Raw genomic sequence first — 130754 nt, 5'->3', positions numbered from 1 at the left:
TTGAAAGTTTCGTTGATTACTATTTTAAGTAGGATTCTTTTCGGGTATTAAAATTTTTAAAGACTGCTGCCTTAAAAGGAAATGATGTTTCTTAAAATTTGCAAAGCCATGTTCGTACTATTTTGTGTAACCTCTATAGATACATAGAGAAACAACATTGAGGACCAAAATTTTTGTTGCATTTATACAAACACTTGATTTTGCTTATTTTGGGTGAGTAGATCATTTCAAAATTTATATCTTATGTTATAAAGCAAGTGAGTTATATCGAAAGAAAGAAGAGTTTACTAAAAAAATAAAAAAGCATTTTTTAGACATGAAAAATAATATATTTCTATAAATAATAACCCTTTTATATAAGAAAATTACATGAGCAAATATTTCAGCGTTTCACTCTAAAACTGGTAAATAATTATTCATTTTTTCCATTTGTCCCATACCAGATGTTTGAATGACATTTGCCAGGCCTTTTTATAATTAACATAATTAAGATTTATGACTGAGTCCATAAAGAAAACCCTGTCATGATATTATATACAGTATAATGGTATTTGGTTTCTTTCTTTTTCACAACATATGGACATTCTATACCATGTATTTTCATTGCTACAAGTTTGTCATAGATTAAGCTCATTGCAGCTCTTTGTCTGTAGTAGTAGTCAAAGTTTTGTAATAAAGTCTTAAAAATAAAAACGTTGCAATTCTCATTTTTGAAATTAAAAAACAATTTTTTTAAATCTATAATGATAAATTAGTTTGTACATTTTTAATTCCATAGTTGAAGTTGATTTGCAATAGTTTTTAATTTGTTATTTGTTAGAAAAATAATCAATTTCAGCTTTTTCTTTGCACAGTGGGCAAAGAAGGTTGAGTTTTGCTTCTAAACTTTCTACTGTGGAAAAAAAAAACTACCCGTGCGCTTTTCTATTTTACTTACTCCAACTATATCTCATGTGGTGAAGTGATCAAAAGAATTTGTTTTTTATTTTTTATTTTGGAATTCAGAATCTTTTTGAGGTTTTTAGTAAGAGCAAGGTATCGATGCAACCCAGCGAAAAAGTATGGTCAAACTACCAGAAAAGAATGGTCAGTACTACCACAATAAGAAAATATTTACCATTTTTCTAGCTCTAAGGGAATACTAAAAAGCTCGGTATTATTTAACGAAGCGCTTTGGTATAGATTTTAGTAAAATTGACAATAAAACATGGTTTTATAATAAGTGATAAAATTTGGCAAATGTGGTATAATTTGTTTATTTAATCACGAATTCTTAGAGCGTGGCGTAAGACCTAATTATTAAGTTACATTTAATTTTCAGTTTTGTATTAACTAAATATGTGATAATACGAAATATAATTCTGAAAACTAGAATTTCCGGTAAATTATTACCAAATAAAAGAAATAAATTACCAAATGAATGATTTAAATACCGTATATTTAAACCATTCATTTTCAGCCAGATTTATTAAAATCAGAATTATGCTTTTTTACCAAAAGTGCCATAACCATACAGTACGGTAATTTTAGAAGAATTTATTTAATTTACAACTCAGAACTCTCAATTGAAGATTGCGTTTAAATGCGCATAGTAATTTGATCAGTTTAAGGAGAAATATAAAATATTATTAATATCCTAAAATACTAATTATCTCAATATAAAATATTATTTAAAATTCTTTTCCTCCTATAATTAGCTTTTTCTGTAACAGAATCGCACTTTCAAATCATAGTAACACTCAAATAATACATAGAAGAAAATGTAAGTGAGCAAATAAATTTCAATTTCATCTTTAAGAAACAAAATTTTCCTTTGATTCATTTCCTTTGAAAATTTAAAAGTAAAATCACCTTTGCCCAATTTTACCTACACATGTTTTTTAAACAAATTCACTTTTGCATTATCATTACCATACAGCTAGAAGTAAGTCATTTTTAATAACATGCTTTATTTATAAATTTACACACGCATTCTTATTTCTATTCATTTCAAATAAAGACACTCTAAGCAATCTAAGTTTTATAAAAGCTTTTAAATTTTTTCCCCTTAAAATAAAAAGCTATTTTTAGAAAATGAAAGAGTTCATACGAAAAAGTCATTAGTTCGGAATATTTCTTTGTAGTTATTCTTAAGGAACAATCAGAATGGAAACAATAATATAAAAGTGATCTATTTTGAGCTTTTTAAAATCATGAACCAGCAGGGATGCTTCGAACCAGATGATAATCGAGTTGTCGACTTCTAATGCAATTTAATGCTTAAATAGAATTAACCGGAATATTTAAAGAAAGTAAAAATGGCGCAATTTAAAGGCAAAGTTTTTAAAGTAAATTTAGGTTACCGTCAAGAGGAAGTAATTTACACTGGATTTTGCAGTAATGGTAATGAAATTGCATTTTTGAAAGAAAATAGTTAATTGTCGCGATAATTCAATTAAATTAATCGCTAAATTCAAGAGAGAATGAATTGCAACTAGATGCTCGTAGGATGAGTAATTAAATTTCATGGTTAGGAAAAAAACATTTTTGAACTCAAATGTATTTTGAGATGTAGTACAGAAATAGGACATTTTAAAAGTATTATTGATAAACCATGATTATTTACTTCATATAAAATGATATATGTTGTGGAAATATTTATGTTAAAACTAGGGAGCTCTACTCCTTGCATAATACGCTCGCCATAATTGCGCTCGGCATGAGTAATTTACACTGGACTTTGCAGTAATAATAATGAAATTAAATTTTTTAAAAGAAAATAGTTAATAGCCACAATAATGCAATTAAATTAATAGTTAAATTCAAGAGAGAATGAATTGCAATTAGATACTCGTAGGACGAATAATTAAATTACATGGTCAGAAAAAAAACATCTTTGAACTCAAATGTATTTTGCGATGCGGTACAGAAATGGGACATTTTAAAAGTATGCTTGATAAGCCATGATTATTTATTTCATAAAACGATATATGATACGGAAATTTTTGTGTTACAAATTAGGAAGCCTTATACGCTCGCTTTCATCCTCGCAATTACTGATATTTATTGACGATAACAGATTACATTAAAATTAATAAAATTATCAATTGAAATACCCCACTTTTTATAATTTTTTATTTTATTTCTTAGAGATTAGGTTCCACACATAAAGTTTCCAATACGATGGGGATGAAATTTAAATCCTATTATTGCCACTACAGCTTTTGTTAATTTTTTTTAAAAAATTCTTATTGAAATTTTAGTTGCTGCAAGAACTCGTTAAATAATTCTAGGCAAAATGCTTTTTTTAGTAATAGTGCGAAAATGTAATTTTTAATATTAATTTAGAATTTTAAATATTTATTTTTCATTTATTATTCTAATTGCATGCATTAGCAGAACACAGTGTTGCGTAAACTTTTGTATAAAAGTAAGTATTATTAGTTAAAAAAGAAATCTAACCCAGTTACCATTAAATTTTTTTATCATTAAATCTTGAATAATAACGGTTTTAAATCTTAAATTTAGATAAAATTAAAAAGCGTTCTAATAAAGGAGAATAGTATTAAGAAATGATGATAAATAAATATTTCGAATAAATACGGTTAAATAAGTGATAAGTAAATAATTCACAGGTAAATACTTTTACTAGAAAAACTAAGGCGTCTATCTTTTTATGATTCATAGAGATACAATATTAAATAATAAATAAGAGAAAATGCATAATTGTCGTTCTAACAAAATTTAAAAATTTGAAAGAATGCTTATTCTTTTAAAATGCTTGTAGTTTTTATCTTTTATTTATTTTTTCTACATTTTGTATATTGGAAGATACAACAAGAGAATTCAAAACTATCTTTTTAAGCACAAATAGTGTATAAGAGTAATTCAAAAATAAAGTATTAATCCTTGTAAAATCTCTGACTATGAAACATGCAGATGTTAGTTAACAATTAACATTAAAGTATTAAGATAATTAAGTAAGTTGATAATAAAACTATAAATAATGAATTATTATTATAAAACGTTGAAAAATCCAAGAAGAAAATAATTCAGGTAAAAATAGAGCACTGCATGGTAAGGACATTTCTGGTTAAAAGAAAACTTTAATTTTTATAATAACTATCAAAATATAAGGTATTAAAATCACTCATTTGGTAATATTTCCGTTCACATAATAACGATTTACCGAGAATTTTGGTTTCCAAAATATTATTTTTTATTACCACACATTTAGTAAAAAATACAAAAATGGAAAGTAAATTTACTGAATAAAGGGTTTTTATGTCATGTATCAAGATAAAAAACCAAATTTTACTACATTTACCAAATTTTATCACATTATAAAACCATATCTTGTAGTTTTATTTACCAAACTAATTACCAAAATGATTAGTTAAAAATGATCGACCATTCTGGTGTTCCCATAGAGCGAGATACACAGTAAGTTTTACCATATTCTGGTACTTTTGACCAAACTTTCTTTCTCATTGCACATTTAGTAGAGAATTTATATTAATTTTGATACATTATTTAATATAGCTCTTTCGATCAATTTATTTGTTTAAAATCAAAACCTGTTGTGTTCAACTCACGCCCAATTTATTATTCTGTGCTCCTTATATATTTTCAATTTTCTATTTTTTATACCAATTTTTTAAACCTGTTGGGTTCAGCTCACGTCCAATTTATAATTTTATGTTACTTATATTTTCAATTTTCAATTTTTTATTCAATTTTATATATCAATTTATTTTGAAATTAAAGGTTTCTTCACCAATGTTTTCTAAATTTCAAATTATATTTAAACGAAATAATAAAAGATCCTAAATACGTTATTTACTTTATGGTTACGAAAAATTTATTCTGGTAAGTATTTTTTGTTGAGACTATTTCAAATTTTTAACTACGTTGTAAAAATTCCGAATCATATTATGGTATTAGGTACCAGCACTTACTGAAGATTATACCGTAGTTTTCACAGTAATATTAAAAAGAATGATTCAGTAGTTTCATGGTAATTATTACTGTAAGAATTATGGTATTTAAATTTTTTTTCCATGATATGATCTGGTGAAAGCAAATGTTACGGAAAAAAGACCGACCGGTACGTTTTTATTGCTATTCCATATTTATTTATGATATGTTCCATTTGTTTATAATTCCATTTGCTTGTAACACATTTCAGTATTGATCTTTTTTTTAAAAATTGGAATTAAGTATAAAAAATTCAAATTTCTAATAAAATTCTCTGATCGGAATCAAACAGTAGTTATAAAAAAGCTTAAAATAAATTTTATTTAGAAATAATATTTTAACAGGTAATAAGAATTCGTGGTATTGAGATGTCAATTTGAAAAAGGCACCTAAGTCTGACCTAGAATTTCAATGAAGAAGTCAAAAATTTTTCCTAAAAGTGCAAACCAGAAAAGATTGATCAAAATAATCTAAAAGGAAAATAAATTGAAATAATAAAATTTTTTCTCGAAATAAATTTTTTTTCTTTATTTAGAAGAAAGTAAAAACAATCCCATAAATACTTTCCTTTATTCATTCAAAAGAGAATGGCTAATTTCATTTGACAAGAATGAACAAAAAATTAAAAAAAAAAAAGTTGCAATTTTGGTTCCGTAACAGTTAATGACATTTAATCGCAGATGATATAATGGACGAATTAAACGCTCTTTAATAAAATAGATTCACGGGAGCGTAAATTCCATAGCCTTGAGCTTAGGGATCGTGATACTTTTTCATTTATGCCAATTAATCGAGCGTTTCAATAAAGGAAATGTTTCGAGTTCGTCTAACGATTATCGCCTTTTTTACCTCACACCAAAACATTTAGAAAACGATTTCGGAAACATTAGTTTGCTTTTTGTAGTTGGCAGCTCGATTCATAGTTTCAGAAAAGTGTTTTGCTGCTGTATGGATTCATATGTGGAAGTGATAGTGTGATTTATTGTTTCTAGTCTAATTTCAAACTTCTTTTGTGCTTCTCACGCATGAAGGATTCTTTATATTTAGATTTCCTAACTGCTTATAACTATTAATGTTATTCTATTTTAAGTTCACTTTTGGGTATTCATTTTTACTAAGTGATAAAATCTAAAAGCACTACTATTTTAGCTAAATATTATTACTACGTATTTATTTAAAATCATGATTTATAATAAAAAATAAACTAAGCAGCAATTACTAATTCAATTATTAATTTTAATAATTTAAAGTTTAATTACATTAATAATCTTAATAATTTAAAATTCGATTATATTAATAATCTTAATAATTTAAAATTTAATGACATTGATGATCTAAAACATATTAATGTTTATTTTCATGCATTTATTTTCTATTTATATTAAAAATCGTTAGGGTACGTCGTTGTTCTTTTTTCGGATATTCAACTTTATGTTATATTTAGTTTTTCTGCGCTGAAAACATAATGCTTAAAACATGAAGTTCCAAAAGTGTGCATGAAATTGAACTAGGAGTATGATGAAATAAACGGATCCTATTTGGACTGATGATTATATATTTATAGGTCTGAATCAGTGGTTACCAACTGGTTGCCTGCGAACTAAAATATATTAGTTCTCATTTTTTGCGGATAGTTTTCGTAAAAAAAATTATAGGGTTTAAAATTCTTTTCTTTTGTTGAAAAAAAAATCTAATTTCTTCGTTTCTGTGAAATTTAACATACCAACGGTGCAAAAAAAAATTATTTCTCAGGTTTTGCACCCAGGAAAATATTTATTCAAGAAAATATTTTTTTTACTTGTAAGTCAATACTTTTGTTTTGAACAATTTGATAAAAATCTGGCAGTAATATTTAGTGTTCCTTCAAACATAAAAGAGTCCTATATAAAATTTTGACAAAGTTGCGGCCCGCCACTTGACTGGGCGAAATTAATGGTATTATTTCGTTTTAGGAGAAAAGTAAAAAATCGCCCTACTATTGTAAACGTCAATGATTCGTAATTAATTTTGATAATAGGCGCTATTGGTATTATCGTAATTAGTGCAGTTTTAACATTTGCTACATACACTAATATATATGCAAATTGCTACATTACTATCAGTGCTTACATTTAGAATGTCTAATTACCGAGCAGTTTTAACATATATACTATGGAAATAGGTTTTTTACGACCTCTGGAAAGGGATAAGTACCAGTGAAAAATGCCTGATTGTATTATGAGAAACAGGATCATATCAAATGATACTAAACACAGTGCAAAAAAACATGTTTCGCAAGTTGAGAAAAAAAACATGGTCAAAACTACTTGAGTTTGATAAAATTTATCGTATTTCTGGCTCTATGGGAACTCCAAAAAACTTGCTGACTTCTTACAGAAGCACTTTGGTAATGATTTTTGTAAAATTTACACTAAAATAATATGATACATATTTTGCGATAAAATGAGGTAAATGTTATAATTATGACACCTTAGAGAATGGTATAGAAACTATTTATTTGGTTAAACTAACTTTTCCATTTTTTTTAATGAAATGTGTAATTAATGTGTTTTTAATGAATAAGAATGATAATATTGAAAACCAGAATTTTCGGTAAACTTTTACCACATGAACAGTAACCGTTACCATATGAGTGGTTTAAATACCGTGTATGTTGGTTTTATTACCAGAATTATTTTTTTTACCAGAAATAGCTTTACCATACAGTACAGTAATTTTACCAGAGTTTTTTTCTTCCGGCATAATCTGATGACGTGAAGTATATGGTAATACAAGAATCGGAAATATTTTAGCTTTATTAATTGTATCGGTACATGTTTTTTTTGTTTTGCGCATGATTTCATAGTATCATTTATTACTGATTAATTTACTTTTTTTATCACCCCGTACGAGAATCATGTATTCTTCCTAGTCACGAATGTAATTAATTCTCTCTCATTTCTTCATATCATGCTACGCCATATTTCAATATTGTATTACCAAATGCAATTTGATGTGTTTTAAATCTAGAAAAACTTATACTTCTGTATAACTTGTTAAACTTGTGTCTATTAAACTTAAAATTAAAAATAGCCTTCTGCAGCTCAGAATGAAATGCATTTGTGGTATTGAAATTTGATGAGTTCAAAAGGGAAGTTTTATTGGCGAATTTTTTGAAGGATTGTTTTTCCGAAACTTAAGTTTTTGCTAAAATAATTCAATTTGAAGTGCTTTTTTGAAGAAAAAAAAATCATCTGAAAAGTTTTGTAAAAAAAAATTTAGAGAGACTTTAAAAATATTCTAGTGATTTTTATTTAATATTTTCTCTCTTGAGTTGATGATGTCGATGTTAACAAAGCGAAGAAAAAACTGGAGAAAGAAGTATTAGATGTTGCTAGATATAAATCTTAAAATTTATATTAAAATTTTAAAAATATAAAAAAAACTTTAAGTAAAACACTTTATAGCAGATAAAAGTTTTTTTTTCTTACTTGCACTGATGAAGTTTCTGGAATGATTTTATTCTCGACCGTGTTTTGTGATTTCAACGGTAGAGAGTAGAGGTATTTCAGAGAGATTATCTGAAATTAGGATGTTCAAATTCCCTAAATACCTATCATGCCGAATTCCATGGAATAATGCATTAAAGAGGAAAGACTGGATAAAAAAGAAATAGTCACGTTCTACTATGACATTAGAGGAAGACAGCAAGTCTTCCAGTAGGATTTGTTTGCTTTTTTAAGATAGAAGATAGATTGAGAATATAATTTATAGCTGAGGTACCCTCACTTACCAGTACACGATGAATTTATCAATGATCAATCAGTTACACACCGGGTTCGAGTCCCAGCGATGGCTGGTCAATTCGAATACCGCACCCGGATCGCACCGACCACAGAGCTGACGTAAAATATCCTCAGTGGTAGATGGATCATGGGTTAGAGTTCCTTTGCCATCAGGCTGACTGTGGGACTTTTTCACGGTTTTCCTTTTGTGTAACGCAAATGCGGGTTAGTTCCATCACAAAAATCCTTCACGAATGAAAATTTCTACCAATCCCCTTGTCTTCTGGGTTGGGTTTAAAATTAAAAGGCTACGGAGTTGAACATTAGTAGCCGCAAACCCAAAAAATAGGTCGGCTGTTTAACGACGGCTATAAAAATTTTTTAATAAAAGAATGAATTAACAGTGCAAACGTAAATTGATTGAATGATATTGGAATTAGTAGTAGATAGAAGATTGGATGACAGCGTTCTAGTTTCGCCTCTGACTTGAACACCTTTATATTATAGGCAAGATTATCACATTTTTGTTATGATTATCATGTGTAAAATTATTTCTCACCCATTTCTTTGTATTGCGTCACGTGTTCTAGATTTCTTAGTTTTAATCATAAGTTTCATTTCTCTACGATTATTATATGAACTTTGAGAAAATGACTCTGAATCTATAACTTATTTTAATTTTTCAATTTAGTTTTAAATGATTTAAATCCATAAGATTGTAATTTACTTAAAATAAAGTAACTTGAATTATATGTACGTATTAAAATAAGGACATAAAAGAGTTCAGAGAGAGAGTAACACTATCAGAGAATAATTGCACGCCTATGCACTCCTCGGTGACCACATGCTTTAAATTAAGTAGCAGTATGTTTATTAATGATAAGAGGAAACTTTATCTCTCTGAGATCTTTGCCACTAACAGCATCATTACCAAGACTAGAAATTAGATAATTTTGATACCATACTGTTTGTTAATAATGCATATGTTATGCTTAGTTTCTCTCTATAATACTAATGATTAGTACTTTATTCTAAATTATTCATTATTTCTATATTAAATACTAGTTAGCTGAAAAATTAGAGGCTATATCAGTGGTAAAAAAAAAACGATACTTAAGCTTTAAATTAAACAGTAAGCGTGTTATGAAATATTATTTAAAAAATACTTTTTGCTTGATCATTGCATCTCATTAAAAAAATTTTCCTTCTGTAAAATAATAAGTTTAATTGTTTCTGGGGGGAAAAACTATATTTTAGGGAGAAATAATGAAGTAGGCAAATCCATCGTCATCAGTGGTGGAAGCTTCTAGTTATTTAAGTAACAAATGATAAATATATGACCGAGATCGAGTGATCTGAAATTTTGAATACAAAAATTCGATAAATATTAAAAAAAACAAAACAATTACCGTAAAAAAATATTCCAGAAAGTACAAAAGATACAAGCACAATTAGAATCCAGAGCGGTCTTTAATATTATTGGAAGAATTTGAAACAAAATTGAAAATTTTCATTTGCTGTGATTATAGAATTTAATAAAGATTAAGTTGAATAAAAAAAAAGAATAACGAAAAAACAAAAATGGAATAAAATAAAAATAGAGCAAAAAAAAGTAGTTCAAAATAAGGGTATTAATTCATAACTTCCCTAAAAATTTAGATCACAATGAATTCGAAACAATTTCTAATTCACTTAACTTCCGAGTTTTTTCTTTTTTCCAAAAAACTAATCGCTCTCTTATTGTTTTACTAATCATATGCTCATAACACATATGATCTGTGTTATGAGTTAAAATCTGTGATCTGTTTTAAAATTTGTGTTAACAATCATAACACATATGATCTGATGTAACTGAGCATGCTCAATTTTAAAAAATCAAAACGCAGGCATCGGCTGTTACTTAAGAAGACATATGAATGAACATGGAGGCCTCTGAAGAATCATTACTAATTCGTTCTAATTAGAGAGATTTTGCACTCTCACGTGACGTCCCAAATGCTCACGAATGTAAGATCTGCTCTGCACAGATACCACAAAACAACCTTGGTATTCTACAAGAGTTTGTGTAGAATTTACGTGTGCGAGAGTGCAGATAGTATGAGTGTAAAATCTTTGTAGCATCTAACATAGAAATGAGAAAACTGCGACTTACCACATTTTATTTTTAGAAAGAGGTAAAAGATTTCCTTAAATTACTCAAGTTATCTTGATCACTGTTTGCGATTGTTTCACTTCCTGACAGTAATAGAAAACCCACAGATAATTAAGATAAGCTTGAATTATGAAGAAGACTTAAAAAAAAAATCTCCTTTATAGATTTCAAGACTTTAATAGTATTCAAGCAGATTTGGAAATATTTGTTAAAAATCATAATCAAATTTTCATATTGTTTTTTCCCATAGCATTTGATGTTCCTTTAAGTGTTCGTTATCTTTATTTTATCGATATAAATCTAAAACACTATATTCTGCCATTGTTTCTATAGAATTTTGGCGATTTTTAAGAATTTTAGCGATTTTTAAGAATTTTTGCTCAAAAGTATATAAAAATAGGTAAAATTGAAAAATAGTCTTAAAAATTAACCTTGAAACTATAATAAACACTATTTTGTGCCTTTATTTTGAGCAGCGGTGGCTTAGGAGACAGAGCACTCGCCTCTCAATGAGGTAATCTGGTTCGAATCCCAGCGGTGGCTGGTTGATACTAATTATGCTCTTGGCTCATACCGACCAGAGTGCTGACGTAAAATATCCTTAATGGTAGACGGATTATAAGTTATAACCCCCCTTGACATCGGGCTAACCGATGGAGGTTTTCGTGGTTTTCTTCTTCATGTAACGCATATGCGTGTTAATTCCAACAAAAAGTCCTCCACGAGGACAAGTTTGTCTTAATGCGTGATCCAGGAGTTCCCTTGTCTTCTGGATTAGGCCCAAAACTACAAGGTTTTCTTAAGGTTATAAAATTACAAAAAATTAAGGTTACAAGGTTACAAAATTACAAGGAGTTCAAATAGTGGTAAACACAGAATTAGGTCAGCTGTTCGACGACGGTTATAAATACATATACGGTTATAATGCATATTTACATCATGTGAAGAACAGAAAGAGAATTTTAGATGTCATTAGAATTATTCATAACAAGAGGAGATGAAAAATTGTAAGATTAACTATATTTATTTAAATCAATAAACTTAGATCACTGCATGCAAATGTTATGAAATCTGTGCATATAATGGTGCATATTATCTTAAAAACTTTTCAATAATAATAAAAACCTCAATCTAACACACTGCTATAATTTTCATCCTTTTATACATGTTTTACTAATCTAAAAACACGTATTAAAAAAAAATAATTCATTGGCATAAATTAATTAGCTTAAACATTTTAAAATTATGAAAATTAAATATAATGCACGTTTATTCGAACCATTCTGAAATATGCAGCTTTAAGGAATTAGCAAAATTTAATCTTGAAATGCAATTTTGAAAAGGTATTCGAGGAAATAAAGCTTTGAATAAAAAAGATTACAATTATTTCTTTTTCATCCTTATTGATTAGAATAGCTAATTAAATCAATTGCATTTCCTAGCAATAATTTAGAGAGATGTTAATAAAAAAAATTCTTATTCATTTAATGAATTTTTTTGCGAGTATTTTTCTTTAAATAATTTTTTTTCGTAAGCGTTTTTTTATTTAAGTGATTATTTTCCTCTTTTGTGCTGTTTTGTGTTTAAAATGCGGTTTAGTGAGAATTAAATAATGGAAACTGTATCAAATTAAATATCACTCACAGTAATTAAATAGAATATTTTTACATAAATTTCCCTAAAACTCTTTAAAATTAAAATATTTAAACAAAATATATAATTTCTAATATGTTTTTAGCTCATTAAACTATCGGAAAAAGTTCATGAATTTCAAAAAATATTTATTTTAATTATTAACTAAAAAATTGTTATCTAAAACTCGAAATGAGATTAAATAAAAAAGTAAAAGTAATTTCATGTCTTCTCTTTACAAAAATAAGTGAAGTTGTATGAACATGTCAAATAACATATGTCACAAATGTCAGAAGTGAACATGTCAAATATGCAATACATAAATTATGGCATAATCCTTAGGCTGTTTTAAAGTCTTCTTATCCTTGCTAACGAATGTGTTTTCGAGACCGTTACCTTTATTTTTGTTTTTTTCGTTTTATTCGAACTAAGATATATCGAATGTCCTAAATATATAATTATAAAAATATTTGTGTTACGTACTGTTTCACATTAGCTACAAAACAGTGTCTGATATTAGCTAAAAGTGGCACCTCATATTAGCCAAGTACAGCGTCTCATATTCATCACGATCAGCGTTTCATAATCGTAAAAACCACAAACAGCGTCTTAAAAAGCCATAAACAGTAAATCAATTTGGTTACAAATAGTGCCTCAGATTAGCCACAAACAGCATATCACATAATACGCAATCAATGTATCACAATCGCAATAAACAGCGTCTCACTTAGTCACTAACAGTGTCATATATTAGTCTCAATTTATAAACAAAAATTTAGACTATGATCAATACAATGTTAAGATCGATTTGCTATCGATACAAATGTTAAGATGTATATCTGGCAACAACTAATCTCCCACTCTCTTATTTTTGAAATATATTTATTGATACTTTTTGTTACTTTTGAATATTGAATTTAAGCACGAGCTTATAAAATGAAGATCTCAAGTGAGACAAACTTTTATTCAACAATATNCATATCTTTATTTTCAATTTCTCTTAAAGTCTGGTAGAAAGAGTAAAGTTAGTGCTTCAATTAATCGATTAATGTTTGTTTAAATTCATTAATGTTATGTCATTCATGTTAAAAAAAAGTCTTTCGTTATTTGTCCCATTTAGAACAGATTATTTTGTTTATGTATTAGAAAATTTAAACACTAAACAGTTTGGCAAAAATTCCACAGTCCTAAATACTTATATAAGCAGCTTTGAACATTTGTATGTAAAGATGTTAATGTATAAAATAAATCAGAAATTAAAATATAAAAGGAATTGGTAGTGCAAAGCATAAATTCCCGAACGTTAGACGAGTAGAGCAGTTGAGTGTGTAGACCGCCATTGCTTATACATTTTGAGTTTTCATCTATAGACAAAAAATCAATTACGAAAGTTGAAATCTTTTGCAAACTTTTGTAAACCACGCTTCCTTAAAGACACTACTGTGCAAAATTTGTGTATAGTAATTATTAAATACTAGCTAAATTCTCGTTCTTCAAACGGGATGAATTAAAAAAGGAAGAAAATAAGTACTGAACAAAACTGCAAAATCATGTGCGAAACTGAAAGCATATACTGACACAACCAATAAAGCGAAAATAGTTTACTTTTTTTTATTTATTATTATTTGTTGCCCTTCCCGCTGGTTTAACCATATTAAATTAAGAAAAATACGTTTATGGTGGTTTTTCCCAGCAGAAAAGAGTAACTGTATTCAGCATTACTTGGCATGATGCTAATGCTCGCGACCAACTCATGATAGTGAAAATGTAACATTATCAAGCAATTTTCTCTGGCACATACCCCTTTTGAGTTGACATAAAATACTTATTGGTATTAAAACTGCTCAGTAATCGTGATATTTTAATAGTTGAAAACATAGGAATGTAATTCGTTTTACCTTTAATAATATATTTGGCATCTAGTACATAACCCTTCAGCATTTGAGTTTCGTAAGAAGTACATTTATCAGTGGTAGCAAGCTAACACTGAACTAACACACGCTTCAATACTATGATGAGGAATTTTCTATTTCATTTTTAATATACTGCTTAAAATATTTATGAGTAGTGGTGGGAAAAAAGTTATTTTAATTCTAATTCATTAAAATATTAAGACACTATCTTTGCTACTAAAGGAAAAAATATTTCCTGAAATTACTTCGTTGTAGAATTCTTATTAAAACGACAACAATTACCGTGATACCAATAGTACATATTACCAAAATTATTGAAGCATCATCTCCGAATGGAGATTTTCTACGGTTCTCCTACACAAACAAGTACCTTTTCTCCATTAACTTTGCTTTTTAGTAGATAGCTCATATTTTTTATTTCAATTAATACATATACCCAATATTAATTAAACATTGATGTCATTCATTAGAATGGGGACTTTTTACGGTTCTTCAAAAAGAATAAGTATAATTTCTTCATTAACTTTACTTTTTAGTATATACGTTATTTTCTTATTTCGATTTGTATATATTACCAACATTCATTAAATATCATGGGTGTCAGTAATAGTATGGAGATTTTTTATGGTTCCTCTAAACAAATAAGTACCTTTACTCCATAAGTTTTGCTTTTTAGTACATAGCGTTATTCTTTTATTCCAATTTGCATTCATTACCAAAATTACTTAAGCACCTTTGGCGTAATTAAATGAAACTAATAATATGGTGATTTTTTACGTTCTCCTAAGCGTATTAGTACCATTTTCCCATTAATTTTGCCCTTCAATACCCTACTATTTTATTCTTTTCAATTACAGTTGATTTAATATTATTTACTTATATAGAAATAAGTTTTAAGAGATATATTATAAATAAATAAACATGTGGTTTCAGATAACTTCAGGAATACTAATGTGGTGACGTAGTCCTGCCGTCTTACCACCTCAACGTTGTTCGTTGTTTATTGAATTTATTTGACCACTCAATAATATATTTACTTTGTGCAAAAAAAAAAAACACTTTTCTTGATAAAATAGAAATTTTCTTAACCTTTTTAAGACTATATAGAAATATAGAACTACGTGTTTTGGAAAAAACGGACTTTTCCAGGCATCGTGTTGTTCACAATGACAACAAATGAAAATCACGGTAAAAGAAAAGAGCTCAAAGTAAAAGCGAAATTACTTAAGTAGTTTCAATTTCTTACTCATTAAAGTATTTTTTCTCAGACTTCCGCTACTTTTACCCATAAAATTGATTAATAAACTTAATAGATACTTTTCATTTCGTTCTATAACTAATGATAAAAAATATGTGAAAGTTTAGTTTTTTGTTTCATGTACCTACCCTAATTAAATAACTTATAAATCCCGATGATTAAACGCTCATTAAATAACTTAAATGTTTTTTTAAAACTAACTTCACAATCAGTCCGCGCATAATTTTTCTGAATTTAAATTATAATTTAATCAATAGTCATTGAACAATCTCTAAATATGCTTAGTGCTCTACAATTCTCAAATCAAGAGTAAATACCTAATTATATTGGTAGAAACATAATAATCAATAGATATGAAGGTTAACAAGTTGTTGTAGTACTATGAAGAGTTGCTAATAACATTCACAGTTAATTATAACATTTGATTGCGTTACATTATTCTATTTGCTAGTGAAGCGTTTTTGAAGAATATGCAAATTAAATTTTAGCTCTTATTTTTGTTATATGTGACGAAATATCAGTTTATATCAGTCTAAGTCGAACTCAAACTATTTAAATGAGCTTTTTAATTAACAAATTTCGAATTTCAATTACATTTTCTTAATAATAATTTATAGAAATATTGTAAATAGATAATTGTATAGCAGAATCCAAATCAAAGTATTTTGGTGTATTATTGATCAAAGTACTTAAGAATTCATTAATGCCTAAATAAATAATAATATGAAAGTAATATAAATGTGCTGGTTGGATGCTTCACTGAGAAAAAGAAGTTTGATATAACTAACAGAATATTGTAAAATTTACCGCGTTTTTGAATTTATGAGAACACCAAAGTGATCTGCAATCTCCACCGAAGCGTTCTAGTAGTGATTTTGGCAAATTTGACAATAAAATATAGTTTTATAATATGTTATATTATAAAATCTCATACAATAAATTGGTATGGGTAAAATTTGGTAATTTTACCATGATATTTTTGAGCATGATATAAAGAGCATTTATATGGTTAACTTTACTATTCACTATACATTGCAGTTACTGTACTTTTCGGTTTTGCATTTTTCTTATTAAATGTATGGCAATAAGAACTATAATTTTGAAAAGCAGAATTCTCTAAGCCGTTATCATATGAACGGAAAAATGACCAAAACAGTAATCTGAATACCGTATATTTTAGTTTAAATAACCAAGATTAAGTTGTCTTAAGTTGTTGTTGTTATAAACTTTCTTCTTCTTCAAAAATTTATAAAGCAGATATGCAATATAATCGCATTTGAAAAATTATAGCATGAAAAATCTTAACATGAATTTTTTTTATCATAAATCTGAGCTTCTAATCCAAATAGTTTTATGGCTCCTAATTGCTCATTTATAACTTTCCAAAACCAGTTTTAATTTGTTTAAAATTTTTAATTTCATTACCAGTTATTATTTTTTACAACACAATTTTGTTCAAGATTTTTGAATTTAAATAATGTTCACTAATTTACTTAGTATCAAACTAATTATCATATAAATACTGCAACATTTGTTACTTTTTGAAATATCTTTTTCGCTGATTATTTCAAACTCCCTCAAAATAATAAAAAACTATCAAGCTTTCATATCGTTATGTCTGATGGATATTTAACTGCCAGACAAGCCGATTTCAATTTCACTTTTGTTAAAAGAAAAAAAGCTCTCACGTGTCATGTCTCATTTCTAAAAACTTCTAAGATGTCTCTTTAAATCTCCCACGTCAGTAATTTTTCCCATTTTTTTCAATGTTCTTTTGAAAATATACTTAAATTACTTCATAGTTCTTCAGTTTTTCGAACTTGTCAAATAACTTGTCTATTTATTAAAACTAAATCATAATTTTTAAGAAAGAAAACTAAAACTAAATGAGCCGTGTGCAACAGAATTTTAAATTAAAAACAAAACAATATTAAATAAGAGTTTCAAATTGTTATGTATAAGATCATCTATATGTGTGATTGTCATTTAGTTTTATTCAAAATCATTGCTAATGTGTTTAACTCATATATGGCGACATAAATATTAGCTCTAATCATGTTCCTAATTTTGATTTATTTAAAAAGCAGTTTCAATCATAAATTCAAAATATGATCCAAACAGAAGATCTATAACAGGGCGTATTTTTTAAAAAAAGTATTTTTTATTAGTTTTTAATGACGTTAGTATATATATTTTTATTCTGTAAAATATGGGCCTGTAAATTAAATCTAATTCTCATTTGCTTATAACAGATTTAAGACTCATTTTAGAGCTTTAATCTGTGAATTTTCTTTTATTTACTATTAAAATTTTTCTTCAGGTCAAATTTTTCTAACTCTGTATATTAATGTTTTTTTAAACAAATATATGTTTTAATACTAACTATAATGATAAAATCTTTCTATTTTAACATTTGGTTTTTTTCCTAATCCATAGCAGACTTCTTGTCAGATATTTGTGGTTAAGAATTAAATTTTAGCTTGATGATAATTTTTTCAAATGAACAACATAATTTTTTTTTCAAATAACTAACATAACAATTTAATGCAAAACATGGCTTTGTCAAAACAGTTACATACTGCTTGTTTTTTTTATTACAAATATAATTATTTTCATTAATTATAAATTTATTTACAAAATAAACAACTAATTTTTTGTAAAGAAATTTTTTAGATTTTACTTTTCAGAAACATTTTTTAAAATACAATTTAATTTTGTAAAAACTGATTATGGAAATACAGAAAAATAACTTTATTTTATAAATTAAAGCAAATGTTTGTCCGCAATGGGAAATGCATCGAGTTCAACTATTAAATTCAGTTTTGAAACAACTAATACTACCCTATTGTATTTCCATTCCAAAATAACGGAAAAATAACCGACCGCTGTCAGTCCATCTAACTAACCGTATAGTTCACGATAAAGAGCGTTTTTTTCCTTCACGGTTTTGAAACCATACTAATTTAAAATGTTAAAAACACCGTATAGTTTTGAATTCATGGTTTTTAACTACTCTAGTTTTAAATGGTTTAACCATTTAAAATTAGTATGGTTTCAAAACCGTAAAAAAGTTAGGTAATTGACATTTCATTTAGGTTGTGGTTGAGTTGTGTTTAATCAAACGAACCGTAGAATGTTGTTTAATTAGTGTAAATGGTTGTTTATCCGATCGTAAGAGACGAAAAATACTGGACTTTTTTGTGTTGAGCAGCTGTACGGTGTTGTCATCGATGCGTGAATGAGAGTATCATGTTCCAATAGTCCAGAGTCACAAATGTGAAGGAACAGGGTACTGAAAACTCTTCATGTGTTGACGAGATTGGAGGAAATATTACAGAGTCAATGCTGGTAATCGAACCCCCGTTCAGTCAGTCATGAGATTGGCAGAATAGTTTTCTCGGCTATAACATGTTCCCAGCTGCAAGGAACTAAGTAGCTTCATTAGGTGGCTCTAGTTGGTATGATAAAATTCTGGTTGTTTAACCGTATTATGTAAAAACAGCTAATAAACTGTTTTTCTTATAGCTCACAGTTAAAATATTATCATATTTACGGTTATTTAACTATTTTGCTTGAATATGGTTAAATAATAATTAAATAAATTCTTATTTTACAATATTTATCCGCGAAATTTCTTACAGTGTACTGCAGCTCAGTTTTTTAAAATTTAAAAACGAAAAGTTATTAGTACTAACACACTAAATGCATTTATGAAAGTTTCAATATTTTGGAACCAAAATATGAAAATAGAAAATAGTAATAAATTTATGTTTAACATGAAAAAGCGAATTTTAAGAAGAAGTTTGAAAAATATTTTTATCAATTTCGTCTTAGGCATACGGCGGACACTATTTCAAAATTAAGCTAAGTAAAGGAAAAATAATGCAGTTTTGAAGAAGCAACACACTTAACACAAGTATAAACTTTTAGAAACTTTAATTTTTGATTTCTTCGGACATAATTATTTTTTTAATCATTAAGTACACGAATATTAAAGACACTTAATTATGTATGAATACTTCGAAGGTAGTTTTTAGTTTTTCGACAGCGCTGAAATTATAAAATATTCTAATTATAAATTCAAATTTTGAATATTGAAGTTTTACACGTACTTTATATTCCAAAAAAGCGCTGTTTAGAATAGAAAAAAAATTGTTTAGATAAATAAGACTTGAGGTAGTTTTAATGGTAGTAATATCGATAATAAATTTCTATAAAATTAATTTGTAACATTACATGGGTTTTTAAAGCAAAATGATTTAAATATGGATCCTATGATATGAGTGGCCGAACTTTTTTTCACTCAATTTTATGTAAAAACTTATAAATACATTTCTTCTTTAAAATTAAAACTAAATAAATACTTATTGAAGAAATGAGTTTAAGGCGATAATTTCCTCTTCGGTGTTCAGAAAATGTTGAACTATTCTCGAAAGATATAAGAACTTCAGAGTCAATTTTAAGGGAAAACTCGGATTTATGAAAAACTTTTTGGGAGAAACCAACTCTCATTTATCATCAAACAAGAAAATATAATACAATTCTTATGGTTCACACGAACGTAGTGGGTTTCCAACCTTTGGCAAAATTACTTTATTAAATGGTAATGATATTTCTGGTAAAAAAAAACGAACCACAATTCTGGTTACTAATACTAATGTATTATACCGAACTTAAATCATTCATTTGGTCATTTTTCCGTAAATACGGTAACAACTTAACAGAAATTCTGTTTTTCAAAATTAGAGTTAAATAATTGATTTGATGAACAGTGTATGTCCCTTTTATTCTTTTTTGACTCTGCAGCCCATTGTGGGTCGAGATCTTCAGTATCTTCCATTCTGTTCACCTTTTTACTCAGTACTTCAGTTGATAACTCTTAATATTTTGAAGTCAAAATCAATGCTTTTAGATCCAAATAAGAGACAATATAGACTTTCAGTTTGGGTTTGCCTCTTATTTGTGTACCAATTAGTTTAAAATTGAAGACTCTAGTTGTTAAAGAGGATAGTTGAGATGTACTCAAAAAATTTAAGGCATTTTTTTCTTTTATGTAGTTGGTAAAATCTGTATCTCTATGTAATTTTTAAACCTCGTTATTGTATGTGCGCTTTGGCGTACCATTCGTATTTAATGCTCCCAAAATCCATTAAGAGTTTCTGAGCTAAGATGCACTTTCACACTAAAGGAGTCAAAAGAAGGACGTACCTTCTTAACTTAATTTGTAAGACCAATGATTGGCAAGCTTGGCTTATCCAAGTGTCATTAGAAACAACTACAGCAACAGAAACCATCGTAAAAACTTTCAGCAGTATATATTAGATGGTTAAAATTATCTACTGGTACTCCTGCAGTTTGTATCGGACTCCATTTTAACTATCTTTAATCTACAACCAAAAAAACAAGATCGATGTCTATTTCAGTTTAATTAACAACTAACAATATAAATAAATTTCTTTTGGAAAACAATTTATCATAACAAAAGGAAATTATTTTAATTCTTCACAAATTTCTTCTGTTAAGAAAAAAAGAGTTTCAAAATTTTTATTTGAATTTTATAATTCAATTATTTAGAAAAGAGAAAACGGCAAAAATCTTTGAGTTTTGGGTTACCGAATAAAATTTTCATTTAAATATTTTAATTTCAAATTCTATGTATTATTTTACCAAACGTGAGACGTCCTTTTATTATGTTTAATTATAAATTAATCTTTTCAATTCAAAATAACATACAAATTTTGATGAATCCTTTTTAGAACACTTTAGAATGTAGGATATGAATGTCAAAAACCTAATACATATTTAAAAGTAATACTATTGTAAGAAATGTTTTCTAAATATGTAAATTATTCAGTAACTAGAAAAATTAGAATTCAAAAGCTGACTATACAATTTCAACTTCACTTGTACGGCTTAAACTTAAAGAATACATATAAATTTCTATTCTGGAAACTAAATTTCATCTAATATTTAACAAAATATACTTCGGCTGTTGACCATCACTAAATATCAATTGTTCTTCAAAATTATAAGTAATTCTTCGAGAAAATTGGCGACTGAAGGAAACCTCTTTTACAACGCTTACTTAATCTATTCCATTTTCGCAAACTTATAATATCAAAGAAGACCACCTGCGGCCTCCGGATCTGTGAAAAGTTGGTAAGCAAAACTATCTCTTTCGAACTCTTATAAATTCCTTTCAAGTATTATAACCCAAAGAAGAAAGTTTAACAATATTAAATAAACGTGAGAAATCCAAATTACTTTGTGGGTAACTCACCTTTGATGTGGCGTTATAATTAATGACATAATTTAAAGCTTCAAAAATATGCATCTCTGATATTAATTAGAATTCAGATATTCGTATTGATCAAGAAGAATTAATGAACTAAATCCATGAAATTTTGGATTAGACGAGTTGCATGAATTTAGTTTTAGTGTTGATGTTTACAAATTACCATAGTTGTTAATGATGAGATCACTGGAAATTCAGTTTTCTACCGAAAGGGCAAATTATGCATCAGTATTTGAATAAATTTTTGATTTTATATTGAATGCTGCATTAGTTGGACTTCGATGTTCATTAAACAAAATATATAATTGCTAATCTGAACATAAGGCCATTTTTAATGCCAGAAAGTAGCTGTAGATTTTAAATTATATATTGAATATATTTTTTATAAATTTTAGAGTGTGTTGAACCCATAGTATCATTCAAATTTAATACCACTTTAATACGGTATAAAGTAGACCATATTATATCGAAAAAATCTGGAAAAAGGTTAGTTTGAAAAAAGCTTCTTGGGAAAGCCAAGGCCCACTCTGGGCTGTCGAGCCATTGATGATGATGAATCTTTCTTAAACTTAAATGCGAGATACTATAGTTAATTTCAACAGAAACATGGTTTAATTTGAGGGTTAATAGATCCATATTGAGGATGCAGAAAATTAACATTATATTATTTTGCTAAGAAACTATTTGAAAAGTTTTGTTCATACACTTTACAATAAAAATGTTTCAAAGGTAATTCTTTTCAAAGATATTTAGGAAAAAATGACAAATTTTAAAATATATTTTTGGAGAATCTTAAATCTTTTAAAATATCCATTGTTGATATTAATCAGTATTAGGATACAGATATCTATTAATTTGGAAGAAATGAAGAATAAAATCTATGAAAATTTGGATGAGTCCTAAAACTTTAATTTTAATGATGTAAATGCTTTCATGATGCCATTGTTGTTGATGTTACGTCAATTTTTTTATTAACGTAATATCATTTTAATGACGCGATTAACGTAATATCATTTTAATGAAAAAGTAGTAGTATAATAGTCAAAGTAGTTGTATGGTATAGTTTTTGCATTACATATTTGACACAGAAATAATTTTTGTAGAGTGTGGTTCCTATGATTTGATACCTCCTCAATAGACGGCAAGTAGAAACATTATTATCAGATAGGAGTAATGCAAATTAATCTCTTTTAACTCAAATACATGATATCATTGTTCAATTTTAACGGAAACATGTTTGAATTTAAGACCTTATTGAGAATGTAGCAAATTTGAATGGAATTAAAGTTCAAGGAATGGATTTTATGTTTTATCGTTGAGGTGATTCTTCTAAGAGTACATTTAGCCATTTAAACTTCTGTTTGTGTACTTGTCATCAAAAGTATAAGCAAACATAAGTAATAAATATTTAAGTGTGGAACTTTTGATGACAAAATGACAATTTATGAAAAATTTCGAAACATAAATAAATGTAAACATTTCTTTTATGTGTAAAGTAAAAGCTCTTCTAAAAACCGGAGACATAATTTGTCAACCAGCATTTGTTTTGACATTATTAGCAATGTGCATAACATCACAAACGGTGTATAAAATTTGTAACTCCCCCAAAATAATTTGCAATTGTTTAAGGAAATGAAAAAAGACAGATAAAAAGTTATATATATATACAAATTCGAAATAAAATCTTTTATAAACATTTGCAAAATAAGTATTTTTTGTATACTATTTGTTTAAGGTATGAATTAATAGTTTAAATTTTTTTAGCGTATTCCCTATACATTATTCAAAGAATTATCACGAAAACACTGAATATTTCATCTAAAACATATAGTATGGTAAATTCATCACTTGAATATCACTCCATTTACTGTATATAACTATTTAACTTAATTTCATTCACTTGCAGTATTTTAATATTTAACGCTTAAAATTTTCTTACTCACATTCGTAATATAGCATATATTTTGATCAATTTTACTACAGCACTTAAAGCAATAAATTTGACTTTTTTTTTCAAAATTATATGCAGACAAAAGTAAATTTTCTACAAGTATTTTTTAGATTCTTAGACAACTTATTTTTTTCTTATTAGTTAATGTACACTTTTGAGAAAGGATTGGAGAAATTCAAAAGTTTAAGTTATTGTTAAGGAACTTTCATCACTTTAATTTAGAATGAGAAATAAATTTCATTTTCATTAATTCACTAAATGATCTATACTCTCTACAGCTTAATGAAAACTGAGTCCACTTAATGATGTTTTAAGACGAATGTGGAAAGTAGTGAAACATACTCATTTCTTGAGTTATACTCTCTAATATCAAATTTAGTTATTTCTATATTAAGAAATTAAAAATTCATATCAAAGCTTTAACAGCAAATACAAATAATGCTTTAAGCTATTTTTAACTCTTTTAGGAGTGGGGATATGAAAACCATTCTACTTATTTTCGACTATAATATAGATCTCTAATAATTTTAATCTCTTAAACTACGCGAGATTTAATCAAGCACTTTAGATTATGAAAAATGTAACCATAGAGCAGATCACTTTATTTCCGACAGGCGACATAGTACATAATTCTTACGGTTCTTCTCGAGTAAAATATTTGATTTTTATTTTTTTAAATATTTTTATACTTAAATGTTTTATTATTTTTTAATTTGTTGTTTGGCGAATAAGTGATAAGTGATGTTACTCCCAAACTTTTATTTTTCTATTGGAAAGTAAGTAGCATTTTTTGATTATTAATCCCATTTTTAAGCATTCTCTTCAAATTTCAACAAAGAAATTTTTCTGAAAATTTCTTACTTCATTCTACCATTTCTACCGGGTTAAATCAACACCTTCTAGAAAAGAAAAGGTCTCCTCACGGATTACCATAAACAAGAAATACGATTTTTTAGTAGTGCGAACGTCGTGAAATCTTTCTTATTTTTTCCTATTATGCCTTTTAAATACGTTAATTATTCAACTTTAATTTTCGTTTTTCCCCCTCCAAAGAAGACATTAAACTTTATTGATACTAATATTTCATGTAAAAATATCTTTTTTTTCACAATTAAAAACATTGGTTAAAAAATGACAGTTAAAGAATTTCGTTCAAATCTTCTACAACATTAAGACGTTAACAAGTTGAACCAGATTATATTTCAAGTTAATCCATCTTTTAATTGTTTAATTCAACTTGATCAAAAACGTGGTTTAACTTAGCACTTTATTTAAGTTGAAAGAAAAATTCATTCGATTTCTCTAAGACCGTATGCAAATGTACCATCGGACGCAAACGTACATCTTGCAAACGTACTAAATTATATAAAAGAAAATCTGAAAATTTTGGTTCCCATTTATGAAAACTGATTATTAAAATAACGATAAATGATAAATTTATGCATTCTAAAACATACAAAAACATTGTTTTTAAGAATGTTTAAATTATAATTAAAAAATAGATAATAATATTTTAATAAAAAAAAGGTTTCTTCATGGAGAAAATGTTATTTGTTTGCTTTTAATGATAAATCATCAATCATTTTAATTTAAAATCATTAATGATAGAGCATCATTATAGCTTAATGGCGTAAGTTATCTTTCTGTAAAATATTTTTTAGACTTTTACCTATGTTTTTTTTAATTATTCTAAATTAAAAATGAAGAATTTTTTTTTTAAATTTTTAAAAAATTTAATACGGATGCTTTATCATGACGCAGTTAAATAAATTGAATATCATTAAGAGCCTAAAAAATTAAGTATGAGTGATTCGTGTTAAAATTTAAATTGAATGTGATTAGCATTAAAAAAAATTCTCACGAAGTCTTTATCAGTACCGTAAACCGGGGCGAGTCTACCCATCCAGGGGCTAGCCTACCCATTTTAGTTTTATTTAATTTTCACTATTTTAAATTGCAAATAAAAAATTTTTTCACCGACGGAGGACTTAGTTCAGACTCTAAGGAAGATGGCGCTGTAGTAGTTTGATCGTCTTTTATCTAGGAGAATTAAAAGATTTCCTTCCACCATAATTTATTAGTGGTTTAAGTTTCTATCACTATATCTAGAACTATAAGATGGAGGGACATTTCGAAATGAAATGGTAACAAACAGTTGATATTAGAGGTGAATAACATACCACTTTAGGTAAATACCACTTTTTTCATAAAACCACCTTTTGTACCACTTCAATTATAAAAATCGGGTTAAGAGTCCAAATTAATTGATCAAATAGTATGATTAATTAATTAAAAGATCTTTTCCGTAAGTTATCCTTATTAATTAATCCTTAATTAATTTTTTTTTCAAAAATATCTAATTTGATTCTAGCTTAACGGATGAAAAAAATAAATTATTAAATTCATATTATTACTAACGAGATTTCTTTTTATCTATTTAAGGTTTATTTATTTGTCCACACTTTTTTCTTGAAATCTTTTCTTGGAGTCTTAAGTCTTCAAAACTGGTAACTTTNATTTTACTTCATAAATATCCTATATAGTAACTAAAATAACAATTTAATAGTAAAATTTGATTATTTACAATGTTAACATTCATTTTAGTAGAATGGGTAGACTCGCCCCATACGAGAGATTTGTCAGCAGTTCTATAAAAATATACAGTAACAGCGTAACTGTTAATATTTTCTAAGATCGATTTCACAGCTTTAAAGAGGGATAAATAGCGATTCCGAAACACTTATTAAAAGCCTTTTTTCTTTAATATTTACAAAAGTTTGACCACTTGAAAGTTGACAAACTGAAAAAATGGGTAGACTCGCTCCGGTTTACGGTAATTCTTTTTGAAAGCTTAAAGAATGAAAAATGTCTATTTCTAAGCAAAAAATATCAGATGAGCTTTGACAATTATTAAAAACACCTAATATATTTTGAACAAAATTAAATTATAAATAGTTTTATTTAACTATCTCAGGTCAGGCAGTAAAGTTTTTCTGCAGCTTAAAAAAATCTGCATGCTTATAAAAATTTCTTAAAAGTGTAACTAGATGCTTGTTTCACTATTAATTATGTGTATAAAACTGCTCAAGTCCTAAAGATAATTCAAGCATTCTATATTTTCAAGAAAATTAATTGAATCTTCATGCGAGGTACTGTGAAACCATTAAAGCTTAGCACCTCCGCAACCTCTTTAGAAGTTATCACGATTCCTTCTCCAGAAACCATATACGTTGATATTATGATTATCTACATGAATTAATTAATAGCCAATTGCAAAATAATAGATATGTGTAGTACTTTGTAACTATATGTCTATTTTTTTAAAAGTTTTTTCAAGTTTAGAGAGTTACACATTGAAATGTTATGTAAAATTTACGCTCAGGTTAAATGGAAAATTTTAAGTCTAAAATAAAAGCAGTTTAAATGATTTAAAATACATAATTTTTCACATACAACATACTTATTTCAACACTGTAAATGTAAAATTACATAGAGAGCATAGCTTGAATTACATAGCTAATTTTATGCATAAAATAAAAATAGTTTTTATTCTGATAACCACAGCTAGAACATGGTTTTTCTATGCAAAATACACTGCAAAAAATTCCGGATCCCATTATGTTATAAAGAATCGATAAATTGAGTGCATCATTCGTAAAATCCATTTTTACAGTAAAATAAAAATTTACAGTATAATTTTTGCAGTAATATTTATTTAGTTAGAGTGATTCAGTGATTTATTTCAGTGAATGCAGGCGCCTTGAGTTAATATTTTTACCGTAGGTACCCAGTACATTTTACCGTAGTTTAATCCGAATTGTTTTACAATGTATACTTTGCTTGAATACTAAACTAGAATTCAATGATATGTGGAATATATTGATATTTTATGTGGGTTATATAATTTATTTACAGATATGCTCATGTTCTGCTTGAAAAGTTTAAATTTTTGGTTATAAGAAATTTCCAATTAATTGATATTATATGTATCATTGATAGTGACGAAATAGTTTTGACGTCACGAAAAAAAAACTTACAATTTTTAAAAACTTTTGGTGTTAGCTTTGAGAAAATTAATCATAGTGCACAAATGAAAAAGCACAACTTTATTTTTAAAAAAATTGTGAAAAAAATTACGATAAACTCTCCTTGTAATCTTTTATATTTTCTAACTTTAAAAAGGTGAACAAGTGTTAGTGCCACTTAACATTTTCACTATAAGATTTAAAATTTCATTTTGGGAAAAGGTTTAAAGTGTCTATTCAGATGCTTTTACTTACATAAATATAATTTTTTATTTATGTTCAAGTCTTGTTAACTTAACTTTTTTCAGAAATGTAGGGCAATGAAAGCTTCATAAACGTTTTTCTTTGGTAGTCTACAATCTTTTTCAAAAGCCAGGCTGGAAACTGGGCGCAGAAGGTATAACAAAGATTTTACGTGTTTTAAAGTGTACAGGAAAATTCTTTTGATGGAAAAAAGCATTATCTAGAATGATTTTATAGATGTCATTGTTAATAATGATTCACATAGAATATCATGGTAGAATAGATCGGAAAGTTTACCAGTTTACCATTCTTGCAGTTCCAATAATTTTACGCAGGAAAGTAAGAGTTTGATAGCTACCTATAAATACAACATGGAGTAATTTAGAAGAGCCATTTGATGATTGCTAAAAGCAGTAAAAGATTTTTTTAAAAACATTTTTACGGAAACAGTTGCAACAATTTATTTTAGTTCTGTTTTAAATTTACAAAAAGTTCAAATGGAGAAACGTTAAACTTTTTTTTTCAGTCTCAAAGTCTCTCTATGACTATTTTATTTTTGTTCTGGAAAAAAATTTACTCTAAAGGAATTTTAACAAATTTAATGCTTAAATAGACTGTATTTCTAGCTCAAATTATTTTAGTTTATGAAATGTAAATGTATGCAGTTTGGATTTATTTTAAAGCGTTGCTGTACTGAAACTTGTCTTTCCACCATTCTTGTATCTTCGTCTATTTAAATTGGAAACAGTTGATGGCATTTAAAAGATTTAAAAAAGTAATCTATAATAGCCTGTAATTTTAAAACATAATGAATGCCAGTCAAATCACCAAAAGAATAAGAATTCGCCTGAAGAAATAAAAAATCCAATTTTTTATTATTGTCAAGAGATTAAAGCCTTACGAGAGACGTAGACTGGGTTAAACACGATTTTTTCCTGAAAGGATATTTGACAATTAAAACTGTTCTGAAAAACTTTTCTTTTTTCTTTTATAATTTAAATCAGGGCTTTTCTTTCGCGTGAAAAGTGGGTTCTTTTAATAAAAGAAATCATATTCAAATATCGGTATGTTCAAAACGAAATTACTGACATCTAATATAATTCATAATAAAAGTTGTAACTAAACAAAGGTCTCAATCTTTTTAATTTTTAAAAACATAATAATTCAGGTTTAGAAACAGAAAAAAATATATAATAAGCAAGCAATTCTATAAACTATATATTTTTACGATCATTTAACATTTTCATACTTTCAAATTCGTTAAGCCTTTAAATTCATAGTGCAATGGACAATTTTCTGTCAATATTTTTTTTATAACTTATATGAAACTTGAAAGTTTATTTCAATAAGGTTTTTGGCAAAAAATATCTAACATGAATATTGTCTATTTATTAGAATCATAAATCTTTTGTTTCTTGAAAAAAGAAAAAAAGCTGTTAAACCTACTACGGTATAAATTACTAAATAGAACATATATGTCATAAAAGTGCTAAGTAAAATAAAATCAAACTTATGGCATGCTTGAAAACAAGCAAAAATAGCGTAAGCTTAGACAATTTTAGAATACTTCATAGTTTTCAATACTTTTATGTCTCATTGTATCATTCAACCACAAAAACTAAGTGAAAATAAGAGAGTAATTCTTCGAACTTAGGTAAAAAAATTATTTTGTGAATTATTTACGCACTTATTAAATATTACAAAGCAAAAATTTCATTTTTAGTAAATATCTAGTTAGGTAAATATCTATCTAGATATCTAGTTAATTAGGGTGATCTTTAACAGATCACCCTAATTAATCAGCACATTAGCAATGAAATTGGCAGAATAACTAATTTCAACAACTCAACGGTAGCATACATACAAAAACCCATTTGAACCAGCTCATTGGAAGCAATTCGCTCATTGGAAGGCGAACGTTCTATCACCCTGAGCCATTGTGGCTCCTTTTATACTACTTTTTTTATAGTTTTAAAACCTTCGTTGAACAGCCGACCCAACTGCATTCAACTTCGTTTACTATGTTCAACTACGTAGCATTGTAAATTTTAACTCAATCCAGAAGACAAGGGAACTCTTGGATCAAGTATAGGGAGGAATTTTGTCTTGTGGAGGACTTTTTGAGGCAATTAACCTTCATATGTATTACATGGAGAGGAAAACGTCGCCACTGTGGTCGGTGCGAGGTAGGTGCGGAATTCGTTTCAACAAGTCATCAGTGGGACTCAAATCCGATTCACCTCATTGGAAAGAGAACGTTTTATCTCTTGAGCCACTTATATACTACTTTTATGATCGTCATTGAACAACCAACCTAGCTTTGGGTTTACTACTAATGTTCAACTCCGTAGCCTTGTAATTTTGATCCCAATCCTGAAGACAAGGGAACTCCTGAATCAAGTATTGAGAGAAATTTGCCTTCGCGGAGGACTTTTTGGTGGAACTAACCCGCATTTGCGTTACATGGAGAGGAAGACCACGTGAACCTCTCTCGATTAACCTGACGTCAAAGGGACTCTAACCCATGATTCGTCTACCACTGAAGATATTTCCCGTTAGCACTGTGGTCGGTGCAAGTCAGATGTAGATTCGTATCGACCAGTCATCTCCGGGTACACCATTTACCTATTTCTGAAAAACGATATTGTAGCATCAACATTACAACAGGTATACATATTAGCCGAATTCAGTCAGAACTCAGAATTAGCCAAACAGGCATATACAGTTTTACTGAGGATCCCTCCTCCCATTTTCTTAGGAATTGGCCTCAGGGAAAAGCCACTGAATAATCTTTAGCGAACACCTTATTATCGAGAAGCATCCTCGAGACTTTACAATGTGAATGGAAGCCTTCATCACCAAGTTTTTTATTACTGGAAAAAGGCAAAAAATGCTAAAATCCTATAGGATTTCATATTTTTTTTCCTTTTTTAATTAATAAATTTTGCTTGACTTGGAGGAAAAGCCATCTTAAGCCTACCACTTTTACAGAAATTTTCCTACTCTATTAATTATCTTCCACCTATCTTTCGAGGAATATATCCTTTTTCGTCTCATTTACTACGTTATTTTCTATAGCGTACAAGCAATTTTCGATATAAAAGATCTAAGCAGTAGCATTAACAGGACATTATAGTACAACATATTGTCTCAATATATGTATCAATAAACGCATGGCAGCGGAAAGAATTAAAAATCTTTTGTGAGTTATGATTGTATCTTGGGCCAGTCTCAATATTATATCTTGGACAGGTCAAAGGCATGCGCAACATGTCCAATTTTTCCTTCTGAATTTTGCCACAGACAAAAAGTAATTTTTTTTATTTTCTTAATAAAACAATAAATTTTTGAGCTATTTCAATAAAATATTATTTTTTTATTATATGATTTATTTTATTTATTTTAGCTTATGTAGGGAATTTAAAAAATAAGTTTTTAATGCATGTACTTTTAATATTATAAATAAGTTCAGAAAAAAAATTTATGTCATACAAAAAGCAACCTCTAGTAATCCAAAGCACATGTTGTACCTCGTTTTAATTTTTCATACTCAAAAACAAAATTGTTTTCAGAACAGCGCAGTTGCATTTATTCACAAAATTTCTATTAATGGACAAACGTATGTATTATTTCTCATAAAATTCTTAAATCATTTGAATTATTGCATTCTCCATAAAAAAAATATTAGAAAAAATCAAAGTTTGTCCAAGGTACAACACTTTCCCGTACTTTTGTTCTGTATAAAAATTAATTGTACTGTTGCGTGTTCGAACATATTGTTCACGACGAAGCCTATTATTGACCGTATTCAGTCTTCTTAATATTTCATAATACGTTAATACAAAATAGTCTTAAAATATCAATTACATTGATTTTTTGGCTTGAATAAATGATCCTCTTTTGCTATATTTTAAAGATTAAAACTGCTACGAATACATTCGTAATTCATAATCAATACTAATGCCAAATTTACAAGTAAGAAGTTTTAGTATAATTTGTTTTAATGAATAACGTGATAAAAAACAATGATACACAACATCTACGTATATAAAATAATTCCAAAAAAATGTTATTCAGGGAAATTACTGAACACGAAATCTAATTATTATCCTTTAAATTCAACTCATCTCATTTTTCGAATACTCAACTAGGAATATTGGGGAGGACGCTTAAATGTGCGTGGGATAATAAATATAAGAAATAAAATTAAACTTTAGTGAGGCGTGGTCTGTAAGGGTCGTGTGGCCTCTCTTTAGATGGCATTTTCAGCGAATGCGCAATGGGGGCGACGAATTTAACCGCTATATATTCCTAGAAATCTTCGAACATAGTTCACAAAGAATCGAGCCGCAAGCTACCAATACGAAAACAGAAGCCCGGCTTTTCCTGTTTTCAGTTTTCACCCCCTCTGGCTGAGAAATATACAGTTTCCATCTATTCCGAAACGTTTATCACCAGTAAAACAATGTCAGGTGAGTCTTTGTTTTTTCCAATTCTTCTCTTATGTCATTTTTTCCCCTAATTTTAAATATTAAACTTAGACAAAGTTGAAAATGTTTACTAAAAGCAAACGAAATTTTGTTTTAAAATAAAAATATATCTTTTAAAAAAAGTTGGAAAAAGAAGTATGTGAAAAATATTTTTGAAAAGTTTCTGAAAAGTTCGATTGAAAGACTTTATCATGTAATATCATAACTATAAAAGTTAAGAAAAGAAATTTATAAAAAGAGTATCTATCGCCATTCATATCTTTGTATGTTAAGTTTCTCATATGTTCGTTTGTTATGAACATTAGATAATGGAAGTAAATTTTGCATGTGTTTAAGTGACGGAGACAAAATTGTGGATAAATTACCGTACTTCATGGTAATGCCATTTCTGGTAATAAAAAAAACAACAGCATAATTCTGGTAAATAAAACTTTAACCTTTCATTTGGTAATTTTTCTTTGCATATGGTAACGGTTTACCGGAAATTCCGGTTTTTAAAATTATAATTCTTATTTCCTTACATTTAGTACAAAAGACAAAAGTGAAAAGTAAATTTAATCGAAATAATGGCTTTTATGCCATAATCTAAGATATGATAAAATTAAAATTTTTTTTACAGTTAGCAAATTCCGTCGCACATTATAACACCATAATTTATTGTTAATTTTACCAAAATCATTACCAAAGCGCTTCTGTAAAAATTACCGAGCTTTTAGGTGTTCCTATTGAGCCAGAAACACATTGAAATTTATTATACTCTGGTAGTTTTGATGATTTTTTTTCCTTAGTGTAAATGTATCATTTTGTAAATAGCTTTCAAATCGATAAAATAAATTTTATAAGAAAATTAGTTTATGTTTCTTAATTAGCAAACTGTTTCAAATTTTAATTTAAGTTTCTTTAATGTTAGAATTACATTTGAATTTGTGATATTTAATTCCCCCCGCTCCGACAGTGTTGCATCACGATTTTTAAATTCATATATTCGTTATTGAAGGAAATTTTGTTTCCTCAAAATGTTTGTTGTCTGAAAATATTTGCATCAATGTTGTTCAAACGTACGGTTACATAACTGTAAATTATTTATAATTTGAATGTTATTCATAAAAATGAGTTCGAAATACAGCCCATATTGAATAAAACATGTGATATGTTGTTACATTTAAATTGATATATTTGAAATATATCACGAAGGTTTATGATTTGAATGCATTAGAATTCAAATACAAATGAAAACTAATATATGATCACTCACCATTCGTTAATACCAGCAAGATGCAAGAATATAACTTATTTATGAATTATTTTCTGAAAACATTGCTAAATGTCAAAAGTAAATTTGTATTGGCGTTTACATCTAATGATTAAATAATCGTTTTTAAAACATTTATAAAGTAGCCTTAAACATTTAAATATTTCTTATATATCTAATATCGCAAAAAAAATAAAATAAATGTTTAACTTCAAGTTAAAATAACATATATATTTTTGATCCTCAGTATAAAAAATTCCATATCAATTTACTGTAAAAAGTACCGACACAATGGGTATGTCATTTGTAAAATTAATTTTTACCGTCAAAATTTATACTGAAATTTTTGCTGTAATATTTATATGATTACACTATCACAGAGATTTTATAGTAAATACTACTGTAAAAATTACGGTGTATCAGATTATTTGCTTCGTGAAACTTAACAGTAAAAGTGGATTTTATTGTAAAATGCACTGGCATCCTGAGTGCCTGTATTTTTTTATCGTAATTTGAAGTGGAATTTTTTACAGTGCATTGAAACTGTTAGTAAGAAGTTAAAATATGTTCTTTCAGCGCCTTATGCAGATTTTGTAAAGTATTCTAAAACTACTTTTTAATTAAATTGCAGGGCAATCCATATTTCTAATTGTAGATACTGCTTAGACATTATAAGTTATTTTTGGAGGATTTCAAAGCAATGTTACTATACGGTAACCACGATTGTGATATGATACTTAGAAACTGGTTCAAAACTAATAAATTTTGCGTCCATATTTTTTTAAGTACTATATGAAACATAATCTTAATTGAATAAAAAGATTCAACGTTATTTATTGTTGACTTTTACTTTTTTGTAAAAATTAATTTAAAAAACTTATTTGTGTTGATTTAATGTTATATTATTTACTGTTTTTAATAAAATAACAATTAAAAACAAAAAATTAAAATACAATGAGTAAATTAAAATACAATGAGTACAAAACTTAGTAATTTTTTTTGGAAAAAAGTCAAATAATTTATGTAAAAAGCGTAGCATTTACGGATTTTTTTTTAGTTGAGGTTTTAGATCCATTGGATTAAACAACGGAGAAATATTTCATAAACCGGTATTTTGAATGCAGTATTCCCTGATCATCTGAGGGCGGATTATTCCCTTAGCAATTAATCCGTGTTCTTGTTCACTGCATCTAAAGAATCATGAAGTTAATATACACTATTATTATTTTATTATTATTTTGATCATGAAACATTCTCATAAAATGTTTTATCTCACATTGAAGAAAAAAAGTAGCGTCAAAACTAAAAGAATATAGTAAAATTGACAGCTTTCTGACTCCATGGAAACACCAAAAAAGTCTTGGTAATTTTGACCGAAGTGCTTTGGCAATGGTATTGGTAAAATTAACAATAAAATATGATTTTATAATATATGATATAATTTGGTAAATATGGTAAAATTTGGCAATTTTATCATAATGCTTTAGAGTGTGGTATAAAAATCATTTATTCGGCTAAATTTACTTTTCAATATAATACTTTTTATTAAATGTGCAGTAATAAGAACTATAATTTTAATAACCGGATTTTCCGATAAACCGTTACCATTTGAACGGAAAAATTACCAAATCAATGGTTTAAATACCATATATTTTAGTTTTACTAATCAGAAATATGCTTTTTTAACCATAAATGTTATTACCATATACTACGGAAAATTTACTTGAACTTTTTATCTCCGGTCACAATATTTATCTTCATGAGAACTAGCTTTTTGAAACTTTGCCTAAGTCTTACTGCTCGCAATATTTTACTCGCATGAAAATCGGCTCCTCTGATATTTTATTGGGGTAAGAATCTTTTTTCCCTACACTTTTCTCTCTGACACACATTTTATCTAAATGAGATACACTGCAACCTTAACTTGTCTGTGTGAGATGCAATCCGACTACTTATTGTTTGCATGAGATTGTGTCTTATAGTATTTTGTCTGCGTGAGTATTAATCCAACGTTAATTTGTCAGCAAAAGATTATATACTACCACATTTTGTAAAATGACCACATTTTGAAACTGATGGAGATTTGATTTAAAAATTGATTTGTTTGGCATTTCAATGTTTTGTATATTCCTTGACATTTAATCTTTAACATATTTAGATATTATGCCTTTGAATATTTTGTCTGCGTGTAGCTTAATCCAACAATAATTTCTCAACATGAAATTCAATACAGAAGCAATTTGTCTACAGGAGATATCTTAGAGGAAGATGTTTACGGGAGATTCACTCCAACAATTATTCATATGTGTTAGATTATGTCTAATATTTTGTCTATGAAACAATAATTTTATGTCTTAGTATTTGTCTACGTGAGACACAATAAAACAATTCTTTATGCATACTAGATTATGAGCGATAATATTTTGTCGGCGTAAGATTCAATGAAACAATAATTTGTTTGCATAAGGTTACGCAGTTCAATAATTTGTCTGCGAAAGATTATATCTTATAGTATTTGTTTATGTGAGACTCAAACCAGCAATTATTTATCTGCGTTAGATTATGTCTGATAATATTTCGTCTATGTAATATTCAATGAAACAATATGCACGTACAGCAATAATTTGTATGTAGGAGTTTGTGTCTTAGTATTTGTCTACGCGAGACACAAAAGAACAATTATTCATGTATGCTAGATTATGACCGATAATATTTTGTTGGAGTAAGATTCAATGAAACGATAATTTGTCTGCATAAGGATATGTACTGCAATAATTTGTCTGAGGAAGATTATATCTTATAGTATTTCTCTACATGAGACTCAAACCAACAATTATTTATCTATATGAGATTATATGCTGCAAAGTTTTGTCTACGTGAGATTATTTTCTTCAATTATATTGTAATAGATTCTTTCTTAATTTTGGTGAAGATAAATTTATTATGCATATAATATTTCATGTTTATTAATACAGTATTAAAAACAAACAAATTCAAGTTCCAAAGCAAGAAGAAAAATTTTAAAATATGCATAAATTTCTAATTCGAAAAAAATCTATCTTCAAAAAATTTTATCTTCAAAAGCGAAACCATCATCAAAACTCTTACTCACCTAAAATTACCATAATATCCTATCAAAACTCATTTAAAATGTTTGGCATTTTTATGTACGTAAAATTCTTATGTGCGAAAAACAGTATTATTTAAAGAAATCCCCCACAGAATTACAGAATAGATGAAATTTAAGAAATGCTCTTAGAATATTTTAATATGTAATGGAGTACTGAAATTTTATTAACTTCACACGAAGTGTAGAAGAGAAAAGTTTCGATATAATTCAATGTAAAAGAAACAAAATTTTTAAAACTAAAAGGTGCAAAAACTTAATAAAACATTTTAAACATTTGTTGGAAGAAAACGTTCAACCAGTTCGTAGACGAGATGATGCCCCATAAGTTTTAAAATAATTGTATAACAGTCCGGGGGAAAAAATTTCAAACCAGACACTCAACTTAATGCATTCTCGAAGGTTAGGTAGATAAAAATCTTAGTGATGAAAATACACTGTAGGAAATGTATGAGAACATGTAAATTACCACACTGAATTAAAAATGTTTAGAAATGTTGGGAAAGCTTACATATTTATAACAATCCGGGAAAAAAAATTTCATACTAGACACTCAACTAAATACATTCTCTAAGGCTAGGTTGATAAAAATTTTAGCAATGAAAATATACTGTAGGAAATGTATGAGAACATGCAAATTACCACACTGTATTAAAAATGTTTAGAAATGTTGGGAAAGCTTACATATTTGATTATATTTCGATAATCAAATGCAAATCTTATTTGTTAAAAACCGAAACTCAATCCAATAATTATTTATAGATGTTAGATTATGAGAGATAATATTTTGTCTGCGTAATATTCAAAGAAACGATAATTTGTCTGCATAAGGATATGTACTGCCATAATTTGTTTGAGGGAGTTGTCAATGAAAATAGAAAAGAAATGGAACGAAATTATTTCGAAATAGAATAGATTTGAGAGCTTTCAATTTTTTTCAGATAAAAACAGTGCTTATTAAAAAGTGATTGGATAACATAATATGTGTATTATACAAATAAGTTTCAAAGATAACTTTTTCAACTTTTTTTAGAATTTTTTTGTAGAATTAACATTTATGAAACTGAAATATGTTTCGAGCTTATTTATATAGTAAATTAGGATCTTTATATTCAGAAAGTTCTCTTTGAAATATATTACGAGTTTAAATAGGTAGATTATTTATATAGTAAATGAGAATTTTTGTATTTAGAAAGTTCTCCTTGAAGTAGATTGTGAGTTGAAATAAATAGCTTATTTTCATTGTAAATTAAGATCTTCATATTTAGAGTTCTCCTAGAAATAGATTGTAAGTTGAAATAGATAGTTTATATTTATAGTAAATTAAGATCTGCTTATTTAGAAAATTTTTCTTGAAATATCTTTGCAAGTTGAAATAGATAGCTTATTTGTATTGTAAATTAAGATTGTACTTAGAAAATTTTTCTTGAAATAGATTGTAAGTTGAAATAGATTGTAAGTTGAAATAGATAGCATATTTATATAGTAAATTGAGATCGGTTTATTTAGAAAGTTCTCCTTAGAAATAGATGGTAAGTTGAAATAGATAGCTTATTTATATAGTAAATTAAGATCTGTTTATTTAGAAATTTTTTCTTGAAATAGCGTTGCAAGTTGAAATACATGGCTTATTTGTATTGTAAATTAAGAATGTATTTAGAAAGTTCTCCTTGAAAAAGATTGTAAGTTTAAATAGATAGCTTATTTATATAATAAATTGAGATCTGTTTATTTAGAAAGTTCTACTTGAAATTGATTGTAAGTTGAAACAGATAGCTTATTTATATAGTAAATTGAAATCTGTTTATTTAGAAATTTTTTCTTGAAAGTTGAAATAGATAGCTTATTTGTATCGTGAATTAAGAGTGTATTTAGAAAGTTCTCCTTGAAATAGATTGTAAGTTTAAATAGATAACTTATTTATATAGTAAATTAAGATCTGTTTATTTAGAAAGTTTTTCTTGAAATAGATCGTAAGTTGAAATAGATAGCTTATTTATATAGTAAATTAAGATCTGTTTATTTAGAAAGTTTTTCTTGAAATAGCGTTGCAAGTTGAAATAGATAGCTTATTTGTATTGTAAATTAAGAGTGTTTTAGAAAGTTCTCCTCGAAATAGATAAATTGAAATAGATAGCTTATTTATATAGTAATTTAAGATCATTATATTTAGAAAGTTCTCCTTGAAATAGATTGCGAGTTGCACGGTATAGCTAATGAAACCTTTTCACGTACCCGCCTGGAGAAAAGAAATCTGTTAAAATTTATGAACTGTATAGTAATTAGATTTCAGATAAAAAAAAACAAAGCATAATTTTAATATCGATAAATAAAATATGCTGTTTTAAACCATTAATTTGGAAATTTTTTACCATGTGGTAAAGGTTTACCAAGAATTTTTCTTTTCAAAATTATACTTCTTATTACCAGACATTTAATAAAAATACGAAACTAAAAGGAAGCTAAAGGCAGTGTTACTCTAAGGCAGTGTTTCCCAAATTTATGACTTCTATGTACCCTTTCTAAATTGCTCGTAACGCTGTGTACCACTAATAAAAAAGTTTATTTTTCAATAAAAAAATTGCACCAAATTTAAAAATCACAACTAGCTGCTGACACCACTAATTATTAACTCTTAAGTCTGCAAAAAATAGCCAATAGAAAAATACGTAATTGTAAATTTTCATAGCTAGCTTTGTTTTTAAATAAAAAATTTTTAAATTTTCGTTTTTGAAATCTCGTGAAATTTGTTTTGTGAAATTTTGAAATTTTCAAGATATTTCGCATAAGAACGCGTACCCCCACCAGACTGCTCCCGTACCCCTGGGGGTACGCGTACCACAGTTCGGGAAACACTGCTCTAAGGTATAATGATAAAATTACCCAAATTTTAATGCGTTTACCGAATTTTATCGCATATTATAAGGCTATATTTTTGCTGATTTTACCAAAATCAATACAAAACCGCTCGGTAAAAAATACCGAGCTTTTTGGTGCTCCCGTAGAAAATATTATCATCTGCTGGTAGTTTTGAAATTACATTTTTTTTCTCTTAGTTTAATATTACAGGCTTAACGCCAAAGTAGTGGACCAGCCTAGTTTACAAAATCTTACTGTTAAAAATTCAGATTGAATCTGGTTTATATTTTAGGATTAAAAATTTTAAATTAAATAAAAATTCAAAAATTTTAAACAAACTGCCTCCGAAACTCCTACTTCGACTTTCCAACTAGAAACTAAATGAAGTTAGAAAGCATAAATGTTATTTTTATTTAAATATAAAATATTACATTACAAATTAAGTGATTTTTTATAAGTTGAATAAAAACTAGTGGATATTTCTAAATTTATATATTTCAATATTTTATCCCGCGCCATCTTATGAAGACAACGTATTGCCAGACGCAATTTCCCACTTTCCAGAAACAAATAATTATTGGATTGAATCTGACGTTGACAAAATAATGTAGGACATTATCTCTCACGGACAAAGTATTGTAAGATATAGTCTCACGTAGACAAATTATTATTAAATTCAGTCTCACACAGGCAAAACAATGTAAGACATCTTACTGAGACAATTTATTTTTGGATTAGATGTGATCTGTATGTATTCAAAAATCATAACCTATGCCATTGTTTTAAAAATTAAACTTTACATATTGTTTTCCTTCTCAAAAATAATTTAGAACCTACAAAGACTTGCAGAAAAATGTGCAAAGAATACAATGGAGTAAAAAATCAAATATTTTATAATTTGTTCGAGAATCATGCGGGCCGCTCTGCAAGCTGCAAACATTCCACTGCAGAATCGAAGTTTGACGTGATAAAAAGACTATTTTTATTTATGAACTTAACGCTACTTTTTATTTTTCATTTTTATTTTTTTTAAATCGAAATTCCAATCATTTCGAAGTTAAAATAATTTTATGTGCATTTTTCTAGATATTATTCTCTTTTGTTCTTTAAACGGTGACTATTTATCCATTTTCTGTAGAAAAATAATTTTCTATCACGATCTTCACAAGTTTAAGCTGGAGCCGATTTCAGAAGTAACAAAACAGGAATAAATGTAATAAAAAATTAGAGATATTGCCAGATTTAAATCTCAGCATCGAAATTTTTAAAAGTATGAAAGGCTTACGAGACATGCAATTCGTTTCTAATTTCAACTATTATATGATTTAAAACGATCTTTATTAACTGTTAATAAGTAAAATTACTTCTCATTTATTAAGACAGGAATGGAATAAGTATATAACCGAATGCAGAATTGCGCATTCTGTATTCCTGAATTAAAATACTTTTCAAGTATTGCAAATTATTTTTTAATCTAGGTATCCGTTAATTTCATTCATATTAACAAACTACGCTTGCATAAAATTATAATAATTATATGCTTATAACCAAAATTATCTTTTTTATCGACTTTTAAGGGAAAAAAAATTATGTGTGACAAGCAGCCACGGAGTCTTGGCGAGTAAATCGGAGAGGAAGATAAATTCAAAAAATTTTAAATTATGGACATTTTATTTTACTTAAATAGGCGTAGCATACTTTGACAATAAAACTTATTTCTTAAAGACTCCAATTTTAATAACATTTACTACGTAGGACCTACAAACTGCCATAATAACAGGCTTTTGATGTTTGTTGTTGACGTATGGCAGTTTTAGACAGAGGGGGCGCGACTGTTCTTGTTTAACAGTGGCGCCATCTATGGCCAAGAATTCAAATTCTGCCACACCATACGTCACACCCTCATCCACAGATCGTAATTTTGACCTGAATCAGAGAACGATCGATCTCCTATCCAGATTTTTGAGACTCGACAGATTTAACGTGCATCAGTCACTTTACTACACGGGGAGTCTTCGGCCGGCTAGGTTCGAAATCACGAACTCTCAGACATGGGCCCAGCGCCCTACCGACCAGGCTCTCCCGGCCCACAGGTTTTTGATTAAAAAAAAATAATTTCAGAGGCGTTTTATAGAGTGATTTGGTACATGATCTCTAAAGGATGAGAGAAAGTCAGGCTTTGTTTTCTTTCTGCCACGGCTTAGAAAAAAATAAAGATTCCGTGGAATGAACTAGAAGGTGTAATTTAAAGCCCATTGTAATTTAAGAATAAAATCATGATGGAAAATGGTATATATCTATAAATTTGGCATGGTTTCCTTTGTAAAACCTCGTTGTATAATTAAAGTTTACCAAATTGTATAAATGGTACGCCTTTCTCATTTATTATTTTCATTTTTATTGTATTTCATAACCAATAGCTTAATACTCCAATGAAATGAGTTTAAATGGGTAAGATAGTTCCATTAAAATTTGAAGATGATCAATTGCATCAGTTTGTTTTTGCACTCAACAAATTTCCTGTTAAAGCGAATGAATGATTTGAAATATTATATAGGAGTATATCAGCTGGCCAAAAGATGATTACTTCGATTCGAACTTTCGACTCTTAGAGATTTAAATGGAATGGAAATGATTAGGTATTGAAATTTGAAATGAGATTCTGATCCAAAATATTTTATATGTAATTTACGTTTTAACTAGTTTAAACCATTGAGTACTTTAAAGATATAACCATATATTTTCATTGCCTTGAATAGTCATTACAAATCCGAAATATTTTTTTTCTATGATAAAATGAATATAATACAAATTCAAAGAGCGTTTAGAATAAAATATAACATTTTCTGGTAACAAATGTGTTAAAAATAATTATTGATTTCCTTATAATGTTTTCTTCGTTTGCTTATACTTAACTTACAAATTTTATTAAAAACATTATGAATTAAAAATTATTTGAAGCATGTGTTTCAAATATTATGAATAATATAATAATCACCAGGGACGAAGCACAATTTTAGATTTTTCAGTATTACTTTCATAAATATTTAATATTCTTTTTAAAAAAAAGTTTAAAAAATTAAATAGCTTGAAAATTTTACCGAACATGAATTGGGATAAAGGGCTTTGTTTGATGTAATTTTAAACATTAATATCTTTCAATATAGCTCTAAAAATTTATATGATGCCATTTTATGATTCTCTTATACAGTTTATAATGCATAATTAATTAAAAAACGCTACAATTTTCGCGACGCATTAAACATTAGCACAGCTATCAAAATAATGGTTGTTCAAAGATAATACATTTAGCTTGATTGGAAAATAAAAACTTTTTACATAATTTGTAATTGTTAATAAAGCATATAATGCATTTCAATGAATTCAACTGATTATTTCTAAAATAATGCACTGTTGGAATAAACTATTACAAAGACTAAAGCTTACAAAGTAATCAATTTCATGGAAGCTAATATTTTCTTTAATAAAGCTATTTATTAACACAAGGAGTTCACTACTTTTAAATAAAATAAGTGATATAATTATATATGCATTGGATTATCTAATTTTATTCTATTTGCTTCGTGTTAGCGTAAAGTTATAGCGAAGAATAAAAAATGTAGTTGCATATAAATTTTAGACTTTTCAGATAGAATTATTTATTTTAGGTTCTAGAAAATCTTGTTCAAAACTATAATTTTTCCATTGACGTTTAATTTATAATCAATAATAATTTTTGAATGCTTAATAGTCGATATATTCAGAAATTATATTTAAAGAGCGTTAGAAATATTTTAATAATAAATGTATTAAATCAAAATTGCATGCATGCGAACAGAAATTGGATTGTTAAGATAAAATTTTTCTGGTACTAAGATAAACGATGAAGAGAAATTAATTCGTATATCAAGTAATATATTTAACAGCGAAATTGTTTAATTTGTAAAATGTACGATAAAAAAACTTAAATATATCTTATGCGCTTTATTTAGATTCGTTACTTATTTTTCTAGTTTCTGAAGTGCCAAAAAACATCTAATGTTTACTATTTCATAATTTTTAACAGCATTTGGGTGATTCTTTTTAAACATGACATTTCTGACCAAATAACTTCTTCAAATTTAAAGTTTTCGAAATAATCTAAAATTTTCCTTGCGTACTTCTTTAGTTACATTGATTAATATCTTACAGACAACAGTGTAGTTTATCGACATTTCCTCGAGAAAAAAAAAACAAAATAGAAATTCATCAAATCTTGAATGACAGGAAAATGACATATTAGCTTAGAAGTTTAAAAAACAGTCATTTTAAGTTAATAGTAAGTAACTCAGCTTAGGCCTTTTTGCTAGATGGACCATAAATTGCTTAAATTAATTATTTTTGACCACTGTAGAAAGAATCAAATTTTTTGTTGTCGCTGATATGTACAGAATAAAATTGTGTACAACAATCAATCGTTAAATAAATAACTTTGATTACATCCAACCATATTACAATCATACATAAACCTGGTATTAGGTAAATATTTGCTTTTCCTCCCTACAGTATTAGCAGTTAAAAAATTTCTGGTAACATTTCAATGTCCTGGAAATCATAAGCCAGGAAACTGACAGCCAGGATAATGACAAATTCGCCATTTTATAGCATATAACTTTACTATAATTTAATATTTTGGCCTAAGACGCTTACATTCTGCAGAAAACAACAGGATTTCTTAAAATAACTCAGATAAATCTATGTAGCTTATGTTATTAATGATTTCAAAAACCCAGGAAAATGACAACACAAAAGCCTACTAATCTTGAAAAAATTTTTGAAATAGATTTTGAACCAGAAAATTGGTTCTTTATTCATGCAACAAGACATTTTCATATAGGAGGGTATCTAATCAATCTATTAACATAAGATATTGATTGCTGGCTCTATCTATTTGGGCTATAAACCACTAAATAAAAGTAGCCAGGAAAATGACAGATTTTCTTGGGACAAACAAATTATTGACAGAAANTATTACAATCATACATAAACCTGGTATTAGGTTAATGTTTGCTTTTCCTCCTTACAGTATTAGCAGTTAGAAAAAATTTCTGGTAACACTTCAATGTCCTGGAATTCATAAGCCAGGAAAATGACAGGCAGGATAATGACAAATTCGCCATTTTATAGCATATAACTTTACTATAATTTAATATTTTGGCCTAAGACGCTTATATTCTGCAGAAAACAACAGGATTTCTTAAAATAACTCAGATAAATCTATGTAGTTTATGTTAATGATTTCAAGAATACAGGAAAATGACAACACAAAAACCTACTCACCCTAAAAATTTTTTGAAATAGATTTTGAACCAGAAAATTGCTTCCTTATTCATTGCACTAAGACATGTTCTTATGGGAGGGTATCTAATCAATATATTAACATCAGATATTGATTGCTGGCTCTATCTAATTTGGTTATAAACCACTAAATAAAAGTGGCCAGGAAAATGACAGATTTTCTTGGGACAAGCAAATTATTGACAGAAAAAATTTTTTTAAACGAAATTTTTGTAAATAATACCCCCTGCGTATATTCTAGAAATGCTTACACCGGTTGAGATAAAAAAATTGGATATTGGAAAATTTATAGGAAGTTTTGAAGCTAGTTATTACTGGAAACATTGTTTGGGACACGCCAGAAACATGAAATTTTGAAGTTCAGTAAAATTTTTCAACTATACAAAACAGTCAATACCAGTGCAAAGTCATTTTAAAATGCTAACAGCAATGCTATTTATTAATTTAAAAAAAATCCTTTTAGTATTATAGTATTAAATATTGGAGCAAGGGACAGTGAATTGTCGTATTTCGTGAGAATAATCCATTTAACAAAAACTAAATCATCATTATTCGATTGTATTATATATTCACCCTTAAATGATATATCATCAATGTTCAACAACATTTAACAAAAACTAAATCTGAAATAAATAATCATTTTATAAATATTGAGTAGAGTTTTGCGTTAATTTATTTCTTAAGCTAAACTCCATGAAGTACAAAATTGTATATAAATGACACAATTCGGATATAGAATATTGTTTCAACATTGCTTATAATAGTGCTGTATTTCTGAAATAAAATCATCGTTGTTCGATTGTATTAAAAATTCACCAATAAACGATGCCATTACTTTAAAAGAATTTTTTAAAAAAAACTAAATCTAAAATAAATAATCATTCTATAAACATTGAGTAGAGTTTTGATTAAATTCTTTTTTCAACTAAATTCTATAACGTATACAATTTCATATAAATGACACAGTTCCGATACAGAATATTGTTTCTGTTTCGGCATGACTTATAAAAGCAATGTATGTATGAAATAAAATCATCATTATTCGATTGCATCGTTCAAGATTTCTTTATTTACATTCTTGTAATGCAACCATTTATTCTAAGTTAAAAAAAAGAAGAAAAAACTATTTGTAGGGAAACTGTAGACATAAGAGACCACTAGATGCTGTATAAAATCTCCAATTATCCTCTAGCATAGAAAGTCGATTTTGTGGAAGGATCTAATTTTCCCTGCGACAATAAAAATGAGATGGCGTCGTGTTGTCTTAACGCAAACATGAAAATCCCATCACAATATAACCAATTAGCTGTATAATTGAAGATATGAAGAAAATACAGGAAGTAAAGGTTTTGCATTATTATTTTGTTTTGGTAAAGGACAAGTTTAATAACAACAAGCATATTATTGTTTCAGAAAAAGTCAAATTGATTCAGACCAAATGAATAAAGTTACTTATAAATTTATTTGCAGTTCTCTTGTTTGTTGAATTTATTTGCAGTTCTTTTTGATGTTTTTCCTTTCTATTAAGTATTCCATTTCTATTAAAATGAATTTGAACAGGCTATTAATCTAGACATATTTAATTTCAAAAATGTAACAAAACGTAATGAATTCAGTATACCACTGAAACATATTTCAGATTACAAAACAAATAAAAACTTAGTAAATAATACAAAATGAGTTCTAACTTTACTAAATACAGTGCTTCAAATAGGTTGTCTCGAAATTTCAACCACAATCAATCAATTTGCTCTTATAACAGTAGCTGTAAGTAAAATACAGAGATTAAAATTTTTGTATTTTTAATTTGCGTCAATAAAGAACAACCTCGATAACGGGAAAAAAATTAATGCTTCAAAAAAGCTAGAACAATTCAAACAAAATAATGAAAATATTTTTAGTTTTATTATTCATTTTTTCAGTTAAGAAGCAAAATAAATGTAGAAAAAAAAATTAAGTATTTAAAAAAAATTGAATAAAATTGTTTTTTTTTTAAAAAAAATAGAGCATACAATTGAAAAAGTTTTAATAGTTTAAATGTTTAAGAAATGTAGTACGCCAAACAATATTTCAAACCAAATAAACATTGAATTGTTACTCACCCATCCTAGAAACAAGATAACAAAACAACAGGTGTGCAGTGCTAGTCCTTCAATTTCAAAAGGCCTTCCTATGGAGAATGAATTGTTGCCTTTCATTTCAAGTAGAGGAAGGAAGAATATTTTACCTTACTAAAAACAAAACGTATTTAGAAGCATTTCGACTCGTCGAGTTCGATACACTTTGAATAAGTTTACATTTTATATTATGTTCAACCATTTTTCATCAGTAGTTTTTATAACTGCAGTTGGACAGCCGACCCACTTTTGAGTTTACGACTACCAATGTTCGACTCCATAACCTTGTAATTTGAACCCAATCCAAAAGACAAGGTAACTTCTGGATCAAGTACTGAGAGAAATTTGGCCTTTCTGGAAGACTTTTTGATGGAACCAACCCGTATCCGCATTACATGGAGACGAAAGCCACGAAAACCTCCCATGGTGAGCCTGACTGTAATAAGACCCTAACCTATAATCCGTTTACCACTGAGGATATTTTACGTCTGCACTGCCGTCGGTGCGAGAAATGTGCGAAATTCATATCGACCAGCCATCACTGGGATTCGAAACTGGTTCACCTCATTGGAAGGCGAAAGCTCTATCTCTTGTGCCACCCTGGTTCTTCCTCAGTGGCTGGGATATTTTTTTATCCGTAAGTAGCAACGAATTTTACACAATTTATATTAGAAAAATGTCGGTGAAGGAGATACCAAGCAATAACCGTTAAGCCTAAAAACACAGCAGAGCAATGAACACTACAGAGCAAGTGCATATCGGGCAATCGCACACAAACAAACATAAGTGACTGGTATATGATGCACTTCCTATCTTTCAAACCCGCAAAGGAAAGGCAAAAACTCTTTCCTCTTGAAAGACAACTTAGAATTGAAGAACTAGCACTGCACGCTTGATGTTTTGCAATCTTTTGCGCAACTTTTGGATCACTTCTTGAACTACCCGTGCCTGCTTTGCTCGCTCATCAGTCGAACGAAATCTGTCAAAAGAAGGAATGTAATCAGAGAAAGTACGTTTTTGTGTTTGATTTCGTAACTTTAAATATCGACTTAAAATTTGAGTTCACCCCGTGAACCATTGTGTCCTATTGTGTAAAAATTCGATCATTAAATCAAAAATTATTCAGGTTGTTCCGTTTTCTATTTTGCGCGCTGTACATTTTTTTAGTTGAAATGAAATTATAAAATCCGTTTCAAACAAATGTTTAAAACAACAAATATTTAAAGATAACGTAATTAAACGTGATTTAAAATGATATGCCATTTTCTTAAGTTTTTCAAAAGTATAACTTTTCAGCATGTCCATTGGATTTGTCATCCGATTTATCAAAGATTGAGAAAATAGTAATTTTTGAAATCTAAGATATCTTTCGAATGACATAAAATGACAATCATGGTATCTTTTATGATATTTTTAAATTCAAGATTTAGATAATGAAGTAGGAAAATTATCTTTCGAACTGTCTCTTTAGTCTGTTTGCAATCGATTCTTAAAAGTTTTCCCAAAAGAATGTTGAATATGCTCTCACGTAAATTATATAGTTAAAATGAAATGATGTGTTTCGTAATAAGGAAATACAATTATTTCTCTGAAATTAAACGATTAAAATGCTCTTTGTACTTGAAGTTTCTGTTTTATTTTCATTATATTTCAGAAGTTTTTCTCTATTAATTTGATAAGAAATCATGATGCTAAACAACTGGTTACTGGTTTTTATTTATATAAAAAAAACTTACATTGATATTTTTATAGCATAACTGTTTTTAATGATAAATAGCAGTTACCTGATTTTTTTAACTCTAGAATTTTCTTCGCTTTGAATAATTAACACATTTTCTTCTTTATGTTTTGTTATGATTAAATTTGGCACAAATAAATTTCGAATTTGCCAAACAGGATATTTCGCTGCAAAACCTTAATATTTGATGATAAGTATGATTAAATATCAAACCAAAAAATACTTCAAAATAATTTTTCAACGTTAAATTTTACATTTAGCTTTAATTTACGTTACGTTAAATTTAATTTCATTGAATGCCCGATTTATAAAAAATTATTGATTGCAAATTATAAAAACAACCTTTAAGATTTAGGTTTATTCTTATAAGGAGAAAAACATTCTGGTAAAATTAATGTACTGTATGGTAAAGACATTTTTGGTAAACAAGAACAGCATAATTCTGGTAATAAAACAAAATATATGTTTTTAATACTATTCATTTGGTAGTTTTTCCGTTCACACGATAACGGTTTAACTCTGTTTTTCAAAATTATCGTTCTTATTACTACACATGTAGTAAAAAATACAGAACTGAAAGGTAAATTTAAACGAATAAATCGCATCGTGCACTAAGGTGTCATGATAAAATTAAGAAATTTTACCACATTTAACAAATTTTATCTCTAATTATAAAATCATATTTTACTGTTAATTTTGCCTACATGGATATCAAAAATCGGTTAAAAATTACTTAACTTTTTGGTATTTCCATAAACATATTACACGGTAACATATTACATAACATATTACATAAACATATTACGTAAACACGGTAAATTTTTCCATATTTTGGTAGTCTTGACTATACCTTTTAATTCAGTATAAGAATACAATTTTAAATGCTATTATGACATAAACTTTTTAAACTGTTATTTAACTTATTCACTTTATATTTGTAATCCATATTAAAAACAACAGTGTTTTGCACATATGAATAGTCATTTTGCAAAATATATAATAAAATATTCATTTTTGAAAAACATATTTGAATTATTTTATATTTAAAAAAAAATAAAGACTTCGTTCGACGAAAACTGCACTATATAAATAAGTGATCCAGTGATTTAAATATAAGTCTCGAATAATATGAATCATAAATCACAATTGTTGAAATAAAATATTAATGTAATGTGGAAATCTTTCTTAAGCTAGAGAAAGAATAAAAAAAGGAACTATTTCATGCAAATTGCAAACATTTCTTTCGAATATGTCCGCATTTTGTACAGAGAGTAAACATTCCGCATATTCAAATTCCTCGTGTATTTTAAAATTCGTTGACAAAAGAGATTAGAATATTTGATGGGGAGAGCTTAAAACTCACGTCGAATATGAAGCCGATAATCTCTAGTGTTAATAATTTTTACATTTTTGAAAAAAGAAAAATAATATCTTTATATGTAATTATTCATGAGAGTTTGACAAATGATGTTAAAGTTGAATGCGTTATTTGTGGAAAGGAGACGAAATATTGAAAAGAAGATAAATATAAATTAAACAAGGTAATAGGATAATGACATTCTAATTAGAATGTAAGGAGCACATAATAATCTACAATAATTAAGAATTCGAATTTTATAAATCAATAAAAATAAGTATTCAGCACATAATAAAACAATTAAGAAGTCAAAAACTAAATAACATTAAAATATGTTTCAAGAATTTAAAAACCGATGACAAAGGTGAATGTTTAGTTTATATAAACAAAAGAAAAGACATTCTGCACTGTTAAAATTTTTATTCTAAAATTGTGGTAAAATAACTGACAGCTGTCGGTTCATCCCATTAACCGAAATTTTTTTTCCTTTATGGTTTTGAAATCATTTACAAAAAGTATGGTTATAAAACCATAAATACGAAACTATACGGTTTTTTAACCATTTACAACTAGCATTTTTCAAAAACGTGAAAAAAAATTATCATTTAACTGGACATAAGAGCTTGACCTTTCGTGTGGTAATGGACATTGGAGAGTGCCGGACACTGGAAATTCTTCATGTGTTGAAGGGAATGGAGGAAATATTGTGGTGTCAACACTAGGACTACAACTCCAGTTCTGCCAGTCATGAGATTGACAGATAAGCCCGCTCGGCTATGATATGTACGCAATTGCAAAGAACTAAGTAACTTCATTAAATGGTTCCAGTTGGTGCGATAAAATTCCGGTTGTTTAACCGTATTAGGTGAAAGCAGTTAATAAACAGTTTTTCTCAAACTTAACAGTTTGATTACCATTTTATTTATGATTATTTGACTGTTTTGATTAAATTTGGTAAAATAACCATTCAATAAATTGTTTTTTAACCATTTTTTCAGAGAAATTTCTAACGGTGTGGTTGTTTAACTCTATTAGGTGAAAGCAATTAATAAACGGTTTTTTTCACAATTGAACAGTTTGAACACCATCTTATTTATAGCTATTTAACTGATTTGTTTAAATGTAGCAAAATAGTAATTAGAGATATTGTTATTTAACCATTTTTTCGAAAAATTTCGAACAGTGAGAAAGAGATACACAAAAGAAAGCAGTCTGATAAATAATGACAGACAGTAAATAAATATAAGAATAATATGTTCCGAACATTACCTTCCAGTTAAAATTTTACATACGTTTATATTTGTTACTATAAAACATGGTGTTTTTTAATTCAAAACTTATTAATTTTTTTTACAAAGAAAATAATTTTTTTTATAATAGCTTCTTGTTTCTGTGTAAAACCAAAGTCAATTAAGTGTAAGGGGTGGTTAGCTAAATGTAAACAATAGAAAGGCACGAATCGGGAATGGAATCTTGAAAACTTCCTATGTATATCTCCGCTTAAATTATGGTTACGAAACGATGTGTGAAAAGGCTTGCTATTTTAATAAGTTTCATAATTGTATTTTAGTTTACGCATTATTACACCATTGGTTTTTTTGTAATTCATTAATTTTAAAATATCTTGAGCTATAAATTGATTTCAGAAAATCAATATCGTTATATAAATAAAGAGTAAAGGTTACCATATTTTGAGTGCTATTTTCAAGTTTTTTTAAAAAAGTTTTCAGCTAAATTTTTATGAATTTACAAATTAAATAGTATTTAGCATCTCATATTGTAATGAGTACAAGTATGAAAACAGTATTAGATAGCGAGTTTAAGCTTAGAGCTAAAAATAAATCAGAAATAGTAACCCAGAAACTTATTACTAATTATTATACCTCCAGCGGTTTGCATCTTCAGTTTTTTATACGATTAAATATACACATTAATCAATTTTATAACTTCTTTAAAGTAATATTTTAGATTATAGTATTTTATCGTTGAGTTTTATCATTATTAAAAACTTAGGAGACAAAATATAAAAAAATAGAATATTTGATTTTATTTAGTTTTGAAACAAAGAATTGATGATCTAAAAGGGCAAAAAATTAGCGTCTTGAAAATGGGCCCCTATTTTTGGGCGCTTGAAACATGTCAACTGTTATTTTCCATCTGTATATCTAAGCAAATGAAGTTTTTAATCCAGTATGAGAATGTTAACTAAACGTTAGTATTTATGTCATTTTTATTTTAAAAAAATAATTTGAATTATTATTGTTAGTAAAGTACTGTTTTGACGAGTAAAATATTTAAACGCAGTCATCAATTCTTTTTCGTAAAAACCAAAAATTACAATTATTTATATTTTAAAAATACTTTTAATTAGCTATTAATTTGACTGATACCAAATTTAAAATTAATTTGATTTGAATGAAATGATATTGAATTTGAAGTTAAATTATATTAACCATACCATTAAATTTAATCTTATCTTAACTTATTACTTGGTTTAGATAAGAATTGGTATTTAATTAAATTTTGAAACTTCAAATATTTAATGTTGTTATCAGCATTCGATTGATAATTCAAATCAAAGCATTCAATTATACACTCTGAAAAAAATTCCAAATCAAATTACGGTATAAAATACCGCGCTTTGGATGTGTAAAATCCATTTTAATGTAAAAACCATTTTGACCACTAAATATTGTACCGTACTTTTTACAGTGATATTTATTTACTTAAAGTGAATCAATAATTTTACGGTAATTATTACTGTAAAAATTATGGTGCATCAGATTTTTTGCTCCAAAACATGTTCTGATAAAAATGGATTTTACTGTGAAAAGTAATTTTCACCGGAATTATTTTACAGTGCACACAGCTTTAACCCAATAAAATATAATGCTAAATATTATTCTATATCGGTAATAAAATATGTACTTAGCGAGTAAAAGCTTACTCAGGCCATTCTTTATTCAACTCTAAATAAATTACGAAATTTCATTTTGTTTTCAAAAAAGTTACTTTAGAGTTGGCAAACATTTTGCTCAATTCCTGAAAATGTAAAATGAATCCTAATTGTATACATATAAATAATTAAGAGTATTATTACATATAGTGCATTAGAGTATTTGGTAATATCTTTGAATCCTCATATAGTATGCAACGCGTATTACAGTTTCTTTTTACTACATCTTTCCATATCTTTACATCTATCGTTAGTGTGATAGGGAATTCATTTATTTTGTAAGCAATGCAATTTATTCAATAAACGATGTTAGAAAAGGTTATGGCAACAACATTTCGAACGCTGCAGTTTGACACAAATAAATTGTGTTTGTATGAGTTATAAAAAAGTAATATCGTGATGAAAGTACTTCTTCATATATTTTTCATAGTTTGTCGGAAACGTCATTTAAATAATGTAGTTGATATTCGTTAGCATATGCGTTGTCTGAATTGTTTTCAGAAGTTATACTAAGAATTTTTATTTACGGAGAAACGTAAGGTTAAAGTTAAATATTAAATAAAGCATGATTTTGAGTTACATTTGAGTTATATGATTAATTAAAAATATTTATAGATTCATCAATAGTTAAAAATATAGATTCATAATAATTAAAAATATAGATTCATAATAGTTAAAAATATATATAGATTCATCAATAGTTAAAAATATAGATTCATAATAGTTAAAAATATTTATAGATTCATCAATAGTTTAATTTTGTTTTGCGGAAAAAGAAACTTATTCCGGAAAAAAATAGCTTCTTTGCATATTTTAAGAAAAGCTAATTCTAAATTTTTTGTTAATGCTTAACATTACGAAAAATATTTAAAACTGTTTTTTTTTTAAATTAAAATCTATTCTTAAAAGGTTTGTTCTATGACTGCATAATTGTTTTGCATATAAATATAATAAAATATTTTAACTGGTGAAAAAACTGAGTAAATTTAGTGAGTTATTTTTTGAGCATGCATTATACATCTTATTTTTTCTTTAAACTTACCTTGTGCAAATAAAAATAAGCTTATACTGTAACTGAATAATATATCAGATAATAAATTTTTTATTAAGTATCAATCTACATAATAAATATTATGGTCTATTTTCTTTCAACTCTTTTTTTTTTATTACATTTGGTATGTTTAGAAAACTATCCTTTTTTAAAGAAGAGTGAAAAAATGAATGTTGATATATTTATATACAGTTCTTAAAATACTAAGTCAAATATTAAATTTTCTTTGCTCTTGATATATAAATAAGACCATTGCTTGCGAGAAAATAGAACACAAATATCCTCGGATTTAGACTGAAAATGTTTCTTTTTACATACATAAAATTATTGTTTTAATTGCTTGAATAAAATATGAAGGTTTTGCATAAGTGAGTTAATTAAACAAGAATATTAAACTAAAAACTCGCAGATTAAAATGTAAATGAAATATATTATTAAGATATTTTCTCAAATATAACACGAAAAAAAAATATTACAGTGGCGCATGTGAAATTATTTGCATTACATCTAAGTATTAAGTTATATTTAAACTATTTTGAAACCAAAACACTAAAAATAACTTGAAAATGCTTCTTCATTCAGTAATTTTTCATAAAACTCTAGTCTCTGGACAAGATCACGTGATATATGGATCGCACAAAGTCATTTGTTAGAAAGTATGGCACAAACTATCTTCTCTTTCACATAAAGGTGAGGAGGAATAACTAAGAAAGATGAAACTTCATTTACTGAGTGAAACAAAGTTATTTAAGTTATTTTCAATTTTGTTTGTTTTGATTATTAAGGCTTTTATATTTTTTTACGAACAATAATAGTTGAAATTTGCTGTATAAGATCCTTAAAAGCATAATAAAGTACACTTGTTCATAAAAAGGTCTCCTATATGATAAAGGATGTAAATATCTGCATTTATAATAATTGAGAGAAGTTTATGTTATTTAAGTATTATGGATGTTAAAGTAATTTAAGCATTTATGTATATTACGAACAATAATAAATAAAACTTGCTGTGGAGTATCCATAACAAAGTGCACTTGTTCTATATTAATGATGTATTTCCTATATAAATAAAAGGTCTACTATATGATAAACGCTACAATTATCTGCATTTCAAATAATTGACAAAAAGGAAAATTCAATCAGAGCTGTAAATTAGACTTTAGAGGCCAGGTTTCTTAGAATCATCTTCTGAGAATCAAAGAATTCTTAGAATCAGAATAATCTTTCATGGAAATAAATCGTTCTTCTACCCTTGTTCTTTGAATAGTATTAGTAAGGAAGAAATAGAAACGCTGTCAAAATCTGCTGAGATAAACATCATAAAAGACAACAAAGCCAGTTTCAATGTTTGGTGTGTTGCAGGGTTTTTCAGTTAGTACCTTTAAGTACCTCTATTTGCAATTCCATTGGCAATTAAACAGGTTTTAATAATTTCTGCCCCCTTCTATTCATTAGTAGATTTATTTTGGTTGTTTTCTCCTCGCGTAACTATTAAGTTCTGTTTTCTTGTATCTCGGAACACTTTATTATCAGCGGAGCACTTTATTACACGCATACATACTTTGTTATAATTTTTTTTATCAGTATGTAGTACTTTACGAATTTATATGCATTTAAAGATCTTGGATTGTGTCAATTAGTGATTTGAGCTTAGAGTTTTCTGAGAATTTGCAATACATGCTACTGGAAAGTGACCAAAAAATAGTTTCCTTATAAATTTTGTGATATCTACTTGAGTGAATTCGTCAGAAATTCCATAGAAGAGAAACCAAAAACAGTTGACTCTCATTCGAAACAAGATATTGCATTCGAAAAACATAAGAAATTATCAATTTATCTCGTAAAATACCATTTATTCAGATGAAAATTATGAATCTGAATTTTGAAAATAGACTCTTCTCCTAATATTTAATTTCGCGCGTTTGATTACAAAATAATAGTTTATTTTTTATTGCATAATGATGAGCTAGGAATACCTATATTTATTTCAGATCACAGCCTAATATATACAATTAGTATTTATATGAACAAAGCACCTAAATAGTTTAAGTTGATTAGCATAATGGAATCCAAAGGCATAATGCTCTCAATAGGTTAAAATGAAATATATATTTTAAATGTTTCTCATGGCTAGGATTTGAATAACAATACACTAAATCTTTTCAAGTAAAAGCGGTATAACTAAAAGGAAGAGCATTATGCGAATCGAAGCTTGCATAGAGAGAGGAAATTATCGGAAAATTGTACCGAAGTATATGTCTTTCGTATTGGTTTTTCACAAAGCGGTTCTGAGTGTTTAAAAAAATCCAATATTTTCATATCCTGTTTGTAAGCATTATTCTACAAACCCTAGAAATCAGATTGCATACAACATTTTATGATGACATATTTATTTGAAAAGAATGTTGTGCATTTTTTAAAGTCTGTCTTAGATATGATGAAATCATGCTATAACAAATTTAACAAAATTGTGCTTTTGTTTGTTTAATTGGTCAAATTTTTTATCAATGAGAAATTTTGTCTCATTGAAAAAAATTATTTTATAAAACTTCTTAAAAATTTCTCTTTACAGTTATTTTTTAATTCAGATTCTAATATTTTATAAATCTCATTAATGTTTAAACTTTTGACGTAGATGAGACACTGGGGTTCCTTTTATATATATTTTTTTTCTGGAAGAGCGAGTTACAAGCCAAAAAATATTTTTGTATTTTTTATTATTAATAATAGTCTAATAGTTGCTAAATTGTCGTCTTTAGATTATCGGAATTATATTTGTTCTGAAATATGAATTCCAAAAAAAGTAGTTTAATTTTTTTTCATTCATATTCAAAAATTCATTAATAATTAATTTGTAAATTTAGAAAATATCAATGATGAATAAGTGTTTCTTTTAGATCTAAATAGCTGCAAATAAGTGTAAATATGAAAAATTATTGTTTAGAAGGGAATCATGCTTGGAAAATTTAACTTTTAAAGGTGTTGCACCAGTGTTCCATGCTTTATTTCACTTATATTGATTTGAATTAATACAAAATAATGGAAAGGTATGACAAATATGTTTGATAAAAATTCCATGTTAAATGGTTCTTTAGTGAGACAAGAAAAACCTGAAACTGGAAAAAAGTAAATTTTTGGTCAATTTAAAATAAAAAAAATTGTAAAATTTCGATTCCATTTATGATTGAGATTTACCATAAATTAGAGCAGTGAGCCCCTGTATTGTTAAATTCAGAAACATGTCATCTGAATTAAAATGTTACATAAAAATTCTAGTACAGTAACCCTATTCTACGACAAGGCAGTAAACTGAAAAATTCATGAGAAATAAAGAAAAAATAAATTTTTAACATTTAATGATAACAGTTTAATTGTTAACTGTAGTCCATTCATCAATAGTATTATTAGTCGATTAGCATCTATATATTTGTATTTAACTCTCAATTTAAAAACAATAAAAAAAAACTGTTTTTAAAAAGTGTTTAAAAGTTGTCGCCAAACAGTTAAGCTCAGTTGACAAATAATCGAAAACACAATGGTTGATTAACTTGAAAACTAGGTAGGATTAACTTTTTATTCTTATTTTGTTACGAACCTTTGAATTTTACACGAGCTTTTAAAAGGAGCTTTAGTTTTAAGTAAATTCACATTATTATTTGCACTTGCAAAATTTGACTTTCTAGTGTTCAAAAATATGTTTTTCATAGCAAAAATACATATACAGTGAAACCTTCGTGAAAGACCACCGCTATGTAGCGACCTCCTATATTTAAGACCACTTTTGGGAGACATGGAATTTTTACCATAGACTTTATGTTGAAAAAGACTTTTTGATAAGACCATTAAAACCTCTTCCAGCAACCATGTAAAACTCTGCACCAAATGCGGAAAAGGTCAAATAAGGAAACATGAAAAAGTATCACAACAAAAATTTTAGCAAAACAAACAAGTAAATTAATTTTTATAATATCAAATCTTTAGCTAATTTTTATGGAAAAAAATAATAATTTCAACGGCATTACTGGTTTGAAACATATTGAAATCCAAGCTCTAAAACAGTGGTTCCTGACCTTTTTGGTCTTGTAGACCCCTTGCATTGTTTTTCGGTTTTGGTTATATTGGTTGCTTGCCTGATATTGATGATTTTTTGTACATTCATGAACTTCAAATGTATTTTTGAAACTGGTTTAGAAGCAGGTTAGTTACTGGTTTTGAAACTGGTTAGTGGTTTGAACTGGTTAGTAGACCAGTAAACTGGTTTAATGGTCTACAACTCACTGGCACAATGAGTTGTAGAGTCATGATACTCACTGTGAAAGATTTAAATTTCTAACTGTAGTGATGATGTGCAGTGTGAAAAATGCAAGAGAAAAACACATGTTAATTTTATTCATTTATTAATTAATTTCAGAGTAATTTAATTTAATTGATGTGTAAATGGAATAAAATAGTGCACTATAAAACCCGTATTCCGCTACTAATATTGTAATTGTAGGAATAAGTTTGTATACAAAACAGTGGTAGTGTATTGTAGGTCTGTTCATTACGTTTTCACGTAAAAACTAAACAACAAATCTTCGTGATCTTCTGCGCAGATAAATTTGGAGGTCTAGCTAGCTAGAGTTGACATAAGCTAGGCTACAATTTACCACGGAAAAATGCTTTTTTTTTATAGAAAATAAAATCTTACACGCAGAGAAAATAAAAACGTACGCGGGTGGAACTGCAGGCAACTGCTAGTTTATAATAATTCAGTTTCATATATTAAAAAATAATCTTAATACCTTAAATTTTAATAAAATTTTTACTTCATAGCTACTTTTATGCATTGTGTAGAATGTAGATAGATATATGACTTTATATTACCAGGTAGTATAATGTAAGTAAATAGGTACTATCAGTGTATGTTGATTATTCCATTCATGAAATGCCAAAATTAAAAGTCACGACCTGCTTATATAAGATCTTAGAGATTATATCGTTGACCCCTAATTTTTTTCCCCACTTGACATGGACCCCTTGCAGGTTGTTGTCAACCCCTGGGGGTCGATATAGACCACTTTGGGAATCACTGCTCTAAGGGATGAAAGATTGAAATTTGGCAAGATTATCCCATAAAAACAAAATAAATTTCCATTAAAATATTAATTTTTAAACCTTTTATAGACGCAAAAGCGAAAGTTTCTTAAAAATATAATTTTCAACTTTTGAAAAGAAACGAGTAGCATAGACTTTGTAAGAAATAGCTTATTTCTTTTTATTTCAGTTAAAAAATAATAATTTATTAATAAAATTAGCATTTAATATTAATGGCACAGTTAAATATTTCTGTTGAAACTAAAGCTTCTGATTTGAAAAGATAGATTATTAGTAAAAAAAAGTATATCATCAAAGGGCTACTCAATTCTCCTTCATAGAATATAAACTGAAAATAAGAAGTGAGAAAGTTGAAAAGTTCGAGTAAAATGAGTTCAGTCTTTTTTCTGCCTGTCTGTAAAAATGAAGAAGAAAAAAAGATGGGTGCAAGTTTCTTTCCTTTTTTCTTGTTTTTGTCATTATATGCAGCACTTGAATTCAAGTGGATTCGTTGTACATTTTCTCTCTCCCCATTTCACCTTCCAACTTAATTTACATGCGTAAATTAAGTTCTTTTAAAGTGGTATTATGTCTTTGGTGAATTTGCCAAGAATAAATTACAAATAGAATGCGTTTGAAATTACTAAGTGAGATTTGGAATAAAATTAAGTCCACTGATTAGTTTATGGAAATTTTGCTTTGAAAAAATATATCAATATTTATTTTTATGAACTTTAGTTAGTTTATTTATGCTTTTTGGCAAGGTTTTTGTTTATAATGGGACTGATAAAGTAATTTAAAGCAGATTGGTTACATTAAAAAAAAGAAAACGTTTTAAGCTAAATAAAATCCTATTTAAATCAGGAAACCATTTTAAGTGTGAATTACTTTTAATTTTACAGTACAAAAACGGACATTATATTTTTATTTGAGTTTATTGGAGACATTATTGAATAGTAAGTTAAACTGATATAAAGCGGAATTTAAACTGCGGTCAGATACGATAGTGTCTCTGTATCTAACGTAGTTAGAAAGTAAGGGTAAGCAGTTTCAATATTCATATAATTTTCCTGATAGGTGTTACAAAATAGAAATATATCTGAGTATATCTGTGAGGGTTAGAAAGACTTGCCCAGTTCCGTGTCAAAATCCTGTATTTCATAACAAAATAGTTTTTTTTCCTTCAAAACTGTTTTCTTAGTTGTTGGAGTAATTCCATAAAAGAAAGAATTGTGCTATTTTTTTACGATCAATATTATTGCAAAGGAACAATGTTTCTTCTTCAATATTTAAATATCGTTATAAAGCAATTGTATATAAATATTTATATCTTTACACGGATAACAAAATTCTGGTAAAATTATCACATCGCACGGTAATTACATTTCTAACGAAAAGAACTATAATTCTAGTATTAAAAGCAGTATTTAAACCAGTAATTTGATAATTTTTCAGTTCATTTGATAACGGTGTATCGAAATTTTAGTTTTGAAAATTAGAGTTCTTATTCCTTCAAATTTAGTAAAAAAAAATTCAAAACTGAAAAATAAAATTAAATGGTTTTTATGTCATGCTCTAAGATATCTTGATAAAATGTCCAAATTTAACCACAATTTTCAAATTTTATTAAACATAAAACTATAAAATCAAAATCATTACCAAAGAGCTTTGTGAAAAATTATCGTGTCAACGCGCTATGAGCCGAGCCCTAGAGATCTCGCCATGGCAACAAAGGGGGCGCTTCAGTTGGAGACAGCCCGGTAGGTACTTGGAAAAACAAACATTGTGAGGATCACATCACACTTATAATCTTTTATTATTCTAAATACAAGAATAGTTACAAATAATTTACCTTGCAATGCAGTAAATAGCTTTTTTATTACTATTTACCTTAATAAAAATGTTTGCTGAAATTCATTCATTTGGGAATTTCTAAACGCGAAATTGAAGATTGCTATCGCAAAAGAACAGAATTAAAATTAACGTATACATTTTATTATTATACATACAATAAAATATTTACCTCTGTAAATATTTATTTAAACTGAATAAATATGTAAAGATATGGTTTGGAAATTGTTTTTCTAATAAATAAGAACTGATTCTGAATTAATTGTATGAAGTATGAAAAAAAATCTGACAAATGAACTTAAACTCAATCTAATAGAATTTTCATGAAAAAAATAGTAGAGACTTCATTGGGATTCAAAATCAACACCGAGTCGTTAAAAAGACAAAATAAAAGCTTCTCAATTGTCGTAAGTGCATAGGAGTGTTTTGTACCGACAATCAACCCGATACGTGATTCAGGAATTTGCAAACGATCTGACAAGAAAACTCGGAAGTAGCAAATTGATAGTCGCATATGCGTCGAGCATAGAAAATAATAAGGCAGCAGCGAAAACATAAATTTCAGATAATTTCTGTTATCAGAAAAGAGCGATTATAGATCTCGGATCGTCATGCTTCAAAAGATACGAGTTAAAAATGAAAATTTTTTGGCGTTCTGTACTGAAATTGGAATAACTATTCAAGGAGCGATTTCTTTATAAATTAGAACAGACTGGAAATCTATATCGCAATCAATCTCAATTCTTTGACTAGATGTTGTTTTTGTAAGGGTAACAAAACTAGTTTTTTTTAGAGTTGCATCGTTATCATAAATGATATAGGAAAAAGATTTAAATAATAACTGGTAAATTTTTGAGCTAACTGTCAATATTATTAGATTTAAAACATCATCCTGCAAATTGCATGCTTTTAAACTGTAAATAAACAAATAAATTATGTTATTTCATTCTATATGAGTTATAAAAATTGTCTTAGAATGTATTTGCTCGTTCTGGTAATAACTAAATTTATACACAACTATTATGATTCAAGAACTAATTTTAATCATTTCTATTTTTTTTACCGATGGAAATCAATTTTAAAAATAATGTTTAAGGAAAATATCTTTAAAATGTATTCTTGTATCATAAGTGCACTGGTAAAAGATGGAAAGAACTTTAAAATTGAATATAATTTAGAATAATAAAGTTTAACAATGCAAATAAAACACAAAGAAAGGTACATGAAATATTTTTGTACCTTTCTTCTAAGCCAGTTCAATATAACATAGTAATTTCTGGATACTAATACAATTATCTGGATACTCATGCAAATAGATAAAAATCACTCGACTGATAAATACCTGTTCAAGAGGAGGAATCCCCTCTAGATCCCCTAATCTGGGCTCCGGCTTGTGCCGTTTTGAATGCAGGAAGGTAGACACCCCATTCAAATTTTTTTCAGGAACGTGTAACATACGTTTGCGTGTTATCAAGTGCCAATGTCACTCGTCCAAGTTTCTTCTCTGATTTAATTTTCTTGCATTCAAAAGCCGACATGATTTGACGATATCCAACGGTGATCAGGGTGATCCGTCCGCGATAAAGAGCGACCAATTTATGTCCGCTTAGAATGTATGAAGTCTCATCTTTCAATATGTATTTTTGGAGTTCTGATGGGATATTAAATTATTCCTTCTGACTCTGACATGTTCTAGTGCTTGGCCTAAGACTTATTGCTGCACAAGTTATGTATTATGAACTCAATACTGTTATACAAGTAATGTATAAAAAGCTCAATACTGTTATACAAGTGATGTATTATAAACTCAATACTGTTATACTCAATACTATATTTTAAACTCAATTCTAAAATTACCCTGTTAACTGATTCTAAGGATCACTAAGGATATTTTGCGAGCCGAATTAAAAAAAAAGGAAGAGTCTGTAACAAAAATAAAATAATCCCATTTCTGTTTAGATTTTAGATTTTTATAATTGGAAAATGCCAAGAATCATGTCATACACATTATTCAAACTGTGCACGCAGTGTTAACTTACACTATTTTTTTAGATATCTTTCAGAATGATAAAATAAAGTGTATAATCGAGAACCATAGTTGTATTAAGGCGTTTAAAACAGTAAAAATATGATGCGTTTTTCTTTCCGACAAACTCTTCAGTTTTGTAGTACAATTCAGGCAATATGAATCTTATGTCATATAAAGTTACTCAAACGTGAAAAGCTAGGAGTACAAAAATATTCTTTAATGTGTGCATCTTCTACTTATTGTCAGAAACAGATTCAATTTCCTGTCATTCTTTTGAACCAAAACCCGAGTGAACATGAAGGCGAAGCATTATCTAAATTTTTTTGAAGTAAAAAGAAACAATATCAGTTACCTTGCGCACAAAATGTCATAACTTTACGAATGAAAACAGACACTAATAAATGCATGGATTCGTGCATCTTCAACATTTCATTTGAAATTGCTTCTTTTGCAACTGAATGTATTATTTCTCTTTGTGTTTCATTGAATTAATAATATTTTTAGAAATTACTTGTTGCTATTTGTCACAAATAAATGCTTTTCTAAAAGAATAGTTTTGATTAAGACAGTTAGGACAGAAAAAAAAAAGAATAGAAATTTTTCAAAGAAAAAATAAAAATTATTTTTGTAAACTGTTTCTTTTTTCTTCTTTTCTTTCTTTTTTTTTTAAATTTGAGGATCATGAATCTTTTAAAATTTCATGCAATAATTTAAAAAGGAAAATGTCTAACATTTTAATTAAAAATATTTATCATCATTTATTTATTTAATTTTCCTTCGGGCACCAAAAAAGTCAGTATTTCTCTATTTGAATTGATAATTCTACAGCCACCTATGGTAATTTTCAAAATCTGATTCTCAACCCTAAAACATCCTTTCTAAAAATTAATCTATCATTACAGTTTCCAATGAATATTCGAAAAACTTGAATAAAATTAGAGTAAAATTATAATCTACCAAAAAATGAAGTAGTGAATTGGAAAGTGACTAAAAACGAAATATATTTAGTTTGTATTAAAGTTTTATTTTATTAGTTTAATTAATAACCAGATTTTAGGTAACACCGTTAAAATTTAATAACGGCAATTTTGCAACTTCTGATTTTTTTTAAATTTAAAAATCAGTCAACTTGTATATTGTAAGCACATTATTTTAATTAATAATTTATAATTTCCAAATATATTTAAAAGCTATTTTGTATTTTAAATTAATGCAATTTACTGCGTATTACACTGTATTTTGCAGATGTGATATCATTTTGAAGGGACAAATTTCAAATATTTTAATAAATTATGAGAGTGTATTTTCATTAAGTTTAATTTATAATTTATTAAGAATTGCTTTATTAAAAATATGATTTACTTAAATTTAGAGATTATAAATTACAGTATTATATATTTAGAGTTATAATTGGTTATACATTTTAAATAATTATTACTTTAAATATATTGTACAGTATTTTATGAATATCACATGCTTTTTTAGTAAGATAAGTTTAAAATACTTCGATAATTGATAATTTGAAACGCTTTAGTGAAAGAAAAAAAGTGTTTACTGTGATAAATAGTATTCATTAGATATAATAGTGTGATAATTTAAATCGATAATAAATTATATGCATTATCAAGTTAAAATATTTTTTTAAGGTTTTGATTAAAATATTTATTGAAGCACTAAATCTTGAATTCTTATTTATTTTTAATAGCAATTTTATTGATGGCAAATTGCAATTCTACTTAAAATTATTCACACATTTATATAATAACACGAAAGTTAAATCTTAAAAGCATTTGAAAAGTCCTTATTTAATTTTGTTTCATAAAGAATAATAATCCTCTATGAACAATTAAAAAGATTTCATATAATAAATTAAACTTTTTTTTTTCATAATTAATGGAATGGTTTAATAAAGTTATGGATAATCAAGTTTTACATTAGTATTATCATTTAAATACCTCTGGGAACTTTAATAGCCTAAGTAAATTGGTTCTTAAGAGCAAGAATACAAATTAACATCAATTATTTCGATTTAACTAATTGCACCCTCTTAGCTTTAGGAAAAGAAAACTTTTTAAGAGGTCCCGTCAACCCTTTAGTTGAAAGTCTCAGTCGAAAATTAGAGCTAGACGTGAATCCATTTGCATATTTACGACATTTTACTCGTATCTGAAACGTATCAGCAACACTCATTATACTTTGCATATTTATTTCATTAAAAGCAAATTAAAGTAGTGAATGTATTTAGTGGTGAACTTTTGATGATATAACACAGAAAATAATCAAACTCTAGTACGAATTGAATATATTTTTGCGCAAATAATGAGAAAATAAGAGAAATTCTTTACAGAGAGAAGGATACTATGGCAAAAATTCTGTACTGTATGGTAATGGCATTTCTGGTTTAAAAAAATACCATAATTCTGGTTAATAAAGCAGAAATATTCAGCATTTAAACCCTTCACTTGGTAGCTTTTCCGTTTACATGGTAACGGTATAAAACAAAATCTAGTTTACAAAATCATAGATCTTATTACCACGCATTTAGTGAAAAATTACAAAATTGAAAAGTATATTTAACCCATTAAATAATTTTTATGCCATATTCTAAGGCATATTGCAAAATTAACAACAACCGCAAACAATATTTTCTTGTTAATTTTACCAAAAACATTAGCAAAATAAGCATAATTAAAATTATTATAAATATAAATAAATAAATAAATATTTTTGTGCTCTTAAACGTTGTTTACCTTAGTTTGTATTTTAGCACAAAGGTCACCCACTTGTATATTTATTAGCAAAACGCTTAGGTGAAAATCACCGTGCTTTTTGGTTTTTCCACAGAGCCAGAAACGCAGTAAATTTTATAATATTCTGGTAGTTTCAATCATATTTTTTTCTCAGTGTAGAATTTAAAGATTAGTGATCCAGACGAGATCACTGAAAAAGATAAAGAAAAAAAGTATTTTAAGATTATAAGATTATTGAGATTATTTTGAGTTCATATATAGATGTGCGTCCGAAATAAGAAATCATAGAATTTATGGTTAAGATTATTCATATTTTTAGTACGCACAGATCTGTTGGAATCGGTTGAGAGGGCAGGCAGCGTATGCTAACTCGACTCCGACCACCCAGGGAGAAAGTAGGAGAGGACTTTTCCAGAATGTTTATTTTAGAGTGTTGGTGCAAGCCTCTTTTTTAGCATCAATTGATCTAAAATGATGTTCTTTCACTGGAGTCTCGGATTTAAAAAGAAGTCTGAAATAGTCACTAAGGACTATATAGTAGCTAAAGAACTGTTAGTACGTTACAATCGGCGAAAAAAAGCGGAACAGTCAAGTGCGTTGGTATCAAGCAATTTCTATATGTCTGCGATGTTGAGTCAATACATTTTGGAATGTTTCATGTCTTTGTCATTAAATGAACCATCAAACGGATCTTTGTTCAAGAATTAACTCCTTCGTGTCGCATATTTGCTGTTGATGTCACTAATGGTCTCTCAGCATGAACTACTTCTTCACGATTTTCAGAAAAACCTTTGTGTGAACAGAATACTCAGCGTTTCGACAATAAACCATCACGAAGGTCCGTCTTCATCATTGAAAAAAGTTCCAAATTGCCGAACTTCACACAAAATCTGCGACACTTCATCAAGCGCTGTATGGTCGCTTGCACATGAGACAAAAACTAGTTTCCAAATCATGCTTGTTCTTAATCTCTGGATGATTGATGACGAGGATTAGGCTACTAATTGTGCGTAAGCTAAGCTTTGCCGATTCCTAGCCGTCTAAGCGCGTTGGAAAGCGTTTACGCTTTACAATAAATTTAATAACATTATTTTTTCTGGCATTCCTTCAATTTGAAGTTTTGAGTAGAGTCGTGTTTACCAATTTCAAACACTTCTTCTTTCTCTATTGCTTAATTGCGCAATTCGAAACCATATGTCGCACAGGACTGTTCTTTGTGCGCACCATTTCTTTTATTGTGCTCATCTTGAATAGAAGTGTTGCTTGATCTGCGACATACTTGTTAATTACAAATCATAACTCTCAAAGGATCCATTTTAAAGATGAATTAAAAGTATTATGAATGTCATTGAGATATTTTTTTACAATTTTAAATTCAAGAATTTCATTATTTTAAAACTTAAAAGTTTTTTGATTTTTTGGTCTCTTCGCGTGCTTAAAAAATAAACCGACATAATGAAATTAGCAAATAAAAATTGTGAAATATATAAGAACAAAGAAGGTTTTTATAAGATTCTCTGAAGTTTAAATTATTAGTTCGGATTAAAAGCTAATATTTCAAATTTTTTTTTTATTAAATCAGTTTTTATTTAAGAAAAATATGTACATATAATCATTAAAGCAGTTAACCATTCACAGGAATGAGTTATTTTTTCGTTGGTATGTAAGATTTATTATTGTAAGCATTTAATTGCGTTTCTCAGTTACTATATTATTTACTATGATTCAGTGCTGAAAAATAGGATTTTCTGAATATTTCTAAAAATTAAAGGAAAGAAAGTTTGCTTTTTTCGCAAAAAAAACTTTTTTATTTATTACTGTTTAATATTTGCATAGAATAGGAAAAAAGGCAAGTTACGAGCAAGAAAATATAAAATCGTTTTGCCGTAGGTCAAAATTGAACTTCGACTTGAGAGTCGATTGAAATTTCCATGAAACAAGATTTAGTTTGCATACGTCGTGTAAATAAAATTTTATGTTAGGCTAGTGAACTAATTGTTTGCATAGCTATACCCTTTTCTTTAAATTGTCAAGTTTTAAAAGTTACCGTTACATTAGCTTATATCTCTTGATTCATTTTATATATTTTAAGAAGTTTAAAATGCATAAATTATGTTTAAAATACACTGAGAAAAAAAGTATAGTTAAAACTACCAGAATATGGTACAATTTACCGCAGTTGGCTCTATTGGGTCACCAAAAACCTCGGTAATTTCTACAGGAGTTCATTGGTAATGATTTTTCTAAAATTAATAATAAATATAGTTTTACAATGTGTGATTAAATTTGATAAATGTAGTAAAATGGGGTTGTTTTATTATGATACCTAGGAAAAAGACATAAATACCATTTATTAGATTAAATTTACTCTACAGTTTTGTACATTTTACTTATTTTGAAAACTTGAATTTACGGTACATCGTGGCCATATGGACGAAAAATTAACAAAGGAATGGTTTAACCCTATATTTTGGTTTTGTTAACCAGAAATAAGGATCTCTTTTTTTTACTAGAAATGTCAATAACCTATAGTATGGTAATTTTGCCAAACTTATTTCCTCTATCCGTATTTGACTTTCACAAATTGCTATATATTACATCTTATTATTTTCTAGTCTGTATGCATTAATGTTATCTGCATTAACATTTGCAATTTGAATTAGTTTTAACCATCTTTCCCTTATGTGAATTTAAATATAAAGTATTAAATTAAAACAGTTCGATTTGTTTAATGTGATTGTATTTACGTTGAACTACACTTTACACTGCAATTAAAATAAATTACATGTAATTTGTTAAATAAACAGCATCTGATCAATATTGATTTTTTAAACAAATCAAAACTTGATAACTCCGTAAATTTTTATCCATATGTTTCAAAAACTTTAACAATTAAAAAATAATTATGCATTTATTCTAAAATTTTTTGACGTGATTACTTTTGCTTGGAAACAGCAAATAATTAAAAAGAAATTTATTTTTTGATGCTTTCTACTGTTTTATGCAAAATCTGTGTTATCTGTGTTACATTTTGTTCGAATTCATTTTAAATCAGGAAGCGAACTTTGTTAAGTAAATTAAATGTCGATTTGAAAAACCGAAATTCTTGATTGTCGAATTGTGTGTCAACAATCACATATTCACGGTGGTAAATGTTAAAATATATGCGAGATCTGATTTGATATTATGATTCGATGTTTTAATGCCCAAATTAAGATAGGAAAAACATCAGTTTTGGGAATACCGGGCATCTCTGCATGATATATTTTCAAGGTATTTCCTAAACTGATATTTTCCTAATCTATTTTAATTTGAGAATTAAAATAATAAGTAAATATTTAAACAACAAAAAAAAATTTAGATCTAATCTGACGCAATATGTAATGCGAACATTCACTAAAGCAACTCTGTAACTGCTGACATTCACAGTTTAAAAAACGTCTCATTTTCATTTTGCAAAACGTGTAATTGTAAGAGCCACTAAAAGTTTCCAATTAGCTTGAGCTAAGATACTTTTAGATTAATTCGAAACATCCATCGTATAATCAGCCTGATTTATTTCAGGTTGAACATTTATAACACTAAGCATGAAATGTATCATTTATTGCTCAATTAGTCTGATTCAATATGCTGCTCTATTTAAGGTTTAATGGTAAACTTAATGTTAATAAGCTTAAGCAAATCCAGGAGTAATTTTGTATATCTTCGTATATTTTTAATTAGCGTCGATTATGGTTGATTTAATCATGGTCGATTGTAATATACCTAAAGCAGTCAGGTAAAATAGAAAATGTTAGAAATTTCTTCTTTTTTTGCACTATTGCTAAATAATCTCTTTAGTGGAAACCATAAAGTGAGTTTTTATAGTATCGAAAAGTTAAAATGCAGCTATTAATAATCAAAAAATTATAGATGAAACAAAGCAAAATGATTTGGTTAGCAATTAAAATAAATAGGTATTAATTTTATTCCAATAGATAAGTGAACTAATCCAGTGAAACCAAATAGGTATAATCGGCCTTCAAATAAAACATATTGGGAAATTTTAATTGAATACTTTTTATTATACATTTATGTATTTAATACATGTATTTAGCCTGAAGTGGAACCCTAAAATTGGGTATCAAATTGCGGTAAAAAAGTACCGGCTTTTAGTTACCTATTTTTACTGTAAAATTCTACAGAACAAAAAAATCTCCAGTACCGTAATTTTAAAGTAATATTTACTGTAAAATTACAGATAAACTGTAATTGAAATAAATATTACGATATAATTATACGGTATAATCCTTGAAGGTAAAATTTATTTTACGGATGCTGCCGCTAGTACTTTTGACCGTAATTTGATCAAGAATTTTTTACAGTGAAGTACGAAAAAACTTGTTCGAACTTAAATAAATGAGTTTATAATTTTAATGAATTGTTTGGATATTTAATTTATCACTAAAATTTTGAGAATAATATTTTGCAAATTATTCTCAAGTTGTTTAGTAATAAATTTCTCAAACATCAATCAGATCGCTAGATAATAAAGAAAAATCATTAAATTGCAACATTGGACACCAGGGAATATTATGTTATAGGAATCTAAATTTTATCTATTAACATAACAAATTAAAAAGAAGCGAACAAAAAAAGTAAAGCATTTACTTTTTTCAAACAACAACTTATCATACTTATTCATATTTATGTACATTACAATTTTATCGTGCCGAAGCATTTATCTGAGCTGTTAAATATAACTGATAATGAAGGTCAAGAGTTAACTTTTACTTCATCTAAAATGAATGTTCTAACTAGTCAATGCATCGTTATTAGCTTTACATTTTTCCAAATCATTAATTTCTCACATGGAAAGCATAATTTAGGCTTCCATTTTTGTTGGAGTATTACTATAAAAATGTCTTACAGTGATTTATTTACGCAAAAAAAAAAAAAAGAATAACTAAATTTTGTCATCAGAAATAGACAGTGTCTCAGCTTTTGGAAGTGCTCGAAAAGAAGACCATCTAAGGACTGAGAAAGGATAAAAGCACGTCGCGTCTTGGCGTCGCCAACAAGACATCAAAAAGAAACCATCGTTATTCAATAAGAAGTTATCTTTCAAAAAGACAACATGCGTTATGATGGTGATAACTTATTTTTCTTTTTGCAAAATTCTAGCTACCATTCATTTTACGGCTTTTCAATCGTTATATCCGAATTAGAGAATAAAAAGGTTTTATTTAAATAAAAAAACATAACCCATTTATGCAAATTAGAGTTCGCATCAATACATGTGTGCTGAAATAGCATTCGGATGATGGAAATGATGTCAGTATGTTAAAGACGTAATACATTGAATATCTTTATTTTCAGATACCATAAATATCAATTTCAGATCGCTTTTATTTAAATTTGTGGGGGGGGGGAGTAAGATATTTCAAGCAAATATTATAAATTAATATTGAGAATTAATCTGTAAGCTTAAAATTGATTTTTAAAGCAATGTCAAATTGTTCATCGGCTAATTTTGATAGTATCTTATTTAGGAAGGTGTTTATTAATAAAATCGTTAATCATTCAGCACTGAGAAAAAAGTATCACGAAAACTGCCAGAACATGATAAAATATACCATGTTTCTGACTCTATGAGAATGCAAAAAGTACGGTAATTTTTACCGGAGCGCTTTGGTAACTATTTTGGTAAAATTAACAGTAAATTATAGTTTTATAATATGTTATAAAAATTGATAAATTTGCTAAAATTCGCAAATTTTAACGAGTTTTCTTTGAGAAAGGCATAAAAAAAACATTTATTCGATTAAATGTACTTACTTTAAATTTACTTTATTTTTTGCAGAACGACTTACTTTTAAGATTAATTTGACCGACAAATTCATATTGGTGGTGTTAAAGGGCAGCATGAATATGAGAAGATACCATACATAGTAAGACATGGGGTGGCAAATCACGTTGAAAGAGTAAAACCAGCATAGAATGCACGTGTAGTGTATCTACCACTACAAAAATACAATTCCAATTCACTAGTATGTAAGACATGTTAACTCGATTCTATGTTGGGGTAGCTTTTCATAGATGAACGTTGACATTGTCGGAAACTACTATCCCCACATTGGTGACTCGGACGTGATGTGAACATGCTTACCTTGACAACTCCCACTTCGATATGAACACACTTATCTTAATAGTAACGCCCACTTCGATTTGAACAGCCCTACTTCGATGGATGGTCCACGTTGAACAGTTGACTTGCTACTTGTGACTGCGACATTGCCCTCCTCCCGCTGTTGCTTCTCAGTCTCGATCACACATAACGTTACAACGTATACACTCTACTACTAAAAATGCAACACAGGAGCGACCACGATGGTGAACTTAATACATCTCTCGCGATCAGCACTCAAAAGTACGGTGATCTTAATACAGCTCTCCCAGCTTTTCACAAAACAGCAATGAATCAACTAGTGGTGTCTCATTCATCGAATTCTATCACAGATAAAATTCGGGTGGGGGAGTACTGTAGTATATCTACCACTACAAAAAAAACAATTCCAATTCACTAGTTTATAAGGCATGTTAACTCGATTCTATATTGGGGTATCTTTTCATAGATGAATGTTGACATGGTCGGAAACTACTATCCCCACACATGCAAACGCTGGGCTTAGAGGAGACAAAAGGTAAAGGTTAGTTAAGATTTGCCAAATCTTAGCTGGGCTTAGAGGAGACAAAAGGTAAAGGTTAGTTAAGATTTGCCAAATCTTGATTCAGCAGTTTTTCAAGTTTTTCACCCTCTCAACGTGGCTTGCGATCTTTATGTTCAATGCTAAGCTTATATCCTCTTAAGAGCTATTCTCACCGCTCTGAACTTGTCAATTACATTTCGGGAGTCTCTGTATCTATTATGCAATGTATGCAATCTTAATCTAAGATTGAGCAACACTCTAGCTGCAGTATCTCTAGTGCAAGAAATATGAATAAAAACTACAAATAAATAAATCAACATAACATCTGAAAATATAAGTTATAGATGGAATTTGATTTAAAATCTACATTAAATAAAATCCACAAAACGAATGTAATTTCCAAATAATAATAATAAAAATAATAATTCGAACTTAGAAATCTGAGATTATCTTAGAATTCAAAAAATATTTCCTTTTCACTTTGAATGAAGAATTCGAACTTTTATTAAGTTAAAAATGTGAGATTATAGTTTAAAAGAGACAATCTATAACGCAAATCATATACCCGTAAAAACACTTATCATTTCTCAAATAGGAGCTTTCTTCAGCGCTATTCAACAATAGCATTTCTCTTATGGAGAAAACGAATCGTATAACTAGTATTTATTATGTTTAACTCACAATTAAAATATATGAATACGCAATATTTTGCAGTTCAGTACTTCAAATAAATAAGCCGTTGTTATTTTATTTAAGTACTTGTTAAACATTTGTTAAAAGGACAAAAGGCAATTCTCTTTAAATTGTTTGAGAATCCCCTATTATATTCCGGAACTTGCGATTAGAATTATTTTGCCTCGTTATTTCAAATTCTAAAAAGGTCTTTTTACTTTTCCTTTATTTTTATTTTAAGGAATAAGTAAAACCCTTTCATTGTTCAATTTTAAAACGAAAACAAGATTTTATGCAAATTTAAGTGTTTGAAAAGGGAAAATAAAAAGAAAAGGCAAAACAATTTTTACCTCAATTTAGCATTATTACAATAAACATTTTCAAAAATCTTATAATATATATAAAGTTTAGTAGCTCTTTCTTTTCTAAATATTTTCAAAATATTGTATGTACCTAATTTTTTTAAATAGTTCATTGAAATAATTCAAAATGATTTAGTGAAGGAAAAATCTTGTTAAGTTAAAGTTTAAAAATGCTTAGATTTTTTTTTGCTTATTGATAAAAAATAATTAACTTTTGAAACACTTAATATTTTTTTAAAGTTTAATAATATAAAATGATATTTATAAGACTCTGATTTGGTCACCATGGCAGTGAGTGTTGGACACTCATCAAAGCAATAAATTGCTGATATTTGAGATGGAAGTTTTGATAAAAATTTATGGTGCTGTGAACGAAAACAATATCTGGTAAGTACTCTGCAGCCATGAACTGTATAAAAAGCTCAAAGAACCTAACAATGTTAAAGATGTCCACAGATTAGAAAACTACAATCCAGTAAAAGTTTGCCATTTACCAAGTCCTTAGTTATACTTAATGATTTAAAAACTTCTTGTATGAATCGTATGTATTGTACATGAATGCCTTTCCCTTTTCAACGACATAAGTTTGTAATCTACTCTCCATATCCCGTGAAAATATATATTACATTGATTTTCCTCTCTTGGCTAATGCGGCTTTTTAGATTTGTTATATTCATCTTTAATTTACAATTCTCGTTGGCAATGTTACATATTCTGTTTCAAATCTAATGACTTTTGTTTCATAGCGAGTCTGTAGAATGGGTACCTATTTCTGAGCGCTCGAAACATGTTGACTTTTTTGATTACCTTCTTTATTCGGAAGCAAATGAAGTATATATTTCAGCTTCAGTTACTTGGATTACTCATTTCAAGACCTCGGGTGTTAAAAAAGGAGATCGATCACCCCCAGATGACTTCAAAACGTTGAAAAAGATCTCAGTTTGCTTTGTGTTAGAAATTAGAAGTTTGTGGCACTGAATTGGCTGCAATGGCGGCATCTAAATAGCATGGTTATGGCCTGTGTGTTCAAGGCATTAGTATTATAGAAATAGAAAATGTGAAGGATATATTTAATAGGAATAAAAGTTTTATTACAAATAAGAAATAATTGTTAATAAATATTACATACGAAGCATGATATGTTCTTTTCCTATTAAAAAAAAATTAAAATGGCAACTAAGTACCTAATTTTTTAAATAAATAATTGAAAATGATTAAATTATTAAAGAGATTAGTAAAAGGATATGACAGAGAATTTAAAAAAAAATACTTAATTGTGTGAATTTAAGAGCATTTTTTCAAGTATCCAACATTATAATTAATTTTAAAAATTCATTCAATTAATCATTCTTTAATGGAAAGAAGTGTTTTATTAATAAGTCTTCTATAAAATTTGAAGTTGGCTTTTTATTATATATAGTTTTAATAATACTATTTTTTAAAATATCTACATTATAGTATTACGTACTAGAATAACATATTGCTCATAATAGTGTACGAGCAATGTTAATTTATATCAGTGTTAAATTATAATTTAATCAGCTCGCAATTTAAAAGTATGTATGCAATTCGCTTTAAAGATTTAATCTCTATAATTTATTAGCCAAGTTCATCCATTTATGCTAACTCTAACAAGAAAGAAATTGAAGAACAATCCAATATGAAAAAAACTACTTTCAATTTATTGGAATTATAGTTATAACATATATGTTGAATTCTCATCTATATTATACAGTTATTATGATGTGTAAATTATATGACAAAAGGGAATTTCGGAATACCTAATGTGTTACACGATACTTTATTTTCTATATATACAGTTGGAGAAGCAAACAATGGGTCTCCTTGAATAACTTCTGGTTTAATTAACAGATCTTCATGTTCTAGAACTCTATCTTAATGGTTCGACGGGGTGACCTGAAAAATGTTAAGTAATTAGTGCATACAATATTTTAAGTGACGAAATCAGACGTAAAAGGGCACTTTCTTTGAATGAAAATAAATTTTTTTGATGGATTCAGATTTCTGACCCCAAAATAATTCGCGCAGTCGGAAAAATATGATTCCAAAAGTTATGTCAATAGAGAGGTTCAAAGTTTGGATCCCCTAATGTTAATTTTACTTTTTTGCTTACTTTGCCATATCTCGAAAATTTAAGCGAATTCAAACTTTTTTGCACACGATTAAATCCGTTTATCCAACGACAATTCTATGCAGAAAAAAACTTTTCTAGTTAATATTTATTATTTTATTTAATAATGGTCGAAACAATTTTGAATTGTTAGGTACACATCTTTTTGCATCATTTTAAAGAATGTGGAAAATTAAAAAATTTAAAAGAAATCGGTCAAAGAGTTTCGGAGAAATCTAATTTTAAAAATATTTCTTCTTTAAAATTTGATTTCGCAGGAACTATTCGACCAATTGCGTTCTAATTTTGTATTTTGCTCTATAAAATTACACTCTTTCAAATGTTTTTATGTCCAAAAATATTACATGTCTTTCGAATCAAAATTCTTTCGACCATCATTAAATAAAATAGTAAAACATAAGAAATATTTACTTAAAGTTATATTTTGCACATAATTATCTTTGAATAAGCGAATTTTGTTATTGCGCTCAAAAATTTTTCAATTCTTTTAAAAAATTTTCAAGAGAAGGCAAAATGCGCCAAAAAGTAAAATTAACTGCAAGAAGTCCAAAATTTGGACCGTTCTCCTGACTAAATTATTAGGACCATATTTCCCAGATTGCGGCTACCCCCTATATTTTGGGGGTCAGAATCGAATAAAAAGAACGTTTACTGAGAGAAAGTAGGTTTTTGCTTGTAATTTCGTAAATTAAACTATCATCTGCATTAATTAATTATCATATTTTAGGTCACTCCCTCAAACCAGTAATTGAGTCCTAGAAAGAGAAAATCCGATCATTAGATCAAAAGTTATTCAGGGTGGTCCAGTTTCCTGCCCACTTTACATACAATTTTCTATGAATAAGCGTATTGTAAAAATATTTTCTTTACAAGTATTAACTTAAATATTGAAGTTACATTTAATAAAGAAGTATGAATTAAAAATGTCACTCTATTTTTTTACTGTATTTTTTTAAATGCATAAAATAAAAAAAAACTGAAACTAAAATTATAATTCAATATTAAGCTAGGTGAAAAGCCCTCCTCCACTTAAATCAACTAATTGTCCATAAAACTTTTGACTGCTTGATAAATAAATTTGTAGTTAAGAACATAGACTCATTAGCAATTTATGAAACGCTTCATTGCTATATAAATGAAATTTTCTCTTAGCATCTCATTAACTTCTTTTAATAAATAAATATACTTCAAGCTTGAGATGGTGAGTATGAAGTCTCCTACTATGTAAGCTGTAACCTAATTTAATATATCTTGAAATGCTCATTAATGCATGGTCTAGTCTCTATGTATATCAGATTGTATATTTAAGCATTTTTTATTATAAATTAGTAGTTTAATTGAATATTTAATTTTTAATTGCGAATAATATTGCTGTTTTTTATACATAGATACTTTTGCCAAATTTTAAAAATAAAAGTTCAATTATTATATATTAAAATTTCATATAATTTTATTATGACAAACACTTTAATTTAGAAGAGATTACTTTATATTCAAGTAGTTAATGTGCATAGAAAAATTATGAATAATTAGATTGTGCATAGAAAAATTATTTGAAATTCAAACTATAACTTTCTATTTGAAAGTAGAACTGAGAGTTACGATTCGGAATCGATTTTTTTTTCTTTTTGCAATACGGAGGTGATGTTTACCAATTTCCTTCCGGAAGTTCAGCTAGACTGAATTAAATCCCCTGTATTATAGTAGAAATGTTTTAAGTGAAATATAAATTTAAAAAAAAAATATTTAAAAACTAACGTAAAACTTTTTTTAAAATGTACATTTCAATTCTAATGCTATACGAGGGTTGCTATTTATATCTCTGGCCTAATAATGAAAAAACAAATATGTAGGATCGAAATTGGTTTAATTGTTTTTCAAAATATTCTCCATGATGATCAATACACTTTTGCATGCGTTTGAACCAATTTTCAAAGCACTTTTTCCAGTCCGATTGAGGTAACTCCAAAACATGCGTTTTGAATGCATCAACCGCTTCTTCGGGGGTCGAAAATCGTTGTCCACGTAATTTATTTTTGATGTGTGGGAATAAGAAGAAGTCATTGGGTGCCAAATCAGGGCTGTACGGCGGATGACCCATCAGTTCGATCTTTCGCTCCGTCAGAAATGCCTTTGTTTGAGTCGATGTGTGAGAGCTCGCATTGTCATGATGAAGAATGATTCGCCTGTTCTTCTGCTTTTTTCGAATTTCTCCGATGACTTCTGGCAAACAAATGGTCGTGTACCATTCAGAATTGACCGTCCTGCGTTGCTCTAACGCCACTGTTGCCACATGACCGTTAATGCCGAAGAAACAGGCAATCATTTGTTTCGATGTGCTTCTTCCTCGAACAACTTTTGTTGGTTTTGCCTCGTCTTGGAAGACCCATACAGTTGATTGCTGTTTTGTTTCCGGCTCATATGCATAGATCCATGATTCGTCACCTGTGTAGATGTTATACACAGCCTTTGATGTACCTTGAACGTATTTTTCCAACATTTCCTTGCACCAATCGACACGAGCCTTTTTTTGAGCGTTTGTCAGATTATGCGGGATCCAACGCGAACAAATTTTTTTTACGCTCAAATGTTCATGCAATATTTTATTGATGCTAGTCATACTAATGTCCAAAGACGCCTCTATCTCACGGTATGTCACATGACGATCTTGCTTTATCAGTTCACGCACAGCATCGATCTTTTCTGGCACAACAACGGATTTTGGACGACCTGCACGGGATTCGTCCTGGATCGAACATCGACCACGATTAAATTCGTTATACCAATTTTTTACAGTGCTGTAGGATGGCGCTTTATCGCTGAATAAAGAATTAAGTTCATCGAAGCACTCTTGTCTTGACAATCCACGTCGAAAGTTATGAAAAATAATGGCACGAAAATGTTCACGATTCAATTCCATTTTTTGAAAGAGAAGAACTTTTCAATTTACTGTCAACAACACAAATGAAGCTATAATGGTAAATCGTCTGCTGTATTTATGTTTAAAAATATCAAACTTTCGATTAAAATCGTCTGCCGTCGCCTAGCAACACTTACTGTTGCCAAGGCCAGAAATATAAATAGCAACCCTCGTAACGCTTTTGTAACTAAAAAATAATGCTTAGAAATCAGTTAAACATTACCACTATTATAAATCAATATTTTCACCAATTGTTTATATATGTGTTCTCCTTATATATGATAGGCAAATATATGTGCCCTGCATATAAATAGTAGGGTAATATATGTGCCCTCCGTAGGCATCAAGCCCCTCTGGTTACTTGATCCCTACCCTGCTTCAGTTAGGTGCACTGCAAAACATGTGGTATATCTTCGAATTTGATGTTGAATGACTCTAAAAGTTGCGACGAGCACTTTTTTCCAGGTTAACACCAAATGGAACTTTCATGCACAATTTAAAAGGTGTATGAGAGCTCTATACATGGAAAATACAAAACGTTTACACCAAAATCACTCACCTTCACACCATACGTAAAATATTTTCGCCTCCGAAAACTCTAAAGTTGGCGCATTTTGCTGCCGTCCCTAAAATTCTTTACTATCGATAGCGAGTGTTAACGGCTGTCTACAATGTTACATTTCCTCTGCAGAAACTTAAATTCGCTCTTTAAAAATGTGTATGCATGTTTTTAGTTAATTAAGGATATTTAGATTTTTAATGTTCGAGTCTCTGCAAATTGTGTGAAATAGTTTCATGATGTGTAATTTATATTCACTCCTGCTCTGTTAAGCCTAGTTCGAATTCGTCTTAATATTCTCTCTGCTATAGTATATGTTTGATTTGCACAATAATTTTATTTTAAGAATTAGTGCATGTGTATGCAATCTAAATTACTGATTCTTACTTTATATTGTTACATAAAAATAACTTGTAGTGTATCTATCACTACAAAATTACAACTACAATTCACTAGTATATAAGACATGTTAACTCGACTCTATGTCGGGGTACCTTCTCATAGATCAGGGTTTCTTAACCTGTGGTTCATGAACCCCTAAGGGGTCCATGAGTTATAATTTGGGGGTCCACTGACTACTAATTTTTAAAACGTTTGAAAGCCTACCCATTGTTTGTAAAGCGAGCTATGTCAGCTATAATTCCGTTTGCTACAGTGCATCTTTGAGAAGCGGGATTTTCCACAATTGTGACAATAAAAACATAACATCGAAATCGATTGAATGTTGAACATGATATGCCCGTTTGCTTTGTTGAAAACCATCCCCCAATTCAATTTGTTAAGTAAGGAAAAGCAGCAGCAACCTTCACATTAAAAATTTTAATTTTAAAAATTTTGTATACTATTAAAATAATAATATTAAATGTTTTCTAATAATTGATGTTTCTTGCAATTATTTTTTTCACGGGGGGGGGCGGGGTCCGTGACTTCATAAAATTTTTTAAAAGGGGTCCATTATATCAAAAAGATTAAGGACCACTGGTGAAGGTTGACATGGTCTGTAACTACTAAGCCCCACAAACTTTAACTGATTCTCGCGTGTATCATATTTTACTGTAATTATAAATTTTAGGATTACTAGATGACAAACATAGTGGTTGATGGCTGCTGCTTTAAACCAAGTAGTGTAAAAAAAACATTCTAGTTATTTTACAACCACGGGAACTTTCCTTGGGTAGAAAAACACCACTATGGTGTAAAGTAGTTGACACTAATTTTGGTGTCCAGTGGCACAAAATCGTTTTACAGTGTGGGTGCCAGCTTGATTTGGAAGTAAAGGTAGTTTGTGTACTACACGGACCACATCGCTATCTTAAATCTGTTTCTGCTCAGGAAATTGCAGAGAATTTACCATGGCCCATTATTGGACCACAACGGGCTGTTGCGGGAATGTTTTTTCAAATGTATGTATTGTTATTATGTTAAGTTTTCTTTATAATAACTAAATATATAAATCCTTACAAATGCAAGATACCTATAGTAATTTCTTTTAGAAGAAAGTATGAATTAGTTCTTTTACCGTTCGCTCTTACTCTTCTATAAGAATAACTTCACCATTGAAGGCTGATTTTACTGCACCTCGGGACATTTATTGTTGCTATGGTAATACATAAAATATTTTATGAACTTTTTAAATTTTTTTGCCAGCCATGAATTATTATTGTCTAAATTACAATCTTCATTGTTATTTTTTTTGTGATAATGATAATACCTTTACCTTTAGAGGAACTTGCTTTTACGTTCCTTTATTTTTTATGCTTTATTTTATAAACTTTTAAAAGAAAAAAATAAAGTTTAACTTTAAAATTTTACTTTTTTATATATTTGTTACGTTTTTAGCATAATCAATATGAAAAAAAAATTTCCAAAGTTTTTTTTCAACTTTTCAAAATTTTGCAACTCTTATACTTAAATACCGTGAACAATATTTAAAATGTATTACTTATTTTGAATGTTTCATTATTTCTAAGTTGATTTACTCTCAATTTCATTTGTCCCGCAGTGGACTGATCGTTAAGACATGGTTCCCAGCAGATCACCGAAGTCAAGCATCACTGACTGCGGTCAGTGTGCGGGTGGGTGACCACTTGGATCAGTCTGCATAAGGACCGAGGGTGTGTGGTATCGGTCCTCGTTAAACGGTTCTACCGTAAAGTGTTCGACTTCGCGTGCAGATCGTCCGGCTACCGAAGCGGAGGTGCCATCCCCTCGGCAGAGGATCAAAATTGTGATGGCATGTCTTCGGATCATCCTCAGGGATGTTTCCCAGACCTTTGCCAATAGCCCATTGTGCAGCTCTAGTGCGACGTAAATAAACAAATCAATCAATTAATCAATTTCATTTTGTGTACTTAAGAGCTTTTCCCCGAACTGTTCCCATTGCTCTTATAATAAGCAAGTTGAAATCTAGCTTACATATAATTAAAAGCTAACTCTTATTGCTTATTATATAAATATCGTATTTATGAGTTAAAAAGTATACAAATTGTCTTAAAAATAAAACGAATGATAGTTTGAGCACTTTTACCTTAAACTAATTAAAAGTAAACTAATTTTTAGATAACTGTTTTTTATCTACACGACAATGGTGCAAATGTTGCATTTATCTTAAAATATAACTTACAAAAAAGTTTAGAAAAACAAACAAATTGGGAGTATTGTTTCACATTCCATGCTATTTTGCAAATTTGTTTAACTCAGTTATATTTGTAAGTTCTTTATAATATAATCGAGTTTGATTCTATTACATGATATTTTTAACTGCTTTATTAACATGCCTTTTCTTTTTATGACTTAACTTTTTTTCCACTTATTGTGAATTTTTTCTTTGTAATGCTTTAACACAAAATAATTATTCTTAAATTTTCGTCTTGTTATTTCTTGACTAAGATATTATGTAAGTTACCATTTTTAATCACTGGTGACAGAAATGTCATATGAATAAACATATGTTTAAAACATAATGAATTTTTTTCTGATATTCTAATTAGATTTGTAATTATTGCAATTGCATAGCTTTCTAATTAACCTTTTGTAATATATATTATTTTATAACATAATTAACTTAGTGCTTACTTCGGAGAAAAAAAGACAAGTGTAACTAACAATTAAAAGACATCATGTAAAACTAGTTGAAGCTAAACTCTAAATTTTTTTATTCATTTGTTTGAAAAATATAGGAATTAGGAAAATTGTTTAAACATATTTTCATAAATAGGGATTTATTTCAAATTTAATGCAATTAAAAACGAGACCATGTTTACAAGTTTATTTATTTGTTTTATTTTAAATGTTACAAACGAGCTTTAATTAACAGTTTCTGTTTGTTTTAAGTTAAATATATCCATAAATATTAAGTTAAATATGTCCAATTGTCTAGGGAATGAAAATAATGAGGTGTTGGTACTGGGATTCGAACCCCCGCTATGCCGAATTTATGAGTCATTATAATATATTTGCCAGACTATAAGATTATTAGGCATCCGCTATTTTATTTTATATTTTATATCCGCCGTTGAACAGCCGACCCAATTTTCGGGTTTACGACTACTAAAGTTCAACTCCATAGCCTTGTAATTTTGAACCCAATCCAGAAGACAAGGGAACTCCTGGATCAAGTATTGGGAGAAATTTGCCTCCGTGGAGGACTTTTTGTTGAAACTAACCCGCATTTGCGTTACCTGTCGAGGAAGACCACGAGAACCTCCCACGGTTATCCTGATGGCAAAGGGACTTTAACCCATGATCCGTCTACCACTGAGCATATTTCACGTCAGCATTGTGGTCGGTGTAACCCGGATTCGGATTTGCATCGACCAGCCATCTCTGGGATTCGAACCCGATTCACCTCATTGGAAGGTGAACGCTCTATCCCCTGAGCCATCGCGGCTCAGGCAACCGCTATTGTGTTAAGCATCCAATGATGGAAAATAAAAATGGGGACTCGTAAATTTTATCATATAGTTTAGATTTCAACTTTCGTTAAACGTGCGCTTGATTGGCTATGGCCTAGTTGGGTAAAACAGTCAATAAACGCTTTTTCTCTAAGTTAATTTGAATACCGTATTTTTTATGGTTATTTGGCTGTCTACATTGTATATGGTAAAATAATAATGAAATAAATTATTATTTATTCATGTTTCCGTATGAAATTTCTAACAGAGTTGAACATAATATTATGCAAATATTCTGAAAACTTAAAGTGAAATTAAATTGTACTATTCTCCCGTTCACCACATTATCTTACGAATCAAAGAATAATTAACTTAATTACGCGTTGATATAGTTATATTTATCACTGCGTTGAGATTCCAGCAATTTAACATGATATTGCGGTCTGGTGCACTGCGAACTTCCTAGCGGTTTGTAGAATGATCAAATTTTACGGTAGAATTTGCCAGGTGGACAAATTCATCACGATTGTAAGGATAATTTTGCCTTCCAGGATTTTGAATTTTTACTTGAATGAAAGCAAAGAAAATTTATTTAAACATCACATATCAAAACTGTAAGTCCTCTCTTGAGTCTAAAAATTATTTTCCATTTTCCAACTACTACATATTTTAGTACATATTTTACATTTTAAAAGTACATATTTATAAGAAACGTAAAAGTGGACAAAATATCTTCAGTTGGTAGTAATTTTTTTAAGGAAAATTATGCAGAATATGAAATTTATTTTATCGTAATTGTTTTTTGTTGATATATGCTATGAAAACTAATCGCATATTTAATTGAACTTAGCCTATTTAATTTCAAGCAGTCCCCATATTATATATTTGAAAGTTTTTTTAGATTCAAAGCACTAAATTTCACCGGACTTCAAATTGAATTCCTACGTCCTTAATTTTGTCAGAAACCGATAAAGTTAAGTTATTTGCCACCAATCTCAAATTAAAAGAAAAACAAATAGTGGAACTATTTAATATCAAGTATTTTGTAAAAATAAAAAAAATAGGAATTTTAATTAAATAAGAATTTTGTAGAAAGTTTAATTGATGATTATCCTTTGTATACAAATTGCAGTAAAGGACATGTATTTTGGCATGTTTTAGCTTGAAAGTAATTTTGAAAATATAATTAAATTTTTCAATGACACATTTAAAAACAATTAGATAACGCCTGAGCACTTTAATTAGTTCAGAGCATAAGTTAATGGATATTTCTTTAATTATCTAAGCATTATATAAATTATCTAGATTTTTCTTAGAGAACTTTTCTTGACAAAAAAAAACTAATTGGTATTTTCTGTTTATATAAATTAATATATCGTTCATACATTCTGTATAGTACATAAATTTATTAGAAATGAGTTCGCATATTTTTTAAGTTACCTTACTTGTGAAAGCATAAACCATATTTTTTTGACAAGTATTGATGTTAACTAAATTGAATAATCACATCTTATTGTTCTGATAATTTTTTGTGATATTAAAATAGTTGAACATACATAATTGAATCTCACCATTCATAATTGAAATACATAACTAAATTCCAACTGTTTTTTCAACTCTTTCAAGGCGATTAATTACGACTGCATTCGCTCAGTTTTTTTGTTGTTAATTTTAAGATTTTAATTGTTATTAAATTTAAGCATTGTTTATTTGCATGTACAATAAAGAACCCATTATTTTAAATTCAATTTTTCAGACAATGCTACTTAACATATTCGAACGTCAGTCATAACTACAAATTTCTGCAGGGTCTAAAGTTACCATTAAAATCAATTAAAATTTGAGACACAATATGGTGTGACTTAACTGCAATCTCAACTAAATTTTAAATTTTAACATTCGGAGCAAGATTAATCATAATATTGTGTAAAGAAGTATGAGAGAAAAATTTAATTGCAAAATCAACTTGTCATCACATTAAAACGAATTCATACGATAATGTGGTTCAATAAACTCCTAAATTTTTAAAGTGTATTTGTCCTTAAGGCATTGTTTTAAGGTAAGACTGAGTGAAAATCTACTTATTGAAATGCTTTACATATAGGTACAATTCTAATTTTATAATTCTAATTTCGTAATTCTAAAATTGTAGTTATAAATTAGCTTTGAAACTCGAAAATTTAATTGTAATTTTATGATTTTAATTAAATCAAAAATAGTTCTAATTTCACAAATGAGTTCTAATTTCACAAATATTCCCACTCTATTGAAGTTTCCTTTTAAGAAATTTCTTAAACCAAACAAAGAAATTGAATCTTAAAAGGGACAATTTACAATAGGTTATTTGGAAAAAAATAGAAAAGAAAACTTAATCTAATAATTTTTTAGTCGGAAAGTAAAATAAATTTACAAGGATTCTAACTTCATATTTGATTTTAATTTCCTTAATAATAACTTTTTTTTAATCATAAATAAGCTTTTATTAACTGGTTTTTGCGTTTGTGACAGTGGAATCTTGCTATGTTGGGATTCGAACTTGTCCACCTCATTGGGGGATGAGCGCTCTAATCCAGGGATGGGCAAACTTTATTGGTCGATGGCCAAAAATTGGGAAAAAAAAGTTTGGTGGACTAAGTAAAAACTTCTAAAATTAAAAAACTATATACAAGTTTTAATTTAAATATTTAATCAGATGAATGAAATTGCGATTTCATTCTTAAAAGTTCCTTATATTGAGGTTCGAAGTGAGATGTACTTATTTTAAGGAGCGAGGCTAAATGCTTGTCTGTTAGTCTACTTCTAAAACGATTTTTTCTAAGGGTCATAGTTGAAAAAATTTGCTGTACTTTGTTGAAAAATAAAGAGCAAAAATAGCTTTAAACGAAGTAGACAAGAGAATTGATGTATAATGTATATAGTTTATATTCGCCACGGATCGGTAAGTTAAAATTCTATCCGCGGGTCGGATAAAACCTTCCGGCGGGCCACAGTTGCCCCGCGGGCCGTAGTTTGCCCATCCCTGCTGTAATCCACGAGCCACTGTTTCTCACTTCCAGCAAATTGAAAAGTTTTTAGATGTCATTTATGTGATATATTTAAATTGAGAATTTTATTGTTTTCATGGGTTTCATTGCTCCAGTTTTATTGACCAGCTGATATGGTGGTCAAAGAACGTGACATTCAACTTCTTGGATCTTGGATAAAGGATCATGGCTTTGTCTAAGTCTTCAAATTCAAATTATACTCTTTGTCAAAGTCTTAAAATTATATTCTTTTCAAATACTTGGAGAAAAAAAACAAAGTTGCCGTAACTTTTATATAAAAATATCGTAAAGGAATTGTAGATAAACAAAATTTCACTATATGTTTAACTTCTTCAGCAAAAACTATAACAAATGGAAACGCTCTGACACATGACTATCAGAAATTATCCATCTTTAATCCAATTTTTTAAAACATTAAAGTGTAAAAGTGTGATTATAATCAGAAAACAAACTTATAATTTGACGAAAAGCGTATTTCAGACACAGTTCTTCCTATAATATTCATTTGAGCAAAAGAATACCTCCATTGAATTTCAAGAAGGTAATAAACTAAATTGTGCGGAACCAACATGAGACTTTTAATGCGCTTTGAGCTATCGAGCTAAATTTACATTTAGAATACTAAGTAACCTCTCATAGTGGCTGAATATTCTGTCTTTTGGTGACTCGTGAACAATTGGATGAAACTATTAGATAAAACGTTCCAAGTAAATGCGTTTCCATTAAAAACATTTTGCGCGTGTTATTCTCTACACTTTGTTTGAATAGAAATCTGGGTTGTAACATAAAAAAGTGTCATTGACCATTCTAGTCTTTCATGTAAATTATATTAAGCATTACTTGCTATTCGTATTGCTTCAATTATGCACTGTTAATAAATTAAAAACCCACAAATGATAAGCCAAGTGAAAGAAGAAAAATACACTGTTATGCTCTTTTCTTAATTGAGAAGTTTTTGCAATATTTGTGTAATGCGCTGTCCACGTAAGCTGCTATTGTAGGAAGTCGCAATGCCTTATTTTACTAGTTAGTGAGTTATGACGCACAGAAAACAGTCGTTGATTGGCTAAAACCAAAATCACCTGATTTGAATCTCATAGAAAAGTTGTGCAATGAGTTGGAATATCCTTGTGTAGGGCAAAATTAACTGTCTTCCCCGGCCATATAACAAATATAACAGTAAATATGACAAATGACACTAAATGTTGAAAAATTGTTAACCTGTAGTCACCCAATTACCCCTTTTTTCGTCCAAAATGCACTTCGTGTGCTTTTAATATTTATTTACTTTTATAAATAAATTCACTTTATTTTACAGTGAGGAAAAGGTATGATCCCAATTACCAGAATATGGTAAATTGCACAGTGTTTCTGTAACCATAGAAACACCAAAAGACTCGGTAAATTTTTACCGAAGCATTTTGGTGAAATTAACATTAAAATATGGTTTATAATATGTGACAACATTTGACAAATGTGGTAAAATTTGCAATTCTATCATGCCATGAAAACCATTTATTCGTCTAAATTTACTTTTCAGCTTTGCATTTTATTCTAAATGTATATTTAAAAGAGCTATAATTCTGAAAATCGGAATTTTCTGTAAGCTGCTATTATACGAATGGAAAAATTACCAAATGAATGGTTTAAATGCAGTATATGTTGGTTTCATTTACCATAATTATGTAGGGTTCTTTTCAGCAAAAATGTAACTGCTGTACACACTGCAATTTTACTAGAATTTTTTCCCGAGTCACTAAATTAATTGTAATTAAATAAACATTACTGTAAAAATTACGGTAAAAATGAATTTTGCGGATGATGCCCTCAGGGTGCCGGTACAGTAAATTGATCCGAAATTTTTTACATTGATTTACCATTAAAATTATTCTTTCCTAAAAATAACAAAAATAGTCACACTAATGTGTTTGAATATGGAATTATTTGAAAACATATTAACAACATATAGCTTATTAACACACTTATTATAAATTTACTAACAAAACCAGAAGTTATTTTCTTCATTCCAAAATTTGAATATCTATATAGTTTGAGCTGTGAGGGAAAAACAAAACAACACTTTTGAGTATTGTTTTATAAACTAAGGCGATATAAAATTGTTCTTTTTTAAAATATATCAAATATTTATTATAATATCTCGCTTTATTGAAAATTGATTCCTTCTCATTCAAACAAATGCACTGTAAAATTGTGCAGTATTTCGCACAAATCTGGTAGAATTGTAAGAATGTATTGTTATTGAAAACAACAGAATGATTATTCAAAAATATAGAACGAATAGCGTAAGCATGAAAATGTGAATTTTTCATTATAGCAGTATTACTTCTTTTTCTCTCCTAACTTTGAAGCTTAAAATCAATAAAATGAAACGTGTAGGCTTCTTGCTTAATATAGTATTTTCAGAACTTCTATATATATTTCGATGCATCGAGATCTGATTCCGATATGAGAGATGATATATATGAAATAATTTAAAAGAAACGTAGAATACTTTAAGAGTGTATACATTCGAGAGAAAAAAACAACAGACTTATCCGTTTTTCAAATCAACAGCATCTCCGGAAACAATAAAAAAGTAGTTTTCATACTTGTGAAGTTTATTCATATTCATATGTGCCACCTCATCGGAACCAATAACAACTTTTCATACTTATTGATTCCGTTTTTTTTTTCTCAGAGTGTATAAAATAGTTTTGACTGAAATAATAGCAATAGTGTTTAAAAAGTGTAAAAGGTTTTATAGCTTACAAATTATTATTATTTTTTATTATTGCGAAATCAAACAATAAAAAAAAAATGGTTATTAAAAACGATTTCTTGATGAAATTATGTTTACGTAAATTAGTTTTGTTGAGGGGGGTAAAGTTGTAATAAGTGTTATGATTCTCCGGTTAGAGAGAGATTGGTTGATAATGCAAAATGCAATGGTTGATAATGCATGCACTATGCATGAATCTAATATTTATTTTACTGAAATGTTAATTAAGAAACAAGTGTCAATAATGGCTATCAATTTGTGTTGTGCGAATAATTTTCTTAAAATTAAAATGGAATTATGTACAGAGCGCAAAAAAATTGACTACCCTGAATAACTTTTGTTCTAATGATCGGATCTTCTCGTTCTAAGACTCATTCTTAATGGTTCGAAAGAGTGATTTCAAATATTCTAATTTATTAGTGCAAACTATATTTTAAGCTTCGAAATCAGACGCATAAATGTTCTTTCTCAGAATAAACATACATTTTTTCAGCAGATTCAAATTTTTGACTCTCCAAAATATAGGCAAAAGCCGCAATCTGGGAAATATGTTCCTTAGTTTGATAAGAAGAGCAATCCAAAGTTTGGACCTCTTAATGCTAATTTTACTTTTTGCGTATTTCGGCATATCCCTAGAACTTTTTTAGCGACTTGAAATTTCTTTGCACTAAATTAGAAAATTCGTTTATCAAAAACAATTCCTTGCAAAAAATAAATTTAATTAAATATTTAGTATTTCTTATTAATTTATTTATTAATAGTCGAGAAAATTTTGAATTGTAAAGTATGCAATTTTTATAAAGGTAATTTTACACAGCAAAGTACAAAGTTTGAGTGAAATTGGTTGAATAGTTCTTGAGAAAACGAATTTTGAAGAATTAATTGCAAAATTTCGCTACAATTACGGGCATGGAGCTTTTTTTCTCCAAAGAAGAGAGCTAATCGTGTAAATTAAAAGCTGATTCTCAGAAATTTAAGAAATTTTTTAAAGTGTTAGTAAAATTATTTGAAGTCTTGAAGCGCTTTATCAGTGAAATGAATATGAGTTATATTTGGATTGTCTTCCATTTGGACTTCCATTAGTCTTTCATAAGTCTTCTATTTGGATTCTCTAATGAATAATAATAATATTTGGATTGTCTTCCATTGGGACTTCCATTAGTCTTTCATAAGTCTTCTATTTGGATTCTCTAATGAATAATAATAATATTTGGATTGTCTTCCATTAGGACTTCCTTTAGTCATTCATAAGTCTTCTATTTGGAGTCTCTAATGAATAATAGTATATTTGGATTGTCTTCCATTAGGACTTCCATTAGTCATTCATAAGTCTTCTATTTGGGTTTTCTAATGAATAATAATAATATTTGGATTGTCTTCCATTAGGACTTCTATTAGTCTTTCATAAGTCTTCTATTTGGATTCTCTAATGAATAATAATAATATTTGGATTGTCTTCCATTAGGACTTCCATTAGTCTTTAAGTATTTAACCGATTCTCAAACTAATAAGAATAATATTTGGATTGTATTCCATTAGGACTTCTATTAGTCTTTCATAAGTCTTCTATTTGGATTCTCTAATGAATAATAATAATATTTGGATTGTCTTCCATTAGGACTTCCATTAGTCTTTAAGTATTTAACCGATTCTCAAACTAATAAGAATAATATTTGGATTGTCTTCCATTAGGACTTCTATTAGTCTTTCATAAGTCTTCTATTTGGATTCTCTAATGAATAATAATAATATTTGGATTGTCTTCCATTAGGACTTCCATTAGTCTTTAAGTATTTAACCGATTCTCAAACTAATAAGAATAATATTTGGATTGTATTCCATTAGGACTTCTATTAGTCTTTCATAAGTCTTCTATTTGGATTCTCTAATGAATAATAATAATATTTGGATTGTCTTCCATTAGGACTTCCATTAGTCTTTAAGTATTTAACCGATTCTCAAACTAATAAGAATAATATTTNTGAAAATGTAAATTTTTCATTATAGCAGTATTACTTCTTTTTCTCTCCTAACTTGGAAGCTTAAAATCAATAAAATGAAACGTGTAGGCTTCTTGCTCAATATAGTATTTTCAGTACTTCTATATATATTTCGGTACATCGAGATCTGATTCCGATATGAGTGATGATATATATGAAATAATTTAAAAGAAACATCGAATACCTTAAAAGTGTATACATTCGAAGAAAAAAACAGACTTATCCGTTTTTCAAATCAACAGCATCTCCGGAAACAATAAAAAAAGGGGTTTTCATACTTGTGAAGTTTATTCATATTCATATGTACCACCTCGTCTGAACCAATAATAACTTTTTATACTTATTGCTTCCGCTATTTTTCTTAGAGTGTGTAAAATAGTTTTGACTGAAATAGTAGCAATAGTGTTTAAAAAGTATAAAAAGTTTTATAGCTTACAGATTATTATTATTTTTTTATTATTGCGAAATCAAACAATAAAGAGTAACAAATAGTTATTAAAAACTATTTCTTAATGAAATTATGTTTACATAAATGAGTTTTGCTGAGGGATGTAAAGTTGTAATAAGTTTTATGATTCTCCGGTAGAGATTGATTGATAAAAAATTATTTGATTTAATAAAGATATTGATTCAAAAACAAGCACAATAGGTAATTGATAGTTTGTTACTTTAAGGTAAATTCTAAAAAAAAAACTCACTAAGCATAAATATAATGTTTATTTAATATTAATTTTACTGAAATGTTAATTACGAAACAAGTGTCAATAATGGCCATCAATTTGTGTTGTGCGAATAATTTTCTTAAAATTAAAATGGGATTATGTACAGAGCACAAAAGAAAATTGACTACCCTGAATAACTTTCGTTTTAATGATCGGATCTTCTCGCTCTAGGACTCATTCTTAATGGTTCGAAAGGGTGACTTCAAATATGCTAATTTATTAGTGCAAACGATATTTTAAATTTCGAAATCAGACGCATAAACGTACTTTCTTAGAATAAACGTACCTTTTTTCAGCGGATTCAAATTTCTGACTCCCCAAAATAGAGGAAAAGCCGCTATCTGGGAAATATGTTCCCTAGTTTGATAAGAAGAGCAATCCAAAGTTTGTACCTCTTAATGTTAATTTTACTTTTTGCGTATTTCGGCATATCTCGAGAACTTTTTCAGAGAATTGAAAATGCTTTACATTAAATTACAAAATTCATTTATCAGAGATAATTTCATGTAAAAAATAAACTTCAGGAAATATTTAGTATTTCTTATTATTTTATTTATTAATAGTCGGGGAAATTTTGAATTGTAAAGAATAAAATTTTTATAAATGTAATTTTACATTGCAAAATACAAAGTTTGAGTGAAATCGGTTGAATAGTTTTTGAAAAATCAAATTTTAAAGAAATTGAATTGTTGAATTTCGCTACAATTACGGGTATAGAGCTTTTTTTCTCCAAAGAAGAGAGCTAATCGTGTAAATTAAAAGCTGATTATCTAAAATTTAAAATTTTTTTTCGAGTGTTAGTAAAATTATTTGAAATCTTGAAACGTTTTATTAGTGAAATGAATATGCTTTATATTTGGATTGTCTTCCATTAGGACTTACATTAGTCTTTCATAACTCTTTTATTTGGATTCTCTAATGAATGATAATAATATTTGGATTGTCTTTTATTAGGACTTTCATTATAGTTTAAGTATTTTACGGATTCTCTAATTAATAATAATAATTATATTTGGATTGCCTTCCACTAGGACTTCCGTTAGTCTTTCATAACTCTTTTATTTGGGTTCTCTAATGAATAATAATAATATTTGGATTATCTTCCATTAGTCCTTAAGTATTTTACGTATTCTCTCATTAATAATAATAATAATAATAATATTTGGATTGTATTCCATTAGGACATTCATTAGTCATTCATAAGTTTTTATTTGGATTGTCGAATTGGAATTTTGTATACGTAATTATAATTAGACTTTAATACTAATTTCAGAGACCAAAGTCTAATCATAGAGATGGGTGCTATTCTTGCTTATGTCTTAAAACATTTATTTTCGGAAATTTTTTTATCAGGATTTTTTTTTGTGCTCATTTAAGAGTTATACTCAATGCATTTGGATAAGGTATACTCGTAAAACTCTCTAATTATGCTCGCTATTTCTAAAATATTTGACGATTTGAAAAATCAAGAAAAAATAAAGGGGTGTAAAGCGTAGATTTTGTGGCGTTCTGCTTAAAAACAAGAAAATAATCTTTATTTTGTTTTAAAATTAGTTACCAAACCTTATTAGTTAAAACAAACCTTATAACTATTTTATAGCAAATTTGATTTTTAACTAATTAACAACAAAAATAATAGGAATGAAGAATTCCCAGATTGCGACAGCTGTTCTCTTAGGCAAAATGCAACAAACCTGTGTTTTCAATGTGTTTTTTTTTTTTAAATCATTGGCCATTTTTTTAAAAAAAGCTAGTATTATTAAGGAATTCACGAGTCTAACCTATCACTTGGCTTTACTACAAATTTTCAAAATAATAAAGAAATTTTAACACTCTCCAAAATTCCTAATAACCTAATAGTTCAATAGCACGCAAATTCAGGAGCATAAAGTATATGTACTTAGGACAATGGTAAGGGATTATCCCAAAAGTAAGAAGACAATGTAAATCAATTAATGAAAAATTTTAATTTTTTTAAAAATACTCTTAACTGTTATTAAGATAGGTTTCTCTACCATAGATGCCACTGCTTCAAACATTTTTTAAAGTCCGTCCTTTAAAACATCTTAAATTTTAAGAACGGGTGTTACAGAACCCTCTAGATTTTTTAAAACAAAAAAACTTGATCAATTGTGTCATCTACCATGGCAGTCTCACAAAACCTCATCTATCACATCTTCCTGACACCATGAGATTGAAAAACATAAGACAGATTATCACAAAAATATATTATTGCGTTTAACCTAACTCTCAAATTGTGTTTAATACACTGAGAAAAAAAGTATGATCAAATCTACCAGAATATAGTAAAATTTAGAGTGTTTACAGCTGCATGGGAAACCGAAAATCTTGGTAATTTTTACCGAAGCAGTTTAGTAATGATTTTGATATAATTAACATTGAAATGTGGTGATGTATTTAACCCTTTATAGGTCGAAGCTTTTTTTAGTAAACTCATGCTAAAATCATTTTTGATATTGATTTATAAAAAAAAACATTTATTTAGATTTTTGACTAAAATTATTTTGATTTTTAAGACCATTTCTTTGGCGAGAAGGCGAGTGGGATTTTTAAAATTTGACCTACTTCAACAAATAAGACATTAACTTAAACTTCTGGGCTTATGAATAATAGAATTTATAAATTTTGTTTTTATGACAACAAACAAACCCAATGAGAAATGATAAAATGAACAAACACATAACATACAAAAGAAAATAGCTCCTCAGTGTTGGCTTCTCTTTTTTGATACCACGCTGATCTTTACTGATACGTACATATATTTCAAACACTTTATTGGAGCCGTGATGGCTCAGGTGATAGAGCATTCTCCTACCAATGAGGTGAACCGGGTTCGAATCCCAGTGATAGCTGGTCGATACGAATTCCACATCCGGCTTGCACCAACTACTGTGCTGACGTGAAATATCCTCAGTGGTAGACGGATCATGGGTTAGAGTCCCCTTGTCGTTTGGCTAACTGTGGGAGGTTCTAGTGGTCTTCCCCTCCATGTAAGGCAAATGAGGGTTCGCTCCATCAAAATGTCCTCCACGAAGGCAAATGTCTCCCAATACTCGATCCAGGAGTTNCTCCAAAATTCCTAATAACCTAATAGTTCAATAGCACGCAAATTCAGGAGCATAAAGTATATGTACTTAGGACAATGGTAAGGGATTATCCCAAAAGTAAGAAGACAATGTAAATCAATTAATGAAAAATTTTAATTTTTTTAAAAATACTCTTAACTGTTATTAAGATAGGTTTCTCTACCATAGATGCCACTGCTTCAAACATTTTTTAAAGTCCGTCCTTTAAAACATCTTAAATTTTAAGAACGGGTGTTACAGAACCCTCTAGATTTTTTAAAACAAAAAAACTTGATCAATTGTGTCATCTACCATGGCAGTCTCACAAAACCTCATCTATCACATCTTCCTGACACCATGAGATTGAAAAACATAAGACAGATTATCACAAAAATATATTATTGCGTTTAACCTAACTCTCAAATTGTGTTTAATACACTGAGAAAAAAAGTATGATCAAATCTACCAGAATATAGTAAAATTTAGAGTGTTTACAGCTGCATGGGAAACCGAAAATCTCGGTAATTTTTACCGAAGCAGTTTAGTAATGATTTTGATATAATTAACATTAAAATGTGGTGATGTATTTAACCCTTTATAGGGCAAAGTTTTTTAGCGAAGCCATGCTAAAATAATTTTTGATATTGATTTATAAAAAAAACATTTATTTAGATTTTTGCTTAAAATTATTTTGATTTCTAAGACCATTTCTTTGGCGAGAAGGCGATTAAGATTTTTAAAATTTGACCTATTACAACAAATAAGATCTTAACTTAAACTTCTGGGCTTATGAATAATAGAATTTATAAATTTTGCTTTTATAACAACGAACAAATCCAATGAGAAAGGATAAAATGAACGAAAGCATAACACGCAAAAGAAAATAGCTTCTCAGTATTGGCCTCTCTTTTTTGATTCCACGTTTATCTTTACTGTTACGCACATTTATTTCAAACACTTTATTGGAGCCGTGATGGCTCAGGTGATAGAGCATTCGCTTTCCAATGAGGTGAACCGGGTTCGAATCCCAGCGATGGCTAGTCGATACGAATTCCACATCCGGCTTGCACCAACTACTGTGCTTGCGTGAAATATCCTCAGTGATAGATAGATCATGGGTTAGAGTCCCCTTGTCGTTAGGTTCTAGTGGTCTTCCCCTCCACGAAGGCAAATGTTTCCCCAATACTTGATCCAGGAGTTCCCTTGTTTTGCGGATTGGGTTCAAAATTACAAAACTACGGAGTTGAACATTAATAGTAGTAAACCCAAAAATTGGGTCAGCAGTTCAACAACGGTTATAAAAATAAAATTTAAAGAAAACAACACTTTATTGGCACATTTTTGTATTTTCTGAATTGATCAGTAGATAGCCACGCAAATCATAATAATAAAATAGCTTCCCTTTGGCATTCAGAAATTATTGCAGTTGGTTAAAATTAAATTTATCATAGCCTTTTAGGGGTTTAAACGAAAGTAAACAATTAACCGGACCAAAAAGCTGTAAAGTCACCCTGAAGAACATTCTCGTGTAGTGGTTTCGAAGAATTGAATTAGAATTAGAAAGTGGGAACAAGCTAGTTTGAAGATTTGCATAAACAAAATAAAACTTTTGTGACTATGAAGTTTTATTAAGCACAGTTAGATTTCTTCTTAAAATAAAATATTCTTCATTAAAACCACATAACCAATTGCTTAAATCCAAATATTTATTTTCAATCAGTAATTCTAATAATAACTAAACCAATTGAATTTCTCAATATAAACAAACCTTCTTTTGAAACTACATTGAAATGAAATTACTTTAAAGTCCGTTTTTAAATAACCTAATTTTTAAAGTAACTTAATTATCTTGCAAAAGTATCTTGAGACTTCTTATATTGAACAAATATTTTCTCAACAAACACTTTCGAAATTAAATTGTTTAAGAGGAACATTTTTTGTTTTTAAATCTAAATCAATGAGGTTTTATTTTATTGTTAAAAATTTCCTTTGTTTAAAATTGTAATGAAAATACTTTTTTGAAATCTCCAATGGCCATCACTCATTTTGTAACTTAATTTTGTTGGATAATCACTTCAGAAAGAAAATTATTTCAAATAGAATTTAAAAGAAGTTTAGGAAATTAATTCCATTGAGAAATCTTGTTCTTTTTGTCAGCTTAAATCTAATATACATTTAAGAATTTCTCGGTACATTATTTGAAATTGTGAGCAATAATTTAAATACATATTTTTGGATGAGTTTTTAGGCTTTAATATTTTTTTAATTGATAAGTTTTTAAGATGCGTAGATGATTTTCAAATTTAAGGCATTTTTGAAGCTGAAACCATTTTAAAAACAAAATAGAAACTAATCATTGTTAGCAATTAACAATGATTCTTATTATTTCTTTCACATATTTTATTAGTCAGTATAAAGTTTGAATTAAAATACAGACTTCTGGGGATCTTAAAAATTATCATAAATTTAAAACTACATTAACAAACAACTGACCGGACAATTTCACAAATTTTTTTTCGTTTTACAATACCTACCCGTATACCCGAATCATAATAACATACAAAAACATACTTTTAAGATACAAAAACATACTTTTACGAAGAAAAAAACATACTTTTTAGATTAATAAAACCAAAATATATGGTATTTTAACAATTTATTTGGTTATTCTTCCGTTCATAAATTTTACCGGAAATTCGGATTTTCAAAATTATAATTCTTATTACCGCACTTTTCATAAAAGATATGAAATTTAAAAACAAATTTAATGGTTTTCATTCAATATTTTAATATTGGCTAATTTTTTTCGCCATTTATCAACTTTCGTCGCATATAAAACCATAATTTATAATTAATTTCACCAAAATCATTTCCAAAGTTCTTCGGTGAAAAGTATACTATTTTGGTGCTTTCATGGAGTCAGAAACTCGATATTTTTTACTATATTCTACCAGTTTTGCCCATGCTTCTTTCGCAGTGCAAAAATGTCTCAGAGTTAAAATTCACCTTTGTACGCTTTTTATTACCAAAATGCAGAGAGTTTACCACCCTTTATAAATATTTATGGAATTTTGCGAAAAAGAATTTTAAAAATTTCTATTTTTGAACAGCAGATTCAAATTGCGGTTTTCAAAAGCTGATTGTTTTATAAAATATATGACTATTAAACATTATTTTTGCATTATTCAACAAAACGTTTAGTAAAAAAAAATTAAAATCAGACCAATCAGTAAAAGTAAATTACAACGAAGATGGAATTGAAAGAATAAAAACCAGTTTGATTTTTAAAGGAAGTAGTAAGAGAGTAACAAAAACAAAAATGCGATTATTTAAAACCTTTCAGCATTCTCTTTCGCCTTTTCAGAAAATAATACATAGGATTTCTAAGAAATTGAGTACTTCATGCTAGTTTTTTAAATAATAAATAAAATTTTAAACAGAATTATTACTGTTTTCGATCGGAAAATTGTGATTATATCTCTATTGTCTCGATTAAAAGGAACTATGTTTCTGAATAAACTAATAGCCCCTCTATTTATTTAGAAATAAGATTAAAAATTCAGACGAAAGTTAAAATTAATTTAGGTTTCTTTCAATTGATAAAAAGCCAGAATGTATTTTTTGAACCAGTATGTATTTTTTAAATAAACAAAAAATATAAATTAAAATTAAATTTTTTTCAACTAACGCAACAATCTGGTTTCCTATGAGCGTAAACGCAATATATTTTTGTATTGCAATTTGTAAATAAACACATAAGTAGGGTAAATTTCTTGAATAATCAAACATGAAATTACTTAAAAAGAAGTAAGCCTTAAGCGATCAAACATTTCTGTTTTTCTGAATTATTTTTTTAACTTAGTGGGAAAGAGTAATTATTTCGGCTTAAATATAACGGCATGGACATTGTTGTTGAACTTCATAAACTATTTTTTTTGCTTAAATCCGATTTACTCTAAATTTCTAAAAACTTTGTACTCCTAGAATTTGCAAGATTTATGAAATATATACGAGTAAATTGTTAATAAATGTCAAAAAAGGTATTGCGTCCCTACTTTTAAATTTTTTTTCAAACTTTAATTAATATATTTAATGTTTTCGTCACTGTCACTAAAATAATTAGATGAGTATAATTTACATCATCATAATGCTCTCAACATACATACAAATCCTTTTTTATAAACAATATGCAGAGTGTTTCTTTTTTGTTGTATTTTTAAATTTATTTTTTTCAAATATTCATTAAATACGTTAAGAGCCTTTTAATGATTCACTCATGTTGGTGTAGATATGAATACAATTAACTGAATCTTTTAATTTCACAAATAATTGATTAAGAATCACGCGATAGCGTAATTTGTATTAATTAAAAAGATATTTTTACTTTTAGAATTACTCTTGAATAAATAAAGGATGAGTTTAAAGAAACTTTAAGTACTAATTTGCTCTGAATAATTCCTAATTATATTTCAAGAATATTAAAAATCAAGAAAAAATATGCTTTTTTCTCTCTTCTATATTATGTAAAGCAAAAATGTGAATAAAATTTGAATAAAATTTTCCATTGCATTAATACTTACATTGTCGTTAAATTAAAAAAACAACAACACTACGATAAAAGCCTTAAACGAAAAATAATAAATAGATGAATTTAACATTCAAAAAACATACCCTGAAAAAAAGTATGATAAAAAAAATCAAAATAGGGTAAAATTTGTCGTGTTTTTGGCTCTATTGGAACACCAAAACACTCAGTATTTTTTACTGAGTGTTTTTGTGTCGGTTTACGGTCTTACTGAGTGTTTTTCATATTTTATAGTCAATTTTGCAAAACATTATTAGTGAATACTTTCGTAAGGATTTTCGTAAAATTAACGATAAACTATGAGGTCATACTGTATAATAATATTTGGTAATCGTGGTAAAATTTGGTAATTTTATAATGGTTACTTAGAGAATGGTATAAAAACCATTTAGTCGATTCAAATTACTTTCCAGTTTAGTATTTTTTACTAACTGCGTGATAATAAGCTGTAACTTTTGAGCTATAACTTTTAAAACCAGAAGAATTTCTGGTAAAGTATTACCATATGAAAGGAAAAATTATCAAATAAATGAATTAAATGTGTATACTTAAGTTTAACTAACTATCAGTTATGTTTTTTTGCTTCAAGAAATGTCATTACTGAACAATATGGTATAGTAACCAGAATTTTTTTTCCATGTACATAATATTCTGGCAGTTATTTTTTCTAAATTATGCGTTTTTGTAAATGCTCCTAATTCTTTTAATAGAATTTTTGTTTTCAAAATCAGGACAAACTATGGCAAAAGCCCCAAATAGAAATAATAAAAAGTAAATGTAGCAAAAAGAAGTACACCATATCACACTAGCTATTTTATCTAAACTTTTAATGTTGTACTCTTGTACTTGTTTTTAAAACTGTTTAAATAACAAAAATTTCAACTCAAAATACACTTAAATTATTTTCTTGTATCAAGATATCAACTTCCGAAAACAAATTTAAGAAAACAACAGGATTAATCAGGTTAGGGACCATTTCAAATGATTTCGGTTTTCTCACGGTTTCCTTGTTAATGGGATCAACTAAAATACGAAGTATCAGTTTATAATAATCATTCCGTGTTTAAGTTTAACTTCGGTTCTGAATTGCCCGGAAGTTGTTTCTTGAGGATTTAACGGGAAATTGCACCATAATTTTCAATAATTCAGTTTGATGTGAAACAGCAAAAACAATGATTAGCATACTTCAGTAAAAGCGTAATGAAATGGACTTTTTCGTGCAATTATTTAAAAATCAAAAGTAATACAGAACAATTTAAGCTATTTATCAGAAAACTTTTACTGTATTTGCTGCTTTATGCAAACATGTAACAATAGAATTATGTTCGTTCATTATTTAATCACAGTTCCGTTCTGTTTGCTTTGTGAAAATAGGCAATAAGTGTTTTCTGAATTCAAGCTCAAATTAAATACAATTTAAAATGATTCCAAAGAATTTTAAGTTTCTTCTGATTTATTAGAAATAAATTCATGAGTAAATACGACCTAGGGTTCGGAATTTGGTACTTGTAACTAATCTCACTAACTAATGTTTGGTTTTATTATTCTACTTATAAATACGCAGCATATGTTTTTTCTATTTATTTAAAAATTATGTTTATATTTAGGAAGATTGAGGCATCCATGCTAAATCTATTTTATTTTAAAAAACAATTAAATGTTTTCACTTAACTTAGCAAATTTAATAATGAATGATTTATTTAAATGAAGTTTTAAATATCATATACAAAAAATAAAAAAGACATATTTAGTTAAGAAGCATGCTATGACAGTAATTAGCAGTTATTACTTCATATCTTTGACGTATTAAAAATTGAAATTAATGATATAAAATTACCAAAATTTAGAATAATACAAAATAACGTAAAATAAAACGTAACGTTTAGACAATGCAATTAATCAGAAGAGTATTTAATCACAGAAAAAAATTATTTGAACAATAAATAAATTAACTTAAACTTTTTTTGAACATAGATTTATTCACAATAAAAAACTGATTAAATGCATTTTCTTAAAAGGAAGAACAATTCAGTAAAAAAAAATTTTTTGAAAGAAATGGAAATAAATAATTGCGTTTAACTTTTTTCGAAGAAATGGAATTCATTTTAAATAAAAACTATCATGATAAAATTTAACGATAAAGATTAAGTTGATACATTTGACAAAATAACAAGATTTATGTGATTTTTCTTTTCTTTTAATAACATTTTCAGATGGAGTTTTTAAGAGCCAGTTTCACATTTCTAAATTACCTTCTCTTATTTATATCACAAAAATATATTGTTTTCAATCGTGAATTTTATTTACTGCAGAAAAAATTTTATGTGGGAAATTTTTTATGTTTTATGACATTAGCATATTTTGAAAAATTAATTAAAAAATACAATTCTTTAAAAAAATAAATAAGAAAGCCAAAATGATTGGAAAACCGATTTTTAATTTGACATTTAATTTTAAAAGAAATAATTTCACTCATTATTTACCAAAGAATATAATATTTAGAAACTTATTAAAATACTGCCTAAAGATATGTGAATAGCTTTAAAAGCAAAATGTTGAATATTAAATATTAAAAAGATCTATACACGTGAAGTGGTCTACGCATACAAAGTGAACAAATACCAAAGTGTATTTGTTCACTTTTCCCTTCTTTACTTTTGCGATAAAAAAAAATATTTTGGTTTTCTTCAATACATTTAATAAAATAAGTTTCATACAGTTCTACAGTAAAATAATTTTTTTAATTCACTATAAATAAACTAAAACAGAATGCAGTTCGAAGCCATTGGAAGCAAAAGAATGAAATTTAAAAGAATGAAAAAAATGTAGAAGCAGCAGGCAGAATTTAATTTAGAAAAATCTCGGAACAAATTACGGTAAAATCCATGTTTTCTGAAACATGTTACGGAACAAAAAGTCTTATAAACCATAATTTTTACCGTAATAATACCGTAAAATCATTGGACCTCTCTAATTTAATATATATTACTGTAAGGTACAATATTTTATGGTAAAAATATATTGAACGATAAAGTAGATTTTACGGATGATGTACACAAAGGAACATTACTAACATCGTAATTTGATCCGAAATTTTTTCAGTGCGTTGTATTTAATTTCAAAAGACGTCGCTAACGTTTGGCGCATGCATCTGTCTATTTTCCGGTCCAAGATGCAAAATAGAATAATTGTCTTAACTCTTTTATTACGAAATGTCATTATTCTAATTAGAGCGATCCATTTTGGATTATTGAAGTCTGTATGAAAAAGATATATTTTTATTTCATTAAAAACTTTAATGTAAGAAGAATGTGTTTTTTCTTTCTTTTGTACATTTGAGCATTAATTATAAATATTTAAATTAAGTAAAAATTATGATGATTTCAATTTCTGAAAGCATGAGAATTGAAAAAAAAGCTTTTCGGAATAGGATATGACTTGTGCACTTTTTAATATGATTATATTTAATTTGTTTTAACTAGCACAGTCTTTACGTAACACCCACACTTCTATACTCTCTAATGTAATTTGAAAAACTAGCATGATATAAATACATTCATTGGATGTGCTAATTATATACTATATTAATTATCTACATATGTAGTGTATATGCTAATTTACGTACCACCCCATCTTTCTATACTCTTAAATGTAATTTGAAAACTGGAAAGATATGAATACATTCATTGTATGTGCTAATTATATACTATATTAATTATCTACACATACAATACATATGCTAATTTACGTACCACCCCAACTTTCTATACTCTTGAATGTAATTTGAAAAACTAGAATGATATGATTGCATTCATTGTATGTGCTAATTATATACTATANAAGAACAATTCAGTAAAAAAAAATTTTTTGAAAGAAATGGAAATAAATAATTGCGTTTAACTTTTTTCGAAGAAATGGAATTCATTTTAAATAAAAACTATCATGATAAAATTTAACGATAAAGATTAAGTTGATACATTTGACAAAATAACAAGATTTATGTGATTTTTCTTTTCTTTTAATAACATTTTCAGATGGAGTTTTTAAGAGCCAGTTTCACATTTCTAAATTACCTTCTCTTATTTATATCACAAAAATATATTGTTTTCAATCGTGAATTTTATTTACTGCAGAAAAAATTTTATGTGGGAAATTTTTTATGTTTTATGACATTAGCATATTTTGAAAAATTAATTAAAAAATACAATTCTTTAAAAAAATAAATAAGAAAGCCAAAATGATTGGAAAACCGATTTTTAATTTGACATTTAATTTTAAAAGAAATAATTTCACTCATTATTTACCAAAGAATATAATATTTAGAAACTTATTAAAATACTGCCTAAAGATATGTGAATAGCTTTAAAAGCAAAATGTTGAATATTAAATATTAAAAAGGTCTATGCACGTGAAATGGTCTATGCATACAAAGTGAACAAATACCAAAGTGTATTTGTTCGCTTTTCCCTTCTTTACTTTAGCGATGAAAAAAAAAATATTTTGGTTTTCTTCAATACATTTAATAAAATAAGTTTCATATAGTTCTACAGTAAAATAATTTTTTTAATTCACTATAAACAAACTAAAACAGAATGCAGTTCGAAGCCATTAGAAGCAAAAGAATGAAATTTAAAAGAATGAAAAAAATGTTATAAGCAGCAGGGAGAATGAAATTTAAAAAAAATTTCGGATCAAATTACGGTAAAATCTATTTTTTCTGATACATGTTACGAAACAAAAAATCTATAATTTTTACAGTAATAATACCGTAAAATCATTGAATCACTCTAATTTAATATATGTTACTGTCAGGTACAATATTTTATGGTAAAAATATATTGAATGATAATGTGAATTTTACGGATGATGTACCTAAATGGACGGTACTTCACATCGTAATTTGATCCGAAATTTTGTAAAGTAAAGTTGTGTATGTAAGTTCTATTGAAGTCTCTAACTTTTGGTGCATGCAAATATCTATTTGCTGGTTCAAGATACAAAATGGAATAACTCTCTTAACTCTTTTAAATGCCATCATTCTAATTAGAGCGATTGAATTAGACCTAATTCAACTAGAGCGATTGGATTAGATTCTACTTAGACCTTTTGGATTATTCAAATCGCTGTGAAAAAAATATTTTTTTATTTCGTTAAAAACTTTAATGCAAGAAGAATGTGTTTTTTTTTTCTTTTGTACATTTGAGCATTAATTGTAAATATTTAAATTAAGCAAAAATTATGATGATTTCAATTTCTGAAAGCATGAGAATTAAAAGAAAAAAAACTTTTCGGAATAGGATATGACTTTTAATATGATTGCTTGGCACTTTTTAATATGATTGCTAACATTTTTTGATTAAGACTTTGTTTTATTTATATTTAATTAAATATAAATTCACTTTTTCTTTTTTTCTAGTTATTCGAAAAGAAGTAATGGCGCTAACTCTATTGACTCTATTGTCCTGTTCGTGGATTGCATCAGGAAGGTATCTGCCCACCAGAAGTGATTCCACTCGAAGAGAACAAATCAAAGAACTTCTTGGAGCAGTAAGTTCTTGCTGAACTACATTAATAAAATATTCTTAATTGTTTCACTTCATCTGTTTAGATACAGAAGAATGTTACTTGAATCTTGTGAGCTGAATAGTTATTAAACTCATAACTTGCATATTTGCTTCATTTTATTATATAACTGTCGTTGAACAGTCGACCCAGTTTTTCGGATTTATGACTTCTTATGTTCAACTCCGTAGTCTTTCAATTTTTAACCCAATCCAAGAAGACAAGGGAACTCCTGTATCAAGTATCGGGAGAAATTTTGCCTTCGTGGAGGACTTTTTGATGGAACTAATCCGAATTTGCAATACATGGGAGGAAGACCACGAGAAGAACCCCGTGGCTAGCCTCACGACAAGGGGACTCTACTACTGAGGATATTTCACTTCAGTACTGGGATCGGTGCAAGTCGGATGCAGAATTCTTTTCGACCAGTCATTGCTGGGATTGAAACCCGGTTCACCTCATTGGAAGGCGAACGCTCTATCCCCTCAGCCATCGCACCTCCCAACTTGCATATTAAATTCGTGTTTCATTATGAAAAAATATAAATAAACGAATTCTGAATTTATACTCCAGATAATCAGCTCTATTAGAAAAATTCCGACCCGCTTGGCAGGTCGGTTATTTTAGAAATTTTGAAGAGAGTTAAACCACAAAATCGTGCAAATTGATCCTGAATTCGTGATTAAGTTAAATTTTTTTTATTGTGTAAATACGACCACTTTAAACTTGATTACGTGCGTGATACTATTGTTCAGATTAATATATATATCTCGTAAATAGGCCATTAAAGTCCAAACCGTAAGCAAAGAATTTCGTCAGTTCCATTATAATACTATTGTAAAAGAAGGATTTTAAATCGAACACATCCACCCTTCACTTTTAGTCCCCCTCCCCTCTCTCGACGATGAGGTATAACCATCACACGTCGCATAGATAATTATCTATGGTAACAATCTGTTAGTCATCTACCATTAAAAATTACGTCTTTTTTTGACTATGAGAATTATTTATTAGTCATCTACTAAAAAATTACGACTGCTAATCTATGGTAGCTAGTTGTTAGTTATCTACCATTAAAAATTAAGACTTTTTATTAACTATCGTAGCTATTAGTCAGTTCCGTACCCAGAAAATTAAGGCCTTTTAGCTATCTATAATATGGTATCTAACGTAACAAATTTCATTCGCTAGTTATTAAGGTAGATATCCGTTAATTGTATATCATTAAAAAGTCTGCTAATTCAAATGCTTTTATTTATTCATGTTCCTTTTTGCTTTAAATATAATTACAACTGGTTAAGCTTTTATTGGCTTAGCGAAACTTATAACTAATTCATCTCAATTCAAACTTCCATGAATAATACAAATTCATTAATTTTATTACAATTCATTAAATTTACACATATTTAAAATAAATATCAAATTATATAAAAAAACATTCTGAAATTTTCATTGAAAGATATGAAGAAACAATTTTCGCTTTAACCTTAGTTAAACGAAAACTATTTGTGAGAGGGTACTGGAGAAGCACTTTCTATTTACGCTTTCTTAACAAGGACATTTTATGGACTAAATCTAATTCTCTGGCAGTTGGCTTTCATCCAGTGCTTTTCAGCTACAAGAGAAACATATCAATAATATCATCGCAGCCAAAGAAGCACCAAAACTCCACAAGTAGTGCAGAGATAGAGAAAAAAAAGTTGCTCTCTGTATCTAGTTAACGCAAATTGATCATGGCGTTATTCCAAAAGAAAAGGACTTTTTAAAAGTCCTAGTTTAACACTTTTTGTGTACATGGTAATAGGATGTCACTGTTTTCATTGAGAATAGACTATAATAATGAAATTTAACTTAAACGCTATTCAAAAGGAAACAAAAGAATTTTTTTTAAGGAAAAAATCTAGTTTAATATTTTTGTATAATGGTATTAAGATGTCTCTACTTTCATCAAGAATAGACTATATTAATGAAATTTGACTTAGATGTTGCTTCAAAAGAGGAAGATTTTGATTTTTAAAAGTCTTAGTTTAACACTTTTTATGTACATGGTATTAGGATGTCACAATTGCTGTTGAGAATAGAATATAAGAAATAATTTTGATTTAAAAGTGATTCCAAAGCAAAAGGAATTTCGAATTTTGAAAAACCTAGTTTACAAAGCTTTGTATATATGTTATTAAGATGTCCCTATTTTCATTGAGATGAGACTACAATAATGAAATTTGACTTAAACGTTTTTACAAAAGATAAAGCTTTTGATTTTAAAAGACTACTTTTTGTATAAATTGTATTAAGATGTCACTATTTTAATTTAGAATAGAGTATCGAATATATTTTCATGGAGAATATAATGTAATAGGGAAATTTGACTAAAATTTATTCCAAAATGGAAAGACTTTTGATTTTTTAAAGTCCTAGTTTATCACCTTTTGTATAGAGATTATTAAGATGTCACTATTTTATTGAGGATCGAATATAATTACGACAATTATCTTAAACGTTATTTTAAGAGATTATTAAGATGTCATTATTTTCACTGAGACTATAGAATATAATTACGACATTTATATTAAACGTTATCTTAAAAGAAAAAAATACATGTTACTATATATGTTATTAAGATGTCACTATTCTCATTGAGAAGTCTAAATTCACTTTTTCATGCCATTTTAACTGAACTGCACCCAAACTGTGGAAAAATGGGTGAAAATTTCTAGACTAACTTTCACTCAACACTAAATATCTCATCTTTTAATTGAGGCTTACTAGACTTCAGCTATTAATAACTAAGTGTGCGTTAAAGTATTTCAAATTTCTGGTTCGTCAGTCTTTAATTACATTGACTTTTTGTCAACAGAAAACCTCTATCTATGCCTGAATCAATTGGAAAGAAAGCAAATTAAATGATTCAGTAAATGCAAGGATTTGATGAACTTATAATGACATTTAATTTCCTTACTTCCAAGAAAGAAAAAGCGATGAAAAACATCTAAGTTATTCGCTTTTTGGTTAGTCAAGTCTGGCTAGTAATCTCGTAATATGTTGATCTGTCGCAGTTTGAAAGTTAAATCAAATCAATTTTTCTATTTCTAAGATCGAAGAAGAAGAAAGTTGGTTATAGAACCCAAAAAGATACAGTCTTAACAAGAAGCACTTATAAAATTCAAGCATGAACTTCGTACCAATAGCATCATGTTCCATTAATATTTTATAGGCTTACTAATCTGTTATTATACTTGTGACAATCCAAAAATTTCACATTCTCTTTATTATGTTTCTGAACAATTGTTTCAGGTTACACATTGTCTATTTTCACTCTTAAACCGTTGCATTACGTTGAAATTTGAAACAAGCGTGCCTAACTTAAGCATCCGAATGCTCGCGAAAAGAGCATAAGACAAGAGAGACAGACGGAGGATTAGAGGATAAGAGATTAGGAGACTATATACACCCAAGAGCCAATACATTATGACCACCCTCCATCTATAACAATGGGCTCGCCCAGGTTTTCATGGTTTCTCGCCCAAGAACAATGTTCTCATGGGGCACATTAGGACCCATAATCCTCGTAGAACAATCCCTGACGTCTGTAAGCTACTTGAACACAGGCTCAGGATATTCATGTTTGCCATAAAAAATTTTATCACGAGTCAGACTCGGTAATCGAGCAAGGGGTTAATAAAAAATGCTCGATATTTTTGAGGTAGCTACAATTTAGAGTTTCCTAAAACTGGTTTCCTAAATCGTACCACTTACGAACCTTTCAAAAGCAGTTAATTTTCAGCACTTACTGTGCAAACATCTTGACCAGAAAACATAATATAAGTATCTGAGAAAATGTACTTTATTATTAAAATTTTTCGAATCTGTGATTTTTTATTTATGAATATTTAAATGTAAAAAATGCTACGAGTCAGAATACTTTCCTAATCACACAAAACAAAATAATAATTTTCTCTAATTTTGAGAAAAGTTATCGGTATATGACTGAAAAAACTGAAAAACTATTTTAGCATTGTTGAAAAAATTTTGTTGAACAAGGGGCAATTATTAATCTTTGAAAAACAAGCGTTTAAAAAAGCATATTTATGACTTTTCGTAGGCAGTGGTTTGACATACTATATGCAATCAACACTATATAGTTGAGTTTTTATTATGTTGTCCATCGAATTAAGAATTTTGGTTTGTGGAATAAGAGTTGGTTCGATTATAAGCGAATGATTGAAAACAAATAAAATCTTTGAATATTCTAAATCTAAAAGACGGAATTCATAAAGATATTGTTTCCAATTAGACGTAANATGGTGTTTACCAACAGGATAATGCACCATGTCATAAGGGTCGAATCGTCATGGATTGGTTCGAGGAACATTCCAGTGACTTTCAAGTCATGTCTTGGCCCCCAAATTCACCTGACCTTAATCCAATAGAGCATTTGTGGTCTTTCTTGGAAAACCAAATAAGGCTCAGGATATTCATGTTTGCCATAAAAAATTTTATCACGAGTCAAACTCGGTAATCGAGCAAAGGGTTAATAAAAAATGCTCGATATTTTTGAGGTAGCTACAATTTAGAGATGGTGATCAGGTGGTTTGAGCTTGGTAACTGGTTTCCTAAATCGTACCACTTACGAACTTTTCAAAAGCAGTTAATTTTCAGCACTTACTGTGCAAACATCTTGACCAGAAAACATAATATAAGTATCTGAGAAAATGTATTTTATTATTAAAATTTTTCGAATCTGTGATCTTTTATTTATGAATATTTAAATGTAAAAAATGCTACGAGTCAGAATACTTTCCTAAGCACGCAAAACAAAATAATAATTTTCTCTAATTTTGAGAAAAGTTATCAGTATATGACTGAAAAAACTGAAAAACTATTTTAGCATTGTTGAAAAAATTTTGTTGAACAAGGGGCAATTCTTAATCTTTGAAAAACAAGCGTTTAAAAAAGCATATTTATGACTTTTCGTAGGCAGTGGTTTGACATACTATATGCAATCAACACTATATAGTTGAGTTTTTATTATGTTGTCCATCGAATTAAGAATTTTGGTTTGTGGAATAAGAGTTGGTTCGATTATAAGCGAATGATTGAAAACAAATAAAATCTTTGAATATTCTAAATCTAAAAGACGGAATTCATAAAGATATTGTTTCCAATTAGACGTAATAAAAAAGAAAAAAATTAGACCAACACAAGGCCTGGAGCCCTCAGATATTTCGATTATTATGAAATTGCTTTAGTGAGAAATAAAAACTTTCAGACTTTGGCTCAGGTTTTGTCTAATAAACTCATGAAGAAATTTATTTTGTCGAAAAAAATTTAAATTTCTGAAAAAGGAACATGTCGAAATTTCCTTAGTTATTTTAATAGGATTTTAGAAAGAATGGCGCTTTATGATGTAATAAATGTATATCAAAATTAAAACTTCTTCCGTTTTATTTGTCTATGAAAACTTGCACAATTTTTAAAAACAACTCAGTAAAATAATTTCAGAAACTCAATAAAATACGCTTTTTTCTTTCTTCTAAATTACTTTCAATTAAAACAAAAATTAACTTGTCTGACATTGCAGCAGACAAAAATGCTTGATTAGTTCAAATTTCCAAGTTAAAATGCAATACCAAAAGTAATTTGGTATATGATCAATACTTGGTAGAATAGCTCAGGGTTTCCCGAATTCTAAGCCCCCACCGATCGATTTATATGTGCCCGCCGGTGAACGAGAACGATAAAAAATATTCAAGTTTTCAATAAAATGCTATGTAAAACTATGAGTTCTAACTATAAATTCAACTTAAAAAAGTGGCTTCCGCTGGCAGGTTGGTATTTTAGAGCATGCTCTTAGTGATAAAAAAGTTGAGGTCCTCTGATATAGCAGTATATTTCACTGGATTATCTTATTGTTTTCTTAGTCTAAATCCGCTATGTTGAATATTTTATTTTAAATCTCCCGTCTTCTTCCCAAAAATTCGTTTCTATTACAAAGCTAAGCCTGTTTTGTCTCCGATACGATTAACTTTATTCGTCTTCACGTACATAGTCACTTTTAAAAGACAAAATTCGCTGTTTTTTTCCGTATTTTAAAACTGTTTTGACATATTTCCTAAAATCATAAATACGTTACGAATAGTACAGCTAAAATTCTAACATTAAGAAGCAAAAGTTTAACATTTTTATGCACTAACTGTAATTACTATATCTTAAATTACTATATCTCAAATTTTGGAAATTCAAATAGGATAAATTACAATTGTTTGTTACGTTTTTTATACTACTCAGAGAATTTAAGAGAGCTTAAGAGAGCTTCTAAATTTCTAACATTAAGAAGCAAAAGTTTAACATTTTTATGCACTAACTGTAATTACCATATCTTAAATTACTATATCTCAAATTTTGGAAATTCAAATAGGATAAATTACAATTGTTTGTGACGTTTTTTATACTACTCAGAGAAATTAAGAGAGCTTTTACTCAGAAAAATTAACTTTTAAAATTTACTAGAATCTAAGATGAGACAATTAAAATATTTAAATAATAATGATCATATGTATAATTTTTAAATCAAAAACGTAGTAAAACTGCCTATACCGTAAAGAGAACTGAAGATTTAAAACTCCCTACCGTTTTCTCTTTCTTAAATCTACAGCTTTCATTCATTTATTTGTAACAAACTTTAAGAAAATATCGTGAAAGAACAAGTATAAGATGTAGCAGCATATGGTATTTTATCAACTATCTTCCCATGTTAAATAATGTGAAAGGAATGAAAAAAAAAATGAATTAGGGGCATAAAGCCCATACAATGTCTCTATTGTGAATACATCCACTATTCATCTCTGAAAACTTCTTTGAATATAAGAGACAATCGATATTTCTGACCATTCGATCACAATTTTCTTTTTTTTTTCTTTTTTGTTTATGCAGTAGATATTTTCTTTTCGATAGTTCCAAGGCATTTTGATAACATTTTCTTTTTTTAGATTTTTTTTCCTCAGTTGAGATGAAATTGGCATTACTTAATCTTTCAAGTATTTGAAAGGGGAAAAAAAGAATTATTTTTCTTATTTCAAATCGGTTGTACCATAAATTCTCCGTCTTATGTATCTTAAATTGTTGTTTACTTCATGGAATAATATTTCTTCATGTAAGAAAATCAAGCTTTAATATTTAAGTTCTCAACTATTTTAGTATTCATTTTTGTGGCCTGTTGTACCTAAATAAAGAATAAGATTGACTAGAAAAATGACTAATCTTAACTAAAATAGATCTAATTAGAAATAAAGACTGAAAACTAAGATCTATGTAGTTAATCAATAAATAAGTTACGGATTCCGTAAATATATCAATAAATAAATGAGGTTGTAGTGTAATAAATTTTACCTATTAATTTATGTATATACCTTATTAAAAACCTGTTTTAACTTGAAAAAGTGTTACTTGAAAAAAAAATCTTTAGTCGATGATTTTCAAAGATAACGACCATCTTAAAAGCTCATATACAGGGTGCGTTCTGAAAGTAATGCGCATTTTCTGGGAAAAATAGATTTATTGATCCTATGGGTACAAATGGTTAAAATTCTTCAAAATAGTTCCCTTGTGCATCAATACACTTGCGGAGACGATTCTGCCACGTCTGGAAGGCACCCTGGAACTCCTCGACAGGAATGCCTCTCAGGAACCTTGTAACATGAGCTTGGATGTTCTCCACCGACTCCCAGTGCTTTCCCTTCAGCTCTCTTTTCAGTCGGGGGAGCAAAAAAAAGTCACACGGTGCCAAGTCAGGGCTATAGGGAGGCTGGGGCACCAACTCATCAATTCCAGCAATTCTTCACTGCGCAAAACTCGAACTTCTTTTTGCTCCTCCGTCAACACCTTCGGCACAAGCTTCGCACAGACCTTTCGCATTTGCAAATCCTCCGTCACAATCCCATGTACCACACATTTTGACAAGTTTAGGGTGTTAGCGATTACCTGAATGCTTAACCGACTGTCTGACTTCAAAACTTCACGCACATGCTGGACGTTTTCATCGGGTCGGGCTGTTGTTGGGCGTCCAGAACAAGGCTCGTCGGTGACCTTCTCCCGACCCTCCTTGGAGGCCTTGTGCCACCTTCCACACTGAGATCTCGAAATGCATTCCTTCTTAAAGTCGTCTTGAAGCATGGGATGAGTTTCCGTCACATTCTTCCCAAGTCGCATACAAAACTTTATCGCATACCGCTGTTCCAGCGAACGAACACTCCATCACGACGTGACTCGATCGAAAAAAAGACTGCGCGAAGACACGTCCTACCGCTCCTACTGCTCGGAGCGACCTGAGACCAGGCTTGTTTGATAGGACAAATCTCCCACCACATTTTTTGACCAATCTGAGTGCGCTGCTATCGATTGTCGCGTCACAATAAAATCATGCGCATTACTTTCAGAACGCACCCTGTATATCATAATACATTGAGGAAAAAAATATGCTCAAAATTATCAGAATATGGTAAAATTTACCATGCTCTGGCTCGATGGGAACACCAAAAAACTTGGTGATTTTTACAAAAGCGCCTTGGGAATGGTTTTGGTAAAATTAACAGTAAAATATGGTTTTATAGCATGTGACGAAATTTAGTAATTGTGGTAAAACTGGGTAATTTTGTTATCATACCTGAGGGCATGGCATAAAAACCATTTATTCGCTTGCATTTATTTTTCAGTTTTGTATTTTTCACTAAATGTGTAATAATTAGAACCATAAATTTGAAAACCAGAATTTCTGGTAAACTGCGTTACCATGTCAACTGGAAAAATTACCAAATGAATGTTTTTAATACCGTATATTTTGATTTTATTAACCAGAATTATGGTTTTTGTCATTAAAAATGCCATAACCATACAGTTCTGTAATTTTAGCAGAATTGTTTTCTTCGCGTACAATAGTTAATATCAGCAAGTAAATTTGAAATATTTTTAACTACTGTATTATGATATTTGTGTGTTATGAAGTTGAATTCGTCTTTGATAATAGATAGAAGCTTCAGATGATTATAAATGATCCCCGTAACTATGTAAATCTTAAATGGATAATGCACAAAATATATGCTTATTGAATACAAAAACAGTGCGACAAAATATCGATTATGTAGACATTTTTCATTTTATATAACCATTCTTAATTTGCTCAAATTAAAACATTTGAAACTTATATGCTTTTAAATCAAATCAAAAAGCTTCTCAAATCCTTTAGAAACCACGATAAAATAGCAAACACTTCATCTTCAACAACCTAATGGACTTGGATTAGTCTAATTTAATGTCATGGGAAATATTTGAATTAGTTAAAGCGAAGGGTATTGATAGTCTAATCGCACGAAACAAATTTTATTTAGGATTAAACTAACATTTTACTGATAAAAAATTTTAATCTATTAATTATTCTAAAGAAACAATTGAACGCTTAAACACTCAGATTAAGACTCAATATCTTTAAAATTTATAGCAATCTTTTAATTTAAGCTTTTCCTTAAAGCTTAAATCAGCAATGCTTCTTCTTTAGAAGTTTTGTGTATCTCGTTGAGACTTTAATAGGATTCTTAATACAAAATTAAATTTATGTTTTTGAAGTTTTCTTCATTTAAACAAAAACCCATCCCGTGAAAATTGAAGAAATGTAAAAATATCGTAAAAAGATTTTCAAATTTTTTATTAAATGTCAGTATTCAAATCAGAGCCGAACGTCAAGACAAGTCAAGCGTTAGAAGCCTGCATCAAATGCCACTCATATTTAAAATTTACAATATGAATTTGTAGGTTGGAAATGATATTTTTTCTAGATGTATAGAATTCGTCAATAAAAATGAAGATGTATGTATAAACGTGAAATTGTTTCATTTATGAGTTCATTAGGAGAAAGTAAAACGGTTAGTTCTTGAAAATTCTCAACAAGATTTTGATCTTTTAGTAAATTTATCATATAGCTTTCATTTCTCCACCTAATTTTTTAAAATATTTTTTGGATTTGAGATCGAATTTAACATAAACTGAAAATTTTAAATCTTCAATTGGAATATCTTTCTGTAACGAGAGATACCTATCCTAAATTCTTTCACTAACAAGGGAAGTGTGACTCGCCAATTTTGAAATAAACTAGTGGGATGTATGGCTTATGAGGAATAATTTTAGAGGGCAACATTTGTTTCTGCCCATAGAAGGTCCTGTGAGAGATAAAAAATAATTCAATATGTTGAAAAATCGGTATTTTATTACTTCAATGCAGACTATTAGTTATTGTAATTGTCTCATACTCCAATTAATGTGTAATTAATTGGATAATGAATTAATTTGCTAATTAATAAATAAATTAATTATTAATTAATTATTAGTTAAATATTAATTAATTGATTTGCAATTACATACTCCAATTAATATGGAAAATTTTTTGAAAATTTTTAAAAAAAAATTTGATGTCAATTTTTTTTTTAAATTAACCTAACAGGTTNCAAATTCAAATTGGAACAGCGCACAAGGCAGCTAAAACCAAATTCAAATCATATAAACTAGTAATAATATAAATTTATTCGAAAATAATTTAAATATAACCACTACAATAAATACAACCACTACAAATATTAAATTCCAAATCGCTAGTATACAAGACGTTGACACAGTCAAAAATTAAATCCCCACAAAGCAACTCTCGAAGAGTTCCAAAAATGTCGTCTGGTTTTTCAATTTGCAATCTACTTTATTAGGCTGCACTTTGTTATTGCTTAGGTTAGCCTTCGTTTTATTCTGTCTCTTACAGTGAGCTCTTTTCGATTTCAAAGCCAGTTTCACTCGTTTTGAATTAGATTTTAACAAGCTTTTACAATTTTGACAATTTTTTAATCCATGTGCCATACTTAAATCAATAAACAAACTAGACTATTTTTCGTCCTACGTGGAATTTTTTTTAAATTTTTTAACTTGCTGATACTCTTAGTTTCTCTATAGAATAGAAATCCAGATCAACTTGTTTTTTACTAAGTATTGCTTCACTTTTTCATTTGGATTTGGTCCTTGTCGAATCTTGCCGAATCTTATTGAAAAGTTCCATCTTCCGATCTCATTTCTCAACAATAACAATTCCTTAAAATGCTATTTTTGAAATATATCTTTGAATGGAAGCCTTTTCCTAAACTCTGGTCTTATTCTTTTGGTCATTATTTTTTTGTACTGGTCATTGTTAATTTATAAGGTAATATCAACAAGAATAATCAATCCTACGCCATTCAAAAAACACAAAAAAAAACATTTTCTTTTCCTATAGCTGGAAGAATCAAAACTTAATTCAATTAATATGCTCACTACTGCAGTATTTAGCAATTATAAACAAATGCTTTCATACGAACTACTTACAATTTTATGAAATTCACCTTTTTATAAGAAAAAAACGCAAAATATAAATTAATCCATGTTAAATCAACAATATTAACACTCATTTTACTCTTGCTTTTAACTTGTTGTTTTTAAGGAGAAGTATTTTAAAGTTCATTAAATTTCAGCAGTAAATTTCATTAGCGATCAATAATACTACTTCTTTAAGCCTTTTGAAAAACTAATGAAGTTGAGAAAATATTAATTTAACTAATTAAAAACTCAAAAAGCGTCTCCGTGAAAGCTACTTTAATTAATAACAATATGCGTAAACAGTTTTCCATCATCTAGCTTATTTTCTTATCCCAGAATACGAGCTTTGTTCACCGAAATTAGTGTTTCTTATAATAGCTTTATCCTATAATTTAAATTAACCGAGCTCAATTTTTAATTATGTTTTGCATTAACGCTTCTTTACCTGGAACTATTGCAATTAAAAATAATTTTATAAATTTCAGCTTTTTTGTTAGCATTCGTTATATAACGCATACGGCAATGGCGTTTTTAAAAACTATACTAACTACTATATAGTTTTAATAAGGTGTTGGTTTAAAATATAGTTTTACTTCTTATTCAGTTTAAATTTTATAAATACTTTTACTCCCAATTATTGCAAGCATTTCGTTTATCAATATTATTTGCGTATTTTTTTTTGTTGAAAATATAAAGTTAAGAGAATATATAAAGTGAATAAATCAAAAAACAGAAGCTATTTCTCCCAGTTTAGTTAAGGAAAATCAAAAATATACTTTTTTTGCAATTGTTAAGGAATTTATCCCATTCTGAAACTAGTCGCAAAATTTTATGATCGTAAAAAAAAGAAAAATGGCTGTTGTTTAAACCATTTGCGCAATCATTTCTTGACTTCGTCATCCGTTTAAAATGGTAGTCCTCATTCAACAAAGATGATCTAACCAAAGATGTGGAAGTAATATCGAGAGAGAACTGGATATTATAGTGGGTGGTTTAGAACTTTCCCTTTCCATTTCTGGAGCATTATCTTTGTTAACTTGGTTGTGCCTGGTCAAAAAGTTTACCGATACATTTTGATTGATTGTTTTCTTTAGCTTCGTTAGCGTTTTTAAATGCTACTGAGATCTGGAGTTTTGCTCATAACTCCAGAAAATCTACAAAGATCCCTTTCTATGAATTAAAATCGTAAAGAATGGACTTGTCAGATGCTTGGTTATCATGTCTTTATTATTGCTCGTGTAAGAATTTTCGACACCTAGCAACTATATCTTCTAGCACATCAGCTACTACATTTCAGACTCATTACCATTTTTCTTGATGGTATAGTTAATGTTTAATAACCTTTTTATCGTTTTTTATTGGATGTACATTATATTTGATTGCATAAAGTTAATTAAAACTCAAAATGAAATTTACTGAAATAAAAATTTTCTGAAATGAAAGTCAATTTAATTTCAAAAGCACTTTTGCGATCGTCCTGTGTTCCATTCCTTTTGTGCTATTACTTAATTTTATTGTGTGCTATTATTTAATTCTCAGAGATATTGTTATTTGAAACTCAAATGAAGAATGCATAATTATAATACTTCAATTAAATAAATTTGTATTCAGCGCTTTTGTAAAATTAACTAAGCATTATTAGTGATTTCTATCAGATTTTTGAAGAAGAATAAAATTTTTAAACAGATTTAGGTAAAATAAAGAATTTTAATTGGCTTAATTTTGAAAATTCTAGTTTTAAACAGTCACCGAGTTTCGAGGTCAATAGACAAGAAGCTAATAAATATATAAATTGACACTAATAGCTTCAGTATGGAATAAAGTATAACTAATATAAAATAAAACAACATTTTATACTGTAATGAAGAACCTTAATCGTTCTTAGACATACTATACCAATTTTCAAATAAATTCTACGTTTAGACAATATTGCGGGTTTTTCAGTATAGAACTGAAACTATAGTAGATCTATTTTTTTGGCACACGGAGAAAAATTTTGGTAAAATTACAGTTCTGCATGTCTAAGACATTTCTGGAAATGAAAAAACACTATTCCGGTAATAAAATCAATATATACAGAATTTAAACCATCCATAAGGTATAGATTTCCGTTCACATGGTAACGGTTTACCAGAATTTCTTGTTTTCAAAATTATAAATCGTATTACCTGATATTGAGTAAAATTACGAAACACTAAAAAGTAAATTTAGCCAAATAAATGATTTTTTGCTTTGCTCTAAAGTATCACGGTCACATTACCAAATCGTACCCTATTTACAAAATTTTATTACAAATTATAAAACAATATTTTATTGTTAATTTTGTCAAAATGATGGCCAAAGCGCTTTGGTAAAAATCACCTTGTTTTTTGGTGTTCCCATAGAGCCAGAAACATAGTTTTTACCCTATTCTGGAAGTTTTGACCATACCTTTTTTCTCAAAGTAAAAGGGCAAAACAGTTTTACAAAACATTATCGAAAAGTTTGTGAAAATAAATACATCTATATCAATTCCCTCATTATCAATAGAGACATTTGTAATTTAATTTTTAGTGATCCGTCTCGGTTTTAAAACCTTTTTTCCATTATATTCTTCCCAACGCTAAAATACTTCACCAATGAAAACACTCAAGAATTCGAAATATGCGATCAATATTTCGAACTTTAAAACGCAAAGCGAATTTTACTTTCAACTTTTTCCTAAATAAGTAAAGAGAGCAGCAGGAAAATGTGAAAGTCTGATCTTATAAGCAAAACTTTTCCAGCCCTAATAGGGAGACAAAAAAAGAATAGTAGAAGAAGATAAAACCCTTGCATAAGCATTTGAACCGAGAAGGTGGCATCAGATGAAGAGAAAATATAAATAAATGAATACGTAATAGCTCTTAAAATATGCACTTGGGATACGCAATTCTCAACCATAAAATTGATATTTAAAGAATATAAAACAATATCAATTTATATGAAAAGATATGAGAATATCTTCATTCAATAACAATGCATTTCTTTTCTTTACTCAATTTGACAGTATCCAGATTTTGTTAAGAACTTAGTTATGAATAAATTGCTTATTTAAAAAAAAATTGATTGAAGTGATTTCTTATAATGAAACTCCTCTAGCTTAAAAAAAAAGGGGGGAGAGAATAATTAAGGAGACTTGGTAGGGCATATACCAATAATGCTAAAACTGACCTTTTACGATTTACCTTTTCTCAGCATCTAAACTACATATTGCTTCTATTTTTTTCTCAGAATATTTACATGTATGTGTATACAATCTGATAACTGTTTATAAAAATGTTTGGTAGAAATTCTTTCAAAAAATTTTGAACTGAGAACTTTTAATTTTTAAAAAAATTTTATCACAAATCTTAAATAACTTTTAGCGCTAAATACATACTTTTATCTGAGCATACAACTGACATAATCTCAAATATCAACAAAAAATTTCAAAGCGATATTATAAGTAGTTTCTTAGAAAAGGTACTTCAAAAAAAGTCAGTTTTAGCTTTATTGATATATGCCCTACTGACTTCCCTTAAAGATGATAAAACTCTTTCATATGCAGTAGAACTAAGAGGTGGCATTAGAAGCAGAGAAAATATAACAAAATAAATACGTGAAAGCGCACTAAATAAATAGCATGAAGTGCTAAATACGCAGCACTTACTTGCTTAATAGAACTAAAAATGTGTAATTAATAAACGAAATTCTCAATTGTTAAAGCAATAAAATACAATTAAAATAATTAAAATGCAATTAAATTCAATTAAACTAATTCAAATGCAATTACAATGCAATTAAAATATCAACTGTACATGAATAGACATAAAATTTCATTCACTCATAACAATGCATTATAATATTTATATCATCTATAATTAAAGTTACTAACTACAGTGAAAATTTAAAAAAAAAAAAAAAAAAAAAAAAAAAAAAAAAAAAAAGACTTTAATTTTTTACCTAATTTGACAATTTCTAAAGTTGAAACTCGTGTAAAAATATAAATTACTGCGAGTTTCGCGTTAACACGCGCGTGAGTGAAATAAAATACAAACCTAACTTGTTTACTCAAAACACACTGTTAAAAAACACACTGTTAAATCAGAATGTGATGAAAAGTACCTGCACTCAGGATGCCAGTACTTTTCACCGGAAACTATTACGAAACAAAAATCTGATACACTGCAATTTTTGTTCAATAATATTTATTGTAAAATTACTGATTCACTGTAGTTTAAAAATATTACTGTAAAAATTGCTGTATGAAACTTTAGAGGCCACACTCAGCGTCCCAGTCTTTTTCACCGTAATTTTATCTGTAATTTTTTTTAGTGCAGTTGATTTTTGTATCTGCGAGCTAAATAACTTTCATGCGATTTTGTTAAGACTTTAACAACTTGTACTTTATTTTGTTCTCAATTTTTACTTTTAAATGGATTCTTTTTTGCGTATAAATCACAAATAAATATGAAAGTCTTATGATTATCATTATTAATTTGATGATCTTATTAGAAATCTTTTCTATGCTTAGCTTCAAAAGGGGAACAAAATGGCCAGACTATACGGCGCCACTGAAAAACAAGAACAATCGCACCCCCTCTGCCTTAATGGCCGATAACAACAGCATGAGAATTTGTTAACTCATCACAATATATTATAATATTCATATTATTTATGCATGCCACAATTGAGGTTAACTAGCTGAGGAGATCCAAACTGAAAGAGCTTCTGAACAAAGATATTGCAGATTGCTGTACTCTTTGTTCAGAAATTTTCAAACTCATTGTGAAATTATCAAAAAACTTATTTATTTTTCTTTTGTAATTTGATAGCATCTATGGTATCCATAAATTGAAACACACCTTAAGGAATAAATTATAGCTAGTTTCACATTAACGCGCATGAGGAGGGAATTAAAGATTAATTTTAAATGGTGTTTTTTTTAAGCAGCCTCTTAGATAATTTCTAGCAGACTAAACTTTTATTCAGATAAAAACTTTAAAACGTACATATGGTAATTATAGTTCTCCTTGAGCGACGGTGGCCCAGGCTCGAATCCCAGCTGCAGCTGGCTAACACGAGTTCTACTTCAAACTCACACTGATCCTAGTGCTGACGCAAAATATCCTAAGTGTCAGACGGATCATGTATTAGAATCCCCTTGCCGTCTGGCTAACCGTAGGAGATTTTCGTGGCCTTCCTTTCCATGTAACGCAAATGTAGGCTAGTTCCATCAAAAAGTCCTCCACGAAAACAAATTTCCTCCATTACTTGATCTAAGAGTTCCCTTATCTTCTAGAATGGGTTTAAAATTATAAGGCTGCGAAGTTAAACATTAATAGCGGTAAACTCTACTTGTGCCAAATATTGCTCCATTTGTAAACAGAAATTTTATATTTTTTTTAGAAAATTTAAGCAATTAAATAATAAAGATTGACCGTTACTCTTGAAGCTAGATTTATTTATTTTTAATCGAGAGCAAAGATACTTCAGAATCTGATTTCCAAATTTAATTGTTTTCATGAGATTATGTTTATATATTTATTATAACAAAATTACTTGTACAATTAATGTTGGAAAGTCTTAAATGACAGTGATTTCATTTATTTGAAGCTATGAATACGCAACAAATTAAGGTTTAAGAGATTAGCTCATTAATGTAAACTCTATTTGGACAAAACCACGATAATAGAGGGATTTTTCGGCTTTACGTATCTTTCTGAATGCTCCCGTACGATACGTTTTGAAGAAAACTGCGCATGCGCCAGAGTAGATGAGGTGCCGGATATTAACTTTAAAAAAATTATAATAGTTATCAAGCATGCGCAAACCTCTTGTACGGTATGCCTCACGGTATGTCTCAAAACTCTTGTACGGATGATACGTAAAACTGCGAAGAAATATCTCATGTGGTTTACGATATAGTTTCACAATATAAAAAGAACATTTATATTTGTACACTTCAAATTTGTCTTTGTTTTGATATTTCGATGGGAAAACATTTAATATGTCTTTTTAAACATTAAAGCAATTGCAGCTTTCAAAAAATTTTAGTGCTCTCGAGCTTCTTATTTTTATTTTATTTCTTTAATTACACTGTAAAAATTCCTGATCAAACATCAAATTACGATAAAATATACTGGCACCCTGAGTGCAACATCCGTAAAATTCATTTTTCCTAAATATCTTTTTTACCGTAAAATCTTTCTTACCGTAAAATCTATTTTTACCGTAATTTTTGCAACAATATTTATTTTGTTAGTGTGATTTTATTGTAAATATTACGATTAAAATTACGGTATTCCAGAGTTTTTGTTCCTTAAACTTTTACAACAAAAATAGATTTCACGGTAAAGAGCACTGACGCCCTGAGCGCTGGTACATGACATATGGAAGTGCCGGTGCTTGTTTTGCTGTGAAAAATTGTTTTTATTAACACATTAATTGAATTTTCATGAAAACTTTTTACAAGATTCCTTTATATTTTAAAAGGGACATCAGAATTCAATTTTTCTTCTTCGTTTATGAAACAAAAGTGTTTTCGAACTAAATGTAATACACAGTTGCATGCTATAGAACTTTAGAAAAAACGGAGACAATCTGTAAATCGCGTGATCAAGAATATACATAACCGAGATAAATAAAAGTTTTAAACTCTGTCTTTACACATTGGGTAAACAACTTGGAGAATCAGATTCAGTTGTAGCTCTATAAGAGAAAAAAAAAACAGTTCGCGAATAAATTTCAAAAAGAGTTATTTTAACTCTTATGTTTATAACTTAATATATCAATAGTCAATTTTATAGAGTGAAAAAAGAAACTGTGTTAGCCGTACCGTAACACGCAAAATAAAAGTAGTTCTAATTACGGCAATATCCAAAATTATCTAACATTTTTGATCAGTTATGCTGTATACTGTAAAGTTAAAAATTGGGTAACTTGTATTTTTTACACTTACAATAGATGGTTGTATAACCAATAACTCTTATTATCAATGACATAATTCTCAAAATTTCGATTCAATTCATCAAATTAGATTCAACTCACAAAACGGGAGAGCGTTTATTCTGTAAATCACCATAGACAATCGTGAATCTCGAAATATTGTATAGAAAATCGGTGGAATATCTTTCTCAAAGGTACGCATTTTATAGTGTTGATAAACAGTATCAAAAATCAGAAGAGAATTATATTTCTGGTAATATCTAGAACATGTTCTCGAAGTCATTCTGGTAATTCAAAAATGTAATAAAATCAGCTCTTAGAGCTGTATTTGAAAACTGTTTTAATATTGCTGTTTTATTTTGGAGATATTTATTTACTTTTGTATTATATGAAATTGAATTTGGGAACGTTATGGGAGGAATTTTTGTAAATTGAAAATAGTGCATAAAAGATTGCTAATTAATGTAGGTATGCATTAATTTGCAATTAATGTAATGTTGTCGTTTTTTCCTTATGAAAATGGAGGATGGTTTTCTTATAGTGAATAAATATTTTATTGAATTATTATATGTTGCCCATTCTGGTGCAATGCTTTTTGCCTTATTTCTAACAGTAGCATGGTTCCTAGTTCGTAAAAGTTTTATTCTTTACTGGTAAAAAAGATATTAATATCTAAAAACTTTTTGCAAAGACCGGAGCAAATATTGCAAACAACCCATTTCTCGTCCCCAGTGATGATTCTCTTCAAAAATGGATAAATTTCTTAACATGTGAGAAACAAATTACAGGCGTAAAATGCAACGACACAAATTCCTTCCAAAAGAACAAGAAGAACTCACATGTCGAACTTTGAGAATAAACCTAGGCATTTGAAATGATCATGAACTGTCGAATTTCACAAATTTAATCTCTTAGAGATCTCATCAGTTGCTATTCACCAGTTCACTACACAGCTTCAACTGGCCTTCCAGAACGTAGTGCATCTTCATCAAAATTGCCCAATCGACTTTTTACAAATCAGTTTTGGCACCAGTGGACTAATAATAGGTCTTCTTCACTCAAATCGGATAAATCTTTTTTTGCTTGAACAGCCTTTTTACCTTTTCGAGTGCAAAAAATAAAGTATTCCAAAAATGCTGCTTTTCAATTTTCTACGAGTATATTTAAAAGGACTCCAACCAAAAAACTGCGTAGAATCGATTGAACTTTTTCACAAGTACTCTAGGTTTATCATTTGAGAAAAACGATATCCATATGATTTTCTTTAAGATAATAATGTCGATTTTTTTTTTAGCTCCTGGATTTGGCTCCCGAAGATAGAGATATCAGACGTTCCAGCTATCCCTATGATCTCCACAGTGGATCCATGGCAAAAAGATCAGTCCAAGAACCGGAGCGATCCATTCCATTTCAGAGGGACGCGGAGTAAACTAAGTTAAACCGTCATTATGAACAACTTCATAAATCGTTTCTTAACTTGACAGTCTCTCGTTTAACTTCTTTTCTTTTTTGTCTTCTTAATGTAATCAGTTTGTCATCAGGAAAACTTTAATGTGATTTTTAGTGAATAAAATAAACTATCCGACAATGCCAAAGATACATTAAATGTATTTTTATTGAACATGTGTTTCTTTTTGTAAAGGTATGAAATAAATTGATTTGTTCCTTATGCCTTCGTTTGATTGTAAGAACAGATAGAAAGTAAAATGCAACGATGTCTTTTCATATAGATAATTTTTGCCTTATTCAGTTGAAAATTAGTACGATTGTCAAGTGAACTGGAAAATTAGAACAATCTTTGAGAATAGGGAATAATTTAGAATGTTTAATTAGATGATCAAAAATTAATAAAACTGCAATGTATAATGAGGATTTAAGAAAAGCATAAATGCTAAACATGACATTAACCACGTTTTTCAGATATAAGTGTTTAGTTTAATGGATCTGCGAATAATTGGATATAGTTCGTAAATATTTAATTTTATGTAATAATTGTATTATTTGAAACAGTTTTTGATTGCATCATATTTCGAAAAAATTATTGAATATTCAAGTCTTTAGACAAGTTTATAGCTTAAGATGGGTTTGTATAGTGTAAGGCTCATTCCAGATGAAATCAATCAAATGCCGCTGCTGTCATGTCCCAGATTTTCAAGTTCTTGATGAAAAATGGTTAAAATAACTTTAACTTTAGCTAAAATAACTTGAGAATTTTTGGGCCAAAAATACGATTAGGAGGCCGTTTTGAGATTTGACTCAATTGAAAAAAAATGGCATGACTACAGACGATAGCTCTTATATTAAAATGTCCGTAGTTCTTTTTTTTATTTATAAGCCAATTTTCTTAATTTTGCTGTCATTCGAAAGAAAAAATCAACACTATGCAATTAGGCTATTTAAATGCTAAAACTATTTTTATATATTTTTTTAAAAATTTTTATTGAAATAATTTTCTTAGAAATTCTTTTTTCAAATTTTAACACTCTTTTACTGTGGGGAAATAACTTTCATTACTTCAAATTTTTGTCTTTAAAAAAATAAAAAGTAAATTTTAGTCACAATACTTCAAAAAATTTTTACTGTACATAATAAACAAAGTTTTTCGACCTCAATTTTTGCCTTATAACATTAGAAGTCAGATTTTTCAATGTAAAAAAGCAAGTAGTGGCTTTTTTGCCGTAAGATAACTATAATAATAAGTTGTTTTTAATAAAAAATACTTCAAAAATTTTTAATAGCACGAAGTTTGTTCACCTCAATTTTTTCCCGTCATTTTTAATGTCATTTTTATATATGAAAAAATTAAAGGAGGTGCTTTTTGTTTTTGACCAGTAAGAAAAATAAAAATAAAAAGTGGTTTTTAGGTAAAATTCTTCCAGATTTTTAAAGCACAAAGTTTCTTGACCTTAATATTTTTCTCACAACGTAAATATTATATATTTTAATGTACAAAAATCAAAAAAAAAATTTTTATGATTAAGATAGGGAAACTCTACCATTTTTTTATGCTGAAAATTACATTTAACAACATATGAAGAAATTGAGATCCAGAAAGGTCTTTGTCCTATAAAAAAAAACTTTAAAAAAATTTTGACTACAATTATTTTTTATTCTTTTAAATACAAAAACAAGAAACGACATCTTGACTTTTTTTACTTTGAAAAACACATTTATCATTACAAGAAAAAAATTTAGGTCAAGAAATTTTGTTTCTGAGTTGTAAAAAATTCTAAAGAAGTTGGATAAAAATCACTTTTAATTTATTTGTTTTATTTATTTATTTATTTATTAATTTACTTGTTATTTATTTATTTATTTACTTATTATTTATTTATTTATTTATTGTTTTCTTGACGAACAAAAACAGAAAACACCTACCTAATTTTTTTTATATTGAAACATTTGACATTCAAAATTACGAGAAAAAAAGATTGAGGTCAATAAACTTTGTTTTGGTGATAAAAAAAAACTTTAAATATTTTGACAAAAAACCACTTTTCATTTTTTTAATGGTCCCGCAGTGGACTGATCGTTAAGACACGGTTCCCAGCAGATCACCGAAGTCAAGCATCACTGGCTGCGGTCAGTGTGCGGGTGGGTGACCACTTGGATTAGTCTGCGTAGGATCCGAGGCTGCTCGGTATTGGTCCTCGTTAAACTGTGCTACCGTAAAGTGCTCGACTTCGCGCAGGTCGTCGGGCTACCGAAGCGGGGGTGCCATCCCCTCCGCAGAGGATCAAAATTGTGATGGCGTGTCTTCGGATCATCCTCCGGGATGTTTCCCAGACCGTCGCTAATAGCCCATTGTGCAGCTCTAGTGCGACGTAAATTAACAAAGTAACAAAGTAAGTCATTTTTTTAATGAGCAAAAACAAAAAACCCCCTCTTAATTTCTTTTATATTGAAATATATAACATTTAACATTGCGCGAAAAATAATGAGGTTAATAAACTTTGTGTTTGGGCTGGAAAAAAAATCACTATTTATAAAGGCGAAAAACAAAAAACACTTGATTTTTTTTTTTTTTTTGATGTTGAAAAGTGAAAGTAAAGTTGAAAGAGAAGATTTAACATTATAAGAAAAAAACTATTTATGTGATAAAAATTGCTACTTCCCAGCAAAAAATTTAAAAAAAAAAAAAAAAAAAAAAAAAAAAAAAAAATTCTGGAAAAGAAAAAAAAAAACTTCTTAAAAACTAACTTAAGCTTCAGATAAGTTTATAAAAGCTTGGTCGATTGACTGCTGCTGAATAAAGCTTTTCTACAACAACCCGTCAATCAAAATAGGAGTCACTGATATTAAGGTTCCACAATTTTGAGTGGTAACAATAAAGTCATCGTTGCGCCATCTTTACTTCCTAGACAAGCTACTACCTATCGATCTGAAGTTGGGTGTATTTCAAGCCATCACCAACTGAACTTGTCTCCTTTGCACTGATAGTTGCAAACTACATTAAAATACGCTACAGACCCCAGGCACAATTTCCATTTTTTAGTGCAAATATTTTTAGATAATTAACCAAGAAAGAGAAATTTGTTTTACCCAAACCAAAAGAACCCCAAGATAACCAGACACGTTGAAAATAATAGGTATTGTTAAACTTTTTTTCAAGTTAGCTATTAATAATGACCACATTAAAATAATCTACAAACCCCAGACACAATTTCCATGTTTTAGTGCAAATAATTTTAAATAAGTATCGAAGAAAGAGAAATTCGTTTAACCCAAACCCAAGAAAGCTCAAGAAAGCCACTCTTTGAAAATAACATATGTTTTTAAACTGGTCTGCAATTAAGCTATCTCTAAGAACGGAGATAATATCAATAAGTTCAATGGGTTGCTTAAATAAAAAGAAATAACGGATAATTCATCTAATATTTATTATTTTGCGTAATTTAAAATCTGCTGTAGAAAAATGAAAAATAATTCCATTGTAAATATCCTCTAAATGCGAGTAATTAAGAAGATCTGAATCAATGATATGTTAATTTCAAAGATTAACCATTAATTGTCTTGACTCTCATAGTGTTGGATGCATCAGTCTGCGTTTTCGTAATTTTTAAAAGTACATTTCTCATTTAAATCTTTATTTGAATTGCGTCCTATTATTGTTCTCTGTGTGCTGCTTTTCAAAAAGAATACTAAACGCAAATGTTAATAGCAGTCTGCCGAGAATATATTGTATGAAAAGGAGAATTAAAGTGAAGTATCCTAAAGTAAAATTAATCTGAACTCGAAAATCGTAGCCATTGAGAGACATAAAACTGACAACCTTTAATAAGGCTATTTATTGTTAACGTAAATGATTCCTGAAAATTATGACTTTGATAATTTTTGTTCTGAAAACAATTATTCTACTTATTCTTTAATACCCGAATTAGGGATACGTACATTTTAAAACTACGCTTATATTATTTGCAAATTAAAAAAAATTCAGCAGTAAGTAGAAATTAAATTTCTCAGACGAGTAAAAAATTTGATAAAATAAATGAATTTGTTGCTCTGTTCTGTTCATGTTAGAAAACACCGAAGGATAGTTTAATTGAATTTGGAAATTATTCAACAGCCTCATTTTAAACAAATACGAAGCGGTATGAAATAAAAAAGAAATTATAACCTAGTGGACATTAAAGCCTATAAAACTGTCCCCTTATAAAAAAGCAGTTATTTATTTAATTTTTTAATTTTTCTGTGTTTCATGGTTGATGATAATGTCTCGGTCCTTAATGATGCCTCACTGACATAAAAGTTGCTCTGTTTCCTTCATCCAGCTATATACTTTTCTGTGTAGTGCATTCATAAATGAAATCAACAAAAAAAAAGCTGCGATTTAACGAAGGCATTTTCTTGTAGTGAAAGGCATTCTTCAAAGATTCGAGTAGGATTATCTTAGTAATTATCTAGCAAAAACCCTAATTTAATTTATGAAATTAATCTTGAAAAATAATGTACTTTCTTCGAAATTGTACCTATTTTTAAAAAATAATACGCATTTTTATTGTCAAATTAAGGTTGTCGAAAGGGTGGCTACAGTAGTCTAATCAAGGGAATGTAAAAAAAATTGGATCTCTAAAAAAAAAAAAATTTTTTTTTTAAACTTTATGCGTTATCATATATCTAAAACTAATCAAAAAATTCTTTTATCGATCTTTTTAAAAGCAAAGACAATTTTGCCCAAAATAATTTTTCATAAATACGTTTTTATTTATTTTCATTATCATTTAATTTAACGATTATAAATGCAATTGAAGTACTTCTCTGATAATTAAGAATGCACTTTTTTACTTGAAAATCCGAGCATAAGTAGATTCCTGCTTGGAATATACATATTATTATATACTATTATCTTCAGAACCAATCTTCTTTCTTTCACTATATTCTGAAAAATAGAAAATCATTGTAAAATCTAATAATTGCAGCATGTTTTGGTACATTAAAAAGCACTAATATAAAGATAACTTCAAAAAAATATAAAGTTTCAATGATTTAATGATAATTAGATGATAATAGAGATGGGTTTCTTTCAATGTATCGGATATTTTGTACTTAATGCATAAAAATATATAGTACTCTAAATTAATACATCATTAAATTAACGAGTACATTGATAATTAATAAAATTTTAAAATTCACTTAAAACTTGCAAAAAGCAAGCAGAAGCATAATTTTAAAAATTTATCATTCAGATGGCAGCACCAAAAGAATTTATATCATTTATCAATTGCGAATGAATCCAGTATTAGTTCTTTCGAAACCAGTTACAAGTATTAAAGTTTTGAGAAGTAGTTATGAACCTAGTTCAAAGTTGTAAATAATTTTTGAACTTATTTCAAAGTTCCTGAACTCATTCTTAAATGCATGAGTAGTTTTGTCTCTTATTCAAGGAGACGATATTGTTATAAATCAAACTGATATCTTAAGTTGCTCCATTTAAATATAAATGCAACTCTTTTTGTAATCAATTAGTTTGGTTGTATTTCTCGTGATGTATTAAGTTTGTCCATATCATGTTTCAATGCTTTCCTATTAAATCTGCGAAATTAAAAAAGATTTAATGCCAATAGCAACGAATTATAAATATTTTTCAACTGTCTCAACAATTTATAATAACAAATATTTTTCAGCATATCTCAACAATTTAAATCAACTGTGCTTTTAATTCTCAGTCAAAACCAAAATTTTAAGCTAATAAAAAGTTATACATAACAATCAAAGTTTTG

The 130754-nt window shown here is 28.2% G+C and overlaps 1 protein-coding gene across 1 annotated transcript; it reads left to right on the top strand.

Moving 5' to 3' along the window:
* The first annotated feature begins 32525 nt into the window (after positions 1–32525).
* On the top strand, positions 32526–125203 carry LOC139424997 (Proctolin). The gene is made up of 3 exons (XM_071177544.1): positions 32526–32661; positions 105059–105189; positions 124829–125203. The coding sequence occupies exons 1-3, from the start codon at positions 32655–32657 to the stop codon at positions 124961–124963; spliced, it is 273 nt and encodes a 90-aa protein (XP_071033645.1). The 5' UTR covers positions 32526–32654; the 3' UTR covers positions 124964–125203.
* Positions 125204–130754: the final 5551 nt, after the last annotated feature.

The sequence above is a fragment of the Parasteatoda tepidariorum genome, chromosome 2, assembly GCF_043381705.1.
Source record: "Parasteatoda tepidariorum isolate YZ-2023 chromosome 2, CAS_Ptep_4.0, whole genome shotgun sequence".
NCBI lineage: Eukaryota > Metazoa > Arthropoda > Arachnida > Araneae > Theridiidae > Parasteatoda > Parasteatoda tepidariorum.
This window is presented reverse-complemented; position numbering and strand designations above follow the sequence as displayed.

What these genes read in the sequence shown, in the direction of transcription:
- LOC139424997 (XM_071177544.1), top strand. An exon ending in TCAAAGAACTTCTTGGAGCA is followed by an intron (nt 105,190 to 124,828) that starts GTAAGTTCTTGC and finishes TTTTTTTTTTAG; the next exon opens with CTCCTGGATTTGGCTCCCGA.